The sequence below is a fragment of the Sparus aurata genome, chromosome 1 (genome assembly GCF_900880675.1).
Source record: "Sparus aurata chromosome 1, fSpaAur1.1, whole genome shotgun sequence".
NCBI classification, from domain to species: domain Eukaryota; kingdom Metazoa; phylum Chordata; class Actinopteri; order Spariformes; family Sparidae; genus Sparus; species Sparus aurata.
This window is the reverse complement of record NC_044187.1, coordinates 26988627-27113257: the sequence shown is the minus strand read 5'-3', so window position 1 is coordinate 27113257 and position 124631 is coordinate 26988627. Positions and strand designations below refer to the sequence as shown.

Here is a 124631-nt window from a genome sequence, read left to right as displayed (position 1 = left end):
GGCTGGAATCATGAGGTGATCAGGTCTCTGGCCCTGCACGTACACACAGGTTTAACTTCTGCATACCTGGTCACCTATGGAGAAAATAGGTACAGACAGCAAAAGACTGTGGTAAATAATATTACAGTAGAGCAGGGATGTTACAGTGGCAGCAGACTGCATTCTTAATGAGGGGATGCCCTCCACATCAGCTTAAATTTCTCAAAATGATTGGGATATCAACCAATAGTTTTTTCAAGGGACTTTGCGAGTAAAATTATATAGAATTGGAAAAAAGACAAACCTTTAAACATCTTTTATATCCTGTTAATGGACACCAATGTATTATATTGTATTTTCAAGTACATGTCGTATATGAACTATCTTGTAAAAGAACAGTACATCTTTGATGAACTTAAAACACAAATAAGGTAGACTTTAAATAAACTATTGTAATCCAGCATTTATGTTAGCACATACACAGCAATATAACTAAAGGGTACAAAATACACTTGAAGTTGTTCCCCTTTCAGGTCCATTGTTAACTGAGTTGACACATGTGGGTATTATGAATCAGAGGTTCTATAAGGACAAACATGCTGTTTATCTGTCAATCATTCCACTGACTGACACAAAGATGCACAAATAAGAAAAGAGGTTTACTGTGTTTCTCTGGTATTATAAATCAAATCAATCTAAAAAGACGTGCAGAGTTATTAAAGGCCATGATGTCTTTTCACATCGTAGTGTGAAGTCATGGAGTTATGAGGAAACTTGTCAAAGATATCAAGGATGTTGGCCAGCAGTGCTGACAGAATGGGAATATGACGGAAACAAAAACAGTCAAAAGAAAAGCAACTTTATTAGTTAAAAAAGTGGAGACATTTTTCTGCCAGTGTGTTTGAACACAAAAATAACACACTTACTGTAGGGATGCAGTGTTCTTCCTTCAACAACAAGACATGAAAACAACGTTTCATTTAGCAGAAGCAATTACTCGTGCTAGCAACGTAAAAAAAAGACCCATCCTTGTATTACACAACTCGGTAGACAAGGTGAGGTCCAATTTTTGAGATAGTCGATTGTTGAGTCACATTCCCAACTCGCTCAGTCGGAGGCCGGCCCGACCCACCAATCCAAAGCATCTGTTCATGATGAGTTAAATGTGGATCAACAATCAACTAACTTACAAACTGGACCTTTCAAGGGGCTCTATGGAGCTTCCGTCCTCTGCCAGGAGCCAGAGTGGTACGTCTATGTTAGCCGACTCCATTTTAGGACTAATGTTAGCTACTGTTGATCTCTGTTAGCAGAGCGGAGAGACGCACTGAGACGAGACCGACTGTTGCAGAAAATCTGAACCGAGTCCTTCACAAAGGAATCCACAGTCTGTCAAGAATTTAACAAATTAAACGGATCATCCACAGACTTGTATAGGCAACCGAGAGATACAGGGAGGGTCTCATTTTTTGAGTCATGTTACAATCCTCTCACGTATGGCCAATAAATAGAGCGATTAATACATGTCAATTGCTATACATTGTTGCAAAGAGCTGCTTTGAATTAATGAAATACAGTACTCAGATCCTTTATTTAAGTTAACATATCGAAATGTGAAAATACTCAATTACCTCAATCAAAGCACAGATGTGTTACCAGCAAAATGTATCAAAAGTAAAATTGTATATATACACACATAGACGCTGTTTGTAGTTTCCATACATCCTGCACTTCATCTGATTTGCACTTTTTGAAGAGTCACGAGGAAGAGGAGCAGCTAACCAACCTAATTATTTCAGTCCTAGCTCATTCAGTTTGTCACGAGACCTCCTTGCAGTGAGCATCAGCCTTGAACCCTTCTTCTTTTTCCTGTTTCCTTGTTGGCGGTAAATCATATTTCCAAGAGGTTCACATGAATGCATGAATATCAAACTCAAACAAAAAGAGAGATCCTTTTAATAGACCTGTGCCAAGTCAGACAATGGTGAAAGCTTTTCTTGGCATTTAAGTTATTTAGCTTAACCAGCTGGGCGGGGTTGGGTTTTAGCTGGTACTCATCTCATGTTTATCTTTTGAATCTGGCCCAGAAAAAGTATGTGGCAGGAACAGATCATTTAACGTCAGCAGGCCATCAGAGTGATAATAAAGTGCTGTACGCAGACCATATGTCTATCTTCCTTATGTTTCTTCGATTAGAACAGGTTCTCAAGGATCTCACCTGATCATGTCCATTGATAATTACATACCTGTAGTGTATGTGCAGCGATTCATGTAGATGCAGCTTTGAATGGTTATGAATACATCTAGACTAAATCCCTCTGCCAACAAGGGCAGGCAATAACTGCCTTATTTAAATATATCATATATGTTTTTTTGAATTACAACGTGATATGTTTTTACCTGTTGTGCACCTAGTATTATTTTTACATATTCTATGCACATTGAAGACATAGAGAGAATGAGAGAAAGACACAAGTTTACTCAAGCTAACGGTGCATTTTATTAGGTGGCCTGTTCCGAGGGAACTTCACGTGACCACAATTTTAAAACATTAGCCTAACTCATCTGTATGGTACGGAAGCCGAGAATGGCCATGGATTTTTCTTCTTTTTTATGCACTGTTATCTCGTGATAACCACTTATTATCTCAGGGGTGTCAAACTCATTTTCAGCTCGGGCCACATCAACATTATGCTTGCCCTTAAAGGGCCGGTTGTAACTGTAAGACTGTATGAATGTAACTACTCCGTAAAATATTGTAACAAATAAGTGTCTCTGCATTTAATTATTATTTATTCAACTGTACAAATATTGAACAAGCATTTACATAAATGTAAAAATATATTTAAGCACATTGCTCTGTAATTATAACTGGTCCCTTTAATTTATCAGGTTAAGAAACCCACCATTACTCCATCAATCACAGATCAAACTTTTCAAATTAATAACAAAGATAAGCCAAATATGATCACACACAAGTTATTACATCAACTTTGTTCAAAATGTTTTTGTCACTGTTGAGTTGGGCAGAACTATGGCACACAAATAATTCTGAGCTGCTAAAACACGTCTCACGTGTGTGGCATTTTAGAAAAACAAAAAGCAGAGAGCCTTGCAGAGGTAATGAGAGATGGTTTTGATTACAGTAAATATTTGAACACATACACCTGTAAACACACTGAATATGTGGCATTAACAGAGCACATGAAAAAGCACCAGGAACTGAGGCTGAGATGCTTTGACAGACAGGAAAGTGGGCAGCATTGTCCTGTTCCAACTGGGACCTCCACAGGTGTAGTTTTCGCTGGAAAGCTGTGACCATGTCGGACTTCTTGTGTGATGACTTCACTAATCCAACCAAGCCCGTTTTTCCTCCACACATTGCAGATGCACCATCGGTAGTTAACCCATCAACTTGTCCCACGGTAATTTAGTTTTACTCACGGACCTTTCCACCGCATCAAAAATGTTCCTGCCCGTTGTCGTCGTCCCATGCATGGCAGCTACATCCAAGAGCTCGTCGCTGACGGTGAAGTCTGCCTTCACGCCTCTTATGAAAGTGGACAGATGCGCTTTAACCATGTTGTCCGCGAAAAAGCCGGTAACTGCGTGACTCTTCGGCCAGCTGTGTTTTCAGATTGTCTGCTAGTTCCTTAACTCGGTCTGCGATGGTGTTTCTTGACAAACTGATATTGTTAAAAGTCTGATTCTGGTCGGGGCACACCTGCTCACACACCTGCTCACACACCTTTAGCTTGCACCGCTTCACAAATGCGCCCTCCAAAAAACACTTGGACGCTCGGGTGATTTCTTCAGCCACAATAAAGCTAGCTTTCACTGCTGCATCACTTTTAGCGGTAGCTTTGGTGAACACATTCTGCTGCAGCTGCAGTCTGCCTTTTAATTTGTGGACAACTTCTCCATCACTTCTTAGAAATCCGCTTTAGTCAAAGGCTGATATGGAAACACTGGGATCTCGCGGCAGGATGCGGTCTTTTCGCGGGTCACACAATGCACGTCGGGTTATCGGGTCATCGACATGCATTGTGGGAGATGTAGTTTATGGTCACTGTACACTGTAAAGCAGTGTAGACTTTTATTTTAAGACAACTGTATACCTTTTAAGCTCTCGCGGGCCACATAAAATGACGTGGCGGGCCGGATTTGGCCCGCGGGCCTTGAGTTTGACACATATGTATTATCTCGTTATCTCGATATAACAAAGGTTGTTTTCTCGTGATAATGAATTAATCAATAATTGTTCGTCTTGATTTCAGCCTACAAGGGCTGCCACGAAAGGCTTCCGTAGCCGCTGTAGCTGTAGCCTACCGGTAAGTTACACTTCACGTTAGTTTGTTTACTTGACTGGGTTTGTTTAGGGGCTACCGGTTAGCAGATGAGAGGCTGACAAACTCCTATCTATCTAGTGCATAAAAACGAAGAAAAATCCATGGCCGTTCTCGGCTTCCGTAGTATGGAAGCCCTAAAGGGCCATGCATTCATACATTTTATTTTCTCCGTTTCCCGCGATAACGAGTTAATTTAATTTGTTTTCTTGAGATCTCGAGTTATTGTCTCGAAATAACAAATGCCGTTTTCCCAAGATAACAGGATCATTTTCTTGAGATCTTGAGATAATGAAACTTTGTTTTCCCGAGATAACGATATAATTAATTAGAGATCGCGAGATAATGACATACAAGTGGCATGGCATGCTGATCGATGGGTTTACAGATAATATACACATTAGTGTGCGTAATCTAAAAAGACGGTTAGCAAGGCTTCTACATAGCTTTCTCAAGATCGAATTAATGATATAGTCATCTCGGGAAAACAAAGTTTCATTATCCCGAGATCTCGAGAAAATTATCCCGTTATCTTAGGAAAATGAAGGAAATAAAATGTATGAATGCAATGAATGCATGGCCCTTTAGGGTTTCCATACATCTGTGTACGTTTGTGCCTGAATCACATCTCATAGATTTTCGTAAGCAGTGGTCGCAGTTTAATGGTATAAACATCAGCGGCGAAGCCAGTTTGACGACAAGAACATTTGTGTTTATTTGTACCACAGATTACTGTGAAAACTGCTTCATCCGTTTTTTTTCCATCTTCTCATTACAGCTTTATGTTACTGTAATGTACAAGTGCTGTATTTTCTTTTTGCTTTGACAACACAAGAGTGTAAAAAGAATGTGAAATGAGTCAATGTGATGCTTTTGACATTATGATACACAATATAAGGACCTACCCACATTTGTGACATTTCAGTGTAATACTGATAGTAAAACTGCTCAGACGTTTCCCATTTATGAAGAAGTCAAATACGTATAAGAATTGGAATGTGAAGTTGGCTGGCTAGGCCTAGGATTTACTCGAACACGCTTTGTATTACTCTCAGCTGTAAGAACTAACCTGCCTTACAAGAAAGTCAAATTGCACCTTATTACAGACACGCACTCAGCCCATCTGACTCACTATCATCACCCGAGGCATCAAGGTTGATTGATTTGATCCACATCAATAAGTTATGCCTTATCTTATGTCTTGACTGATGTTTCATTACTCATAATTTCGTTTCTAATGGTATGTTTTACTGGTATTCCTTCTTAGTGTATATTTTAGTCTTACACTTTCTATGATTGATGCTTTTTTTGTTCGACTGTACATTTTATTGATGTACAGTGACACTGAGCGTCAAAAAAGAGGCCGATTCTTAACTTCCCCCACGTTCACTGCTTAATGAAGTCAATCAAACTTACACATAAACATATTTTTTTACACAGGTATTTAGATACATGAACCAAGATACTACCATGATAAAAACAAATTTAAAAAAGCCTCTTGCTGTGACTGACTCTGCACTTACATGATTCATTTTGATGTAATGGTGCCTCCTCCACAGCTTGTAAACTGGGACAAGGCAAGTTTATTTATAAAGCACCATAAAGACACAATGCAATTCAACGTTTTTCCAAAGGGCATTGAAATACATTTTTGATAAGATATAAAGAGAACATTAAAATTGCATTTAAATGAACATATAAACAAGCAGATCATTAGTTACAGATTAAAAAGGACTTTACCTGAAAGCCACAAAGCTAATTCAGGAAACTTGTTACACAGGTGGAGAGCAGAGAAACTGAAAGCTGCGTCACCTCACTTGGTTTTGTTTCCTTGGAACACGGAGTAAACCGGTCCAAGAGGGTTGTGGATGCTTTGTTATGTACAAGTAAATCAGAGATGTATTTAGGCTTGAAACCACTTGGCACGTCATACACCAGTAATAGGATTTTTAAATGTATCCGTTGACACACAAGAAGCCCAGTGCAGTGATTCATGGGCAGATGTAATGAGCTCCACTTTCTTGGTGTTAGTGAAGATTCTGGATGAACAGCAGCTGTCATCGATCATTTACTGAGGCCTTTGAGCAAAGCATCACAATAGTCTAGCCTGCCCAAATTAAATGCACAAACATGCCTTTCTGTATCGTGTTTAGTCACAAATACTTAATTTCTTAAAATGTCTTTTTAAAGCATAACATTGTAACTTCCTGGAGAAAGGTGGCCGACTATGGAGTCTTATCCCCAGACCATCATATAGCCATAGCATCTGTTTTGACGTCCTGGGGATGAAACTAAAAAAAACACTGCTTCTGATTCTGGTACTGCTGAATGTCAGATCTGATAACGCCAACTATATAGTTTAAACATACATGATAATACATGTTTCATTCATTTTGCTGTAATGGTGCCTCCTCCACAGCTTGTAAACTGGGACTAGGCAAGTTTATTTATAAAGCACCATAAAGACACAATGCAATTCAACGTTTTTCCAAAGGGCATTGAAATACATTTTTGATAAGATATAAAGAGTTTCAATATTGCATATAATATCTGATACTTTTAGACTTTTACTCAAATACAATTCATACAGCAGACTTAAAGTAATATTTCAACACGATATGTTTACTTACTTTCTTTACTTAAGTATGACTTTAGGGTACTTTTTACAACCGCAACCCAACGTATTCATCCCTCAGTGCAAGCCTTACTTCATTTTGTCTATTTATCTTAATATTAATATTAAGATAATTTATATTTACAACCTCTTCACTGTCTAAACAGGCATCAAGATCCATTCAGTTCTTATTGCTAAACTCGGCTGGTCTCCCTTATACTACGTCCCATCCGGTTTGTCTTGATAGATGTGGAGACAAAATTCTTTGTCAAAAACGACTCCAGCAGTCACTGTACTGTTTAGATTGTGAATATATTTTTTTTGAAACTCTTGATTTCTACATCATTTCTCTATACATTGGTATACTGGGGTCTCCAACCTGCAACTTTGGCTTTTATCTATCTTGTTCGGGTCCAACACAAAAAATATTTTCGTTTTTTCCTGTCTTGAATCATATAAAGTTCTGACACACACACATTTTGTCTGTTCAATGTACTTCCTTAGAAAAAGACTGTACTCGGGGGTGACGTTCTGTAACGCAAGCTGGATTGTGGCCACTAGATGGAGGCAGTGTTGCATATTTATGAGCACATGCATGAGTCACACTTACTGTTAATTTGGATGCAACCAGATGTTGCCAGAGCCTCAAATGATTCAGTCTACGTGACAATATGAGTAAAAGCTTGAGACACAATTATTCAGGTACCATTGACTGTAGCCTGGCACAGAGCGTATTCGACGGTCACTCCAACAAGGTAGGCTTTATTTTCTGTTGTACTTACACAGAGAATACTGTGAAAAGTCTGCTAAATGTCAACAGGAACTCACGTGTTCTTGTCAAACGTATACAATAATATACTCTTTATACGTTTAAAGCCTTTAATATGAAGTAAATCCATAACTTTGTCTGGTGAACGAGCTGGGCACGTCTGAACTGGGCCAAACATAAATAATACACACCGACAGCAGCCCGCCTGCCTGGGTCACGTGCGCTGCGTCTTCAAGCAAGGGATTTGGCAAAAAGTGCGTCACACGTCTCTGTGAATGAAACTCCACTTCCTGCCACATTGTGAGCCGGCGTTTCCGCCTTCGCCGGCCCACTAGATCTACACAACATGCGTGCCGCTCGCTCCGGCTGCAGGGGGGGTGCCGTCAACACCATCGTGTTGGTCGCACGTCAGTGAAAGTCCTCCGACTCGTCGTGCCTGAGCGGAACCATCGAATTCAAACAGTGAATCCGAGGGAGAAAAGGTCCGGGGACGCTTGTGTTTCTGCGGCTCGACTGACTGTCAGGCGGCTAACGTGAACCTGGGAGCCGGTGATCCTCACAGGAGGTATTTGGATGACTGAGTTCACGTGTCGTCATATTTAAGTCAACACTCCGCGTGGATGTGTGTTGTTTTGTGTTCCGCATGTTCACTGTTTACATGTTTATGGGCCACATGCGGACTCTGTGACCACAACAGCTTGGTAACCCTCTACTGAGGTATTATAACCAATGTTTAAGAGCATTTTGTCCAGCAGCAGTTATCTGGGGCGTTCAAACAGCTGCACCATTGTTTACATTCAGTATAAATAGCTGTATGTTGTGATTGATATCCTCGGACACTCTCTCTTTGCTCTCACCAGCACTGATTTAGTGACATCAGTGAGAGTCACTCAGTAACATCTCATTAAAGTAGCAAATCTCCAGAGTATTTTCATGCATTCATTCTGTATTAATAGCTGACACGTTTTCTCAATGGTATATATGTTTAATGTTGGAGGGAAAACAAAGCTCTTTAAGATACAGCCAGGCCCTAACCCTAACCCTTCTCAGAGGGGAGATTCAGGTGTTGCAGTAGCACAAGGACAGAAGTAAATATAGGTGCATAGAGAAACCTGAAAGAGTTAAATGATTGCAATGATTTAAAATTTCAAAATCACAAGTCAAGAGTGACATAGTGTGTCAGCAGTAACAACAAAGCCCCTGTGTGTGGTTATACGATGTGTATATGGTGTCTCTCTGATTCAGATTGGATGGTATAAAGTTTTGCCTTTTGAAAAATTAGACACTTCTGGGGTAATTGTCGTCTGTGTTGTTGCTTTGAGCAAGTTCATTTTCATATTCAGTGTCTGTGACAGTGTGTTCTTTGTGACTACTAGAAATATTATCTGCTAATATTGACCTATCAAAGATATATTGGTATCTGTATATGTGTATATACATAATGCAGAAATAGACCCTTTCTCCCAATGATATGTACTGAAACAGTAAATGTTACTTGGAATTTATTGTTTAACTCTGAAATATCCTTGATTACATGTCTTTGTCACAAGTGTTTGAAAACAGCAGGGGGGGCACTGCAAAAAATGTAAGGTATATTTTGTATATATGGAATATCGGCTGATAGACAGTATCAATATCTGATTTTTTTCTACTCCCCAGTATCAGTATTGGGCCCAAAAGTTATGTATGGATCAGGCTCCAGTACTACCACTGAGTTGTAGTAAAGTAAGACATCACGAAGTCTCACACAAATGTTGAAACTGTTATTTGAGAAAAACAAGTTTTTTTACCCAAAGAAAAACATCATGAGGTGCATATACCAGTCTGATTTACTCTTCATTTAGGTTCAGTTGCATTATCTTCAGTTTAATACACAATTACAGTTTATTCAAGTTTAAAACTGTGAGACTAACTGCCGACAGGCCATTTTATTTCTTTCTGTTGCTAAATCAGTGGCTGGATTGGGAGAGTTACCTTAATTGGTATTCTTACACAGTCACCAATTACCTGTTCAAAAATGTAGTCAGTAACATTATCCCAGTATCATCATATTACAGTAAAATAACTTGATTACTTTCTGTTACTTTTGGATCACCTCAATAACAAAAATATGAAACTAATGAGAAAAGAGAAGAGAGAGAAAAAAGAAATGTCAATAAAATGACCTTTTAATTAATCTCAATGAGAGGTGTGTATTCTCTAAAACTACACACTGTATGTAGCTGTAATCTATTACATTCATGTAACTTTCACAGGATACAATTACCATTTGTTTGTATCCTAATTACGTCATCCTGTTAGATCTATTCTGTTGCTTCCCAAGCCTGGTTATTGGCGATGATTCATGAATCAGTGAGTAGTCCCGGGGCTTTACACGGAAACCTTTCACTTCTAGTTTAGGTCATTGTTACTGTGCCTGGTTACACATTGATGTCAACAAACAACAGTTGAGCAAGCAGTGCTTAAGTATTTCTGTGATCATCTGCATTAATGGCTTATTGCTAATTTGAAGAGCTAACGGGTGGGAGTGTTTTGTAATTGTTAAATGGCTAATAGCTGCCTTACTGTTTTCTAGCATGCAGCTCCTTCTTTCTTCTGGCTTCCTTTTTCCCAGCTTTTCATCATTTGTTGCATTTTATTCTTCTACGACTCTCCTCATCTTGTCATACCCCCAGGTTCTGCAGATCAAAAGTCTGGACAACACTCCCCAACTCTATCCGCCTCAAAAAAAATCGCATGTTGCCCGCGAGCACCCCCTCAACACCTCTGGCTCTGTTCTCAACTTGTAATCACTCTCTGAGGAGGATATCCATTTCCACACCAAAGCCTGGCTGTTGGAACTTAGTTCAGACAAATATGATAATTGTCTCCAAAAGGCCCGAAGTCTGACATACTTGATTTTTCAATTCTTGTGCCTTTTTCCCCCGTCCCATATTTTTGTTCCTCTGAGCTTTCTGAAAAGCTTTGAATGTTCACCATATGGATGTAAAATCTAAAACAGTATTCCCCTCGTTCTCTGATTCACTCAGATAGGAGGGGGGCCTCAATCAGAATCCTTCAGGGACTTTCTATAAGTGAGCTATTTAACCCAGAGCCAGTGACGGCATCGATAAAAAATGCAAACATTCTCCATATTTATTTTCCCTCCACCTCCACATGTCCTCTTTGATGTGACCTCCGTTTTCTATCTTGGATGGCTGTGAGTGTTTCACAAGGTACTCATGTATATTGCAGTCACCTGGGACGTGAAGGAAGTGAGAGGGGGATGGGGGGTGAGTAAAGAAGAGGGATTTCACCTAGCCTTTACCAAATGGTTGATGATAAGGTCCTCTTTACACAGGCTCACGCATTACAGGCACATCAGTCACCTTAACAGCTGGTGCAGATTCGTACAATGTTGTGTCGCCATTTAACAGGTTTAAATGCCCAAACTCAATTTTCTCCATAAATTATATTCTGCAAAGCGTAATATTCAAGCACTTGCCTTCCTTTAATGGAGTCATGATGTTCTTTTAATTTTTTCCTTTCCTTCATTGTGCTCCTTGTGCATATAAAAGTAGTCCAAAGACTATGGCAATGGGAGCTCCTGTCTCCCACAGAAAAACAAATGTAATTCTGCGTCTTCTTGACATCACGTCACCATGTCACATGCTTGCATGACTTTTGCCTTCATACATAACTGGAAACTGAAAACATGACAGAGCAGAACGGGGACACAGTGAGCAGTGCTCGCTCAGGCATGTGGGAGCTGATCAATCAGAGCAGATTGGATATTCATTAAGGGGGCCTTAAAGAGACAGGACCTAAAACAGAGCGCCTCAGACAGAGGGTGAATACAGTGCTGCAGCACTCTCCTTAAAAGCCAGCCTCCAATTATCTAAATGCTGCGCAGGTTAGTTGCTTTTCCCATGTGAGCTTGCAAGACACTCAACATTACAAAACTGTGAAATAAACATTATATTGTGTTGGAATATTTGTACGTTTTTAGACCGGGGATGAGGACATCAGTGCCATGCCTCTCTATCAGCCAATCAGGATTAAGTGTTCTCTATGGCTGCATCGTATATAGTGTTGACCTTTTCTGTACTTGCAGAATAACATTTAGATAACACTGAGCTGTCTCAGCACATCTGCAGCCTCCCCGTCTGAGCTCTTCCCTCTTGTTTATTTTCTCTGCTCTAATGAATAGTTTCATTATAACCCGGGGCACAATCAAGCTCAGCTCATCTTTAAGATCCATGTCGAGACACAGGAAGTACAGCGTCCACTGTGGCGGGGGGATGGAGTCATGGCTAGATTAATAACAGAGCGGCAGTGACCGGGTGAGTAGGCGCAGACTGCAGGGACTGTTAATGAGGCGTGTCTATAGTGAGACTTGATTGCTTGGGAATCTTTTGGTGAAACAGGAACTGAAGAATGAGGAGTAACAGGTGTTTTGAAGAAAATGAGGCGCACACATGTTGCAGCTCCTTTGGTTATTATCAGATCTTGATACCAACTGCAAAATTCAGTAAATAGTTTTTCACTGCGTAGCACTCTACAAAGAAAAAAAAGTGTGTGTGTGAGTGTGTTAGTAAGCCTGAGGCCATTAAAAAACACACTCGGCCTAGTGAATTTGAACCTGTCCAGAGGACAGAGATGACTTCATCATTACCTCACCCTGCTCTGCTAGAGGACTTATCAAAAACATGTGGCTCCGCTCTACCAGCACACTGCAAATTGACTTGAGTCTTGGACTCGATGTTTTTCCTTTGTTAGAGGATGTGTGTGTGTGTTTGCGCGCAAACGGGCTTCATTTTATTATCTTGGATTTTCTTGTCTCTCTCTGGGTTTTGACTTCATCTGTCATTCATTTGGCTTGTTTCAGCTTGTAGCTCTGGGTTTGGTCGTACTGGGTCGAGGCCTGCTGAGTTGGACTGGATTATAAATCGTGTCTGAGCACTTGAGGTTGTGTGTACGTGTCTGTTACGCCCAATGAAATCAGATGATAATCATCACAGCGATAACCTTTAATTTACCATATTATTACACAACCGTACAATGCAGTGCTAGTGTTTTGATTTGGGCAACTTTGGACCCTATATGTGTTACGGAGTATTGATATGACAGGTGGCCAATTTTTACATATTGCACCTTTTAAAGCTATTGCACTACTGTAATTGGTGAGCTAACATGCTAGTCAGCTTAGGGAATGCTAATGTTAGTCAGTCTATTGCTCTCTTCTTTATGTTTTCTCTTTATTGTGCCGTTTACTCCTCCTGGCATATTGTTTTGAAAATTATTTCATTCAATAGAGACGTTTATTGAAGTCAGAAAACAAAACTTTCCGTTAGCAAATTGCCAGTTAGCAATCTGAAGACATATTTTAACCAACATTCTTTTGTTTTTTTGGACCACAGTTTGTCCAAATATTATTTAAATTGCAATATGACCGAGAAGGCAGAGGGTGCAATTTTTGATGAAGGTAAATTGTCAGGATTATAATCGTGTACTGAAGCGCTGCAGAGATGACCTGACCCACAAATCTTGTTTTGCAGATGTACATGTTTGTTTTGCATAGACACGAACAAATGTCACATCATCATATTTTTGATAGTTTATTCAGCGAAAAGGAGAATTGTGATGCAAGAATGATTATTCCCCTTAAACATGAATCATATAGCAGTCACAATACATATAACACAACTCATAAGCCATAATTGCTTCTTAATTTTGGACTCTTTGGCCCTCTGTACCCTCAAAGGTCAGTTGGGCTAAGGTATTGTGTTCTTGGTGAATCCCATATTCATGGCGATTTCAGAGGAAATCATTAATTATGCTTTTAAATGTTGCTGTTCTGCCAGCCGGCTTGACCATACTTTAAGTCTAAGACCCAGAGTAAAAGAGATCTGGATGCTGGAAAAAAGCTCCTTACTAAGAATGTTTGGTTGTGACATGGTTACTATTTACCCTTTTGAGTGCTTGTTTGTTTAGTTGTTGGCAACTGAGACGAATGTCATGTTGGCTATTTTGATAAAGTTGCATTGAGCTGCAGTGTTGATCTGCAGCTTCAGTGATTTATTTTTTATGCTTTGTCTGACTGAAGGAGCTAGGCGAAGCTGAACAGTCTCTTGTTTCATTCTCTTGTGTGTCCACAGTCAGGGTGCTGTTTGATGTGATACATGTGTGGGCTGGGTGTTTAGATTGCAGAGTTGTTTGGTTGCCAGACCCAGACGTCCCAAGCGGGGTGGGGTTAAAATAACCTTATTATACACTTGTGGGTGGATGAATTACTGAAAGCATCCGGCCTGACGTTGTGTACAGTGGACTTCTGTATGACTTGGGGAAGTGTGTACATCCATATGTGCGTCCGTCTGCCATCACTTTGCATGTGTTGATATGTACATGTGTGTCTATTTTACATTGGGTTCATTATATGTTTGTGTTGTGTTTGTGTGTGAGGGGGCAGTCGCAGGCAGAGCTCGGCCCCGGCCAGCAGTGGGTCTTCCCGGGCAGCGGGAAGACGTTTGCATAGATATTAGAGTGGAGTAACCATGGCAACGGGGTCAGCCTCTGACCATGGGAGAAGAGGAGATGCCAAGTTTTGGGCAAAATGAGCTTTCGAGGCAGACAGCGGCTCTTTTGATCCGCGCTGCCATCACCCCATTAAAGTGTCTCTGTGAGGGTCAGACATTTGAGACCAGGAACGTTTATGGTTGACGTGAGAATGTCGACTCTGGTGGACATTCATCTGAAGTGTTCATGAATGATGACACTGAATAATCTTTGTTGGAATCACACTTTTACTAGTCTGGAGTTTATGAACTTGCAGATGTGAGCTGAATATCAACAATCCAGTCATGTGGAAATACCAGTAATGTGGCCTTTTAACATCAGATGGTTATGATTATATAACCAGAGCAGTCTATTGATTGTCTCTCCGCAAAGTTAGATCCCTGAAGGCTCGACTCTGTGTAATCATTAATCTAAAATGTTGATTTTACTTTTAACGACCAATGAAATGCTGCCATTGTGAGCAGAGAGTGTGCTGCCACTGTTTGTGTGTCGGCGGGGGGGTCGGGGGGGTGCACCCCAACTACTGTGCCCCGAGGGTCTGCATTAATATGGAGATTAGATTAGAATTCTTCCAGGTCACCTACTCAATTAACTGACTGTCATTTTGCATATTTACAGGCAAAGGAAAAATACTATATGTACAGTGTTTGACCTCATTAGCCAACGTGAATCCATTCCTCACAGTGTGTTCACGTGAGGTTCATTTATAGTTTTGTGTGTGTGTGGCCATGTGAGGACCTTCTGTGGATGCCTCCATTATAGGTGTTGATCCCTTTGCTGTGGGGAGACCTGGAAGGGATGCCCTGTCACTATTTCTGAGCTTGATGGAAAGCCCATGTGTGTTTGTGTGCACCAAATCTAAATCTAATGATACTGCCTGGTCTTCCCTTTTCTTTTCTTTTCTCTTCTTTTCCTTTCGTTTCCTTTATTTTTCCCTATTTATCTGATGTTTTATTACCCTGCTGTAGAAGTCCTGCAGTGCAACATAACTCTTCTATACATACACTTACACACACAGAAACACACACAGCTTCAGCCCTGAATCCTGCTGTGACATTCAGCTCAGACGGTGTTCTTTGTTCTTTCTGCGTGACTTTCTCTGAGAGCGCCCTTTATCTTTTCCTCATTGTATAGAAAGATATATCACTCTGTAACCTTTGTGTAATGATCGTGCTGGTTTTCAATGAGCATTTCGAAAAAAGGCACTCACCTGAGTTTTTACTAACCATGGACACAATAGGTAGATGCTAGTACTGTGCAGGTGATAATATGATAAATGTGGTAGCACTTTTCTGCTGGTTGACCACCAGATTTATACATTTCTGAACACTAGCAGATCAGATAAAAAAAATAATTTTTGTTTTTGAAATTACTTTCTTACAAGCATGTGCTTAGATTGAAACGAAGAAAAACATTAATCAGCACCCTTATCCCTGTTAACAACCATTTACATAAATAAATTAAATTCATATTTGTTATTGGTTGCACATAAAATATGTCCTAGTACACCTTAACAATTGAATCCAGTAAATGAAAATATGCGTGTGTATATGTGTTTGTGTGGTTCTGTGTGTGTTTGTGTGTGCATTTATGAAATTTTGTTGGCCTCCAGGAAACATGCTTTATTGCCTCACTGACCAAACATCTACATTTACCACATCATCTGCAACTGTTTTATCAGGCACACCCATGCCTCGGTTCCTGTTTGCGGACTAACACGCACACACACACACACACACACACTCACACACACACACACACACACACCCCACACACCCCATGGTATTGTCACATCACACCCCCAGTAGCAAATCTCTGTTGGCAGCACTGAGTGTATCTGGCTGCTGAGTCCCGGTGTTGTTGTGGGTATGTACTGTGCTGTCCTCCTGTCCCTGTTGTCTCGTCTCTATCTGGGTCAGCTTGTGTCCTATACAATGATTCCAGGCCTCGCTGCCACTGAGCTAAAACACTGTGTCAGCACTTCCTTGTGCTGTCTTAATGTTGTGTTGTGGCAGTTATTTGTTGGCCTTAGTCATGGTTTTTAATTGATTTAGTGAGCTTTATTCAGAGGTGTGTGGTGGTCGGGCATCACGAGACCTGACATGAAGCCAAATGTCATCTTACAAAAGAGTGTTGTTGCTTTCATGGAAGACAAGAGTGGTTACTCCTGTTTTGATCTTGATGCCATCTGAAATACCACAAACTCAGTACTGTGGTAGCACATGTGCACTTTTAGCACGTTGACTGAGCTGGCCATAGTGGCTGTATTTAAAGTTACAGTGCATCATGCGAGTGGTGGATCGTGAGCCATGTGTGTGGTGACACTGGATCTGCAGGACCACCGTGGTGCTAATCCACGGTATGTTTATTTCTTCTCGTGCTGGATCACAAATAGTCATGCTACCCTTGTATGTGTTTATTCAGTAACATTTGTCAATGTGACTCCTCATCCCTGCACACATAGTTGTGAATACCACTCAGTAGGGCTTTGACTCCGAACTTCGTTATGCGAATATAATTTGAATATTTACAAAAATAAAGATATTTGAACGAATATTAGGCAGCCCTTAATATTCAAACCTGTTATGGGCATTATTTTTTGTAAATGTGTTTGCTTGTAAACGTTTTCAATTCAGATTCCGAGGCTTTTTCACGCCTAGTGAAGTTGTGAATCGCGAGCTCATTAGCAAGGCTATTATTGGTCATCTGGGCTCCTGTAGGTGACGTTAGGATCCTGGTTAGCGCCTATTTTGTATTACAGAACAACTCCTACAACAACTACACCTGAGGAGTTCGGAATCTACACTCCAGACCATCTGAAAAGCAACGTGTGGCGCTACTTTGGGTTCCCAAAGGAACAGGGAAAAATCACAACTAAGGGCAAAGTGATATTTAAAATATGTAGGACCAAACTCACATACCACGCGACGACCAGCAACTTGAGAGCCCACCTGTCAACACTACATCCCGGCAAGCTGGAAGAGGAGGAGGGGTCTGACTTTTAATAAAAATGAAAAAACAGTTGTGTGTTTTTCTCATATACTTATGTTACTGTACAAGCCAGCTAGCATTATTAATCAAAAGCGGTATTCAATTGTAACCGACCAGTAACATAACTCTGAAAATCTTGTTTATTCATACACTGTCGCAGCAGAAGCAAAAACTAGTGTCCATGGGTCAGGGCCAGCTGATATATCCTGGTGACTTGATGTGATAAAAATTACAAGGACGGAATATCATAAGCTCATAAACCTCCAGTCTATCTGCAGGCTGACAGGTAGCTGTCAGAGTGTGAGGCTCTGGCAACTGAAGACACCAATGAAACCATTAACAAAATGGCAGACTATTAAAATACTAATTTCATGACATGTTCAGTCTATATATGTCTGTTAAGGTAGTCACAATGTCAGATTAGGAGATTTTAGAGCCATAAATATTTGCTGTGACTTGGAAGAGACGCATTATGATACAAAGTGCATGCTGGCCTCGACCAATCATAGCTTGCTGCTTTTATGACCTGTGAGATGTAATCGGGATGGAGTTGCTAGGGACCAACGTTCGGGAACAAAAGTGTAAACAAACACTGTTTGTCGCCCTTTGTTTGTCCTGTCGGGCTGTTATCAGGCTGAAATTGTGGAGTCTATACCTGACATAACACAGTGAGTGTACGGGACTCCCTCCACGCCTGGGCTACCCTGAATCATTATCACCTGCTCCACGCCCATAGCTCCCATTAGCACATGTTACTGCACCGTAAGAGGTGTCGTTCATTATTAATCAGATCTGTATTGAGTATATATTCAACCGCAGATCTGTTATTTGTGGGCCCTGTTCTGTTCTTTGAGGTGACAACGAAAGCTGTCTTCTCACCTCAGATCTGTATTCAGGTCAATGTTTCTGCAAGACAGATCTCTCTACTGTACACACAGGAACAGTTTGTCTTCGCGCTGCACTGCTGTTGACGTTGCTGTGCGTCTCTGCCGGAGGGCCGATGTGTGTCATTAGTGACGCGTGTTGCATTCTGCTTGGCAGCCCCCCTGGGCATCTCAGAGCAGTCTGTTTGTGTGTGCTTGCAGTGTGCGTTGTTTGTGTGCATAGTACACAAATTGGCCTGTTTCTGTATTTGGAGTGTTAACATTTTGATGTGCAACCAAGTGAGCTCCCTTTGGATTGTTTGCTTTCACTGCCCAGTTTCTGTTGTTGTACACTGTAAATGTTTATCTTATTACAGTTGGGGAATCTCATTGTGCTTTTTATTGCATTGAAACTGAGGTTTATATATGTTTTTAGGCCCTAATATTAAACTTAAGACTCATTTTTTTCCTTCAGAATATTTTGCCCAAATTATAAAAATAAAAGCTCAGGTAAGTCTTATGGCTGTGTGCTGTGCATCAGGCTTCTCCATCTGTTTCTTGCTCACACCGGCTGTCACTCATCCTCTCCAGCTCAGTGGTTATATTATTTTCACAGTCGTCACCGAGGAGAACCTGCCGAGGCTGAGCAGAAATAAACAAGCTCATCATGTGATAACAGATTGCACACCCAGCGATCCCACCCTGCTACCAGTTTCAGTTACTCAAGTTACTACATCCTGGGCATTCAGATGGCAACACAGCCCTTCCGTTTGAAGGAAAGATCCACCCTAACGCATCTGAATATTGACAAAAGCTTTGCTTTCGTCAGACAGACCGTGTCAGGTAAACTAGTAGACAAAACAAATTGGTAGTACAGTTTTAATCAGACTGAAATAAAATTGAATTCTCAAATCCTCATTCATTTTCTGTGATTAATGGAAGGATTAATCATCAGACATTGAATAGCTTTACAACAAATGTTTAATGTGTGTTAACCCGCTTAAAATAGGATATTGACTCCATTCCTTTTGCCAGTCGATGAGCTGGCTTTTTTGTTGTTTTTTCTGGTGTGACATCATGAATGTGCTGGAAAACGGGCACTAGTACAAGCAGCATGGAGGCGAGTGACAATGTTTCAGTGGTTAGTTGTTATATCTGTAACTTCAGTTTCTCGTTCAATCTCGACCCCAACTGAGTGATGCTGGACGCTGCTTGAAAAGAGACTGATGGAAAAGTTTTGTAGTTCATAAAACATTATGACGTAGATGGGGACTTGTTTCAAGACCTCAAAAACATCTGGGAAAAAACCCATAATTTAATAAATTGGCTCCATTTGCCCAAATAATGCATTATCTATCCCTCTGTGGATGATAGTTCAACCACAACTGTAAAGGTTAATTTGAATGAAAACCCCCATAGTAAACGTGTCAGTTGTTTCTTCTTCGTTTCATTAAGTTTATATTATATCTGTTTTTCCTCTGAGTGTTTAAAAAACAGATTCTCATGACCAATAAACTTTCATCTTTATCAGTTGGATCACTGCCCACACACTCATACAGACTCCCAGAGTTTCCAGAGGATGTATCTGGTCCGAGTCATGGAGCGGTACCCTGCCCGATTTGTGTGGTGTCGTGTCGCATGTCTCGGACTCTTGTCGCAGGATGGGACGTCTGTATTTCCTTTACCTCAGCAGAGGAAATCAGTGGATAAGACCCATCTTTTGTTCTGTCATTCCAGGATGGTCACTGATAGCTTCGGACGGGAAGTCAGACAAACACAACGTGCGGCACAAGGCCATGTGATATCCCCTCATACCATGTTCCTGTGCCCTTTACAGGCCAATTACACAATGTGGCATTTTCAAGAGCAATTGTTGTGGATAACTTAGACGAGTGATGTCATCCGTCTTGTTGTCAAAGGGAGTGTGGTGTTGTGTGCCGAAGATGATGTCATCAATTTGAGCCTCGTTCTGGTGTTCCGGAAAAATGTGTTTCATGGCCTCCGGGACACGACAAGAAGTGGAAAACAATGACAAATAGGCTTGTGGTGTGAGTGGGTGTGTGTGTGTGTGTGTGTGTGTGTGTGTGTGTGTGTGAGTGTGTGTGTGTGTGTGTTTGTATGTATGTATTAATATTTGTGTGTTTTGGGTGTGTGTGTGTGTGTTGCAGTCCGAAGTGTTCCCAAGATGATTTAAAGAGAAGGATCTTTCATTGGAAATTGGGTTCGTAATTGTGATGACTCAGTTAAGTCTTTCTTCCGTCAATTGGGAACGTAACTACTGGGAATAAAACTATGTTTTTAACTCATACGTCATTGTGCCAGTGAAAAGTGGAAAGTTTTGTGTTAGTATTATTTTAATTGGCAGTGTAACTGCAGTGGGAGTCAGAGCTGGGCTAGACTAATAGATACGGATGTTGATTCACAATCAGCCACAGAGGGAAATTACAACTACATCTGAAATACACACACCTGTGCCTGTGTTTGTGTAATGAACCTCTGATAGTTCATTCAAAAACCGTAGTGTACAACAACAAGTTGTGGTTTTACGAGAGATTTTGTACACAAGTATCTCTCGGCCGTGTTTTTGTTACCTTTGGACGAAATCAGACTAGCTGTTTCCCCCTTGGTGCAATATTTGTGCTAAGCTAACTGTCTCCCAGCTGTATAGCTTTATACGTGGTGTAATGATGTGAGAGTGGTCTCATAATCTCATCTAACTCTCTGGAAAATAAAGTGAATAAGCATATTTCAGAGATTGTATACAGATCCTTTAGTAAGGTCATATTTGATCCTTTTGTTGACAAGGTTAGTTCTAGACTAGAGGGAGAGTTAAGTGCTAGAGTTACAATCGTGGTGGTGATAGTAAGGTTTAAACATGTTTTTTATTCGAATGAACTTTTACAGTTGATGTCTCTAGAGATTAGGGAAAGCTTTGACTTTAACTGATATGTGTGTCTGGTTATTACATGATTCCTGGGTCTGGCAGTAAGTTTCCTCTAAGAGGCCAGTTCAAGTTCACTGGCACTAAAATTTGCTTAAACCTGCCAGTTTGTGTGTTGGATACCAGTGGTCTATGTATTAAAAAACAATAGTTTAACTAAAACTAACATTGGACTTATTTGGTTGCTTGGATTCTCCAAAAGTCATACAGTAGAACTGGTTGCACTATGACCTTACTGTCTGAAGCAGTTTCCTCATCTATGGTAACTTCTTGGCTAGCTAGCAACAAAGCCAACCATCTGTCATGTGACTGAATGATGGGAACAAGCTTTTTATTTTTATTCTTTTCAATTTGATGGTAGCATTTTCTGTAACACTTTTACATGAGTGATTCTACAACAATCAGTTATCACAGTTACAATAACATTACTTGTGTCTGAGTACTTTCCACCATTTTTTTTAGTGCCCCAGAGGTTCTGGTGCTGTATGACTGAACACGACCCTTGACCTCCCTGAAGAGGAGTGTTTGTCCCCTCAGACTAATAGCGTTTCACATTTTTGAAAAAAAAACAAATGAAAACAATGTTTAATGTCATGTACTCTGCTTGAACTCAGCGGGGCTCTCTTCCTGTTAATACAGCTGTCTGGGTGATCTGTTCAGAATGGGTTTATAGAGTGGTGGGTGGGCAAGAAATGGACAAGTTAGGAACGATGTAATCTAGAAGTAGGTTTTCTGATGCTGTTCAGTCCTTCAGTCTAAATCTTGACCCCTCAGCTTAGGTATCGTCTTGCTACCCACAATTCTGCGTGACCCCAGTCTCTCTCTACTGCCTGTGTGTGGTGTTGTTTGTCCTCCAAACAAGTTGTTTCTTGGGTAGTCATCCAAATTGGATTATCATGTGTTTGGTTTAGGATGGAGAGGTTCCTGCTGTGTGAGTAAGTGTGTACTGAGACATGTGTGTCACTGCAAATGCCATACTAACATTACTACACTATCCCTAAAAAAAATCCACTTGGTTTGATCATTTTTCAAACGAATAAGCTTAGGAAACTGTAGGTTTTTTTTGTTTGTCTTTTGTAAAGGTTTTCACATTTGCAGTATTTACAGTCGATCTTTACTTTTGGTTTACTTTTGTTTCCATCCACAAGACAAACTCTTCAAGCCTGTGTATGAGTATACCCAACTGTTGCAGTGGAAAAATATCTGGGTAGGGGCTGCACATTGACTTTGTTTATGGGTGGGGTTCCCCTTGTGAAACGAGGTTGTTGGCAGTAAAAATTAAACACTGTTCTTTTTTTTGTGTGTATGTTAGGGGTTGGAGATGAAGTGGGGATGTTAATGACACAACACTGCTATCGGCTCACAAATTACCTCAGTGTTGTCTCGCAAAGATACAGTTGTTAACTGCAGAACTGGATTATAGTGCGCAGAGCTTGATTTGAATTACACCCACACTGTTGGGGCATCTGCGTGTTTGCACATGCATACTGTGTGCATGTGTGTGTGCTTGTGTGCAGGGCTCCAGACCTGAGCAGCTGTGTTTGTTCTTCTTTAGTATTAGTGACCTGCCTGTCTGTGTACTGCTGTTCCCTCTAGTGAAATCAGTGCAAGGAAAGGTCCCTTTTATTTACCTCACACCTGCGACTTCCTTCAGCTGGGCGTCATTTGGCAGATTTAAGCAGGCAGTACACAATTGCCCAGTTTCTGTAACCACTCAAGCACAGAAGAAATGGGTGGATAACACACATGAAAGCAACCATAAAGTCATTATATCTTAAAGATATTATATATATTATATAAAGTTTCTGCATAAAATTGTTTGAAAATGATTACACCTTTTGTTCTATATTTGGGTGAATTGTATACTTTTGTACACTAGATGCTCCAGACAATATTGAAACCCTGAGAAATCTCTTGACTTTATTTCAGGTAAGAGTACATTTCATGTGGCCCCCTGTTGCTTTAACTTCCGGGTAAATCCCTGAAACCTCAGAGAATGAAGAAGAAAGTCAGAGATTGAAATTTATCATGACATATATCTCTATTACATTACCTCATACATCAACATTTCCTGTGTCACATTAGATAGATGTTCATCATTAAAGGTGGTTGTTTAAAAATGAAGACAACAACTCCCATGATGCCGCACTACTTCCTGACATCATCCATCTGCGTGTTTTGTTTTCATTATTTTGATCGAGAGACATTCTCTGGCAAAAATAAGTTGGGATTATCTATATCGGTATATTAGACAGCCCTGGTTGGAAGTGTAACAAGTGACGTGCTAAGCTGACACTAGTAGCACATTGATGGAAACACACACACACATACCCACATCCCAATAAAGGAGAGTCAACAATAGTCAGATTAAGAGGCTTTTAGAGTGGACGACGGCACAAACAGAATCACAACATTGGAAAAAACTGCCGCCACCAGTTGCAAATTCTATTTCTCAGTCATGCAACATGGTTGCACCCTACTCATTTTAGAATTATTCAAAATAATGTCTCAGCTTTGAAAGAGACAGTTATGACTGAATACCAAGTAAAGGTGTAGTGTCTATAATGTTAAATATCTTTAGTATCTGCTCAAATTTGAACTGATTTACTGATTTCCTTTGAAAATGGCTTTACTAGCATGGGGTCAAGCAATGTCTGCCAAATTGGCATATTACGTCAGGAGCCAAACATTGTGCTTTAGCTCACCAGATAGCCACAACTCAGTAGTCGTTGACTGTCAGTCTGTGGCGATGTACGATGGCATCGTTCATTAGCCCAATCCTAACTTCAGTCCTACTGGCTGGTATGTTCCACCTCAGTTCACTTTACTTCGACATGCTGTAATTGCACCAAATTGAAGCTGAGGGTATTTGGGGAAATGGTGAAAGTAGGCTTGCACCTGTGTGCAGTGATTGCCTTATCAACCTGTCACTTCTGGGGATTTTGTGATGTTCACGTGGTATTAATTGAAAAGGTTGATTATCACACCTGAACAGCATTTTATAGAATATCATCTGTTGATGTTTCCTGCTGAATGAACACAGTCCTGACAGTCTTATCTGCCATCTGTTCTGTGACTGGTGTGAAGACAAACCAATTCCAACAGACACGTCTGCTTTTGCTTCAGGCTCGGCTGAATTGTTTTGCCTCTCTGTTCAGAATTTGACCCCTGCTCTACCTCTGATGTAAGCTCAGCCCGTCTTTGAAATTGAATGAGGAGAAGTGAGTGAGATGAGGACACAGGCAGATGAAAGGCAAAGTCACAAGTTACACAAATCAACTCAATAGCAGAAAAAAGGATCACCTGTCACCCCCCTCATACCTCTTAATAAGTTTCTGACCACCATGCTATCATAGAGTGACAGGGCTGAACAGACCGGACACTGCAACTCTCTAAACCCGTCTGACAGAATCAGAATAATGAGGTGTTGGGATTGTTGTGTAACTGTGGCAAAACTAACAAGATGGAAAGAAAGGTCCACATTCATCTCATCCCTTGACTTTTTTAAACTAAGTGGTGTCTCCTTAGGTCAAAACCTCAAGCCCCAAGGCCTGGAGGACTGTTTTGTCTATTACAAGTGACCTGAACTTCCCTAAACTAGCTAAAGCAAAAGTTAGTCACAAATAGAATAACATAATTTGTCTGGGCTTTATGTAATGAGGCCGAAGGGGTACCATGCTGTCACATCCAAACCACCACTGAGGCCACCACAGCGGTCAGCAGAAAAGGTTGTTATGTAACTGTGCTGGTTTGCCTTGTCTCACTGCATCCCGCCCAAAGAAAAATGAATTAGTATGTCTAGCGCAGTGCCTAGCCAAGCTAATGACACGAAGTGGAATCCATCCTGGTTGTTCCACTTGCTCTGCTATGGGTTATTACTGCTGCTGACACTGCTCATTTTCTCTGCCTTATAGTTAATAAACATGCCCTAGCTTTGGTTCCTGATAGTGTCGTTACAGTGTGAAACAAAGATTGTTTCGCTACCCGTGTGGCGATGCAGCAGCTAACTGATTTCACTATTAACCACGGTTTAAAACGTCACTGCACTCTATAAAAATAAACTTTATGGTATATAATTTTTTTAAGTAGCAGTGAGTCAAGGGATGGACTTTCAGTGCAATCTAAACCAACAGAAACCAAGCAGGACAACGAGCAATCCACTGTTTATAAATGAACTTATCTGAATTTATTAATTTCATTTTTACTAGAACTAAAACTAAAAGTCATTTTCAGTCAATATTTTGAACCATATTACTGAATTATTTCTGTTTCGATGGGCAGCAACTGTTAAAAAAAGCCCAAACCGAAGTACTCTGGCGCAAAATAGCATAAAACCTCTAAAGAGAAATATGTATTTTTAACTACCTTCCACATAAATCCCTATTCACTTTTACAATTAAAGGTATGATTTTCACATGTATTTCATGTAATATAACATAACACACAATGGACCCTCATGAGAACAGGTGCATGTCTTTTGATTCACCATAAAAGTACAATGTGATGTTATATTCTGGTACAAATTTGTATGGAGCTGAAACCCAAGGGAACGTTTCAAATTAGTCAATTAGTAAACTGATGGGACATTGACCAGATGATGCAGTGGATAAATCCTCTCATCAAAAACAATTTGTAGTGGTGGTTGGTGGGAACCTGGATAGGGACCATGACACTTAACTAGTGACTCTTATTGGTTGGTCCCTTTGTACTGTATTTTCCTGGCCAAAAGAGAGAAGAAGAAGCAACAAAAAACTGTGGAAAACAATAAAGGACTTGCATGAAAGATTACCCTATATGGTACCTTATGGGGTACGGTCTTAGCAGTGACATGTTGTGCTCCGGAAGGTGCAATTCTGGCTTTTTTCTCACGGTGTAGAGTATTTGTATTTCAGCTGACTATCTAGAGTAGACTATATAATCCCAGCAAAGGTACCATAAATGTTTCTCCAAGTTCTTCATTTCTGTGTGTCAAACTGACCTATAGACAAAGATGGGGTTGAAATGACTTATTGATGGCCAAGACCAATTTCTGAGCGACTTGATTTAAAAGTATCACTAAAGACTTCCTCTAATGTAAATGGACTTCACACACTGCTGCTCTCCGAAGAGCTTAAAGTTTTGCAGCTAGTCCACTTATTCACACGCAAAGCACCGGCCTGAATACCAGGAGCATTTTAGTGTTAGATTTAGTGTCTCTCTCAAAGATACTCTGACATATGGACTGGAGGAGCCAGTTGAAAGCATCAACTTTGTGATTAGTAAGCATTCTGCTTTACCTCCTGAGCCATAGCCACCCCACAAGTAGTTAATCGAGACACACTTGAAATTGAGACACTGATGCTGATGCCAGTTGTGAAGTGATCTCGGCACAGTACTGATGTATCTGGTTACAAGAAACTAGGTTTGCATAAGCGGTGGGTGCACAGATAGAAGTAGAGTCTGTAGTCTACTGAAGGTGTGTTGACACTGAAATTCATCCCTGGATTTGTCTGTCAGGCGTTCACCAATGAACTGAGTGATCTGCGGACCTCTTTATGCTTTTTATGCTGGCTAGAACGATCTGAGCTATGGAAGAATGTACGCTCCCCTGTCAACAAGCTTCATTCTTCTCACATTTCTCGTGGTCATTCTACACCTGAGAGCTGAGGGGAAATTCATTTTTCCACCTGCATTACCATGAAAAACATCCCCACCAGATTCAGCAGGTGGTTTCAATTCCAGTTCACCCAGCCAACCTGGACTGTATTTCCACAACTGCTCTGCCATCTGGGGCTTTTCACATTTCAGGTGTTCTACAACCTCTCGCGCAACTCGCAGAAGCACTTCCAGGCATTTTGCCTCGCAGTTACATAATTCTGACTGCACAAACTCACATTTTCAGCTGTTCTGCTAAATACAAACTAATTTCAGTCCCGTGAATCCAAGTTAACTTCTTTATTTGTCATGTGCACAACAGTTACAGGGAAACAGTCATTGGAAATTACATTTTTGATCTCTGGTCCTGTAAAACTGTGCTCAAACAATATATTAAAAGAAAATCATCAAAATCTAAGACAAAGGACTTAAATAAGAGCACAAGAAGGAACAAGATACTTTATGGAATAATGTGGCAATGCTTGGAGAGGAGAACTTCAAAGGATGTCACCTTTGTCTTTTTGCTGAGCTAAGTAGTTTCCTTTGTAATGCCTGTCTTCCCAATTCTTTGTGGTGACGTTGGTGTGGTAGGTGTGAATGTAAAGGAACTTAAAGTTTCTTACTCTCTCCACTGTGGCTACATTGATATTGATGGGGCATGTCTATCTCCTTGTCACTTCCTGTTGCCCAGGTCTCATAGCGTGATGACAAACTTGAAGGGCACAAAGGTACTGAATGCTGAACTTCAGTGAATAAACAACATTCACACATGTGTTTCACTGGTCCAGGTTGGAGAGGGCAGTGCTTTGCATGGATTAAGACAGCAGTCACATGGGTTTGCAAAGGGGAAAAAAAACTAATTGGCATCCGACGGTGAAGCAAATCTGCGTCTTGGCTTCGCGTAGAGTCCAACTTTGATGAATAATGACCGGCAAAGTCTTAACCCCAATCAACAACAAAGACATATGTGGGCTTGACCCCAGAAATGGACTCATAACCGGCAAACTGAGTTTCATGTGCATCACCCCCTACACTGCCCACATTTAGCACCGGCAGGCGATTTTCATTCGTCAGTGCATTCATCTCATGCAAGATTAATCACTTTATCATTCATGGTTGTGCAGTTGGTGCTATTAACTCAGTTTTCTGTAATTATCTTATATATAGATTTAGAATATTTTTTAAAGTGTTATTTTGGGCCAATCCCAAAATTCCCAGTAGCCAATTATCATTATAATGGAATGCAGGCGCAGCACCCTCAGCAATAACATATCTCACCTGCTATCAATAGCTCCCATGTTCTCCTACAGTGGGCCGTGCTCCCTGGTGTTGACACAGTTGGTGTTTGTGCAGATGACATTGATGACTATCAAGGGCAGACCGGCTCCCTCAGGCCGTCAGACCCTTTGTGAAGCCGCCAGTACAGCACGGAGGCACAGCCCACTTGGCGTAGTGGAAACTGCTGACCGCTGTGAGCTAGAACACACACATCGAAGGCCTGTACACAAACACATGTATGTGGGCAGTAAATGAGCCACATTCACAGATGGTAGGGGTTCCTGGAGTAAAGAGACTGCAGGGAGAGCATAATGACCACTTGGAAGACATGTCCAAGTCATTTCTTCAGTGTTTGCTCTTGGAAATGATTCATACTGTAAGAGAGGAAGATGGGCATTAACATTTCCTTTGGGAAGAAGGTAGTTGTTTACGAGATCATCTGTATCTCAAATGAGGGAGGATGGACTGTAAATTGGCCTGTACGGATAAAAAGACACCTAAGGCAGGGGATGTAAGGAGCATAATGTTTATCCCTTGATGGAAAAGAAAGATTACAGGTGTTTGTTAACATTGAGTATCTTCTCTTTGATTAGATCTTTTGAGTGTGTCAAATAAGCTGAATTACAGAGAGTTTTCAAGGGTGATGGAAACGTTTCAAGACCTCATCGTGGGAGCTGTACTCCTTTAATTTCAGGTTTTTATTTCACTCACTCCTATGTTATTTGTGTTTTTGCACCCTGGCATTACAGGCTTCAAAAAAACACAGACTGAGAAAATTATATTTAAAAATGAATGAATGAATGTGTCTGCCTCTAATTGTGACAGATTTCTTCACCTCAGACACATAATATGTCTCAGAGATTTAGTGGATGTCTTCAGCTGTCGCACAAGACTTGGATGCAGAAAGTAATAATGTGTTTGTGTCTGTTTTTGTCCTAGTTGGCGAGACGTCGTTAAGTCAAGCGGTCCCCTGAGGTAAGGATTTCATCACGCACCATTTCAGCTCCTGCTCAAGCTTCTTAAGACACCTGTTGATCGCATCAACAGCACAGCTCTGTTTTGGGTATTATTTTACACCATAGCTCAGTTGATGGGAAATAAAATGAAAAGAAGTCTGAAATCCAGTGTGGAATAGAGTTTTGGTCTGCCGCCTAAACGCCTCCGCCCTATTCTTTGGCTTTCTCAAGGACACAGAAGGTAAGTGGAAAGTAATAGTGGGCTCTTTTTCAGGAGCCTTGAAAAAAAAGACACGGCTTTGGTCAGTGGTAAGCCTACAAACTGCTTCTGGCCAGACTTTTTTACTGTGTAAAGGAAATAGTGACAGGCCTCTCTCGCTCTCTCTTTATACACATCTCTCCCTCCCTTCTTTTGCTCACTTGTCGTCAGGAAAACTAACCAGGGTCTTTATGACTTTTAACAAACATTAATCCCTTCTACATCTTAGCTTGCTCATTCAGTTTAATAATGTATTTTTTCCAAATCTGCGTGGCTGAATATGCGGATATTCGAGTATTTTTTTCCGGCATTGTAAAAACTTTCTGGCTCTCATTTATTTTGAGGCTGTTTACGTCTGCTTTACTGTGACTTTTTTTTAGCTTCTGAATGGTTTCACGTTCACATTTCTTCTGCCTCACACTTTTGTCTTGATCTTTTATTCCAGCACCTTCAAAACCTGACCTATTCAGACATGCTTTTAATCAACAGTAGCAGCTTTAAAGTAAGACGGTTTATTTTTCTCTCAATTTAATCATTTTCGCAGCGCGTATAGCTGCAAAAGGGTCAAATCTGCCATTCTTGATTTTCTTTTTTTTTTTTTTATAAATGTCTCCGCTACCTCTTTAGACTGTTCTCTTGTAGGACTGAGACAACTGCCGTGATTTGTTGCTTCAGTGACATCTCATTCTTTTTTCTGGTTGACTGTCTGTACCTGTCATCATTGTCGAGCTATTTATGACTGGTCATCAGTGTTTGTGATACATACCTCAGATTTCTAGTGCACTACAAAGTACAACTGTACAATGTCAACAGATGGATGTAACAGAGGTACATTGGTACAGATATGTTTTGTCCAAGGCACATTTGAATCTTTGTATTTAATTGATTAAAATTAAGATAATAATGTCAATGTCTCTTATATAGAAGTGCCTGCATGTTTTTGTGATACTGGATGGATGTAGCAAACTTTTCTACTTCTGTGCAGATTCTCTAATTCAACCTACTGTATTTAAAGGTACATTGAAAAAGTTGATGAACATCATCTGAGACGTTCTTTGTGTCTTCGTTCATGAAATGTTAAGTTGCGCAGCCAAAGTCTGAGTCATTCTCGGCTGATAAGTAAGGGGATCCTTTGGTATGTTTGCTGCACTTTTCCATGGAACTTTAATTTGGACCATTAGTTATTATTATGTCACATGTATTGTAAGGCACATGAGAATCCAAACTGTGAAAGGCCCCCTCCCTCTGCCCCTCCTCTTTCACTCTCTATCTTTGTGTCTCTCTACCGTCTTGTCTCTCAGCCTCAGTGTCTCAGTCTTATCTTACCCTCTTTCTCTGTCAGATACTTTCAGAGCATCTCTCTTGTCCTCACGGTCCGAGGTTGGCAGATCTCCCAGGTCTTGGGCTTGCGAGGTCAGGGGGGGAAAAAAAAAGAATGCAGCTCAGCTTGCTGACGTGTCTGATGTGTCAAATACCTCTAGGAAGTCTGCTGCAAACGGAGCTCGGCGACGGGTTTTCTCATATCTGGCCACTTTATCCCTGCGTGGGACCATTTGACCCCTCACCAGGTTTAGCTGCTGACAGCTTTAGTTGTGCTCAAGTCGTGTCTCTGATTACTGCTGCGGCTCGTGCTAGCTGATGATACTGTGCTTTATATTTAGATTGGTATGTTGATTGAAAATGTTCTACTTTATACATCTTTCTGATGTGCGTGCATGTGCACGTTTCATCAGGACACAGGCTGTTAGTGTTAGCAGCCTTGAAGAGGCTGAAATAAGTCTATAGTGAGGCCTATGAATGACATTTCCTTTTCAAACTTAGGGTGGATGTTTTAATGAAATACAATATAGACCACGGTGCAAACACCATGTTATATGTGTCTCTTGCTCTCGGATATCGGGTAAAACAGACATACTGTTAGTTGCAGGATTGACAGGGGGTTTTAAGATCTGATATTGTTTGTATTGGTAACACATCTCAAATTGCTTCTGCTTACTCCCATAAGCAAATTGCTTATGCTTCTCTTTCTTAAAAGCTGCGATAATTGATATTTTGGCAGCACAACATGCAGTAAACACTATCTTATAATTTTGGAGCGTTATGTTATAAAGTTTATGTCAGTGATTTGGAGTTTTTGTCCATGTCCAGTATTCATTCTCTTTAAGCTCTGTGTTTGTTCTCTACTCAAACTACCTGTCCCGTTAGCTGCTTAATGCTACACTATGTTCACTAGCTAGTTGCTATTTTTTTGTTTTGTTTTTTACCTCTTCAAGGTGGTTATATTCTCACCAGTGTTTCATCATTTGTTATTTTTTCGGTTTGTCAGCAAGATTATACAAAAACTGCTGGACAGATTTCAATGAAACTTGGACGGAGGATGTGTCTCGTCCCAGAATAGACCTCGTTAACTTTTGGTGTGAATACGGATAAAGGGACGGGACAGGATTTTTATATATAAATCGACCTGAATAAGCTGGAATCAAACACACTGACAGGAATTAAGATTCATTATAAAAAACATATAGAATTAGACAATCTATGTAGAGGCATAGGTATTAAACTGAAAGTTAGATAACCAGTTCAAATTTTCTTTGAGTACATTAACTATTGCCATCAGCAGCATGAAGTCAGACATCCTTTTTTTCTCCGGCTATCCATTTCTCATGTGGCCAATCTCTATGAGAGAGGTTGAAAGTGAAAGAGCACTTGTTATCACATAAAGAAAGTCCAGGTGTCATAAGACATGCTGTAAGAGGGAGTAAGAAACAAAGAAAAAACAGGCATTCCTGAGAGTTTAGAGGGTGTCTGAAGAGAAAAGAAGGCTGCAAAGACAATTTGAGGACCCGAGCAGAAAATACAAAGGAGGAGAAAAGAGATATAAAACCACGTAACTGCTAAACCATTCAGTGGAGGAGGGACGCACAGGTCAAAACTTTTCCACCGGTCATTTTATTTCTCTGTAAGGTTTATTTGTCTTCTTTCCTTTTCTCTTTTACTTTTTATTCTTCTACTTCCAGTATAAGCTCCTCTCAGTTTCGGTCTCTTTGCGGTTGTCATCTTTTATCTCTCTGCCTCCCTCTCCTTCCCTCCCCCCCCCCCCCCCCCCTCTCTCTCTCTCTTCCTATCTTCTTTTTACATTTCCTTCAGTAGGACAAGCTGTCTTCTACTCAGCAGGGCAGTAAAGAGACGTCAGCGTCTCCCTTTGCCCTCGTTTAAAGTCTTGTCATCTTCTGACTTTGTTAAATGCCTCAGCATGCAGCCCGGTGCTGGCTGCCTCGCCATGCTGATGTCATGTACCTGATTGTAATGTCATTCATAGCTGGGTTTCAAAGTAGGAATATGAAGTCATCGGCTTGTTAGGATCTGCCTGGTCTGATTTTGTTCAGCAAAAGTTCATAATACATTGCCTTTTGTTGTGGTCCTTTCAGGTCCTATTGGCGGCAGCAAGAAAATAAGGACTGCATAAGAGAAAACACAAAAACTTGTCAATTACAAAACAAAGCAAGCTTATACTGTACAAAGAAGAAAACATTATTATAGAAGCTGAACATGTTGTCAAAATAAAGCCATTTGGGGCTATACATACATCTTCTAATCAGTTGTGTCCTTCACTTGAGAGCTCAAACCTCCAGGCTTCCATTCCCAACACATCCTCATCCCTTCTCATCTCGATTGCTTAGGGGAGTTCATCAGCTCTGTGACCCGAGATGCTGCTCTGACTTCCTGGCTCCTCTCCAGCCGTCTGGATGGCATCACAGTTGCGCTTATCTCTCGTCTGGCTCCGACCATGCACACATGTCCTCCCACACGACTCTGTGTGTGTGTGTGTGTGTGTGTGTGTGTGTGTGGACACATACGGAGTGGAGTTTGCCAAATTCATCAGTGATTGTGGAAATTCCTTTGCCAGATTTTCAATCAGGGGGGCACGTTTATGTGAAATGTTTCCACACATCGACAAATAGTTCTTGAACTAATAGATCACAACTATTTATTTTTTTTACAGAAAGTATGCTAATACATTTTTAGTTATTTAATTTGCAGCTTAGTACAGTCATTCTCGGGTACTGGGTCACGACCCACTCATAGTAGATATAAAATAGATTTCACCTTTTATTTCAAATATTATATCTGCAGTACATCTTTGAGCCACGTGAGGAGAGCTTTTTGGTATTATCAGACACACAGACAGGGTGCAGCTCCGGTGGGTCAAAGGGGGAAAAAAAAAAACAGAACGCATCAAAAATGTGCAGTGTCTGGTGCAGATCTTTTTAAAATTAGATATATAATGCTTTAAGAATGGGAAAACATGCATTTTATGAGTCCCTTCACTGGGAAATTAAAGAAAGAAGAAGACAAAGAAGACAAAATGGCTGGTTGACCTATTCAAAATAATATATGGTGATGTGGAAATGGCATGAAAATTAGTCAGGAATGTTAATTTATGCATACACTCGCTCCTCTTGTGATTAAAAGGCCTATTGTGAATTGGGTTGCAATGGTTTGTCATTTTGAAAAAGTTGGTCAGCAGAAAAAAGTTTGGAAAACACTGGCTTAGTTCACGACAATTACAAGTCTGATGGTTTTGTGGATTGTGATTTGAAACTATGATTTAAAACGCAGAAATGATGCTTACTGGTGCATTTAAAGGGTACAGACTCAATCAGAACTACACTGTAAATGTGAAAGATGGTGGCAGTTGAGGATCTGTGCACACATAGTGTGTGTATCTGCTTTCTATCCTCCAGATAAATCCTAGACAGACATGTCTTTGCCTCTCAATTGCTTAATCCATCAGCAGGCAAATCAACACCCATGCTAGACTGGCTTCAGTTTAGAGACTACTGCGCGAATCAACAGGACAAAGGAGGTTTTGAATTATACACATTTTTACTGCGGAGACGGGCAGCTGTTGGTGGGTACAGGCCTCGATACAAAAACATTAAAAAGACTGCAGGCCTACAGCAAAAGTGATGGATTTTATAGAGGGTGGAAACAATAAAAGGCGAGCAGTTCTGGGAGAGTCTTTGGTGTAAATCATAAAAGGCCGGGCACATCTGACATGGATAATCATATAATGATGTTCAACCCAGCCCTCCAGCATGAGATGGGTCGGGTTTATAACAAGTTTATTCCTGTTAATCTTGTGCGAAGTGTCAGATTTACTGACTTTGAGATGATCGAATTCAGATGAGTAAAGAATGTAGCCATTTTAGGTTGTTTCTGTTGTGTGAAGTTTGGTTCAGTCACCATGAGATGAATCTGGAGAAGGTCAGGTTCACACACACACACACACACGGATTTGTGATGACCATATGCATTAATATTAATCAAATGCGGACTGACACACACTCATGTGTATTAACAAACTGTTTAATAATCAGAATGGGTGTTTCCCCGATAAGTCACAGCTGTCTGTTCAATGACTCATCAGTCCCGATAGCAGCCAGCGGAGGCATTTGGTTTGTGTGCATTTGTGTCTGTGCCAGAGTGTGCATGTAGTGTATTTGGTTAGTTTTTCACAGCCATATTTGATATGATTTGTTGGCCTCACTTCTCTGATCCCGCTGCAGCGGCCGTATATCTTTAGCTTTATGGCCGTCTGTCCGCGTGCCATAGTTTGGTGGTTGAGCTTGTGTTGTGGGCCCCGTGACGTGTCTTGTAATCATTAAGGCGCATCCCAGTGAAATGCAGACTGGGTGTATGTGGCCACATCTTGACCACACGCACGCACACAGACACACAGACACGCATACTCACACACACACGTAAAAGGTATGTGTATGAAAAAAGCATACACATGCAAGTTTTTAATCATACACATATATACATTCAGCCATATAGAACTACAGTGAACACACACACACACACACGCACACACACACACATTCGCTCTCAGCTCTGGTGGCCTGTGGGGCTTTTGTAGTGCTGAGAGGCCACAAACGACAGCTTTGTGTTCTGGGAGGCTGGGAAAGTTGGACTGCAACACACACACACACACACACACTTTGTCAGTGTCAAAACCGGTGCACAGTTCTGCTCAGCTCAATAGGTGGATTCATTAGAGCCTCCTCATGACACTAGAGGAGAAAATGGACTTGCAGTAAAGGGAGGACGAGGAGATGGGAGTGTTACGGCTCAGCACTCTGCTGCTGAAGTCTGACGTGACCTGACAGTGTTCAGGGCAGCCTTGAAGGAAAAATGCACCCTCAAATACTTATTTTTTTTAACGTTATGTTGTGTCCTGCTCTGCATTCCCAGTTAAGCACAGGTGGCATTAATTCAATCAGTGTAGACTATGTAATATTTATTTGTATTGTGGGTATGATGTGTTTCCTCTTCCCTTGACCTTACCTGACTAGGTTTTTGGCAAAACTTTTAAAGAGACAGTTCACCACGAAAATCAAAAGTACCTTTTACCTATACTGCCATTTATCTATCTAGATATTTTTTGGTGCGAGTTGCTGAGTTTTGGAGATATCAGACAGAGAAATGGCCGCCTTCTCTTCAATATAATGGAACTAGATGGCACACCAAAAGTATACATTTGATATACTCAACAGCGATGTCCCTTTATACAAATCCTGACCTTCTTACTCAAGATAACTCACTGACTTTGTTGTGAGAAGTTTCACACCTGCAGATATGTGTGCATAGACTCATGAACTCATGCCATCTAGTTCCATTATGTCCGAGAGATGGCAGGCCGCTATCTCTAAAACTCGGCAACATCAACCATAATGCTCTTGATGGATAAATAGCTCTACAGGTAAGTGGAAAAATATGTGTTTCTCATTTTGGAGTGGACTATCCCTTTAACTTGTAAGAGGCAAACACAGCCTCAGGATCTCTCTCTAGACGTGTTATAGGGAATTTCATGACTAGCCTCATTACAGCTGTCATAAAATTGCACCATGAAAACATCATTCTGCTTCATTTTACTAGCTGCACATCCAAAGAAAACTCCAAATTTAGAGGTTACTGACAGCCACCATTACACATCATTATTCACAATGGAGCCATACAATGATTCACAAATATTTACACTCTTCAGTCATTGTGTCCCGGTGCATAAAAAACACTCTTCTTTCCAATAGCTCATCTCTAATTAATTTCATTTGCTCTGCGGGAGAGACTTTTTTTCAGCATTTTTTGAAGGAGGTTGTTTTTATCTAATATTATCATTACTGAGTCTGGCAACCGGCTATGGAAATGTGCTGCGGAGTGGAGTGTCATAAGTAACGATGCTTGGCAGTGAGCTGTGTTTGTCTGGATCTTTTCCGTGCAGTCTCCAGTGGAGCCAGGCAGACTTAAAACCCTGGCCTCCTGTTGACAAGGGACTCTCATAGCCCGAACCCCCTCTCGGATACTGGTGAGATTTACTTCATGTCTTAACAGCCCCCTCCGGGCTACGCTGGGAGATAAGGTTGAATTTTTAAATGTTTACGACCTGTTGTAGGTAGATGACTTTGCTAAACCTGACATCATTCTTATGAAGCTACTGAGAGGAGTGCTTTTACTCTGCAAAGGAAAGAAAAGTAATGTGTTCAACCGATGTGGGGTCAGTTTTAAGCAACAGGCCTTCATTCTTATATTAAGAATTTAATTATTAAATTGTTAGATTACCTCTGCAAACATGTTCTAAGTTTAAGTCCCTGTCACAGTGTGCATTTTTTGCCATAATGAGCACCTCCTGACCCTGTGGCAGACATGGACTCATTAGCTGAAACACCATGTTTACCTCTGTCACATGGTGTTACAGTCAGCATGGTGAATTAAAAAGAAACCCCCTCCTCCCAATTCAAATAGGCCAAGAGTCTCCACACCCCACGCTGTGATGGGAGGCCGCCTTAGGACTCGAGTCGACCGAATTCTGTGAATAAACAAGGACAAATACATCTGGATGATTAACAAAGCCGAGAGCTTGGGGCCGTTTTGTCAAGTTTAGTTATTATAAGATATGACATGTGTCCATGAATTATTTCTTAAATGTCATATTTTGTCAACATCTAGAGCTGACTGAGTTAAATCAATAATAATGTATGAATAATAGATATGTACAGTTCCAGGCTATTGTCAGCCCATGCTCCGTGTTTATAAACAGGTCCTTTATTACCTTCTGAGTTAACTGAACATTTTGACGTCATGTGGCTCGTACTTCTTTACATCAACGACAGTCGGTCACTGTGCTAGTCCCTCCTGCACCAGCTTCACTGTTGCTGGATGAGGGCCAACAGGCTGCTGCAGGTGAATCCTGGCTCTTCCTCTGGATTTTCACAGAGGATTTGAGCTCACGTCAGCAGTTGTGTTGCTTCTCTGTTGTCTTGTGTTTGCAGGGAGTAGAAAGGGTTTGTTCATTCTGCATGCGCAGAGGTGGAATCTGGGCAGAGACTACAATTTTTCTTTAACCACTCAATCGATTTCTGGGTACATCTTGTTCTTTTCCAAAAGAATATTTTCTGACACATGAAAAAACTACTTTTGAATGGTTGTATCAATTTTGTTTATGCAGCAGTTCTGTGGGTATGGCTTTTTTCTACCACCCCAGGCTTTGTATTTAGATGTTTTATCTTAGGGAAAGCTACATATTTTTCACATTTCACAACAGTGGAAAGAATAAGATGCATGTTTTGTGGCTCTAGATTTAGCAAGAGCCAAATTAAAAAGTGTGCGTTCACACAGAGATGCCGCACAGCAGCTGAAACAATGACTCTCCATTAGGGCTGCAACTAAAGATGATTTTTTTCATTGTTACCTTCTTTATCAATTCTTTAACTAGTTGTTTGGGTTATAAAATGTCGATGGGTTGTCCTCAAATGTCTCGTTTTGCCCTCAACTTGAAGATATTTAGTTTACTGTTATAGAGGAATAACATTTTAGAAACTGGGATTAGAGAATTTGACTTTTTTTTTTAGGAAATTACTCAGACCAACTGATCGAAATCAAAGTAGTTGGCGTGTAGTTTAATAGTTAACAACTACTTGAATATCCATCGATCCTTGCGGCTCTACTCCCCACGCAACCTTGTATTTTTACCCTGAACCAGACAAAACTGGCATAATGCCGCCCCACGGTATCATCTTAGATAGCATGATGGTGTTACAGAAGCGGGATGGGCATGACGTGTAACACTACAGCTTATGTTCTATCCTCCCATCTTAAACAATGCCCCTCATTCCATGTTCCCATCTTTTATTAAGAACGGTGGGGTTGAATATCAATACCCCATTCCCGCTTTGAACAGGCTGTGTTAAAGCCGCGAGTTGCAAACAGCAGCATGATGATACACTGTACACGTGAACACGCAGTTGTTGAGTCTTCAGTGCTGATTTGAGCAATATTATGTCAGGATCCATGAGTTGTTTGTACACTGACAGACAAGCACTTCACAAATTGGTGATTTATAGGGTATGATTGTTACTATGGTGTGCTCGGATCACATGTACACACACAGGTGGAGATTTACAACTTTAAACTGACTTCAGAGCTCATCCTGCTCTACTTAAACTGTATAATTTCCTACATATGAGTGCTTATTAGCGTAGAGTGTGCACATACCGTCTGCCTTTTGCAAAGTGCACTGCTCCATCTTTCTCCTTTTTTCCTTAAAGGAAGTATTGTAGAAAGTTACAACTAGCAATCCCACTCATAAATAATCTAGACGTGCATCTCTTTTTATCCCATGGAGACTGCAGGGCCCCTGAACATTTCACTCAAATATGTGCTAATGTTAGACCAGGCGTCCAGAGCTAGCTCTGCTGCGGGAGGCCAGAGGGCGAGGTTTATTCTGGGACAGGTATGCACCATCTGAGAGAGCAGGAGGGACACCGTGAGAGAGGATGTGGTGCTGGTCCTTGTGTTTGATGTGAGACAATGCGGGACTATGCAGGTTTGAGTTTTTTTTCTGCAAACAGGAGCCGTTCACTGTCAACTACAACACGCAGGGTGCCGTTTATTCCAGTACAGCTTTAACACAACGCAACTGAATAGTTTCCAGTGTGGGAGATTCACTGCTCGCAGCCCTGACGAGGGATTGATCCTCTTGTCATAGACATAGTTTGACAAACATAAAACCACACTCACCGCATAGACAAGCAGAGTAAAAAGGGAATCCCTGCCACTTAGAGATTGACAGCTGGGTATACAGTAGCTCAGCCAGAGTGTGTCTCCCCATAATCCCCCCTCTCTTAGCTTGAATAATTGATTCTGAATTGATTTAGGCTCAGCTGGCTCACTTGCCTCTTCTGCCGGCCTTGGACAGAAGCATGTATTTTTACTTCCTATAATTATTGTCTGCCTTGTTTCTGTGCTAGTCAGCAGTAAAGCCAGGCTTTTACCCTCTAAATGGAAGCGCCTCGGAGGAAGCACCAATTAAAAATTCATTTGAGAATTGTTTGTTGCTCCTACTCACCATAAATAACACACACCATCAATTTGCCCTCACATGAGGGAAATTAAATGTCTTCTGATGCCCATTTTAATTGTTTTAAATAGCCTTTGGAAAAAAAACTTTTCTCAACAACACTCTCCTTACAATCAGTTGAAAAAAAACCCTAATGAAACAGTATCGTTGAAAGCCTGTAATGTGATGGGTGGGTTTTGTTTTCCTCTGCTGAGAGTGCCCATGCGTTATGCAGGAATGTTTGTTAGGGATCATGGAGTGAAGAAATGTGAAGATGCCTCCACAGCTGACCTTTGCACGGACAGCTGAGTCAGTATGAAGTCAGTAAGTGAGCCTTTCACATGCTAATTTAATTTCATTCCCCTGGCCTCTTTTATGTTGCCCCAGTTAGCAAATTGACAAAGTTTGACAACACTAAAACAAATTAACTCAATCTGCTCAACATTATTGGAGGGAATATAGTCCCCACAACGTCCACCATTGGACTGATTTATAGTTGCACGTAGGCTGAACGCAGAATTGACACTGGAACCTGCAAAACTGACCTACGCCATAGTTAGCATTTACACACAGGCGCTGGGTTGCTGGCAGTGGTGAGCGGATGGCCAGTAGTCTTTTTCTCTTTAAACACACTGTCCCACTCGGCTTGCAGCTGATTCTCTGTGCTAGGTAGTGTACTGCAGGGGAGAGCTACCTCTCTACGCACACCAAGCTGAAATTACTTGGTTTTGGCAAGCTGGCATTTGCCACCGGGCAGCTTGTGGAGGGGCAGCTTGGTCTTTGAGCATTCAGCCTGTCCACTCTTTCTTCCTCAAAGACACTTCGGCAGAGAATAGTTGCTCTGGAGGAGTAGTATTACCAAGAAGAGCAGCAGCCGGCCAGTCAGGAAGGACTGCAACAGCCAATGAATGTGGTGTGTTTACTGGGGAAGCTACACGTCACAGTCCCTGGTGTAGGCACTGCAGCTAAGCACCGGAGCCGCAGCGCAGACGACGGGTATAAGGCATGTACCTATGCATGCTATAGATTCAATGCAGAAGCATAATCAAGCTGTATAGATGTCCCCTTGCTATTGGCTCACAGAGTATGGATGTTAATACTAGATCTGAACAGCCTCTCTGTTTCTACAGGCGAGCTGTTTTCCCCTCTATGCTAAACTAAGCTAACTCTTGCTGACTCTCTCTTCATATTTAGCATGAGGGCATGACAGTGTAACACATTTTCTCATCTCAGCATATTTCCCAGAATGTAGAACTATTCCTTTTAAAGGATGGAGTGAGATTTGGCTAACTGATATATATCTTGCTAACACAATATTCAGTGACTTAATGTTTAATGCAAATTGCTCACATTCTAAATACCAGCACCTCCCTCCTGTCTTTGTTTTGGTCAAATTCTCCTCCAAACTCTTTTGTGTGGAGGCAGATTCCTCACATGAGGAGGTTGTTAAGCTGCTATCAGGGAAAGTGCTGGACGTCTTTTGGAGGAGTAATGGGGAGGGAGGGACCCTTTAGTAGAGCGAAAGTAGGGGAAGGTTCTCTTGTCAAACCCTGCTGAAAGAAACTGTGGGGCTTTTTTGTGCCTCGTCGAGCACTTTGGAAAATTTCGCAGCTGTGGATGGAGAGGAGAGGAGAAGTTTAAGTGAAAAGTTTGATCCCAAAGGAAAGGGGGGGGGGGAGAAGGTTTAGGAAAGGGAGAAAAGGCCTGAAAGAATATAGACGGAGAGAATATATCCAATAATCATATTTATTTCAGAAGATTTTCACTTTTTGTTTCACTCTGATCCCTTCATTTTCACTTTAGTTGTGAGCCAATGAATAAAACCTTTTCCTACAAAGAAATGGTTAACAAAAAATCTTCCCAGATCAGTGACGCACCCCGAGGGGAAAGCACCCTGTCATCTCACTCCTGTGTTTGTGTGTGTGTGAATTTAAATCAGGTTTGACCCTCCCCCTTCCCCTTTTCAACCTCCACCACCATCACTACCCTCTGAATCCACAGTTCCCCCCCTCCCTCCTCTCTGCAGGCTGGCTAGTCCTCTGCAGCTCCTGCAGCAGATAAGTTGTGTTTGTCTCTGCACAGAACCAGACACAGCAGAGCGGCTCCTGCCTCAGTCGGGAAGGAGAAAAAAAAATACTGTCGGAGGGGCGTGGAGGAAAGAGGGCAGCCGGCGCAACAGTTTTACACTGCGTTCTGCTACAATGGGAGAGGCGTGTTAGAGGGAGAGAGAGTGAGAGAGGGAGAGAGAGAGGGAGAGAGAGAGGGAGAGAGAGAGCAGTAGAGGCGGAGGACGCGCTGCAGTGCAGGTGGATCACAGTGAAGAGGAAGGTTCGGAGGCAGCACTCTAATTGGCTGTCAAGCAGGTTCGTAGTGCGGTTTCTTCACAATGCTAGCTGATTGCTGCTTGGTTTGTGCCTGTTAGTGTGTGTGTGTGTGTGTGTGTTCTGTGTCTAATATAATGGATGCTGTGTCCTCCACCATCAGGGCTGCTATCTCACTCCCAGAGATGACAGTACCAAGGGGGGGAAAAAAGACACAAAAATGTGTTAAAGTCGAGCTCGAGGGGATACGTTTCTTTTTGGTTTTATCCGTGTCTCATCATCTCATCAGTTTAGGCTTAGTCAGAAACTTTAAGCTGTGAGGAGAACGGAAGACTCTCTGCTTCATGCTAAATGAAATAGCAGAGGACCTCTTCCCTTCCCTCCTTTCAGACGGGCTCTTTTTACTTTGGAGAAGAATAGAGCCGAGAGCTGTGAATGGGCCCGAGATGGCTTTTCTGAGGAGAGGTGCCGCCCTCTCAAGTGTCAGCATGCTCAGTGGGTTGGCGGCGGCAAGGGGGGGGGGGGGTTAGGTGCATGTGCTTGTGGTTTATAGAAGGGGCTGGGGGTTATGCATCGATGATTGATGAGATCTCACCTGTGTTCCTCTACTTGTTTTAAATATTTTAAAAGTTTAGTATTTAATGTTTCTTCATGTCTTGTGGCTCTTTACCGCCCGAGGGAAAGGCAGAGTGATACAGTCAAGTGCTTCAGTCGGTTTCGTCTTTTCAAAGGTGTCTGTTTACAGTGACTGAGCAGCGATAACGAACTGTCAGGAGCTGCGTGTTTCTATTTCTGACTCTTGTTTTCTTGGGTGTTCCTATGAAAGGCCCCTTTTCATGCTTGGATAACGGACTGAGTGATGGGAAAGTCCGTGGTTTGGTTGCTCTATGCTCATGTTGTTATTTGTGTCCCCAGCCCTGAATTTGTTCTTGCTGGAGGTGTTCTGCATGATCGAGGCCTCAAGGTTATGGAGCACTTTGTACTTCTTCTGTGCACCATTTCAACTCCAACCGATTTAGACTTCTGCTCTGTTGTGCATTGTATCTGTCAGCGAGCTGTAATCGTCTCTTGGATTAGGCAGCGAGGTGTCAAGATCTAGGGTCAAGTTGAATCTTGTTTGTGCTTGTTTTTGAGGTTCAACCTACAATCTTTCTGCTTAAAGACCACCCTGCTATTCAGTGAAATGAACCTGTGCACTGAGTTGTAATAAGCTCCAAAATGACAGTGTCTCCATATAGAATCCATATAGAATCAACACTTGGGGTCTTTCTCTTCAGAAACAGTGTTTTTTGTGGTGTTTGTGTTGTCCCGCTCCCTGTCATCTGTTCCCTCTGACAAGCACAGCTGAAATATTTTCCCAGCTGCTGGCAAATGAAATCTGACTCGCTGTCAAGTTTGTCTCCTCAGTGCCGAAATAATGAAGTCTGATGGATTCACACCAGTGACACCTGCGTCCACAGTGCTGCCCCCTGAAGGCAGTGAGCTCCTCACATGTTGTGCACACACTTTGCTCCTGGGTTTCTTCATCCCTCTTTCTGTTTTTGTCACCAAGTTGCACATTACATACGATCAGAAATCCTTTTGAGAATGTTACAGATGAGAGCAGTCCAAGATTAGGATAACACAACGCTTAAAGAATCCCACAACTTTTGGTTGTATGAGGATGTCGGTTCTTGTTGGATTCGACTCTGCAGAGGACAAGTATAATCTACATTCACATCCTGCTTCCATGGCACTTGCTGCCATGGCGATGGCCTCGGTCCTCAAATGAATCCTGAAACGTTTGATCAAATATTTGTCGAGTGTTCTTGTGCCGAGAAGTAATAGAATAGGAACCTTGCATCAGGCTTCGTTTGGTCTTCATCTTTTGGCCATTCTCCGAGGCTTTCTCATTGTTTCAGGAATGACTTTGTGTGCCAGGCCCTTCAAGAAAATATTGCTGCTTGAGACAGAATGATTTGGAGTCACTCTGGCCTTGATATCCTCTCCCGAGGCATTCATGTATCCATATGAATTCAACACCACACGCCTGCTCTCGGGTCAAGGCTTTGAGATATATCTTTGTGGTAAATTAAGACAGATTTCTCACTGTTACATGTGACTTATTGCACTTCAACCTTGGACATGTGGTTCAATAATGTTTATAAGGAAGCCAGAAGGGATAACTTCTTCCCTCATGCTGAGTCTGCGATGGTGAAGTATTGTCCTGTTGTCTCAATCAACCCCGTTGACCCGAGCCCCTCTCCAGTCCCTCTCCTTATGTTTCCACTTTAGGAGGAATGATAGACCATTTATGTGTATGTGTGTGCACATGTGTGTGATTGAATGACGTGTGTTTTACAAAGAGACAGGAAGGGGTTGTCTTATCGTTCAAGAAATGGGTGTTACTCTTCTTTCTAACTTGTGTTGTAAATCACTGGTTTATGTAATGGGGCTGTGTGTGTGTGTGTGTGTGTGTGTGTGTGTGTGTGTGTGTGTGTGTGTGTGTGTGTGTGTGTTAAATAGCTTGGCTAGCCTGCCTGCGATTATGTCATACAGCATGGTCTCCAGCTGTCCGAGTCTGCCGCTTTTAATTTAGTTTTCACTAAAGTCATCCCCGACCACAACGTGTGTGTCTGTGTAAACTGTATATATTTGTTAGTTTTCAATGTTTGTATAAAAGTGCACTCTCGATAAACTCTGTGGAGTGTCACCTGTTGGCCCCGCAGAGCGAAGAAATCATTGCTGTCAGATTCTGGCCACTTTTTTTTTCTGGTTCTTTTTGATGATTGTGATTTGGGTCTGATTGAACGCTGCAGTCCAGCTCTAAGTTAAACCAAATGTCTTTGGGCTGGGTCCCACTGAAGGGCTTAGATGTGAGCTTTGACAAAAGACTGCACACATTTCAGCTTGAATGCAGGTGCACACGCAGGAGCCATTTTTTACCAGTGAGGGTCATTTTATTTAGTAAACACTGAGGCCTTTTTAAATTTCGATTTTTCGTGGATGAAGCTAACTGATCCTCAATTTCCTCCAGACTTAAATTCATATCTACTGGTTTGTTGATGCAGGTTATTTGACTCATTGTTGTCTCTCTCCCACAGACTCAGACTGACTCAGTTTAAACACGCTGAGTCGCACTGAGATGGACCATCTCTGGAGGTTGGGTCAAAGCGCGCCTGACTGCCTCCGAGCAGGTTGCGATGGGTTTTGTCATCATTCAGGGACAAATCGTAGCTTCCCCTTCGTCTTCGTCTTCATCTTCTGGATCGATTTATGCCATTTTTCAACAACTACTTCTGGTTACGCAGAGTCAAACTGCACCACGCTGATTTGCTTTTCCATCACCAGTTTTACTGTGCCTGGTTGAGCTGAGCTGTGCCCGAGATAGACCTGCTCCAGAGTAGGGCCAAGCCATGGCCGCCTTGCCTCCAAGCGGACCTAGGTGACAACTCACGACTGCAGAATGAGAGGGACTCTCAGGATGTTTGAAGCTTCTGACTGAATCTTACAAGATTCACTTAGTAAAGCCAAGCTAGCAAGGTTATGGAAAGGAGCTTTTGGAAATGTCTAAAAAAAAAAAAGAGGAATTGTTGCTGAGTGGTTGAACTGTTGTTGCTGTACTCACAGTGTGTCTTGTACTTCCTCTGGATGATAAAATCAGATCAGTGGCTTAATGTCTCGGTTTGTTCTTGCACCTCTCTTTGCCCAGCAGTGGTTTGACCCTTCTGGCCTCAGCCTCCCAGTCGGCCTTGACCGCACCGAGTTAAATGCTTGTAGGGTGAAACCAATAACGCTCCGACACTTTATATAGACTGCTCTGGCCAGGTCGGAGTTCATGGGAAAGCTTTGCTGAACCTGTCTTCACCCAGTGGCAGGACCTGCTGACATGTTTCCCTCATGACTTGTCTCTAAAATGAGAAGAAGAGAGAAAATGATAGCACCTGTTAAGCTTATTGTAGGTGCTCAATGAACTATTAATGTATTTTCTGGTCTGGCAAATGTTATTGTGACTGTATGCTGCAGGACACCATGAGTAAAAGTTTCCATCAAATGAAATATTGGGCAATATTCATCAGAAACAGAGATGACTCAGGCCTCTGGGACACGACACAGCAGGATGATCAAGATATCACCCCCGCAGTCATGACCCATCTTTACTTTCCATTATCAGTCAAATTAAAGTTCCTTTTGGACTCTTGTGATTCACTCTGGTTTATCCCCATCTGTAAATATCACTCCATTAATTTAATGTGCCTGGTCATAAGACCTAAAGTTTTACTACTTTCATCTGAGCCGGATGAACATTTTTATCTGCCTGTTGTTTGCATTCGGATAAGATTTCAGTTTCTGCTCAGTCTACCTTTCTTCAAGGACAGACTGGTGCTGAGTCACCGGGACCATCATGTGTCTTACACCAGTTCAGCAGTTTGAAGGGAGGATTTTCAGGGTTTTTGTTTAGCATCAGCTTTTTATTAGTAGTAGTCAGGAATGCTGAGGCAAGCTAGTCCAGGCAGAAAACCACCACTTCGCATCAAACCGAAGACTTTTTTTTGTTTTTTTCGGTAGCTGTGGTTCGTGGGAAAACAATTTGAAAGGTGTTTTATGAGTTTTTTATTGTAATGTTTAATGCCACGTTAACTTTAACTATAATTGCTAACAAATGCAAGGTAATAGGTGCTAATTTCTCAATTCCCCGGGATGAGTCTTGAACAGGAGAGCCTTTCTGACACCCTGCATTCTACTTTCTACTTTCGTTCTACTGCAAGGAGTAAAAAAGGAAAGTGAGAATTTCAAAGAAAATGAAGAACTTGTTTTGACAAATTGTTGGTTTGTTCCAGATGTGAGATTTGTCTGCAGGCATTTTCACCTCCGTGTAATGTGATGTGTGCGAGGTTGAGGGATAGTAGGAGGAGGAGTGGAGCTCACTGGATGGAGGATTTACTCGTCCTGGCCTTGTTGCTTTCTGCGGAGCTTAGATTCTTACCAAACCAACCAGCACAAACACATCTGAACAAACTTGCAGTACATCCCCGGGGATACACTGCAAAACCATACAGAACCTTGTTTATTAAAGTCCAAAAACAATGACTTCATCGTTCAGTGGGAAGCTTTTCTGTCCTTGGCAAATATTGACTCTGGGGGTGAGGAGGCTGGGCACACAGCCGCCCAATTTCCCCTTAAATATCTTTGTCTTCCTTTCTTTCTTTTTTCTCTCTCTCTCTTCCCTCCCTTCGTCCTCCTTAACCAAAACCTGGAAATCATTTATGAAGTCAGGATGGGGTTTCTTTCATCCAGAAGTGGATATTTGAGTCGGGCCCAGTGAGGAGGGACTCCAGTTTGACGCCCCACACCTCCCATCAAGGGAATTGCGTCAGAGTGAATCTGAAGATCTCACTGCTGGAACCAGCTGTGGTTTGATGTTTGGCTGTAACCAAACCTCATTACTAAAGCACAGACTACAGTCACAGTTTTGCAAATCACCAAGTGCAAACAGGTGCTCAGCCGAACGTCAGGAGTATTGTCATAGAGCTCGAGATACTGTCCGGCCTGTCTTTGGAACAAACTGGCACAGTTCACTTTTCTCCTAATAGGCTGTAATGCATTGTATTACCTGGTTAACTAAAGTTAGTCAAGTGAATCTAAAGTGTGAAAATGCAAGTTCAGGAAGTTTTGAGAGGCAGAATGACTTTATTGACTTTGCAGTTTTCCTTTAAAGGCTTCAAACAAACTATATGTTGTTTCTGAAGCAGAATCAAACGCTCATGTTCAGTTTTGCTGATGAAAATCTATCTGACATGGCTCAGATGGAAATGTTTACTCATGACGTAATATTTAAGTTTAAGTTTTATTCATGTTATGTTTAGTCAGGTTTGCGGACATAATTCATAATTTGAAAATTGTTGGACGCATCTAACTATATATAATTCCAACAAAGCCGTAGTTTTCAGACATTTTATTGCAGAAGTGTTACCTCTTGTACCTCTAAACTAGGGAAAGCCAAGTTTCTGCCTCACTTATTGGTATGTAGTAAATGCTGGTTGCACAATGTAATGGATATAGAATCATGAAAACCATCTGCATTTACATTAGTCACCTATAAACCTGGCTATTGCTATACAATTTTGTCTGCCACTGGGCACGCGGTCACTCAGAAAAGGTAGGGTAAACTGGAAATCCATTTTGTAGACCAAACGATTGAATAGTGTCACATTTTGTCTGGTGTTGTGTGACTCTTGAGAAAAACTGAAACAATCCAGTTGTCTTTGCAAAGGCAGTGCCAACAATAATGCCACTTGGAAACTCGGAAAAGGTTATCTGTTGCTTTAAGTCATTCAAAGTACTCTCCAAAGGGAAAGAAAAGGTAACTTTGTTGCTTGAGTTCCAACCTCTATCCAATTTCTGTTTGATGTGAATCCCTTTAATCCTGAATTTGTGCCTCAGCTGTAAGAATTAGATTCCTTTCCTCTTGTTTCTTACATTTGTTACAAAAGCTGGACTGTAGGTTGAAGATGACTTATTTCTACAGCGATTGTTCTTTCTCCTATTCTGGTCTGCCTAATCAGATTTATTGTCAAATATACTATTTTAATGCACTTTTTTTTCTGTACTGTGATCTGTACCTTGACTCCTTCACTAGTACTAGTACTAGTACTAGTAGTTATTCGATATTATTGATTTATCACGATATTTTCCGTCATATGCAATGTTTCTCACAATATTTAATACTGCAAGCTGAGCTGTCGTGGCGGTGGAGTCAATGAGTGTTGATATTTGCAGAGGTGGAGGCAGGTATCTTTGATGTAGCGGCAAGCATGGCGCGCTTTCGCATACAGACATGGACACCAGCTTTAAACCTCAATATTTGAGGTTTAAAGCGGGAGAAAGGGGCTAGCCAAGGAACATGAATGAGACCACATGTCGTTTTTGCCATGAGACAGTAATATTGTCTGTTGTGATATTTGGGTGGGGTGATATTGTGATGTAAAATGTTGGATATTGCCCAAGCCTGCTGTAGATTTACACATTTAGAATTGACTTTTAGAGCAGACAAATCACCTCATTATATTGCGACATAAAGGATTTCAAGCGTGGAGGAGTTCTATTGGTTCACTGCCGACGACTGCCTGCCTGCTAATCAGTGTGGGCTTGAAGTTGGAGAACACGGCCCAGATTCCTCATACATGAGAGAGGATGGGGTCTAAAGAGGGAAACGAGGGGAGAAACTAAATCTGCAAGTGCGTGAGCCTCCTGAGTTTATGCAAGGCAGAGAGATGTATCAATTTCATGGTTCAGGGGTTGCAACCCTGAGGATGAAACGAGTAGAGGAGCAGATTGAGAAGTTGGCTGGGAGGTCGCATGAGCCACACCAACAGAAAAAGACCAGTTTGGGATACATAGAAAAGGGCAATCGAGTGGGGAGTAGGTGGGAGGAGATGTTATTAATCTCTGTTGTTTTCCCCCTCATATTGTCATTTCCTCTGCAGCTGGTCCCGGGTTGAGAGGGAAAGAAAAACACAACTGAGGAGATCAGAAATCTAAACAGTGGTCCTGCCAGTGGGCTGGGTGTTCCCCACCGCTGACACATCTGTAATAAAACACATTGTCTGATTTCGTAATGTGCTGCTAATGAAGGTGAAGAGAAGGCCAGGCAGGAGGAAAATGCACACATGTAATGCAGTCCTTATGTTGAACAACATTTGTGTAGTGAGCCATGGATTCATAAAGGTACAAACTGATTTTAATGGACAAGATGTACAAATTATCTTTTGATACACATTAATTACAAATCATGCTAAAAGTAGGTGGGTCAGGAATTAGATCACCATAGCTCAGGACTATTCAATTCTAAAGTATTTCAAACATAAACTGGTTCCTCCTTTGTTTCTCAGTGTGTCTCAACATTGAGTGTGACAACAGTAATTCCACAGATTTATAGCCCTGGCTTTGCCCTCGACGGAGAACTCCATCAACCCCTCGCCTGCTCTGCTGTCAGGTCACAGGAGTTTGACCTGACAGTCTGTGGGGTCATGGCCCCATTAAAACAGGTTACATTCTCAACAAGGCTATTCCCACCTAAGAGTGAGCCTCTTGTGGACCTCAATCACTGCAGACTGGAGTTCTCTCCCTCTCTTTCTCTCCGTCATACAAACACTCATGAACAATCATGTGTGCACTCATATAGACCAGAGATAATCCAGCAGAGTCACAGGGTTTTTTTTTTTATGGTTGTGATGCCTGCAGCATGTCAAACTGTGACCAGAGAGCCTGTTGCTTCAGAATAGAAACATTTAACTGTTTTTTCATTGTAAATCTTTTATTATGAAGTTTGGTTATCACAATTCTCCAAATCCACAATTTGATTTTTTCCGCTTAACATTTCTCATTTCAGCACTCGTGACTGTGCTTTTGTTCGACTTGCATTTGGATATGTAAAAGTCAACAGATGATTGGTTGTATGCCCTGAAAATTATCACCAACATTTTCAAATTCTTATTTCAACTTAGAATGGCACTGAGCATAGCGCCTTCACAAAGGCCCAAACATTTATGAGGTCTATTGGGCCAAGACCCATCCACCATCCTAGTTTTGTGGAAATCTGTTCTGTATTTTATGTGTTATTCTGCCAACAACCAACCAACCAACAAATGGACAAGAGTGAACACTTAACCTGCTTGGTGGAAGTAAAGATATAGGGGTATTTTATGATAATAGCATTAGTTTCTCTGGCTATTTGAAGGTCAGGGTTAGAACGTTTGAATTCAGCAAGGCCAAGGAGTTCAACAAACAATACTACCCTTTCTGAGATTGTGAAAGTCAGATAGTAAAGCAGTGTTTGGGCCTCAAGTTATCGATCTCCATTCTTCACACGAGTACCGTCATTTTTCATGTGTACACCTGAATTCCACACCATCTGATCAGCTGTAAACACTTTTACCTTAAGATGTGGTCATACATACTTGTTACAAGAAAATTGAACCCCATATCAACATCTTTTACAGCCATTACATCTATGATATCAGCCTTGGTAAGGGAAATGAGAAAGTACTTGAAAGTGAGAGCACTGATTTAGGATTGAGGCAAGACCCCAAACCACAGATGCTTCCATACACAGGACCTACAGATGTTGAGCATCTGGAGGGTTTTATAGGTACCACTTTCTCTGTAGTTTCCTGCCTGCCCTCAAGTCTTGAGACAGTCACTCTACTGCAGTGCCACAGCTCAGCTGAGGACAGAGACAGTCATGGTCTGGCCCAGCTTCCAATCATGACCACAATATCATGGGTCAGTGCAGTTATTCCATCTACAAGGCTGCACTGATCACTGCTCGACATCCAACTGTGTGTATCACACATTCTGTACCAAGCCATGGTGCATTTAAGGTCCCACTGTACGGCTGATCATCTAGATGCAGCTGTGTGTGTGTGTGTGTGTGTGTGTGTGTGTGTGTGTGTGTGTGTGTGCGCGTGCGCATGTGTGTGTGTTTGTGAAAGAGGGATAGAAGTAGTCTGCATCTTACAGTAGATATGGCACATTTTCAACTATTCTTATTCACTAAATTGCAGCAGAGACATGACCTTGTTTGTTTTCCAGTTAGGTTTTATTTACTATTTCTAGCTCACAGATTTGTCTACATGAATTCTCGTCTGGCAAACCTCTGGCCTTTTTAAAGCTGCTCAGTTCTTCAAAGTGTCAGGCTCACAAAGCTCGTCATCAGAGCTGGCTCATCCAGAGTCCATCGTTTCCCTCACACTGCCTGGGGTTTGGCAGGTAAAGAGGCCGAAGTTATGGAAGTCATTAAAATTCCTTGGGAACATGTGGACGTTTGTTATTTTTCTGCCGAGGCCGGGAGGGTGGAGAGCTGCCAGGATGCTGCACTGTCCCTCTCTCAGCAAGTAGGACAGTGGGCAGAGTGTGAGAGAGGAAGAGGACCTGATTGTGGACAAGGGAGATGAAAGACATATGAGGCAAGAGGGGAGGGACGAGTGAAGCAGAGGACAGACCGGCGGAGGGACCAAGGGAGAGCGGAAGTGGTTGATAGCGGGAAATGGAGGATGGAAGGATGAATGGAGAGTAATAGAGAGGAGGGGGAGAGGCAGACACCCTCTACTGGATACCGAATAAAGGGCCGGACAAACGGACATTGAGGTTTCATTGAGCCGTACAGGAAGTGGATTAGAGACGGATGGATTCACGCACAGGCTGGGAGGAGAGAGAAAGGGATTCAGAGAAGGACACATATAAAAAAGCTACAAGTGCTCTGTTCTTCCAGCTTTTCTAATTTGATTTATATTGTTGGGGAAGAAAATCTAGTGGAAGCCCATCTGATAAAAGGAGCAGAGAAAGTCATTCAAAGGAAGTCAGCCTTGATAAAAAAAAAGAGTTTGAGACCTGTTAGGAAGTGCGTCCGCCAATACTGCTAACTCTCACAAAGGCCGCTTCAGTGAACAGGATAATTGCAATTTCAGCCATATTTCATGCAAAATATTATGGGGCCAGAAATAGTTTAGACAGGAGTAAGGTTGGGTTGGTAGACGATGGCTGACAGTCATTGAGAACTGAGTGATGAACCATTGTAGCGTCGTGGTTTAAAAGCCCCCCCTCATTTTGCCTTTGCACGATGATTCACCATGGACACAACCCAAATCTTGCTAAAGGCCCTGACTTTAAGCGATGGGGTCTGACATGAACACACAAAGTTTTGGTCATATCACTTGAAAAGTGTCCCATTGTAGCACTCAAATCAGCAACATTTAAATTATAATGATGATGACATTGTCTATCAAATCTAATCATACCATAGGCACACCGACCTGAAGGAGCAGATTAACTACATTTACTTGCATAGAATGTTTTTTGTTAAATTTTAGCTGTTGCTTGTTCACTCACAATCCTTTAGTTTTATATAGAAATGCTGAAATTAGACATCAGGGAATACTGACAGAAGCAGCCAATCAGACCACCGGATCATTTCCCCCTTGCACATCCCAGGCTGGTCATTACTCACCACTATTCTCTGGTAAATCCATCCAGCACTGTCTGCTGTTAATAAGAGACCTCAGATGGTGTCTCATTTTCTGTGACGAGTTAGTTCTTCCATGTGCAATACACAGCCATGCTTTACATCGCCCACCCACTAGCCATAAATCTTCCATGCCTTCATTTTAAATGTGGAAAGATCCCTTCATGCACGTCTTTAGACACCAGATCTAACAACGGCCTGCTGCGATCTGGGCGTTTTTTCTGATTGGTTAAGCAGAGCAGGAGGACTTGAAAGGAATATTGGTGCAAAATGTTACCGTGGGGGGAACTGATACCATTATACTTCTGTGTATGTGTGAGTGTGTGTGGGAGACAAAAGCAGACATGACAGGTCTTCCTGTTCCATCAGACACCTTGTAAACCGAGTCAAGCCACCGCCGCAACTTGAAAGAACTTCTGCTTTTTCTCGTCCATTGATGGTATTCAGTCTACCATCTGATCTGGGAGAAGCTTGATTGTAGGAAAAACCTTCAGTGAGGCCAGCGGCTGTGTTGTGCTATTCATCTTTGCTCTATTTCTTATCTAATAACCAATGATAATGGATGAGGAGATTGTAAAGACACCATGGGAGGACGGGGTGATGGATGAGGATTGTGCAGTCAGCTCAGGAGGATAAAGAGGGAGAGTTGTGGAATTTCTTGGTGCATAGCTGCTGTACTGCCTCGTGTTTCTGATAAATGTATCAAAGTGATTTTTCTCGCTGCTCATACTCCCCTCATCGCAGGCCAGTAGACAGAAATTTCTGCAACAGGCCTTCGGTAAGGTCACAAATTTTTTTTACTCTCCATTTCCCTGTGTCTGATCATGCTAATTGAAACTGACATTGTTATGTGAACCCTGGGGGTGATCCTAGCTTTTACCTGCCTCGCGGACAAATCGCTGGCTAATTAAGATGTAACTTGAGAACTGTTCCCTCCAAGAAGGCTGTGGCCTTTGACATAGATCCCAGGGCGTGGATGACATGTCTGTGATGCCAGTTTGAATCATTATGTGGCATGTCTCCAAAGTGACATGACATCAGTACCTTGGGTCGGACGCATTCCTTTATACCATGTGTTTGGAAACAAAAGCGAGATCTTGTAAATTGAAGTTGCTGCTCAACGATTGCTGACATTTCCTTCTGGTTTCATGACTATCTTGGAAAAGTTTCCACTCCAGTGTTCATCAAAGATCAGCTTTGCCTGGGTCTTCCACTGATCAGAACGGTTATGGTTAGGGGGTTCAGTCCCCAGTTCCCCTGTCTGCACATTCTTTGACAGGATATTGAACCCAAAATTACTCCTGATGAACGTTCCATCAGTGCGTGTATGTGAACGTGTGAAGTGTTGCAAAGCACTTTGAGTAGTTGGTAAAAAAGCACTGTATCAATGCAAGTCCTTTAACCCAAACTGTTGGCAACATCATCCCATCATGCAGAAGTTACCTAATTAAAACTATCAAACACAGCATCAGTCAGAACTTTAATGTGCAGTCCAACAGAGAAGTCATTCCCTTGACTTGAAGAAGGTACCTAGTTGAAATCGTAAAGGCCACAACATGCTTCTCTATCAGATCGTCTGTGTCTAAAGCATCATATCCAATGGTGAAATTGCTTGGAAAAATCAGAAAGGCTTTGAAATTCTCTATGAGTCTCTCTTCTGTCATTAGTTACACAGCTACTTCTGTCATATTGTTGCATTTAATCTGGTTTAACATCATGAATGCCTTTGAGGAGACACTGTCTGAAAGTGTCTGCAAAAGATACAGAGTTCTTTGAGAGGGATCCAGCCAGGAAAGTGTGGCCATTCAGAAATGGTACAAACACTAGGCTTTTAGATGTAGTTGGACGGCACAGCATACGCCCTTGTCTTGTTGCATACTAAGGCCATAAACCGGTCGCTTGAAAGCCTTGTTTGCATGGTTGTCAATGTGTTCAGGACTGGTGCTGATGGGGACAAACCTCTGTGATACATGATGTTTCAAGGCACACAAAAATCTGATCTTTTAGATTTTGTGGGCATCTTTATACTTTCAACAGGTTACTTGTATCATTGGTGATCTACGACGTCTGCTTTTTTCTGCTGTGGAGTTCATTGTAATCCACTGAGCTTATTGATTTGAGCTGAAGTTTAGCCTTTAACAGCAAATGCTTCCTTCGCACAAAAAAGACTCCTTTACGTGAAAATATGAAATTCTCGGTTAAGTAAGCTGAATTGACACTGATGCAAAGTGACACGCTGCAGTTTCTTGTAACGGTGAGCCTGCTGGAGTTTACTTGAATTAACAGCTGAGTGATCTTTATCCGCCTTTATCCCGGCGGGAAAATGATCAGACATCTAAGCTTGAACGTTGAAAAGATAATCCATCACGCTTTATGATGCGCCATCAGTTGTGTAATCCTTCCTTTGCCTGCTTCGCTCTTGGTTGGCCTTTTTAAAAGTCTCACCGTCTACAGTGGCTTTAAGATATCTGTCATTAGATCCTTTGGTATGTTCCCAGACTGTCTCAACTTTACAGTGACACGTGTTATGGTGGTGCAGGCACGCTGCAGGCCAACGATGGACAATCTTAAGATCTTGCTGACAAGATGCTAAAATAGATAAAAGAAGAAGGCAGGGTTGGAGACAAAACAAGCCAGGTGAATATGATGAGCAAGTACAAGTGATGTAACTTTCTGCAAGTTTAGAGCCGTAATCTGTCCTTTAGTATTTTGTTTTCTCTGTGAAAAGAATTCTGCTCTCTCAATCGATGACCTCACCTGTAAATTGTGAGAGGATTTTTCTAAAACGGGGTTTGGGTTTTCAGTTACAACCACTAGACATTCAGGAGATGCAGAATTGCACATAACAGCAAAAGCCAAGTTACTTTAATTCTTTTAAAATTTTCTAGAAGCCCATTGTCCCCTCCGTTTTTACAGAAAGTTGACTTTAGCACTCAGCTGTTGCGATTGTCACATGCTTCAAGGTTTTCCTTCCTGATTGCATCACTAGGTCTCGCTCCTCTGTGGTGACTGTGAGTCATATAGCACACGGGTTGTCAGGAACAATAAGTTGCCACAATGATAAGCTGCTTCTCTCTGGATATCCTTTAAGCTCTTCCTGACTGGGAAGGATGGTAGTTTTTGTTGTGTGTGTGCGCACTGGGGTGTATGTGGGAATGTTAAGGGTGTGTGAGGAAACAGCTGGACCTACTAGTAGAAACATACACGGAAACACAGAAATACTCATTCAACATCCACACAATTGGTAGTGATTGTGAGGTCATTTATACGCCTGTACAGAAACGTGTTAATGTCTCCCTTCAAACTAGAGTTACCTCGACTGATTTAATAAATAGATTAGGTGATAGATAGAGAATTGATTGCCATCTATTTTGATAATCGATTCATAATTTTAATCCTTTTTTAAGCAAAAATGTCAACATTTGGGGGTTCCAGCTTCTTGATTGTAAGGATTTGCTTCTTGTCTTTGTCATCTATGATAAGAGAGTCTTTTGGATTGAGACTGTTGGCTCACTGAAGGAGCAATCTGAAGATATCACTTTGCGCTCTGGGAACTTGTGATGAGTTTTTGTTCATAGATGAAACAATGAATGATAAATCATGAAAATAATCAGTGATGAAAATAAACTATTTTTGATGGGATGCTTGGAATTGTACCAAGATTTACCGTTTCCATGAAGTAAAAAGAGACAACTTATAGTGAACTCAACTCACTTTAATCACTCCATGATTGTGTCTTAATTTCTTCAAAAAAGCTCAGAATTGAAACTAATTTAAAAGTTATACTAGTTGGTCTTCCTGCCACTTCGTCTGTGCTCTTAAGGCCTGAAAGCACTGCGAAGCGAATAAAAACATCATATGAATCTCCTTGCGATATCATGTGATAGTGAAAAGACTGCAATTTCCCAAACAACCAACAGCCACAGACATCGACAGAAAATGTAATTTTATTGTATTTATCGACAAAGAGTTACTGACATCTGTAGTGTGAATAGTTCTCTATTGTTTTTGTCGTTTCTTCACACTGTCCTGAGCGTTACATTTCCGGGTCAATAAAGCACTAGTGGTGTTCACGGCTTCAGAAATTATGCACCGTTTTTGCTCTTTTCGTGCAAATCCGAATGATTTCTATGCATTTTGCATGGTAGAAAGAGAGAGAGAAAAACGAGCTTGAATGATGGTAAAAGCAAGAGAGAACGCAGTCAGAAAAGACAAAGGAGATCAATGGAGAGAGTAGAAAGAGTACAGAGGAAAGAAGAGGGCAAGAAAGGGCATCTATGAGGCCTAGTCCCTGCAGCAGTTTTTTCTCCTCCTTGGTGGTCTAATTATCCGGAGTCTGTATAGATCAGTGAAGCCTTCCACTATAACTGTGCTGCAGGAGAGATGGTGGTAATTGGCCTTATTCAGGTTCATCTGGACCTCTGCTGTTTAGAAGTTTATGAATGAAAGCTCAGCTGCAGTACGAGCACCGAGTCTCTTTGATGTCAGAGAAGAATTTCCTATAGTCGATGGAATGACTCGTCTGAAATGAAGTATGCTCGCTCGGTGGTCAGAGCAATCAGGACGTGGACAATTGCACGGGAATGCATGCACTGCAAGGACACACGCACACACACTAACTCACACACACACACACACACACACACACACACACACACACACACACACACTCACAGACTCCGACACACTTGGTTTCAGCAGAAAGTTGTGACTTCTGGAGCTGTGCCACTGTCCCCCTGCTGGACCCCACATCCTGACAGGAAGCTTGTCCTTCCTTCACACACACTCATGTGTATGTGTGACTGAGGGAGAGAGGCGCTGAGACACTCCAGGCTACACATTCGGACAGCCACTAAATAACAGTGATAAGGAGATGAAGAAGGATGAATAGAATTAATTACGCAGACCACAAACAGAGGGAAATGGTGCTTAAATTACACCAGAACCTCTAAATGGAGAGATCTGACCCCGTGTGGAGGGCCTGGCATCCCAAAAGCATCTCTGCATGATGATTATTGTTATCCATTAGCTTCAAGCAGAACTGACATGTGTTCCAAGATGGCTGTGGGAAACAGATTTACAAGGCTAGAAGTCAACTTAATCAGATTCGAACAAACTGCAACAACAACTTGCTTTGAAACTAATTGAACACCAGTGAAAATGTTCATGCTGATGACCAGTAGTTCAATTCTCACCGTGCTACAGTGATGTAGAAGTGAGCTCAGGGTGTAGATCATCGTCACTGTTGTGTGTTTACAGGTAACATCAAGCACAAAGTGCAGCAGGTCTGTCATGATAACTGCTTGTTGTTAGATGATATATTGTCCCAGGAATAATTGCAATAAACAATGTTTTTCCATTGTAAGACAATTTTTTGCCACTGATATTTTTTGCCATAACATAATCATAAAACATGTACACCCTTTCAAAGATTAATTCATTTTTAGTTCTTAATAATATTCAGACATAGAAAATAACATAACAGGAATAACAGGAACATTTTGATAACCAGCTCTTCCCATAAAAGACACCTTGGCTGATTAGCTGCAGTGTTGCATCAATCGTCTCAACACAGACACAACGCAGCAGCTAAATGAACCTCTTTCCTCCTCAAAGCTGAAATTCTTTCATCATCAGCCTTGTTTGTTGAACTCTCCATGACAGCAAAACTCAGTGAATGAGCTGTTGACGAGGTGAGGACGGACCCCAGGGTCCTGTGCCGCGAGATGCCTGACCTTCTGGATGTCATCAGCATCAGTTGCGACCACTTTCCTTTCCATGATGGATGTTTTGTATGGATTTGTGTTGCAACCCCCGAGGCTCGAGCCTGACAGGCCCGGAAGCATGGAGGGCCTCGCTCGCTCACACACACACACACACACACACACACACACACACACACACTTGAGGCTCTTTTTCCTTTGCTGTGACAGCGTGTCATTGAACGGTCAGATGTGATAGAAGGGGTCAAAGCACAGCACAGTGACAGTGACTCTCTGAGAAGAACTCTGCTTGTTTCCCTTCCTGTTGTGGTGCAGACATGCTGTGATTGCCTTTCAAATAAAGCAAAGACTCATCAAAGCCCTCTGGACTAACTCCAATCAGCCATCCATTTGATCCACAGTCTGCATGGCTCCACGGCCACGGTCCAGAATATCTTGCCCAGAGTGCAGCTTCTGGAAATTGGAACACTGCTGTCCCTCATTGTTTTCTATAGAAAATCAGTCGGCCTAAACAAATAAGCTTCCAAACCTGACCCAGCTTTGTCTATTAATCAACTATATATCCATTGTGATCATAGTAGAATAAAACTTTATCGGCTTACTGGCATCACTGCTATATTTCAGTGTTCACCCTGTCAAGTGCATCATATGGCACATCTCGTGCATCTCAGTTTTTAATGACATAGGCAGCAGGCAGTGGTGATCTGGGCTGAGATGATGACAGTGAAGGTTGCTGTCACATAGCGCATCATAATAGTAACAACAATACAGTTTTTCTTACTGTCGACCATTGAAAAAACAAAAGTGAATCCTCTGTGCCAAAGTGTTGAACTAGGTGACATGTTCCTTATTATGTTGAACAAAATACTGTGTCTCATACTCCATCCTCGTACTATCAGTAGAGTCGACAGATGCATAGAACTCTGTATATTCACAACTAAAACTGTTTGTTTTAGTTGTTTAAGAGTTTAAGTTTATTTAAGACTTATTTGCTATTATAAGTACATAAGGATCGAATATAAAAATAAAATTGAAGTTTTTGGATGCTCAATTTCCAGTCAATTTAACTTCAAGCTTCTCAGGGCGAGAATTTAAATACTTAAAAAATGATGCTACTTTGGCTCTGATGTATCTACTTCTTTGTGCAGTAACTTTAGGCAGATTTATAAAGCTGCATGTATGCATAGTTCTGCTTTATAAATCTTTGTAATTTTATAAAAATTGTGTTTCTGGGTGTATGTGAATGGGCCTATTTGCTATTCCCACAGGAAGCCTTAAATGGACTTTAAAAAAAAGTTTTCAAGTATTACTTTTAAAATGAAAGTTAAAATCCATTTATAACTCGTTTTACAAGAGAATCTTCAGCATTGGGCTTAGTTATGCCACCTGTTAGGAATGCTGCTACTAAGTAGAAAACTTTATTATAAGATCTATTCTCACAAAGAGGCTTGTGACTTGTATTGACTTCAGTAGTTCTGTGGATGCTGGCTTCAAACTTTTCAGGCTGTCTTGCAGTAGACTGCACATCCAGATAAGTACCAGTTGTTATGGCGGGGGCATAGCTAAGAGGGATGACAACAACATTAGCAAACATGATGCCTTTAAAGTAGCACATCTTTAGCTGCGGTCGTGTTATATCATACTACTGTGACATATTTTATTGATGTAGCATTTCAACTGGAGTGAGACTGATTTTATACTGATCACAGTGTCCAACCTGGTTCATTTCCGCTACTTTTTTACAGAACCATAAAGCAGCAAAACACGGCTTTAGTTCTGTCATCTTCCATGCCTGGTACCCTCGGATGCTAGACTCTAACCCGTGACATTTCACCAGTAACAGTGGAGTCGCACAGCTTTCATCTTGACAGGATGGATGTGAAAAAACAGAGAGGAAAAATGCCAAAAGTGCAAGTGGTCAGAGGTTTCTTCAACCAACAAAATATCCAAATGCCAGTGTTCTTTTAATGTGCGGATGTGGGCGTCTTCAACCTTGATTGACCTTGGAAGCCGCTGAGCCTCAATAACCGGCCTTCACTTTGATACAAAGCTGCATGTCTATTGTTGGTTTGTTCCCTTTCTCTGTTTCTGGAGCTTTAAGGTGAATGAAAAGGAGCTTTGTGGGGGTTGGTTGTCTGTGTGGTCGCTGTGTGCTCAGGCTCCTGCGTGGTGAAACAACGTAAAAGGCCCATGGGATAGTGGTGGGATGAAGTTTATTCACCACCCCTCTGTCTTCTTGTGAAGTCTTTCACGTAACTAAACATGATTGTAGTTTTAGGTTTGTTACCAAATGTGAAGATGGTTTTAAGAATACAAAGGTAAGGTTAGGCCAAAACTTGAATCTGATCTTATTCCCAGAAATGTATGTAAAATTATCCTTCATGCCGATCCCAGTCCAGCCAAAAGTAAATCCAAAGCTGATGTTGAACCACTTGGCATACAGGTATGGTTCTGGCTCTTTTGAAAGCTGTTGTTTTCCCCCGAGCTATCAGAAGCGCCGCGCATGCTTCTGGCATTAATCTATTGGAGTTTGAACACACTGAATTATTCATTTATTTTTCTTGCCTACATTTCTTTATGCAAAAATAAGCCTTCAGATGAGATGACCTGTAACTGCCCCTATTAGCTGGAAAACAAAGTGGGTCTACATCATATAGTCGTACATAGTTCAAGTCCAAATTCAATATCACTGAAAATGAACACTTAACACATATTCTTCTAAGGAAATGTCCACGAGACCTGAAAATCCCCCTAATTGAGGGTGACAAGGGCAAGTGCTCATTATAGTTCTTTATTTCCATATTAACATTAACTTTTTGCATATAAAATAGCCAAAAATAAGAGAATATGTGGGACAACAGCCTATTCAAAGAGCAAAACGCAGACATCTACATTAACTGTAATCTCATTGGCTACATGATGCATCAATCTTCTGAAGGCTGGCATGTAAGTGATTGAGGAGAGAAGAGAAAAAAGAGAGAACGTGGGTCACTTGTTTTCACAATTGTTTTAGGGCAGGCATATAAGCCATGCGCTTATATCAGCTGTCAATCAAATGGCTGCCATTTCAGGATCTCTGGTGTAGAGGGATAATGGAGCTGAATGTTAACAGTTTAACACTATTACCTATGGGCAAATCAGATAACATTTACAGATGGCAATCAGCCTTGTTAATCTGTCCTCTCAAATCAATTTTGCGCCGGCACAGTCTTGAGCTATTAGCTCGTGACATCCCCACCATCAGTTTGTATGGTTATGTAAAGTTCTGAAGAATTCTTTTCATTGAGGAGGTATTTATATTGTGGGCTGAGAAGGCTTTTGAAGCACTTTAAGAAAAGATATTTTTTTCTTTTAAAGAAGGATGTATTAAAGATTGCTTCATAATTGTCTATGATGAAATTCATGCTCTTTCAAAAGATGCTGTTAAAGGGCTGACTGACTTTAAAAGAGTACATTCTTTCATGATTGTTGCCCTGGCACAAACGGGGTCATAAATGACAACAAAAAAAACAAAATAAGCATTGATAAAAACCATCGGTTTCATCATCGGCTCTTGGCCAAATTGTTATTTTAAACATCAGTAACCCAGAATTTCACAAGCTGCAGTTCTGGGACTTTATGGGCAATGGGTAATGCCTGCATGTGGTGAATGGTTAATTTCATGTGTGTGAGGTTTTAAAGTATCTCTGCCATGAATAAGACGTAAAGCATGTATAAAGTGATGCATATGCAGCTGCAGAATCCCCTTTAATGTCCCTTACTGCTGCCTTCATCTCTGCTCTTGCTTTCTATCTCACTTTTCTGTCTGTTTTTGCCTCGCTGACTCGGCTTCTCCCTCTTTTCTGCTGGGGTGGGGTCACCACATGCACGGACTGTTTGTTTGGAGTTGCTATAGAAACTCATGCGAGTGTGTGGCTGTTTGTGTGAATATGTGTGTGTGACGGGGCGGCAGTTCTGCTTCATGCGTAATGACCTCATCCAGACACAGACCCCGACATATCGAATCCGTCTGCTTCCATGGATTGTGTAATGGATAGTCCCCAGCACACACACACGCACACACACACACACACACACACACACACACACACACACACACACACACACACACACACACACACACACACACACACTGGCTCCCAGTGTTGTGCCTTGTTGCCTGACCACAGAGGAATCATGAGGCCATATGCTCATCAACAAGTGTACAGCTCCATTTGACAACAGGAACAATGTGTGATTGCTCAATAACTTCATTTCATATCGTGCATAAGAGGGGAATTAGATTTATTTGAATGGGGCTCTACATCAGGCCTCTTTCTAGAAAAGGGGAAAGAAAGTTCGCGAACTGACATTGAACCCTCGTGCTTCAGGGCTCTTCATCAACTGTGTGTGCTGTATTTTTCAGTGTTTCGTGTTGTTACAAACCCTCCCCTACTCCCACCTTATCACCTGGGCTGAAGCACTTGACGTTCCTCAGCTGCTAATCTCGGATAGTGTGAAAATGTGGAACGCAGCCCAACTGTCGATGTGCATTTATTACAGCTGAGAGTCAAGTCAGTGGTAAGAAATCTTCTCTGTGTGGAAAGGAATGCTGCTTTCTCTGAGGGAGAAAACATTTCCGGATGATCTATTTTCCCCTAAAGCATAAACGTATGCAGTTATTAAAGGCCTCATTATTGATCTGCCATGTGACTGTGGTCTTCCATGAAAACAGGCTGTATTCACTGTAAAAAGGGCATATTCAGAAACACTTCCACAATCCATGCTCGAGTTAATGGATCCCAGCTTGGCTCCTTGGTTGTTGCCATTTGTCTTTCTTTTGCATAACTGTGCTTGATAAAGCTGAGAAAATCGGTTACACTGGGCTACACATGACTACTGATTGCATTATATGCAGCTTTACAAGTCTGCTTTCAAACTACGGACATTTCATATCAGAATGAAGAACAAATAACTGATTTGACTCAATCTGTTTGAAAACCAGTCCAAAGGTTGTTGCAGGAAGTCAGAGAATACAACCAACATGTGTCATCTTTAGACAATGTGTAGTGCAGAAATCCCCCAAAGCTACGATTGTGCTGCATTAATAATTTTCCTATCTGTTCCCACATGTCAGTTCAGGCAAAATGTGTGCTCACCTGGTGTAGACAGGGCTCAGATTGCTCTGAAGGGATTGGCATAGAAACCATTTGCCTTGGAAATGAACCGCTAAGCTTTGTGGCGCCACAACCTCGCTTCCTTGAAGCCACAGTTGTTTGTTTTCAGAAGTCTTTTAAGGGGCATCAAAGACAAATTCCCTTTTATTATTTGGTGCATCCGATGTGTCTTTTTTATTCCTCAAAATACAAAGTTAAACTCCTTCAGATATAAAATATCTGCTGTTTCTGTTTCAGTGACACACCGTCCTCTTCATTCCTCAATTCTGCTACTTTTGCTCCTGAGACTGCCAAAATAACTCAATTATCTGCTGAAAATCCAGGACAGAAGCATATTCTTGTCCTCTACTGCAGGGGAATATGTGTAAGCTACTGCAGCAAAGAAAGGGATATCTCCAGGGGGTTTGTAAATATAAAAAACTCTATAAAAGGTTCCTCTGCACCACTTTTGTCCTCACAGCCAAAGGGAAGTTGCAGTTATTGGATCCTGTAAACGGGATCTTAATCATACAGCTCAATGTTTGTGATAAAGCAGTCAGACATAACTAAACCAAATTCAAAAACTTCCCTGAGAATTATCATGTTTTTAGGTATTCAATATGAGAGTAATCCAGTGATAGTTTCAGTAGACCCGTTGATGCTTTGCAAACAGGAACTTCTAATAGCTATTTAGGCATATTTTTAATTGCCAAATTTGCCTAAATGTAAATATTAGTTAGGTTGGTGTTTGTGTATGATTAGGATGTGTGAGTAATGTAGGCATGCAAGGTGGCAAACTTGCTCGCAGCCTTCTAACTGATTTAATGATTAATAGTGAAGTGACTGACCATTGACTGCAGATGTCATTTAGAGTGACTGTCGGCTAAAGCAAGACTAAAAACTGGTGTGCATTTGAGCAAACCAGCTCAGTATAGTATGTTTATCACTGGTCAGTTGTGCTTATGCTGTGTGTCTTTGTTACTGAGCCCTACCTTGTGATTAGAATCTTAACCAGTTACCTTGAAAACCTTTGTAAAGTGTTTTTGTTTGTAGAAACCATCGGGGCATAATTACAGACACAGAACCGTGGAGTCAACAAGGATCCATGTGGTTTTCTCAGCCTTTCTCAGTCCGACATCGATGCCAGTAAGAGCTTTGAGAAAATGTCAAGTAATTCACACCAAAGCTAATTCAGCGCACAGCTCTCCTGTAAAAATATATTGTGTTGTGTAGCCATGGAGCGGCTCGGACTGCTCTGCTGTTTGGCTCCTGCCCGACTATAAAGCCAGCGTCTGGCAGTGAGGACATACGGTAGCAGTTAGCAGCTGCGACACCCGGCGAAGGATTGTTTTTGTTTGTGTGGTTAGAGCAACGGGGTCCTGTTTAACTGTGTCTATGGCTCTGTCATTACCGGCTGTAATTACAGGGTGATTAGCGGCCAGCAGTGTGTGTGCATCTGTTTTTATTCCTGCATTTCACGTGGGGTTTGTTTGTGTAATCCTTTCCTAAATTGTCCTTAATTGCTCTAACATCAATGTCAGAATCACTTTACTGAACAAGTCCAATTAACCTTAGTGTAACAATGATAAATTACCTGTATTCAGTTTTGCTGTTTCCATCTCTATGTTAAGCTAAGCCAAATGTCTCCTGGCTGTAGCTTCATACTTAGTTAACATTCCTATTAGTATTGTGATACAAGTTTTAGCCATAGTTTGTGATATGTTAGGGGTATGATGCTTCATCCTGTTAGCTGTTTTAATTTAAGACCACGTACCAACCATTGATGGACATGTATTATGTGTCTAGAAATTTGAATCTCTTTTTGCACTTACATGCTTTTGTTTCAACGTTTTTACCAGCGCCCACCCTTCGCGGGATCACAGAATGACTGGTGTGCTTTGAATTGCTAACTATTGCTATTCGCTGCTTAACGGCATTGACTGATGCTCGTTATTGCGTCCAGGCTTTGGACCTGCAAACACACACGCAGAGACATGCGCGCACACACATTCTCCAGGTTTTGAAGGTCATTGGCTTTTTTCATGCTACACGCACAGCACCGTTCAGTGCCAAAGATAAAAGTGGGTGATCCCCTCCTTTCACAGCTTTGATTCACAGGAATTGGCCTGTGGGATGTGAAGCTACAAAGCACCTTTTTGTGTCCTTAAACTTTGTGTGTGCCGCAGTAATTTGGCTTTCATGTCACAGTTTGATTGAAGAGTCATGCAAATGGCTGCCAAAGGTGGACTTTTTGATAGAATTTGTTCTCATCAGCTTCAAAACTGTCACCTCTACTTTGAACTTCTAGACTGCCCCACACTCAGTTACAGTTTCATCTCCTGCTGCAGGGTGTGTTTGTACATTTTGGACTAAAACCTCTTGCTCCTATAAGATCTGTTGTTAATCTTTGCAGGTCATTGCCCTTATTCTCCTTTCCTTTTTGAGACTCATTCTAGATTTGATAAAGTAAAATAAACATATTATTATTGTGGAAACATGAAACCCTGTATTTGTGACATCATTGTAAATGATTGTCCTCCTTTTCTGTTGACTCAAAATGTGTATGGTGTTCTCCTGTCAAAAGGGAGTGGTGGAGGTGCGTTTGTGTGTGTATGAGGTTATCTGATATGGTGAGATTGCTCTGGGAATGACGGCAGTCCACAAGTATGGCAGGCTCTGTTTGGAAAGGGTCTCCAAATGTGATATACAGCACAGATAAAAATACGTCATAGTGCACCTGAGACCTGCCTGGAAACCTAACCCCTGTGCTTTACAACAGGCGTTGTCAACAGACCTCAACACCATAAATCCACTGGATATTCTAGCTCTTGAAATACTGTGATATTTTATTTTCAGTGCAGCTCCCCCCCGCATTTGTTCCAGATATGCTGAATTGAAATGAGATGCAGCACTGTAAACTGGAAGGTAACACATTCCCTGAATTCTTCTACTGCCCATTTGTGCCAAAACACAAAAAACTCAATTGTGCCTTCATTAAATATTAATAGGAGCGTGTGTCAATCAAATTAGTGACCTTCTTTTTAGCAGGAAAGATAAGAAAAGACAATTACTACATGAGGAAATGTCACATGTTGTCAAGTTACATGTAGAGAGGTGTTGTCCATGGCTGGTCCGATGGCTCACGAGACAAGAGATTGGAGTAAATCTGGGAAACAATGTGTACATTGGATTTTATTGCTGTCACACCGAAAGAAATCAGTGCCATGATTCAAAATACAACTAGTTTGATAAATATAATAAGTGCCATTTGCAAGTTCATGTTCTTTTTTGTGATCAGGACAAGAAATAGTGAAAATTAATTAATCGGTCATTATTATTAGCTTATTTTCAGGCATGATCTTGATTTTAGTTATTAACTTAACAGGTGGGACTTATATGCTAAATTATCATCCATGCAACAATTTCCTATTTCCTGTCTATTTTCAAAATGTCCTCCAGGCAAACACTGTATTTCCAAAGCAGTCTGTTGCTGAGGTGCTCTTCTTTCAACTTGACCTGGAATAGCACATTTGACCAAGGTGAAGACTGGGCGGTGACTTCCCATTGTCACTTCCAGGCCTTGTTTCATCCCCAACAAAGGAAGAAATAAAAGAATAATGACTTCTCTCTATAAAACATTCACACAAACTTTATCTGTCTGTTATCTCTCTACCTGAACCTAGAAGCGGAGGCAGACATCCCCGGTCACGCTTCAGTGCATCCCTACTATAGTGATTATATACGTGTGTGTGTGTGTGTGTGTGTGTGTGTGTGTGTGTGTGTGTGTGTGTGTGTGTGTGTGTACGCGCGCAATTTCTTCTTGCTAAGTAACACAGCTGCTCCGACAGTGACAGCATTGTTCCCAGCGAGTGCTCCAGGAAGTGAGTCTGAACAGTGCGTTAAACATTAGCTGCTCTCTAAATGCCTCTTTACCCCTCAAACCTGGATTAGCGGCTACTTAGTATCACTCCCATACAAGCGTAAAAACTAGACAGGCTGTTAAGAGCCGGATAAAGAGACGAGTGACAGCTTTACAGGCATTCTGTGTGTGGGTGTACACATTTGTGTGTGTACACAAGGTGATGCGATACTGGACTTCTCAGGGTTAAAAAATAATCAGGAGCAAAGCGAAGTGCACCGTACTGAAACATAGCTGAAAAAAGTTTTGCTGTCATTTGTTTTCCAGTGTTGTTATACAGTAAATGGCAAATACAGTATTATTTAACCTCTTCATGGTTGTCAAAGCTGCAACTATCTGCAAAATCATTCTATCTAGATTGATTGTAAACCGTAGTTTTTAAGTAGAACATTGAGAATTGCTTTGCTGGTGCGCACACTTGATTTGTAGTTTCTGGGTTTGCTTGCTGCTTATACGGCCGAGATTCTCCCGCTAGCCCCGACAGTGAGTTACCGCTCTGCCTGTAGAATTAACATTGTGACGACATCACAGATTGTTAAAATTGCTTTTCTTGGCTCAGGATAACGTCCATGGAAATAGAACGAGTTATAATTGATTTTGATAATTACTAACTGTTGGAGGTGTCCTCTCAACAGTTAAAAATGTGTGTCTTGGTCAATGTGGAAAATGTTTTTGATTTGGGGTTTCAGGGTAATTTTTCTGCTGCAATACTGCGAGAGGCCACTGGGCAAAATTGGAATCAAGGCTGAGCAGCACCGTAGTATCAAGCGCTAAATAACACATTCATATTGTAAACCGACCGTTACGTGACTCATTTGTTATAAAAACTAGCGTTTTATAGCCTCGAGATTGGCACTACGGCCATCACTGGTGACTGCTGCTTTGTTGTCTGTTTAATTCTACGTGGGACCATAATTTACAAAATGGTCATAATGGTGTTCATTCTGAATGTCCTGTAAAATTTAAAACCTCCAGTCCAGGTGAAGTTGGAATCTTCCTTGGCAGATGTGAACGTCTCAGTCTGCTCTGTAGGCTCGCCTGTCCTGCAGGTCGACTCACGATGCAAACATGATGTTCTATGTCATATGTGTCAAACTCAAGGCCCGCGGGCCAAATCCGGCCCGCCACGTCATTTTATGTGGCCCGCGAGAGCTTAAAAGGTATACAGTTGTCTTAAAATAAAAGTCTACACTGCTTTACAGTGTAAACTACATCTCCCACAATGCATGTCGATGACCCGATAACCCGACGTGCATTGTGTGACCCGCGAAAAGACCGCATCCTGCCGCGAGATCCCAGTGTTTCCATATCAGCCTTTGACTAAAGCGGATTTCTAAGAAGTGATGGAGAAGTTGTCCACAAATTAAAAGGCAGACTGCAGCTGCAGCAGAATGTGTTCACCAAAGCTACCGCTAAAAGTGATGCAGCAGTGAAAGCTAGCTTTATTGTGGCCGAAGAAATCACCCGAGCGCCCAAGTGTTTTTTGGAGGGCGCATTTGTGAAGCGGTGCAAGCTAAAGGTGTGTGAGCAGGTGTGTGAGCAGGTGTGCCCCGACCAGAATCAGACTTTTAACAATATCAGTTTGTCAAGAAACACCATCGCAGACCGAGTTAAGGAACTAGCAGACAATCTGAAAACACAGCTGGCCGAAGAGTCACGCAGTTACCTGCTTTTTCGCGGACAACATGGATAAAGCGCATCTGTCCACTTTCATAAGAGGCGTGAAGGCAGACTTCACCGTCAGCGACGAGCTCTTGGATGTAGCTGCCATGCATGGGACGACGACAACGGGCAGGAACATTTTTGATGCGGTGGAAAGGTCCGTGAGTAAAACTAAATTACCGTGGGACAAGTTGATGGGTTAACTACCGATGGTGCATCTGCAATGTGTGGAGGAAAAACGGGCTTGGTTGGATTAGTGAAGTCATCACACAAGAAGTCCGACATGGTCACAGCTTTCCAGCGAAAACTACACCTGTGGAGGTCCCAGTTGGAACAGGACAATGTTGCCCACTTTCCTGTCTGTCAAAGCATCTCAGCCTCAGTTCCTGGTGCTTTTTCATGTGCTCTGTTAATGCCACATATTCAGTGTGTTTACAGGTGTATGTGTTCAAATATTTACTGTAATCAAAACCATCTCTCATTACCTCTGCAAGGCTCTCTGCTTTTGTTTTTCTAAAATGCCACACACGTGAGACGTGTTTTAGCAGCTCAGAATTATTTGTGTGCCATAGTTCTGCCCAACTCAACAGTGACAAAAACATTTTGAACAAAGTTGATGTAATAACTTGTGTGTGATCATATTTGGCTTATCTTTGTTATTAATTTGAAAAGTTTGATCTGTGATTGATGGAGTAATGGTGGGTTTCTTAACCTGATAAATTAAAGGGACCAGTTATAATTACAGAGCAATGTGCTTAAATATATTTTTACATTTATGTAAATGCTTGTTCAATATTTGTACAGTTGAATAAATAATAATTAAATGCAGAGACACTTATTTGTTACAATATTTTACGGAGTAGTTACATTCATACAATCTTACAGTTACAACCGGCCCTTTAACGGCAAGCATAATGTTGATGTGGCCCGGGCTGAAAATGAGTTTGACACCCCTGTTCTATGTGAACTGACAAGCTTGTACCAAGAGTCGCTTTGGAGGCTCATGTGGCTCTAAACTGTTCTCTGGGGATCAACTTGACCTCTCCGTCATGTGGGCAAATGGCGTTTGAAGTAAAAGTAGTCAAAACAAGATTTGTGAAAAAATACTCCTCTTATGTCAGTGGGGTTGCCTCGTAACCATTAACAGAATGAGTTTTATTTTCTCAAGCATTACCACATCTGTCAGTTTCCCACTGTGAGGTATCCAACACTGGTTGGCTATTTTTTTTTTCATGTTCTTGGGAAAAATCTCAGCGGTCCTTATAATGAGCTCAAGTGTTTGTACATTCCTGAACTGTAAGCATCAGTGAACGTGCCCCCTCGCTCCTCTCCTGTTACTGCACAGCGTTTTGGTGGGAAACGCTGACAGAACGCTGATGGCAGTAAATGGATACCCGCGTGCATTTATCCCAGCAGACGCTCTGTTGTGTTTTGTTTTGGTCCACAGCTTATCACAGGGGTCAAGGAGGGATGTCTTACGGAATTGCTTAAGAGCACCGTGGTGTGCAAGCGACTCATTAATGATCCGACTTGATAACAGTTGCGCGGCGACAGCGGAGTATCAAGCACGCATTCAGCCGCCTGGGTTTAGTCTAACCTTGTCTGCGATGTGTCACATGAGTCAACCCGAAGCAATAACAGTAATTTGGGTCTCTTCAGGGTCATGATTTGCTATCGTTAAGAGACAAACCTGCTGTTATCAACCAGTGAGACATAGCTGCTTGGAAAAAGCATTTGTTGCACTCCTCGTACTGGGAAACGGAAGATGCAGTGTGAAGTGTTTCTGACAGTTTTGTGTATCATCTTTGATGGGCAGATACATTTCTTAAGTTTTCTAATATCAGACAGTTTTTCAAATGTTATATTTCAGTGTGTTTTTTCCCAAGCAGAGTAAAAAGATAACTTGGAATGCTTTTGCAACAGGAGTTACCAAACATACTAATGTTAGAGTGTCATTTCTTCATACAGTGACCTGTGTTTACAATCTGTTAAGAAGTGGCAGCATTCAGTGTTGTGCAGGAGCTCTGTTTCCCTGAGTCAGGCCTGGCAGTGACAGCTGGGGATGGTGTGTGTGTGTGGGTGTGTGTGTGTGTTTTGAGTTGTTTATAAAGTGCTGAGTGATGCACCAACATCTAGGAGGAGGGTGGTGTTGATGGTGGTGTGGTGGAGGGAGATCAGTCTCTTTTCTATGCCAGTGTGTACTTGGCATATTCACTGCACTGCGGATGAGAATACTGTGTGCAGACATGGAGCTGCGCAGTACAGAAAAACCCTGACATTATATACGGTTACAGTATAAATATTTAACTGAGCCTTGTAACATTTGCAAAACTATATATAAGACAAGGGAATTAATGAATAATGTCATTCCATTAAAGTCCATGAAAGAAAAGCATTTATTTGGCAAAACAGGAGAACTGAACTATTTGCATTCAGTCATTATTTTGGAAAAGATTGATGTGTTATGCAGAACATTCACAGTTTAGAGAGACACTGTTTCACATTGATTCCAATCAATCAGTAATGTAGATTTTACTGATCAGCTTAACTTCACTCAAACTGGTGAAACCAGTCAGTTCTGATCTGTCGGCATTTGATTGGACTGAAAATATGCGGGCTCTCTCCATCTGTTGTGTATTTAATGACTGTTTAAGAAGAAAGATACTAGGGCTGGGTATCACCAGGTACCCCGCGATACGATACTATCGCGATATTTTGCCCACGATAATGATAATATCACGATACAGCGATTCTGCGATAATCGATATATTGCAAGGAATTTCATCCACGATACATCACGATATCTGTGTCACTGAAGAAATTCTGAATTTATTGACTGCACTGAATCCATTTCACAGGAATTACAAAACATTGTCAATCAATTTCACATGAATGACAGCCAAGTAAACAAAGAGTATATTGCACAGTGTCTCTTCTTAACACACACACTGACTACAACTATCATTAAATATCTATATGTGTGGGTTTCAGAGCTACTTAAACCATTTTTTTTTTTGTTATTTGGTTGTATACCTATGTTTGAATAAAGATAAAGCTGTCCTCCGAAGAGGGGTGGTGGTGGTGGGCCAAAAAAAAAAATATATATATTTTTTTTTTTTACATTTTTAAATATCGATATTTGGCACCAGTGTATCGATAACGTACCTCAAGACGAAATATCGCGATATATCGTAGTATCGATATTTTGGCACACCCCTAAAAGATACTGCAGAAAATGATTCTCAGTGAGAATTAAACTTCTACAACCAAGCTACTTAATACAAACAGGGGTTGTTTAATATAAGTATTGCTCATAATGTAATTTCATCCCCAAGAGCACATTTTTGTCCTTCATGTGTAGAAGAGACTTTGTGGGAAGAGAGTAAGTCATGTGGCAACAGCAGGATGATAGTTCTTGTTTGTTGGTGTGAAGCAGCTGCAGCCCCCTGAGCAAACACTGGTTTCCTCTGCATGCATGTGATGCCATTTAGAGGAATCTGCCTGTTTTACATCGCCGGCATCACCCAGTCTGTCCATGTCTGCGGAATGCATAACACAGTGTGTGTGTGTGTGTGTGTGTGTGTGTGTGTGTGTGTGTGTGTGTGTGTGTGTGTGAGTGTGTGTGTGTGCGCGTGTGTGGGTATGTACGTACGTGTGTGTGTGAGTGTGCGTACGTGTGCGCGTGCACATGTTGGCGTGTGTTTGTGTTCCTTACAAAAGGTCACCACTGTGAAGAATGTGATCAGATGCCATCGAAGTCACAGCCAGGTAAAGATAATGGACGATGCAGTAATGCATCACTATATTGAACATTCTGCAGGCCTCGAGTCATTTTAAACCTGATGAGTTTCTCATCAAAATTACTTTTACGCCCATTGTACTTTATGTGATGACGCGTATTGTCAGAGGAGGGACCTAGTCACTATTTTACAAGTCACAATTAAGTTGTAAGTCTTTGCACTCCAAAGTCAAGACTGTCAAGTCCCAGGTCCTAAACAGCTCTTCAACTTACCATTCTTTGTGCAACTTCACAGGTCAAACGAAGGTGTAAATTGTTACATTTTTGTGTGTAAGTTTTGTCCCTACTCTCTGTTCCCCACATTTAACAGACTGTGATACATGTTTTGCAGAGCTATGAACGGGATGTTGTGTCTGTCATTCCTGTTTTTATTAGCCTGTAGCATTAAGGATTATGGGGCATGTATTGTAGAGTCAATCCAGTCAATGGAAGACGTGCATCCTCTGGACAATATAACTGTCTCAGTAGGTAACTCTGTAATGTAGCTATTGTAACATTTTTTTGTTGACTACCACAGTTAAAGTATTATCTTTGCTATCATTTTTCCGACTGGTGATCAGTATCATCACATTATTTCATCATGGTCATCCTCCTCAACCTTTGTTTGGATCAGTTCAGACAAAGTGGATCTGTGGAATTTAAATTCAGGATCTCTGGGAATGAAAAGCATTAACTAGGCTTGCGTGGCATATTTCGAGACAGGTAAATTATCCGTTATTGGCAGATAAAGAAATATAGCCGATAATACAAAGCCAACTTGCTTTTGTTGACCTAACAAGTGAGGCATCCACACACAGTAGGTGGTAGTATTCACCTTTTAAGTTGTTTTTTGAGCAGCCAATAAACATGGAGAACAACAAACATGCATGTAATGTAGAGCCACACGTGTCATCACTGGTGTGAACGTTTTTTACAAGAACAACACAACGCGAGGGAAAAAGTCTTATCACAGCTCTGGAATCTCAAGCAAATCTTCTCCTACACAGGTGTGCATAAAAAACACACTGGTGAAAATGATTATTCAGAAACAGCCGGTAATACAACATATGAGAATATAGAATTTGTTCAAGTCGTGAAAACTATTGTGTCTTTTTCAGTTTTACGGCTGCCAGCTGTGGTTTAAAACAGTAATTTAGTTCACCTGGTTGTGCCGTTTCAGGTTCACCTCTGAGGTGTTAACTGCCTCCTGTGTCAAGCTGTCAATCATACACTCCCTTTCATTTGAGCTGTTGGCCCAGAGTGACTGTAAGGCTTACTATGCATACCTAAACACCAACAATCACATGTGGGGCAAACACATTATCTCACAAACATTATTCATTTACCCTCGTGTATCACTACACATTTTTTACATTCATTTTGACGTCCTTCCTGAACATGTGTCACCCTTACTCTTACTCTCACTACTTATGGCAGAGAAAACATCACACTCAAACAGCCCTGGATGTCGATATGAGCTGATATCAGGAGGAAATTCAGATTCAGATTTCACAAACAACGCAGGAGTAAATATCAAGTTTCATTTTGGCTGGTTCTCAGCGTCAGTGCAGGTCATCAGATGGGTTTGGTTTTGCGGCACGTTGCCACGGCGTGGTTGCAGTTTCTGGCAGTCATGAATAAGAACATCACGCTATCTTTGCTATCAGGAGATGGCTGTCAGATCTTTATTACCCTAAACCTGCAGATCTTTTTGCATAAACTGAAAGCAACGTTTATGACCGTGACATACTTTTACAGGAGAGTTCGAAGTTAAACATTAATCTTACTATGGGAGACAGTTGTTGATTCTCACACCAACACTGTTTCTTACACTAAGCTGGAGAAGCGAGTATCTTGGATATTGTTGGACCTTTAGTGAGTCAACAACAAGTACATATTACATGTTACATGTTACATATTAGTGAAAGCGAATCTGTGACAATTAAAGTAGCACCACCCATGACTCGACTGACAGGTTGTTGGCACGTTGCTGGCTGCTGCTGGGATTGTTTGTTTGTCTCCTGCACGTATGAACTGTGATTCTCTGGTGGTTCAGTCTTCTGCAGTTCAGCCTTTTATCGACCGGGTTCAAATTGTGCACTTTGTTTTTAGGTCGTGCATCTTTATTTCTTGCTTTAGTGGATCAGCATGTGGACAAATTTCCCTGTCCTCACTATACATCCTGTACACAAAGTCAGATTTTTCTTTACTTTTTACCCCATATACTGAGCTTTTCATACTTAATGGGGCAATTCACACCAAATCAGAAACAAACAAACATATTTTTCCCTCATGTTTTTAATCTTACCTGTTATGCTATGTACCTATCTAGATTGTTATAGTGTGGTTGCAGAATTCTGGAGTTGTCTGCCTTCTCTCGAATATAATGAAGCTAGATGGCACTCGTTTGTGGTGCTCAAAGCGCCAAAAAATATATTTGAAAAACTCAACAGCAGTGTCTCCTTCCAGAAGTCACGACCCAGTTACTCAAGATAATCAATCAGTCCTTATTGTGAGCATTTTCATGTAAGAAATTTTTTTTCCTTTTACCGAACTGAAAACATTAGTGTTGCTAAGGTAAGCTAGACAAACGTTACCTTGCCAACACTAGGTGGATAAAGTTAAGGTTGAGCCAATGTTAAAGGTGCTAATGTTAGCCAACATTAGGTTGTATGCTGGGCACATACTGTAAAACTCAGCCTTTTAAAAACAAATTTCAACATAAAACCATGATTGACGATCATTTTGGACCAGACAAAATTTTTAAATTGTTAATTTGCAATCAAAATAATGTTTTTAAGGAAAAGAGATACTTTTGTACTGCACTTGCAGATGTGTTATTTTTAAAAAGTAATGTCAACTTGGAAAGGTTAGCAATGTGACCTTAATACTACCGTTTATTTGCAGTACGGTTGTTGGGTGCAGTCTGGTTTTTGATGATCTAGAGAATCTAGAGAAGGCAGACATCTCTATGGCTGATATCTCCAAAACTTGCCAACTCACACTAAGAACAATCTAGATGGAGAAAATAGTATGACTGAGAGGATTGATTTTGGAGTGAACTGTCACTTTAACGGTCGCTTTTCCCAGAGATCCTGTGTGGACAATCGAAAAATCATCCTTTAAACACTGTAACATGTAATTAGAAATGAACAGAAGTTAGTTCGAAAGTTTTGAAGAGTTTTGTCCCATGATATACATCATGTCATGTTGGTATTATTTCTCAGAGTGAGCACAAAGAAGGCTGAAAATGAGCTTTGAGTGTGGGGTTTTGCTTTTGGTTATGAAAGTGTCCGCTGGCTTATATAGAAAAGCAATAAGTTGGTCAGAAGTCGCAGCTTTGGAATCCATCAGCAGTAAAAAGTATCAACAGGAATGGATGAAAAGAGGCCAGATTTATATTGGAGTTTTGCTTTAGGCCAATCAATGAATCACAAACAGTCGTCATGTGGCTCGCCCTGACATCTGAGGGCCGTTTTACTGTGACAATTTGATTTTAAAATCCTGGTTTTGATGATGTTCTCTGACTTTTGGTATTTGAGTTGTGACAGAACCAGATAACACTGATTCTGATGGGCAGACGTGCCTATAAAGGCCAAGCAGTGGTGTGTGGCTGCAGTTACGCTGCTGCCAGACGAACTCATAAACACTGACCTTTAGTACAGTCGCCCGGAGGGGTGACGGGGGGGGGGGGGGTGAATGAGGGGCAGAAAGAGATAGAAAGAGAGAGAATGGATTGTGGAATGTGGGAGAGAGAGAGCAGAAAGTGAATGGATCAAAGAAAAAAGAGGGACAAGAAAAAAGATGACTAGACAGAGAGAGAGAGAGAGAGAGGGTGAGGGAGGAGGAGGAGGAGGAGGAGGAGGAGTAAGGGTGATTAGTGTGTGTGTGAGCCTGAGCTCTGATTGGTCTAGCAGCCTGAATCTGTGTGTGTGTGTGTGTGTGTGTGTGTGTGTGTGTGCACACTTCTAGCCAGTGGGCGGGGGATTAAGCCTGCATCACGTGGTCCCTTTAGCTTCTTTTCCACACAAACACACCCTCATTCGCAGAGGGCACACACACAGTATATCCTCTCACACACACACTCGCAGCTGTTGATACTTCTCTCTCTCTGTCTCTCTGATGAACGCCGGGGCAGCCGAGGAGCAGAGCCCGCAGGAATCTGGGAGAATCTGCTGTCTGTTGGCAGCTCCACCACAGAGCATCTGTATGGGAATTCAGGACGCACAAGTGAACCGACTGGTTTTCTGATCGCAGCCTGCCTCTCACTTTCTGACGTTCACAGCCCTCTCGTTCTCTCTCTTTCTCTCCCGTCTGTCCCGGCTTCTCTCTGGGACTCGATATTGGAATTTGAGCGCAGACGGGGAGCGACAGGGAGAAAAATAGAGACATGTGTTTTGCCTCAGCTGCCTACTACTACTGCTGCCTGTTCTCTCCCATTCACTGACCAAGGAGGAAACACAAGGTTGGTTGGGCTTGGCTTATTTGTTTACGTGCTGGTTTCGTGTGTCATTACACGTGATTGGACATTTGGATTTTGTTTCCTCCGATGTAAATGTAGAGACTAACCCACGCCTCCCATTAATTTTCTACTAAAAATCCAGGCCGCCCTCTCTGCTTGTGTTCCCACCAGCTGCCAAAGTCCAAAGATCACCACCCCCTGAAACTGATTTTGTAGTTTTAGGGGAATTCCATGTTAGTATGGCTGCTTTGGCACACACACACATACTCCTGCACTATAAACATGCTTGGCAGTAACAGTGCAGTGAGTGTGAGCACCAGGGCAGATTAGCTGTGGCCATTATCTCTAATGTGTGCAACAGTAGACGCTCTATGTGAAGAGTGAGTAGTTTAAGGTCACTGCAGCCACGGGGACCCTTCAGAATACTTTTTTACTTAATAATTTAAAAGGAGCTGTTGTAAATTGAACACAAATACATTTTTGGCGTGCTGCAACCTGCAAAAAAAATCTGTTATAAAATGAAGTTGCACAATGAAACCAATACCCCCAAACTACAACCAGCCACTGCCTTGTGACAGTTACATGCAAAAACACTGCGTGCTGGCGCGTCCGTGGTCTCAGAGGACGAGTTTTCTCTGTCTCATAGTAAAGCCGCCGGAGGATCAGTAAGCTGCTGAGCATTTGGCTCACACACCGTCCTCCAGATTCACTGCTGGATCTGTCATGCAGGCGTGTTTGGACACACCTACTCCTCCGTGTGTGTGTTCGTGCAGGAGTTGGGTCACTTGTGTGCTCACTGTGACATTTACAGTGTGTGTGGATATAATTAGCCAACGAACAGATTCTTTCCTGGTATTGTTGCCGTCGGGGTTTGTAACACAACCCAAAAGGCTGTGTGTCTATTTTTAGGGGTGGCAGCTCGTAGAAACACAAGCAGCCACGCTTTGAAGCTTCCCCTAGGCAAGATAAAGATATGAGGTGTGTGAGTGAGTGAGTGTGTGAGTGTGGTGGTGTTTAGTGGGCAACAGCGTTATTTTGGCGCTTTTGTTGACAGAGTCTTTCTTGCTTGCATGTCATCTTGACCGTTGAAAGTTTTCAAGGACATAAAACAAGTGTATTTTGATAAAGTCAGGGAGAGAATGACGGACGGAGAGCCACCCAGAGACATAGGACCATTCAGAGAGATGGAACGACGGATACTGTCAGAGGACTACTGAGGCAGTATGGACGAGCACTCTGTGTTAGAGATATACAGTGAGCTCCCATAACAGAGATAGAGGAGGGAGCTAATTGTGTCTAATAAAAATCAGTTCTTGGACTGGAGTGGAGCGCAGTCATGCATCAAAATGACTTCACTGAGGTTTTACAAGACATTCAGAGTGCGACGTGTGTTCTCACTTGTTTATAAAGCTGCAACAATTGAGTGATTGGTGGAAAATTAATTGGTAAATAGTTTGATAAATCTGTCGATCATTTTCTAGAGTAATGGATTGGTTGTTTGGTCCATAAAATGTTAGAAAATGGTGGAAAATATTTTGATTCTAAAGCCTAAGATAATGTCCTGATGAATGTCCCAAGAGCAGATATATATCAATATTGTGATATGAGACCACGTTGTATCAAAGCATCAAGATATATATCATGTATCATAATACAGCCTAAGAATGTGGTATTATTATTTCAAGGCCATTCTGTGCAAAATATTCCCATTTGACAAGCTGAAATGAGAGAATTTGACATGTGACATGAAAACTTTGTGAAAACATACAAAACACAGCAATTCTCGCTCATAGTGGTTCATATAAATAACACGTCAGTTGTTAGCACAGATCTAGGTGGTAGAAAACAAAGTTTATGCTAAAATAAAATGAGCATATTTGTTTTTTGACTGTCATACTACGTCACTTTGGGCTTTATGAATTGAGATCAGCATTTTAATTTATTTTTTGCTATTTTCAAACATTTTATCAACCAAATAATTGAATGAATAATTCATAAAATAATTGCCAGACTGACCTTTAAAAAAGCAAATTATTATTTGCGGCCTGAGTGGAAGGTCGTTTCATTCAAACTCATAATTGATTTTTGCAGTCCACTTCTGTTTACATTCACATTTTGTCCAAAGCAACTTACAGTAATTCATACACTGATGACGCAGGCTGCCATCCAAGGTGCCGACCAGCACCAGGAGCAGTATTTTGTGGTTCAGTATCTTGGCCAAGGATGCTCTGACATGCAGACCAGGGGAATTGAACCAGCGGCCTTCCGATAACAAGATGCTGGCTCTACCCCTGGGCCACAGCCTGTTTAAAGCATATAAGAATCCTGTAGAGTGCCATGAATCTCTCTCTCTCTCTCATGCAGTTCAAGTCTATTGTTATAAAGTTAAGGCCATTCATCAGCACCATTCATTGTGTAACTACTGGTAACCAAAAACACGTTAAGCACAGCAAGGTTTATAGCACTGATTAGTTTTATAGCACTCTTAAAATAATTGTTTATAGATGAAAAGTCTTTCATGGTCGACCTGCCCATTGGTGCAGAAGGCTTATGTCTGCAGAGCCTCATGGGTGAGAGAGATGGGTGAGGGGAGGGGGCCAGTAAAGGTCACGAGGTGAGAGGTTGAGGTCACCTTGCCTCGGGCTGCGGTCGCAGTCTAGCACCCTTCAGTAAACACAGCCTGCCTCGTCTATCTGCCGCACATTAATGGAGTTTAAATCGATTACAATACAGCACTGTCCTCCAGTGGCATATCTCTAAAGGCTAATCGTGTCTCGAATTTCCCGTCGGTCAGTGAACGCCATCTACACTTCTTTCATTGTCGTGTCTCGTTCAACAAGTGTTCAAACAAATCGCGGGAGAGCATCTGCCACGAGGCGTGAAATTTGAATTATAAACATGGATGCTGTAATGCGAGGATCAGATTTCGTTCTTACTCAGATTAATTGTGCACACTCTCACATGCACCGACAACCACCCACCCTCCCCTCACCCTCCCAAACCTCCCAACCGTCGATCTCTCTGGATGAGACCAGGCCGAGGGGGTTCTGGACGGGGACAATGATCTATTGACAGAGGCCGAGGGGAGGGAGGGTGGAAGCTCATGCTGGGGACTGTTGGAGTTGTGTGTCTTGTGACAGAGCAGGGATGGGATGGTGAGCTGTTGTGCGTGTGTGTGTGTGTGTAAAGGGAGGGGAGACACAGGGTTTCAAGCTCGGAGGGGGGTGTGTATCTTTATTTTGGTGAGGCTTCAGCTGTTGCGTTGGGCCACGCAGAATTCCATTCATTCAGCAAATTTCAGGCGTGAGCTTCTGCTGTCAATCACAACCTCTTAGATGTGTATCTGAGCTGTGTAGCTGAACGTTTACACTACATGTCATTCAATGTACTGCACTGTAGCATCTTCAGAACTTAATACCTTCATTTTTTATATATGTTAGTACTGCCCGCATCATTCCAGCGATTTTATCCGCCGCCTATCCTGTGCACAACTACTCAATAAGCAGAACAGTGCGGGTGAGTGGAAGGATGAATTCAATATCAGGTTACATAACTCTGCTCTGCCCAGCTGCCTTCAATTAAAGAGGATTTTTTTGGGGGCAGCTTTTATTAATTTCCACAGGATAATCACAGCTTTAGTTGTGGGATCAGGTAGAGAACGAGAGGTTTCCTGTCTTCCTTATGGATTCTCTGGTTTCTCAGATAATGTGGACAATGTGGCATTTTCAGGCATACAGTAAATGTGTTTTTTCAGAGGTAAAACATTGTCCCATTTTAGGTGTATGTTTCTTTTTTCCCAACTGTATTTTATTAAAACTATATCTGTGATATAGCTTGCCCAAGGACACTTCAACCCGACCCATATGTTTGATTGTTGCTGCAGGCTATCTTGCACGAAAGTTGGTGCAATGGCAGTACTGTAAATGCCAGGTCCAAACCCCAAAAACCCCTCTTAAATCACTACATGCCACGGTGCACATCCATCCACTTGATAGGATTTCCGTTATCTCACTGTTTGTTTGATCTGAGCACGACTCTAATACATACCGAGCTGTGTGTCACTCCGCTAATCTCAAACATCTTTATAAGTGGCATTTGACCTGAGTGAGTAGCTTAGCAGCATGTGCTCACCAAATCACCTCTCCTACCCTCTTGTTTCCCAGCATACGGAGTTAAGGGCAGAAAAGGGCTAAAAGAGGCGAAAGAGCCACTTCTGGCAGAGTAACCCCTAAATTCTGATCCTCCTGCTGTCAGATGACCACTGAGCTTTTGAAGATGGAAATCAGCGGGGTGTCTTTCTTAAACTCTTTCTCGCTCTCTCTCTCTGTCTCTCTCTCTCTCATTCCTCTGCTCTTGAAGCCAAGACACCATCTGGTAGAGCTCCCATAAGCCCCGCCTTTCCCTAATAAACCACCAGCTTATCTTTGGCTACAACAACAGCAGAAGTAGTGTTGCAAGGGATCCTGAAAATGTAGTTTTTATGTGTTTTGTTCTCCTCATGTGACTGCATCTCGAACAAGGACGACTTGTTTTTGATCTCATGTGTTTTCGTGCAATTCAGTTTTAAGGACATGAAGGCAAAAAAAAAAAAAATGGTGGAACGTTTGGCCACTGTCATAAAGACAAGTGATTGACTGTTGATGTCTTCACTTGTCTTCCAGTGACGATACATGTTTTGCTTTAGACAGTCGGGGTGCTTTGGTCATATCCACTGCACTTCATGTGTGTTCTAGCTTTGACTCCATTTCGTTTTACTGTCGGATTGCTCTAAAATTTGTCTTTGCATCACAAAGTCAAATTTTTTACACACATACAGTAACGAACATCGCCATTTTTTCCAAATGTATTTCCTTTTGTCATCATTGGCTGTGTCCCTTGGCCTGACAACAAGGCACTGAGAGGGTCGGTCACACTTGTTGCTTTTACTGTAACAATTCCTGCGTCCTGTCAAATGCTTGTTGTCATGCCAGCTGACCTGAGAATGAACAGTGGGAGCAAACAGAGCTTCAGTCAAAGGCGCTCCTGTCCTCCTGGAACACTTTGTTGGTTGGTGTGTCAGTGTGACCTGATTCATGCCTACGTGCAGTTGTGACTGGTTGTGTTTATGAGGCAAAACTCTGTTGTCCGGATGTTGCAGCAGCTTGTTATTTGCGCCAAACCAAAGAGATTCGCCTCTGTTATGTCCACCAATAACAGGGCTGTCCTTTATGATGAACACAGACTAAAATGAATCATTGACAGTCCATGATGTTATTTGTCAGTAAATTGAATTTGTGTAATATACTGATTTTTGCTGACCTGATTGCATTAGGAAGTTATTCTTGTTGTGTGATAGTTCTAACCATGTGAATTTAATTCATTAAAATAGACATTATGAGACTTCTTTTGCATTTTGCCCTTGACAAGCAAATCTTTTCCACATCCTAATGACTGTTACTTGCACACCACATTGTCTTAGGTGCTTCAGTTTGAATCCTGGTACAATCCGTCGTCTGGATACCTTTTATGGTGCTTTGAAAAACTGTAAATCATCACCATAATTATCAAGTTTTTCCAGCTTTCCTTTCAAATGACATGATTTGTGTTCTAACATATACACCTCTCTGTCCTCTTCCTTTTCTCAGGTGAGAGTCAGAGCGGCAGCCATAGAGTGAACGAGTGAGGTAAAGCAGGCATGAGTGTGGAAAGCCATCAGGGGGTGGTGACAACCCCTCCCCCACCCAGTGGAGGGACTAAGGAGCGATACTTCGACCGGATCGACGTCAATGATCCGGAGTACATCAGGGCCCGGAACATGTCGCCTGACCTCCGGCAGGACTTTAATGTCCTGGAGCAGAAGAAACGCGTCACACAGATCTTGCAGAGCCCCGTAAGTCAATGTTTTATCCAGATTAAGGTTGCAACAACCTCTTAGTTTTGTTATAGATTGATCTGCCAATTATTTCACAATGAAATGATTTTTTAAAACAACATAAATTGGCTAATATGATGAATCAATCATCAAAATAGTGGGCAGTTTTTTTTATTTCAATCAACAGAGTAATTGTTGCAGCTCACACAGAGTAGAACTTCAATGAAACATGATTGTATGGTTATTTTCTTATCGCCTTCAAAGGACTGGGCTAGTGGAGATGTCTCAATCTTGGGTTTCATAATCAAGCTGAAAATGTTACTCACAGAGGGAACATTGTCTAGATTAGAGCAAGACTTGCAATTGACAGCTGGTAAACTGCTGAAACTGGTGAAGAGAACAGCCAAAGTTTACCCTTGGTGTTACACAAAGCAAACAGGGTGAAAGAGATGGGAATGGGTGTTGTGTGCCACTTTAGATACATATTAACTACACAGAGAGTGCAGGGCCCTGTTAGGTGTGTTTTTATCATTTGTAGGCACATTGCATTGAATTTATGGAGGCCTGAGGAGTGGAGTGCCTTCTCTAGAGTATGTTGATCACCAGGGCAGTGCTTTCCTTCAAGGTCCTTCAGAGCTGACTGGACTTGAGATCAGGCAAGACACCCTCAAAATGAGTTTGATTTAGTGGTTGGAGAAAAATTATTTGGTTGCACTGTGGAGCAGTGATTTGAGCAGTTATCTCATGGCATAAAGGTCCTGGCTTCAAATCCAGCGAATGGCTCAAGCTCATCTCTATTTCTATATCTATCTCTTTGATGTCTGGTCAACATACATCTCTGGATGTTTTTATTGGCCCTGTGATAGACTGCTGTACCCCACCTGTTCCTTGGTTTATGCTGGAATTAACGTCCAGCCCCACCATGAGTCAGAACAAGACAAACGGTTCAAGTCAATGACTAGATAGGATAAACTTCCTGTGCACCTTTATCTTTGGCCAAAAAAGATAGCCGTTGAGTTATCAAGATTACAGAAAACTCCATAAGGAACTTCCTGCAAGTGAAAGAACTTTTCACCTCGATGACTAATTGTTTGGGTAATCAGTTCCCATTTTTACTTTCTGTCAGTTATTATTCCCCAACCAAGTGATTTCTGAAGATGTTACAGCAGCGATTGCATCACATGTGCTAATGTGTTTGTGCTTGTCTTCATGTTGTGACAGTGGCCACCGAATCACAGCAGTCAGCCGCCTGCTGAAACCCTTATATAACCGTCAGCTACCACACCCTTGCCACTGCTGGAGCTCTCCAAGTGCCCTCCAGGCCAGAGGCTCTCGTGTTGGGTCAGGTTTTGCTGAGGTAAACAACTCTGTGAGCACAGGGTATATTTCATCCAACAGGCATAATGTTGCGGTTTGATTTTCTTTCCTTGGCGGTCTGGATTTTTGAGACTTAATGTTGCTCTAATCTACCAGATTTGACTGAAGTGCTAGAGGTACCGTTAGAGGCTCGAGCCTCTTTGGAACCACACATGGGAATTATTCATGCACTCTTTGTGCTGTAAAGGCACAGTTTTGGGGTAGTTTATCTCTGATGTAAGTTTGTATATGGCTGCAACCTCTGCAAAGATAAGAATGCAGTGCAAAATTTCACAGAGAAACACACACACCATCCGCCATAGTTAATCTTAGATTGATTGAATATTTGCCGTACTTCATGGATCAGTTTGTAACTCAAGCTCATGGCGTCATGTGAAGATGACACAGTGCTGTCCTACCTTACTGTTTGTTTTGTGCCCTTTGAACAGTTCCATCGCCTTGTGTGGGGATTTTACAACAAGCCTCCCGCCTTTCAGCTCAGCCTGGTATTAAGAATATTTACTCTGCAATATTGACTTAAGGCTGGTCTCTGACTGAAGTGCTCCTCTGTGTTTACAATCTGTTCGTACGTTTGTGTGTGTGTGTGTGTGTGTGTGTGTGTGTGTGTGTGTGTGTGTGTGTGTGTGTGTGTGTGTGTGTGTGCGTGTGTGTGTGTGTGTGTGTGTTGTATGCATTTGAACTTTGAATTGCTTGCAAAGTGACAAATACAAATACTGAAGGTTTCAGGGTCAGCAGTGACAAAATATAGTAAAGTTAAAGTCAGGTAAAGGATATGGTTGGAATCTCGGCAATGAATGTCATGAATGAATGTTCCTCACAAGTAACGTAATACAAGCCTGGTAGTGTGTATCTGCATCTGTGTGTATGTGTGTGTGTCTGTGTCTGATATTGGGTAGTGGCTGCCGTGGTTTGGCCTGTTGGTTTTAAGCCTTAAATGTGATCCGCATTCTGCACATGCCCAGTGTGGTTTCCTTGGCACGCTGTGTTTTGTGCCAGATGTCTGGAAGGGCAGCAGCATGGTGCTGCTGATGCAGGTTTCCACTTGATACTCTCTGTATCTTTGTGTCTGTGTACGTGATTGAGCACAACAAGTGCAGTGAGGGGTGAGCAAATCAGGGAGTTCATTTAAAGGACCTGCTCTAAGTCAGTTGCAGGGCACCATTAGGCCGTCATTAAGCATCTGTGGCTGACCATAGTTGGTATTTTTTGCTGTGTGTCTGGCACAGCTGACTCCAGTGAGTCCTTATCAGCAGTGATTCATCGTGTTGATTTAATTGCAGAGTCAGTCAGTGAGACAGAGCTGTCCGACTGGCTTTTGAGCCTCAGTGATCCCACAGTCAGTGGACCACAGCCTGTTAAGGGCAAGCTGCAGGGTTGTATCAAACATATTCTTAATTTGAATTATTTATATAGATTTACACATCACTGTGAACACCACGTGTTTGTGATGTTTGTCTTTGAGAAACCAGGCTACTGACAAGTTATTACAATGCTAGAAAATACAAGAATGCTGCCAAAGAGTTGACCATTGGTTCTAGTTGTTGTGTTGTGTTTAAGTGTCCTTTGAAGCCATGCTCTGCTTCAAGTTCGCTCTTGTTCTTGGTTGATCTTCATCGTCTAATCTCATGTTGAATATCAGGGTTAATTAAGATATATTAAAACTGACATAAGCTTTTATTTGCGGCAAAACTATTGCATTACTGAACTCCTAGCTGCTGTAATCCAAATTGTATCAATCATTGTTCATTGTGAAAGACATTGCTCATAATGATGGAATCCATATAGTTTTCACTTGACACTGCAGTTCCCATCAGCTCTACAGAGTGTTTCAGCTCATTGTTCAGGCGTTACTGCCCACAACTTCTCTGTTCTGGTTTACTCTCACTGTTTCCAGCCGTACTAGGTAGCTGTCACCAGCAAAGTTCTGATAAACCCATTGTGAACTATCTGCTCAGCACCGAACAGCACAAAGTTAGTGTCAAAGTTGACGAAGAAGTGGAGCATGTAGAGGCTAAAGCCAGAGATTTACCTCAGAAGTGCCAGATGGTTTGTTCCACAGAACCATCTGAGAAGTAACCCTTAGAAATTGTAGGGAAAAGGGCAGACACTTTCAAGAAATACCAGGCAGGTGCTTGGACGACCTATCTGTCTATCAACATTTATCACAGGCTAACTTCAGCCAATCAGAACAGCAGTAGGAGAGTGCTACCACCAGCGGAGCCAGGTGGTAAATCAAACTCTTAATAAGATCGTTTTCCAATTCTGTTGGCATCTACGCTATCCTATCAAGAAGCCGCTAGTCGTCACTAGCGGCCAGTAGTTCCTCGTAGGACTCTGACTGGTTCAACACTTGTGTGTTCGGCCACAAGTGCTTATTTTGAAGCCTGCCAAGATGTATTCACGTGATCACACGATTGTATGATGGTGTAACCGACATCGCCGTCATCATCATAATTGATGTTGCTTTAGGACCATCATTGGAACAGATTTAGCTTCTCAGGATTTTTGGATTCAGCTGCCTTGATAGGTTAGGTTGAGCCCAAAAACAGAGCTAAAAAGGAGACAGTATTCCACTCACATTCATCGGGTAGCCAAAAACACAAATCCATATTAGTGCAAAGCAGGAACTTAATATGTAGCAGACAACACCGTTATGAAGTACAAACTTTTCGCTGTTCTTTTCTCTGTTTTTATACCTTTTTCAGTTGAGTACCTTTGGATTTCTTCACCAATAAAGGCCATTTGTTTTCAACACTGATTACTGTAATTTCACCGGCTGGGCGTCATAGGCAACCCACTGGTGTGTTACACTTGCGGTCATGCCGTGTTATGTATATTATTCCCTCTTGATGTGGTTTTGAACTTCAGCCAACCAGCTCTCAGTCAGCAGTAACAGGTGGCTCCCTGCTGGCTGCAGAGAGTTTCCAGCCTTTACATCAGGACATTTGGCCTCTCAGAACCATATTTATCAACAATAACAATAACAAGTGTGTCAACAGCTGGACATGCACACGTGTGTCCTCTCTCTCTCTCTCTCCCTCTCTCTCATATTCTTGTCCCATTCTTTCTGAATGTCTGTTGCTCTCTCATGTTCAGCTATAACAACAACAACATGTCCCCAGCTGGGGGTCCACACATGTGCCTCCCTCTCTTTTCCTTCCGCCTCCATTCTCTCTCTCTCTCTCTGCTTGTTTTCATTCCAGTGTTATGGGGACGAGCGGTGGCTGCAGATTACATGTTTTCTAGCGCGCCGATGGCAGGTTGTATTTAAAGTCGGACCAATATAGACCAGGCGGGACTGAATCAACTCGGATGACTTTTCCACCCACTTCATTCATGCAGCAGTGTTTACCTTTCGCAGTCAAAGTCTACAGCTGAGCCTTGAACCCTTTTGTACCATCGAGTCCCGTCAGGCTGTGTACATAGTCTGCACAGTCCCTTCATCACATTTTCAGCATGAAAGTTTGTAATGTTTTCACAAAATCGTCAAGATTTAAGATGCAGGGAATAGCATTTGAAATACGTAAATACTGTTAATTTGTTGTTGCATTCAAGTCCAGATGAAAAAGCTTTTTGAGATTATCTAGTTTCCATATTGTGACATATCTCTTACAGAAACAGGATGGGCAGGCCGGACGTAAAACACTTGAGCGCTAAAAAGTGGGCGTGAGTGTTGTCGCGAACAACCGGACACACACAGGCGTACCATGCTGTTGCCAGCTAGCGAAATAAAGTTGTGCTGTTAAAAGTTGATTGATTTATAGGTGGATGTCATGAGATTAGATTAGACCGGATTTGGGATATTTTGGCGGCGTGTTTTCTGTTTTAATTTGTTTTGTTGCTAAGTGTAGGCTATTGTGAAGCTAAATTAAGGCAAAATAGCTGTTATTATGTTGCAAGAAAATGTACTGGCAGCTGTGTTTGATCAAACCTCTCTGGATCACAAACGAACGGTATTAAACACAACAGACCTTTTGGAGAATGTAAATCCTTTCTAAATTAGTTACTTAAACCCTAAAGTAAAGACACTTGTTGCAGTGCCTTGCCGTCCATTCTCTCCAACAACAGAGAACTATAGAACCTAGTACTTTTTTCCCTTATTGAACATCTTTCAAATATGTATGTCAGTCTACTTTAGAGTCACTATAACTTCATTTATTTCATATTTTAAACTCATATGAGGAAGGAAGAAAGAAGAGGAAGTGAAGGATTTCTCTGAGGGGTTTTGGTGGTAATGTTGGTTAGCACAAATAGCATTTTGTATGACATACAAAGATTGAAAATTGCCTTGGGGTGGTGTGTCAGGCACACTGTGGTGTTTTTATGAGCTTGGATACAGATTCTGGCTGCAAATCTCAAGTCTCATGATGTCATGGTCGGTAAATCATGATATTAATTTGTTGGTGTTAAATTGTGCGGTTCAGCCTCTCTTTGTGTTTCTCCGAAGCTGCTGGGAACTAGGTTGCCCTGACGTTATTTGCGAAACGAAAAAGTCAAGAGGTCAGAATGGCCTCAGAAGCTTGAAATTGAATCAGATGAAATTGAATTTGAGTTGAACGTCCACATGCTGCTGCTATTTTCTGCATCTCTGCTCGTCTTGCTTTTACCCCTGCTATTAGGTTTTTCCTCTCCACCTCTCTCCACTTTTTGTGGCACAGTTTGTTCATCATCCATAGAAATGATTTACTGATGCCAAGTGGTAAATTTACTCAGCCTCTTTTGCAGTAGTCCCGTGGTTTTCAGAGGAAGTTCACATTTTCTCCTCTTCCCTCCCACTTGCCAGAAAACACAAGTGGATAATTTGTGACGCTTTGCAGAGAAACCCCTCGTGTGAGGCAAATGCCACGACCGTTCTCTGTGATGTTTTCCCCTTTTTCTTTTTAAAGTCCTGAAGGTCTCATTTCATAGAACATTAGTGGTTGAACTAACTCCAGAGACTTTCTTTTTTAAAACCACCACCTCTCCCCTTTCGAGCCATGTATGAGCCGCTGTGTTTCAGTTTGGTATTTCACAACATTTCTTGGGTGCCGATCTTTGCAAAACCTCCTGCAGTGTAGCAGTGCCCTCAGGATTAGAGGGTTACACACTGAAATGTCACTAAGTCCACTTTAGCCCATGTGCAACCTCAAAATGATCGAGAAGAAGTCAAAAGGATCCCCTCTGTGCATTAGCTTTACACTAGTTTCTCGGCCTGGAAACTGAAATCAACATTTTTCATTCAGAATCGGAGACAGAAATGTTTTGATCACAACATTAAATTACTTTAAAGAACTTTTCTTGCTGGAGCTGGTGCATGAACCCATTTCTACCGATTCAGTGTGGTGGATTGGTGTAGGTGTAGATCGGCCATGATGTTACCAATCCACATCATTTTATTTGTCAGTGTCTTTCTAAAAGTGTCTTTCAGTGTTTCTTCTGTCCTTCTTCTATAAGTGACATTCATTCTGTCATGAACAGCCTTTGACTCAGCTTTAGTACCACTCCAATCCCTCGCTTCATGAAGCATGAAATAAAAGGTTGAGGTATCAGAACTGTTAAAAGTAGCAGGACACCCAGTATATATAAATCATTTAATAATCCGATCAATGTAGATGATCTCCTCTGCTCTTGTTTCCCTTCACTCCCTGTCGGGGTGAACAAGTTCATCCCTCAAAAAAAAGGGCAGAGAGTTTATGCAGCGAAGGAGCTGCAGTCGGGCACCAATTTCACTGACGCACACTCTGGGATAAGATGGGGGCGATCAATAGCACTGGCAAGATTGCAGGCAGGCACTCTCCTACTTTGTAACACTGTCACGCTGGTGGCTTGAAAGAACAGCATTGTGCTGACATAACCGGGGAGGCTGTGGCTGAAATTACAGGCCTCACCTGGTCTGTGTATGTGTGAGTCTTTGTGTGTTTGTGTGTGACTCTCTGTATGTGTGTGTGTGTGTGTGTGTGTGTGTGTGTGTGTGTGAGCGTTTCCTTCAGTCTATATGTAAAAGTCTTCTTCTGAAGAGTATCTACTGGGATTTCTGCTCAGGCTTTGCTGAGGTCACACCTGTGGTTTGGTGGTTTGGTTTAGTCAGCCAGTTGAGATTAATGTTACTTGAGTTTGGATGAAAATGCAGGTCACCATGTTCTTCCAGATGAACCGTGGTACAGTTTCTAGGAGTGAGAAACTTAATCTAACCTGCTGCAGGAAATGACCCCAAAACAAACTGTACACAGGTATAAGAAAACACAAGTTGACATTTGATATTCAGCTGTTAAAGCCTTGTTTACTACAGTGCAAGCTACTTATTGCTGTTGTTTCCAAGCCCGGGTTTTTAGTCTAGTGACTCAGATCAAACCCTAATTGGTTCATTTCACAAGAGGACGGGAGTGTGCATGAGGTAATGCTGAAACTATCAGGAGTGACACACACTTCTTTGATCAGTGCACAAGCACAGGCGTGCAGGATCACCGGCTTCACTTCAAACAAAGTCATAAAAAGTCTTGTCTTCCTTTCCCAAACGATTACGTACGGCAGTTGAAGTGTCACTTGTATCTGTAACAATGACTGAACCAGAAACAGAAGGAAACTTTTCCGGAAGTCAAATGACATAACTTCTTGGAAGACTAGAAACTTCCTGTGAGAGTGAGAATTCCAAGAAAAGTTTATTTTTTCCCAGATGATCTACTATGTGCATGTGAAAGTGTATTTTTGTTCAACAGCTAGTAAAGTCCAAACTATTCTTTTTCAGGAAGCATCTGCCCTGATGTCATGTCCTTAAATGAGGCATTATTCCTGACAGCTCATTCAGATTGACCTGTGAAGGAAACCAAAAGATAATTTCTCAGCATGAACCAATCCTCACCTTAAGAGAGAATTTCTAAAACGTATCTGTGTCAGACTCTTTAAAGCCTCAGATGTTTGATTTCTCCAATCAGACTTTTGTTACTCAAAGGAAGTGGCCATGTTTTACTACTCTCCCCACTCTCAGGCTCCTCCACTGAAGGACTGGCCAGTCTCCAACCTGCACATCAACTTAATTCTCTCAAGACCACCACATTTCCATTTTGAAAGATTAGCTTTTGCCATTTCGCAGCAGTCGCAGAAACACTTTTTTCATTTCTCTGATTGGATAATATTTTTTTCCTCCAGTAAGTGGAGAGACCTGCTTAGTCTGTTCATCCGTCAGTGATTTTAATCTGACGGGGTAGAAGATGGATATTTGTGTTATTTTTATTTTTTTAACTGGGATGATGTGATATAATGCCATTTTGAAGGGGTCACCTTACTTCCTGTTCTTTTGGTCGACGGAGAGGCGTAATCAGAGTCGAGCAGTCACGCCACAGCAGCTAAAAAACACACATCATTTTTATTGATGCAGATGTGGGGGTTGTACTGAAATAGTAATGATACGATCCACATTCGGCCACAGGATTAATCTGTTTAGATGATGGGAATCAAATCCCTGCTGTCATAATCTTCTTGGGAATGCACACATACATTTTAGAGCAGATGCCTGGTAGTGTGTGTGTCTGTGGATGTGTGTTATTATGCGTTATTCTAATAGGTTTCATTCCTAAATGCTGTGAGTCCGGTGTGTTGTTGAAAGTTTGTGTGAATGCGATCAGACAGTGTTTTTTAAAACAAAGTTGATCCTGTACCTACAGTATGTCTTGAATTGCAGCAAACAATTTATTCGATATTTTTATCTTAACAATTAATTAGAAGACACTTTTATGGGAAATATGATCTCTCATAGTGATGAACTCCAGATATTGTTTAAGCTTTTTTGTCTCTTCACCGATTAAAAAGCACCCTTTAGCAATTTGGGGTTTGTCTTTCGGTCTCCAACTTTACTGTTTTGGTTCAGTCTCTCTTCCTGTGTCTGGTCATTTTCATGAAAAAAAAGGTTACAAACTGCCCTGAAAACCTGGGTTCAACACTTTGAGCTCTTTCTGAATGAAGAAGGACTGACATTTGAAAGGGAGTCCTTGTGAAACATTTTTTAAGAGCAACTAGTGTCAAGCTAGCTGACAGTGTCAAGCCGACGTGAAACCTCCAGCACAGATCAAAAACAAAGACCCTTCTGGTCAAGTCATGAGCACAGAATCTGCCCGAGGGACAAGTGTCTGTGTTCTGGCCCCAGTAAACTGCGTCTTTAGCACCGGGGCTCCCATGCCAATGTGACGGAGCACTCTGAAACAGAAATGCCCAGAACAACAACAGCGACTGAACACAAAAAACCCTGACCCGCCACTGTCAAACATCCGCAACAGGCCGGTTGTCACAGCAACCCTGCCACTAGGGACGGAGGAATGTCTGGCTTGGGATCAGAACCAGCAGTGCTCCGGACTGTATGTGTCCTGACACGGGGGGGTTGCTCCACTTTTAACAAAACACCCCCACATGGGCATAAAACCCATTTGCATATCACTAATGGAGCGTCCCATGGGGGGGGGGGGGGGCAGAGACGAGGGGAAGTTATGCATCAGAGATGTTCTTTGCGCACAAATGCAGCTCCTTTGGGAACGTGCGTGAAGCACTGAAATGAAATAAAGGCATGAATATTGGATGCATTGAGTATTGGCCTGCTGGAGGAGTTATCACATGGAAAACAGTGTCATGGCCTATTTTCACTCCCAGACTGTGCTCACTTTGCCACAGATTTCCATCAGAGGTTTGAAATTTCCAGCAGGAAGTTAAAGTAGATTCACAGTCGGAGAACTCTGTGACGAGATTGAGGTTGATTCACAGTCAGGACCAGACAGGCAATAGTGTGTATGTATTTTGAAATGATACATTAAGGGATAAGGCATTAAGGAATGGCACGTACCTGCAAGGGATCCATACCACACACCTGCATTTTGATGTAGAGATCCATAACTGGTGCTTTACACTGGTAGAAGCCTTTGTAATGCAGGAAAGAGAGGATGGTCAACCAAAAGGAGGACATATGTTTGAAGGAAAGTATTAGTCAACATCCAGTAATGACTATGACACAAAGAAGTATGAATAAAACTATACATACAGAGCAAAAACAGATCTAAAATGATGCAGAAGTAAGTCCTGTAATCATTTATATGTAGCACAGTGAGATAGTGTAAATGGTAAGCTTCTACATGCACAGGATCATTGATAACACACTGAAGAAAAGGGGAATAAAGACAAGAAATGCGTTATCGGTCTCCTTTAATAGTGCTCAAAGTACAGAAAACTAAAGGTTAACAGAAAACTAAATGCTTCTGCTTGAGGCTGCTTTGCCAATAAACAGTTGTTAAGTGGAACTGACCTTGTGTTAAACTAGAGACATGCTTGAAAGCAAATGGATGTCATATCAAGGTGTCCTGATATGGAATATAACAGACTCAACAGTAGAAATGTCACTTGCCAGTAGTGTTTCAAACTCCACTTTGTTCATCATGTCTCTGTATCAGAGCGTTTCATCACGCTCTATCAACCACTAAACTAATGTGCATGTCAAGTGCTACAAAGTGCACAAGAAAGAAACCACGTCTGTAGTGCTCACCACTTTAATTACAGTAGCTGCAGGCGAGAGGTGAGTGTGCCTCCTGAGAGGTTAACAACCTTATTAAGATTATGAGCGTCTATACAGCCAGTGTTACCTGCTGCTAGTCTGCAGCCGGGTTTGACTACACCTGTCATAAAAGTAACATGTCTGAACGTGAATAGTTACTCAGACCTCAGCATCCAGGCTTCCTGTCATGATCTTCCCTGTGAGAAGTGATGTGCATGATGAGGAGTATTTGCTTTGAAGGGAAGTGTGTGTGTGTGTGTGTGTGTGTGTGTGTGTGTGTGTGTGTGTGTGTGTTCGTATGTGTGTGTGTGTGTGTGTGTGTGTTCGTGTGTGTTTGTGTGTGGTCTTGCATAAGAGCGGTTAGCGTATTGGACTGTGTCTGTGGGTTCAACACAGACACAGGATTAGCCACACACACACTCTCAAACCAAGAAGCAGCCAATAGTAGCACAGGCTGCGAGCTAGCCGGACATCCAATCCTGACTCAGCGCGTTGGGCAGCCGGCCTATCCTGATACAGCTTCATGGAGTGTTTGAGGTCGATTCAGATTGACACCCGAGGAGTGTGTCTAATCTGTGATTAACACGTCTCCATCGCTCTTCCTCTCTTTATTCCCGCTCTTCCTGTCCCTCTTAATGTTCCCACATCTTTTTATTCTTTCATCCTCCTGTCATCACTAATCCCCTGTTCCCCCTCTCTACTCCCCTCTACTCTAATCTGTCTCACCATCATTTCTCTCCATCTTTTCATCTTTTACATTTCATTAAAGTTCAAGGAAGTTGATTTGCCTGGGAAGACTCATTTATTTCACTTTGAAGATGGCTTTAAAGTGAAATGTTATTCTTCCACTGTTTAAGGTGCACAGCACATGATTAAGATTACTAATCTTGTGACCGAAAGTGAAGATCTTCATATTTGGGTATTGGTCATCTGCAGGCTTCGTATTGTTCTTTAAAAGTCACATGAGAATATTAATACTATAAGGCTTTTTGGTGTTGGAAAAATAGCTTTTCCCTTGTGCATGCAGGGATATCCCAGTAGGCAGCATCTAGTTTTTGACAATTTGTGTCCTCTCTGTGTTTCATTACGTCCTTTCTCAACTCTTCCTCCTCTTCTCTTCCAGGCCTTCAAAGAGGAGTTGGAGAGTTTGATCCAGGAGCAGCAGCGGAAGGGGAACAACCCCACCGGCCTGCTGGCCCTCCGACAGATCGCTGACTTCTTCATGGCCAGCTCAGTGGCCGGCTTCAACACCTCCCCCCTCAGTGAGTACCCACAGTCCTGTGGCCTGTCACCCGGGGCAACCAGACACTAACATTCACCACAACATGCCACCCTTGCCCAGGCTGCAGCCACTTTGAACTGCACTGAAAAACAAAACAATGCGTCGGTATGTGAACGGAGGCGATCCGTACTCAAACATGAGGTTTGCGCGCTCAAGGGCAGAAATACCCCGAGACGACCCAACCCCAGACTCCGGAAGAGCTGCGCATATTTTCTCTTGGGATTGATCCTTTGTGAATTCTGTCCAGGAGTCCACATGTGAAGTCTGCTTCTAATCACAGCGCTGGAATGCACGACTAATGCTGAATTACACGTTAAAAGCAATATAGTAGTTCGGTTTAGCTCTTCCTTAAAATACACAAGTAATGAGTAAGTCTAAATGGGCGTTGGCGGTAAACAAAGTATTCAAGGTTTGAGTGTTGTTTACATCACCTCAGTGTGGAAATTGAGACTCCTGGAGCCAGATGTGTCCGATACCTCGTTCTATAGAAAGACAGATGTTGGACAGCGGTCGTGTGTGGCTGTCGTGAGCAGAAGGGGATAAAGTTCATAGTGTGTGACCTCCAACGCACAACTGAAGTCAGTCTGTTTTAGTTGACGTGAATGAAAAGAAGAAAATGTTGTCGAAAGTGAGCTTACCGTGTCTTTTTGATTATAAAGCAGGTTTATTTGTTCTATTAATACTGCAAAAGTATCAAATCAATAAATCCACAGAGGAACGGACATTTTTTCTTCTTGATTAATCAGTCATGTCCTTTCTTTGTTTAGGTCTGGGGATGGTCACTCCGATCAACGACATGTACGGAGTGGAATCCAGCACGATGGTGAAAGGCGAAAAGCTGACGCGCTGTAAACTGGCCAGCCTCTACAGACTGGTCGACCTGTTCAGCTGGGCGCACTTCGCCAACTCCTACATCACAGTAAGATGCTGCAGCCGAGAGCTCAACTGAGTCCCCGTCTTACTGCATAGCTCTCTATATTTACTCTCGAATTTTTCCTCGTCTCAGGGTCGAATCAGTAAAGAGCAAGACCACATCCTCATCATCCCCCGAGGACTGTCATTTGCTGAGGCATCTGCATCAAACCTGGTAAGACACAAGACGCGATTTAATTATATACTCAGCCCTTAAATCCTGTGATTATATTTCAGCTGTAAGAAAAGAAGAAATGGCAAAAATAGGAGAGGTAATTTAATTGAACTGGACAAAAGTCTAATCATATTATGATTTGAAGTTGTGTTGTGTTGCTTTTTTTAAAGAAAACTAAGATTTACATTTTTATCCAAGTGTTTGTCTAGCTTCGGAATTGAAACAGAAGGAAGTAAGATCCCAACAACAAAGCTACTATTTACAAAAATTGATTTTAGAGCTGCAGCTGCAGTGAAACACAACGAATGTCCGTGTCAGCGTCCTTGTCTGTGTATGTTTGCCGACGGTCCTATTGCTGTTCTGACCTTCACTGGATGGGACTAATGCTTTTCCACTTTGCTTAATCAGCCATTGACTTCCTTCAATTTACTTCCTTGAATTGTACGAGGGGAAAAATAGTAGATGAACCTTATGTCGGCGCCACAAAGTACAACGTGCCTCCTTTACTGTCTCTGTACATGTGATTGTCATGTTCAGTGTCCCTGGCCTCCCTGCTCTCAGCTGCTGCTCTCCTGTATCAGCTCAGCAAACATTGTGTTTCAGGCTGTTTGTCCGTCTAGTTTCAGCTCAAAGAGTAAACACGTCGTCACAGCGCTGGGCAATGCCGTGTCAATAGACGTACAGTAATGTGTGTAATAATCTGTCGGCAGCCTCGTTGTCTTTTGAACTCCCTCTCATTCAGTTTCTATTTCCATCTGCTTGTCTGTGGCTGTTTTCCTCTTTCTCTCACACTTTCTCCCTGTGGTTCCCATCCAGATGTGCATTTCTGCCTACTCCGATGAATCAAGTTGAAAAAAAGCTGAAAAGGCACAAATTAACGAGTGTTTCTTGGTATTAAAAACAAGATCCGACACCTGATTTTTGGTATGAAATGCAGAATTTATGCCCAAGTAGTTTTGTAGACAAACTGAGCGGGAATAAGAATTTCATTTTTTATGTTTTGCGACAATACCAAAAACACTTGAATCATATCATTCTCCATCCTCTGTTCTGTCTGCGTTTTTAAACTTATCTCCTCGTCTGTCTCTGACACCTGTGCAAACATACACACACACCTGTGTAATGTGATTCCAGGTGTGTGATGTGATGGTAGCCATACTGCTGACAGGGCAGATTTTCCGGAGTGGATCGGCAGGTGGAGAGATATGCAATGAAACTTAGTTGAAGTTCAGGTTGAGCTGTTCACCTGCTTTGTGCCTGAAAACAATGAATTTTGGATTTAAAAATATGTTTTCTTGCTCCACCATGTTGGCAGTCCCTCTGACAATCAGCTGAGCTACACAGCTTTTGCAGTAAGACCTTTCACAAGCTATTCTCAAGGAACATACAGCTTTGTGCTTTAGTTACTTGGAAACACAATGCAAAAGTTCACTCGGCAGGAAAAACACATTTAAAATGTATATATTTATGCAAAATAAAGTGCAGAAATGATGATATCTGTCTTACAGGAGCAACAACCTGAAATAAAAACAAGGCTATTTTAGTTAATTTGATGCATATTCATCAGTGCTGATCCTAGCTACCTGCTTTAGGTTAACTACAGAATAACGACTGGTTTACTGTTATGCTCTGTAAACAGATTAATGAAATTTCTGTCTAACATCTGGCCCAACTTTACAACCCCACAGCGATGTCGTGGCTGCTGCTAGCTGCCTCAAAATAAGTCCAGATGCTGCACCGTCCCTCAAGTATGAGACTGTGGGTTAATGTTATTTCAAAGCTCCACACTTGTAAGTCACCTGTCTTTAGCTAACAGAATAAATATTCCATGTGTAACATTACAAGATTTTTATCGATACAAAAATGGTGTTGCTTTGACTCAGTTCAAATGAACAGTCTAACTACTTAAGGCAGTAGAATTAAAGTACTCTTGAGCGGCTACTAAACAGACAAACATATAGTTAAATAGCTCATTTTGAAACACTTTGCTAACAGCTAATTAAAGAACAAATTGTAGCAGGCAGCATGCTAAAGTCTAGGCCCAAATCATCATTTTAAAAAAAGTATTTTCAGCTTGTGCGTCTGGACCACATCCATCTTCACTGTGGTTGTCTGTACGAGCATGATTGACCACGACGCTGCAGCTGACGGGAGTCACAACCAAATGATGTCGTCTGGCGCTTTCTCATCGCTCCGACTGTGTTTTTAGTCCGTTTGTGTTTTGATGCCAGTCTGTCTCTGCTGAGTCTCTCTGTAACGTCCTCCCCTTCTTCTCCTCGCTCAGCCTGTTTTGATCTAGTGATCTCTATAGTTTAACACGGCTGAGTTCAAGTGTTTAGAGAGGTGAACAGATTGATTAGGAGGAGGTCAGCCAGAATAAAGAGTGTGAGAGGTCGTGTCGGGGTCAGCTGGGCAGAGGCTGGAGTTAAGTTGGCTTTGGTCAGTTTCCATCTGCCTCACCCTCACGATCTCTTTATTCGAGCTCTGAGATGAAGGCAGGGTCATTTGAGTCACAAAAACAAATTCACAGTTTGGTCCATGTGAGTGTTTTTGGCTCATTTTTTAGTTGAGTTCGATGTCAGTGCAGTGATAAAGATCAGCTTCGTGTCAGCGGGTCAGAAGTTTGAAGCCAAGCTGTTTAACTTGAATCACCTTTGAAGGAATCCAGGGATTTCTTGTTCAACTTCTTCCTCAGGCCCAGCTCTCCTGAACTCTTTATCATCTGCTTTGCAACCAGCAGTGTCCCATTTCAGATTCCTTCTGACGTGTCCTTTGGCATTTTTGTATAATTAACTATGTTTGTCAGAAGGGCCCCTCAGCAGCGGGGACGCTTTGACTGACAGGCTGCTGCACTTTGAAGGACGTGACAGGGCGAACTAATACTGTCCTGGACATGTGATGGGTGAACCGATCGATGTTCGATTCGCCTGACAGCTGGCTGTGTCTGTTTGTCTGAGAGACAAAGGTGGCCGTAGTTAGTTAGACAAAGGTGGCCGTAGTTAGTTACGCTTGGCTGGTGCCATTCACTTTCCTCTGCTGCGTGAAAAGATCAATAGACAGTAATCCATCCAAACATCCACACGGCTGTTAACAGGCAGAGCTCCACAGAGGATGTGTCTCAGGGGTTTTTCAGCCTGAGTTGACCCAGAGATCACTAGCAAGCTGTGGACTCCACCCTGGTGTTTTAATTCATCAATACTTTTCTAGATCATTTTTTTTTTTGTTTGTTTTGTTTGTTTTCTTTTCCGCTTTTTCCTTCAGGGTTGCGGGATGTTGCCGCTTTTTTATCCCCCCTTGGGGGGTTGCGGGGCTTACTGGGGCCAAATCCAGTTTTGACTTATGGGCGAAGGCCAGGGTACACCCTGAATGAGTCGCCAGCTCATTGCAGGACCCTTACTGATGGCAGTGGCTGCCCTACAGGGTGCCAACTGCGCATCAGGAGCAATTCTGGGGTTCAGTATCTTGCTCAAGGATACTTCGGCATGTAGCTCAGTCCCACCCCAGGGGAGCAGGGGATTCGAACCAGCGACCTTCTGATCACTGGTCCACCAGCTCAACCCACTGAGCTACAGCCGCCCCTTTTTCTAGATCAGTGCCAGAAAAAAAATGAGTGCAGTGCCCATTCAGAATGTGCCTGATCAATTGGTGGCCTCCTGTATCGGTAGAGTTCCCTGTTTATTCAAAGATTCTTAATATTGTAAAAGTGAAGTTTGTCCAAATTGCACCAAATCCGGCACTGCACTTCCTCAGGTCCCTATCCACAAACCTGCCAAGTGTGAAGTAGATCGGCTGAACGGTTCTCGAGACATGCGAAATCGGACAGACAGATTCCCTGCTGTGTAATTGCAAAACAAAACATGTAAGTGTGCTGAATAAAGTTGTGTTTCACACTAATGCATTAGTTTGACATGCTGTTAATATTACCCACAATGCAATTTAGCCGCTGAGCGACATCACTGGAGGCATTTTATCAGATTATATGCAGCTGCTTCTGGAGCCCCAAAAGGCTTTATACTTCTTTTTTTTTTACATATGCAGCAGCACTCCAAAAGACCTGCAAACACACTTTAATGTGTAACATTGTGTATATTTGTTTGTTGGTTTGTTAGCAGGATCACACAAAAACTACTGAACGGATCCCAATGAAGCTTGGATGGCAGATTAGTCTGAATAGACCACGGTAACTTTTGGTGTAGATCTGGGAATTTTTTTTCTTTCTATGACATTGCTAGGTTTGACCCCTTTTTGTGAATAATGAATGGATCTTGATGACATATTTAGGTATGTGGTATCTCTATGTGATTACAAAAAGGGACTGTTTGGCCTTTTGCTGAGCTATGGGGCTTTACTGAGAGCCATTCTAGTTTTGAATGCAGCTTAAATAATGTCTGTTGGCAGAGAACTGTAAAGAATGTAGAATGATCAGTTTCAAATAGATAGTTCTTAGCGCTGTGATGTTTATTGGTATGATATGGTTCAGAGAAAATTGTGAGCCAGCAAAAGTTCTTCACTGAAATGTCTTATTTGGACGGACCGATTATTTCTAATTCAACTTAAAACTCAGTTTTAAGGAGGCTGGTGAGGGGTAGCCTATTGGGGTGCGCACAGTCTTTTCTCTGCAGCACCCCTCCCCTGCTGTATCCTCTTTTCATATTTTACTTCTGGAACACAGTTTTCCTCAAGGAAGTAGCAAAGTGCAGCACATACGTAAAATGTGAGACCCATAGATGGTGTGCTGGGTGTATTTCATTAGCCTCCGACTCGATGATGGATGTCCTTTCCTGTTGTGATAACACACACTTGGACATTGTATTGTGAAAGAGAAATGTGAGCCTGCAGGTTCTGGTTTGCATCACAGAACAACATGTGGTTACGGTGATGGTAACTTTGTTAAAGGTCTGCAGGCAAAGATGTGTTTGGTATTAGGTTTTACAGCGAGGACTGACATCTGCAGCCGGCCTCGTCCTTACTCAGTCTCCTCTCCTTGTCCAGTTATCTGTCTTTATTGTCTGATTTTCGCTGGTTATCCAGCTCTCTTCCCTCCAGGCCTCTACCTTGATCATTCTCGCCATCGCTCTTTTCCGCTCTCCTGTCCTGTAATCTAATAACTGCTAACTGGCCGGTAATTAAGTTGTCATAGTAAAAGGACGTCATGTCCACTCCCCAACCACATTATGTGTCCTGGTAATGCTCCAATTCATTTGATGGAGAGGAGCAGACAGCGAGGAGGAATCGTTGATAATGTGATTGCTGTCATCACGCTCATTGATTCTGACTTGCATTCATGTCTTCTTCATTAATGTTGGCATGTTATCAGCCCTGTGTGTGTGATGTGTCAGTCTCTGGATGTGCTTTACTGCCCCGGTACATTCGATTACACTAATCTGGGAATGGTTAGCTTTACAGTATGTCTCCCTCCGCTCTCTTCTGGCCTCATCATATTCATATCCCTTCCATTCTCAGGAGAGCCATCGAGAAGAGGCTGCTGTCAAGCTTCTCAGAAAGCTTGCTCCGTGTTTGTGTTTGAGAGCCTGGAGCGTGAAGCGTCCACTGAATTTTCCTCCTCGCCTTGTTTCCCCAGGTGAAGGTCAACATCATCGGGGATGTGATCGAACAGGGCTCCACCAACCTGAAGATCGACCCCATTGGTTTCAGCCCCCACGCTGCCATCTACTCCATACGTCCAGACATCCGCTGCGTCATACATGTGCACACTCCTGCCACGGCTGCTGTAAGTTCAGGTTACACCGGAAAGGTTTTCAAACTGGCTCTGCAAAAGTTGACTTGCAGAACGCCTGAAGCTCTTTTTCACAGGGAACGTGATAATCAGGTGTGAGGTTTAGAAATGTGAAAAGTGTAATAACATATCACACCTCACCTGAAAAAGCATACATACCTGTAAATAGACTCTGTTATGGAAGGTGGTTGATGAGCAACAAAGATTCTTGTATCTGCTGTCGATAGAGGAGGCGTTTCAAAGTGCTCTTCGCACAGAGGCATTCAGAGAAATGTCAGCCGCAGACAGATGAATAAAAGAGTTGTAACACTGTCAAAGCTTCTTGTGGCTTACCTGCCTCTGCTGCCTTCTTGTCACCTTTCTCCTGCTCTAGGTGTCATCTATGAAGTGTGGCATCCTGCCCATTTCCCAGGAGTCGTTGATCCTGGGCGATATCGCCTACTACAACTACCAGGGCAGCCTGGACGACAAGGAGGAGCGAAGAGAGCTGCAGAAGGCACTGGGACCTACAACGAAGGTAGGAAAAGCAAAGAAGACTAAGCACTGAGCAAGGTCTTCCAGCTGGGTTAAAGGAATTGGACACCTAGTAGAAATAAGTTGAATCTGCTTTCTTGCTGACAGTTAGATGAGCAGAGAGTAAATTAACACATTGTATTTCACTGAAGTGTAAAAAACAACACAAGGAGGTTGGTGTTTAGCTATTTCTTGTTGAGATGCAGCGACTTTAACAAATAAAAGGATCTGTGAAGAGGTGAACATTCCAACAATGGACATGCCTGTGATGTGTGGACGCCATATCTTGGAAGGTATTTTTAACGTTCTCAAGTAAGGGATGTTTTTATTCCTTGTCCTTGCAGTCAAAAAAAGAGAAATGGGCTAATTATCAGGGCGTGGTGTACTCGGAATAGGAAACAGTAGCAAGACCGTCGAACCCACTGGTATCCTGTTGAAATATCAGCGGCATGTTGGTTGACTTGTGCACCTCCTGATTTCTGTGTCTGCATGTGCTTCCACCATATAAGTGCCTTACTCTTGGTTTCTCTGATAATGATCACACATCTGCAGATTTTAAATTGACACCAATGCGAATGGAGATCAAGGGAAATTTCCATTGCTGCTCTGTTGTTTCAGGTCCTAATGTCGTCATCTAACAGCCCAACCTTTGTTGATAAATGGAATCAGAAATATCTTGGTGGTTCCGCAGTTATTCAAGGGCACATTATTGTACAATGACAACTGAAGCAAGTCAGCCAAACTAGACAGCTAAACTAGACTAAAAAAAATCTTTGATCGGATTGTTGTGCTGCTCCTGATCACAGTTTCTCTTTGTGTGTGTGTGTGTTCCAGGTTTTAGTGCTGAGGAATCACGGCGTGGTTGCTCTTGGGGAGACCGTCGAAGAGGCCTTTCACTACATCTACAATGCCCAGTACGCCTGCGAAATCCAGGTATACACACACAAACGCACACACCAGTGCACTCAAACTGGCACACTGCTACTGTTTTGGGTACCCAGCAAATTCCAGCACCACTCCCCTTCCCCTGCCCCTGCACGTGAATGAGACCAGCAGCTTTCCCACAAAAGCTAATCTCTCCACAGCCATTTTCACATTTCTCCACTCTCACTTTTTTTTTTTTTTTTTTTGACAACACTCCATAAATCCTAATCTCTTGCTTTGTTAAAGATGTTGGCCAAACAGTCTTTCAGCCGGGCCATTAGAGGTCTGATGAAGGGAGGAACAGACTGATGTGTTGTTGTTGATGTTGGTCCAAAGCCTTTAGTGAAGGGTGGTCTTCTTCCTTTTTCTTCACTGAGCCAGTACAGAGGCAGAGGGGATTTCAGGAGATCTAGGTCAGGCAGGAGAAGTGAATGATGAATTATTCAGTATTGATTATTGGCTGATTGTATCTTTGAAACCTTAGCTGATAAGACATTGATGAATTCTGTCATCCTTCCCCCTGTCACGTGTGCAGTTATCAGAGGGCTTGTAGTAAGATAATAGCTAAACCAACTGAATAGTTGAGAAAATGAATTGGATTCATAGTTGAAATAGTCAGCTAAAAGTAATTCATCAATGAGTTGAATAGCTAAACTAATAGAGGAACATGTACAATAGTTAGCTACAAGTAATTGACAAATGAAATGGTTTGCTGAAACTCAGTGGATAAACATTATCCATTAACAGATGATCGCGCGTCACAGCTTGTGTTGTACAGCGGCAGAGCTTTGACAGACGTCGTAACGCGTCGATGCTTGAAGTTGTTGTCATGTATGGGATTTCTATGGTGTTTTGCTGTTGGGTCCTTGCGTGTCTTTGTGTTCACTTGAGCGGATGGTTTTAGAGATGTTGTCGAGTCCCTCGTTGTAACAGACATACCAAATCTCCTGACTGACTCTCCCCCGGTTGAGCAAAAGAAAACATTAATCCATCCTGCAAAGCCCAGCTTAATTTCTATGAATAAATCCCCCCAACCATGTTTGTTGCCATGTACTGTATATTCCATGGTGCTGTGGCAGCTTTAGATTGAGGGGTGTTTCATTTAGATTTTTTGGTAAATTACATCTTTCTCGCGGTGGAAAGTGGTCAGTCCTAAAAATGAAAATACGCCCATTTTGATTTTAGGTGGATGATCTAATGCCGTAGATGTTTGGTGATAGAACGGCCTTTCGGTTTCTTTTTTGTGTTGCATAAGCCATCAGTCAGTGGAGCCTCACATGCTTCTCCCTCTGTTGATCCCTCTCCTTATTCGTGATTTTTTCTTTTTTTTTCTTTTAGGTGAATGCTATATCGTGTGCCGGCAGCGTGGACAACCTCATAGTGCTGGACCCACAGAAATACAAATCACGAGTGCTCGACGTGGCCACAGCGGCTGCAGTCAACATGGCTGGACAGTACAAGTGGAAGATTGGCGAGCTGGAGTTTGAGTCCCTGATGAGGATGCTGGATAACCTGGTGAGTCCGCAGACATCGGAGGATTTGTGCACTAACACACTGGTAGGACAGAACACACACGCTCGTTAAGTGACTAGATGTGATAAGAACACTTAACCTTCACTTTTTACTTACATGAAGGTGAGAGTACTTTAAAGATTTCTTGCCTTCTGAAAGGTTGTTTTTCTCTTCATTTGAAGTGATGACAGTGATGAAGTGTGTTTTTTATGGAACTAAATGTTTGTTTGGCTTTTCTTTGTCGTTGATTGAGAAACGCTTTACATTTGCCGTTTTAAAGAACCTGCACTGATGTTTCCTCCCTCAGAGAAATCCTCGCCTTTGTTTTCTAATGCTGGTAGGGACAGGGTAGCTGTGCGCAGTGGTGGCCAGGGTTAGAAAAGAGCGCCCCCTACTGAAACCTGAACTGTAATAACAGAACTTGCAAAGACAACAAGTCTCTATTGATGCTCTTTTTCTGTCTTTCTTCTCCAATCGATTGTCTTTCTAGTGTTTCTGTTTCTGTCTCCCCTCTCTCATGCTCCACATTTTTCTCCCCTTCCTTCTCTCCTCTTACGCTCTCTTCCCTCTCGAGTCGTCTATGCGTCTGCTCTGCCATCCTTTTTGTCTCTCACACCTCATAAAACACAGCATTTGTGTCAGATAAGCTCTTGGTTTCCTTAGTAGATCCAGACAAAGTGATGAGAATGAGAGTGAGACTCTCCATCCCCTTTGACAACCAGTATACAAATACAGAGAACTTCCTGATTTGAGTGTGTTAGAAATGTGAGACGGGATGTTGTGGATGTTGCGTTGCAGCCCAGCTGACTGGACCAAAAAAAAGGAGGTCAAGTCAAGTTGAGAGGGTAACTCTGACTGTGAAACTGAAACAGATAGAAATTCACTGAACGGAAAAAGAACAGAACTTCGCTGTCAGGCCAAGTGTGGAAAAATGTCAGAAAAATCGTCAGGATCAAGTGAGAGTTCAGCTACAGAGAGGCAGGAGGGGAAGTGGGAGTGTGAGAGAAAAGCAAAGATGAGGATGAAAAGGAATGGGAGGGGGAAAGAGAGAGGGGGGGGGGGAGTGGGGATGGAGGGAGAGAGTCGAGAGAGAAAGGGTCAGACAGGAAATGTCTCTCTGACTCTGTCCTCTGTGCTGCCAGAAACCCTGTGGTCCCAACACTGTGTCTCTTTCTCTTTCATTCAACTAAATGTGAAACTGGCAGCTCATCCAGCATTACAGGAAGGAACAGTCACAGAATAAATACTCAATTCTGTCACGCATATGGTTCGAATTGATCTCTTTTGGTGTAAAAACAACAAACTGAATTAAAAACATTCTCTTTACAGTATGAATAATGATGGTAGCTTTGATCCAAGACCACTGAAGGATTGTCACGGGGTAAACAGGACTCCATAGCAGTGGAGGGAGTAGATGAAGGAGCAGAACCTAAAACAAATCAAATCTTTTTACATCGACCAAAACAACCCTGATGTTTTATCTTGTTTCCTGCTGCAGGGCTATAGGACGGGTCACGCCTACAGGCACCCAATCGTGCGGGAGAAGCCGAGGCACAAGAACGAGGTGGAGATCCCCGCCACGGTCACGGCGTTTATGTTCGCGGAGGACACCGACGGAGGGGCCACACGGCTGCCCTTCAAGTTCCTCCAGCAGCGGCAGCAGAGGGAGAAGACACGCTGGCTCAACTCGCCCAACAGCTACACCAAGGTTAGCGTGGAGGGCGGAGAGGAGCGCTACAACAGCCGGACAACCACGGTGAGCAGAGTGTGTGCGTGTGTGTGTGTTGATGTGAAAAAACATGATTTAAGATTTCAGTGTTTTTACTGAAGTTTTACGTGCTTGTGCGCAAACATGTAAATATAGATCTATATCATAAACCTAAACATGAAGAGACAGATGCACATCATAACCTTCATTTGCAGTTTGTTTGTGGCTGCAGTTGTGACCTAGTGTCTAAAAACTGATACTAGACCGCCATCTACAGGCTGAACAGAGAACTATACTGATTTCAGGTCCAGCTGCACTGAATCAGAATCAGGTTTATTTTTTTCCTACTTGCACTCATTGTCACACAAAGTTCCCATAGAAATACATCTGTAGAATTAGACATGCAGCTATGCAAGCCAACAAAGTTAAACAAAGACAGGGAAATTAAACATAGAACTATCATGTACATGTAAGTAGGAGAAGAATACTTTCATAGATATATATAGAAAGCAACAAAAAGGAATAAAAAACACCAATTTAAAAGTCAAATGCCTCTGTGAATTGTAAACAATACAGGTTTTAGAAATAAATGAATATTGGGTGAATTCACATGAAGTGGTTGATGTTGACTTTGAGCCATTTAGCTGACTGATGGAGTCAAACTTTAAAATAGTTCTCCAGTGATGCAGTATTGCACTTTGACAAAGCTGCGTAGCAAGCATTCTAAAAAGAATAATAGAAATCTAAGCAGCACACTCTGAAATACACCGACTTTCAGTCCCTGTAGTGGTTGCTGAGATGTGCCTGAGATTTACACGATTAGTCCAGCAGTCTCAACGCGTGAGGATCCCTTTTGTGTATAACTCGACATCTTGGATCTCGAGAAAGTCATCAGTCATCCTCAAGGAAGAAAGTAGTGTCAGGGTGTCAAATCAGGTCAATAATGTTTGCTTAGTTTCAAATCTAACTTCCTGGTTGGCAGCCATCACAAGACAAATGCAAATCAGCACCGTCTGAGATGAAGGAGAAGCCTACAGAGGTTGTGGGATTTGTGTTTTTCAAAAAACAAAACCAGAAATACCACAACAGTTACAGTTGGTATTTCTGGTTTTGTTTTTTGAAAGTTTGAAAGCATTAACTTACTGCCTTCAAACTTTCTGCACATTGCAAGACAATTTAAATATGTAAACTGCACGTGTATGGATCGAGAGCTGTATAACACATCTCTTCCTTGTATCTTTCAAACTCCAATGCTGCTTGATAAAAACCAATATGTAGATTGGAGGTTACAGATAATACTGTAACATATTTTACAGTAAATTGAAAGTGAAACCATGTCCTTTTTCAATAGTTGATAGATAAATTGTTACAACCGATGCTTGTTGTTTGATTGCTTGTATTCTTTTTAAAGTTAAAATAAAGTTTTGCACATGACAGGTTTAATCTCATCTGCTTTTTCTCCTGCCTTCCCTCTGCAGTGGATGAAGGCAGAGGAGACGGGAACCCCAATCCGGATCGAGGACCCCAATCAGTTTGTCCCTCTCAACACAGACCCCACTGAGGTACTGCAGAAGCGGAACAAAGTGAGTCTAAGAAAAACTGTTAATTGTAGAGTTCTTGCATCATCTGGCCGTGATGTTTAGATTGAGTTAGAGTTTTGGCAGGCCTTAGTTTGCTATAATATTAAGACAAGGACAGTAGGAATCTAAGTCAGTGATCAGTACTTGGGCGAATGAGCTGAAAGATGATTTGAGTAAAGAATAAAAGACGTTTCTTTTCTCCTGATCTCACGTTCTTGACTTGAACAGTTTAATACTTCTGCTCCAAGACAGATGTTTAAGACCTGAGAAGATGAGTATATGAACATACTGTAAGATCAGGGATTGAACACGTCTGAGCAAAGTGTAACATTCAGGCATTTACATTTAGGCTCTGAATTGTTTTGACTGGAATTTTAAATCATTCAAAGTAAACTCTTCCCGCTTCCTCATGACATCCTTGTGTGTTTTGTCCTATCACAGATCAGAGAGCAGAACCGGTTTGATGTGATGACGTCGGGGCCGCGCTCTCACGCCCTTGCAGGCATCCCTGATGATGTACCGCGACGGGTGAGGATTTCCTCTCTCATGTTCAGAACTTGTGAAAATCAAAATTCTCTGATTTTAGCTCGGATATGTGAATATTTGATGGACTCTTTTCCCCTTTCTGTGACAGTAAATTGAATATACTTGGGTTAAGGACAAAAGTAGATTTGTTAACAGATTAACAAACAATGTGCTGACAAATGGAAAGTTATTTGGAAGTTAATAATTATATATCCACCTAAGCATTGTGATTTTTAAAACTGTCTTGAAGTTAGCAAATATTGATAACATACTGTGTATGGATATACAGATATATTTGTGATAGGCCAGCTGGTGTATTGGTCGGGCTCTACTTTAAACTAACAAATGTTTTATTTAATTCTTAGAGAAACTCCAGTTTAGCCAGTGTACAGTTAACAGAGTTCTCTGACACCAAGAATATTTTACTGAAATTAATCACATTTAAAGAAAATACAAAAGTGGAGTTTTGAGCATTTTTACCAGTTTGTAAATGTCATAATATAAAGCAGCAGCAACATAAACAGTAGCTGCTTTTCCCTTCACATTGAGGATTTAAGATTTTGGCATAAGTGGTCCAGCATGTGTCTGTTTATGGGCATGCAGAGGTTTATTGCAGGATAAACAGTCAATCTTGAACCACTCAGCCTCCCTGCTGAACTGAAGGGATCCACAACAGTACAGATTTCTCTTATTACTTGTTTATTAGCTCAAAGGTGTTCCCAGTTGTTGTGTCTGAATTTGGTAGAGCTGTGCTGGAAACGACCTGGTCGCACCAAAATTTGTGAAATAAGAAAGACGATGATGGTGCATACACAACAAAACGAGGAGTAAAGGAGATTTCATACAAGCACAGTCTACAAACAACCACACGGTGATGAGAAGAGATTTAATCAGTCGTACAAGTGCAGACATTGTTGTACACGGGCGCAGACAGATTAATGACACACCTCGACCACTAGGCGGAGCCAAGTGAGCACATTTTTCTAAAGCAAAAAGGAACCTTAAGTATGTTGATAGTTGCACAAAGTAATCATGAGAAATAATGAAGCACACAATGAAGAGCACATAAGAAAGATGAAGGTGAAATGATCAGATTTAGACGTTTTGATGCTGATGGTTTTGTGGTTGGGTTCTTGTCTTGAAGAATCAGGTGCAGATAAACGTTCTGGTAAATATCCACAAGTGATTTCTTACTGTTTGCAGTGTTGTTGTTTTTCTTTGTGGAATTGTTTGACACCTTTTTTGTCCTTTTGGAAAAGAAATCATTGCATGTGTCTATTAGTGCTGTGTTCTCAGACACCAACTTTGAAACGAATTCCCACCAGTTTTTAATTGTGCCTTAGGCAAAGGTGCAACTTTGTCTGAGGCACTAAGTTCATGTCGGAGCATGATGGTTTGTCGGACATATTTGCACAGAAGAATCTAAACAGAGGCGTTGTGAAGTGTGTGTTTTTGTGTGCATGCTCGTGACTCAGTCTGCATTTTGGAGTGTGTGTTTTCCACAGTCTGTTAAGAAGATGTTGGGGTTTTGCGCACTAATTGGTTGAGAGTCTCTGTGTCGAGCTTGTGGTTAGAAGAACTCTGTGTGATGTGGTCGACACTTTTATCTTTATGTGAGCAGCCTTCGTCATGTTGTAATGAAGTATTGTGAAGACAGTGTGGGTGTGAGGTGTTTGTGTGTGTGTGTGTGTGTGTGTAAGAGAGAAAGAAAAAAGAGAGACCTTTTCTTGTGCATGTACATCAGTAAGTGTGTGTGTATGTGTGTGCCTATTTGTTTTGGCATTTCGGAGTGTGCATGTACTTCCTCACTGTTTGTGTGTGTGTGTGTGTGTGTGTGTGTGTGTGTGTGTGTGTGTGTGTGTGTGTGTGTGTGTGTGCGTGCGTGCGTGCATGCATGCGTGTGTGCGTGTGTGCTCGTGCTCCCATGCTCACCCCTCTCCCTGTCTCCTCCCCAGCCATACGTGCCCACAGAGGATGAGCAGATGGCTCCCCTGCCTCCCAACCCCTTCAGTGAGCTGTCAGAGAAGGACATGGTCGAGTACCGCAAGAACGTGGAAAGGAGGCAACTGGGCCTCAGTGGTACGACACACACACGCATGCGCACACACTCATATAAATGCACACTTGAAAAAAAACAAAAAACGCACAAACTCTTACACACCAAGTCCCTGAATTAATGAATGCTAATAGCTGTGTGGACTTGATCCTGGATTCACTCAACTTGCGAACACAACAAGAGACCAGTCACACTGAGAGACATATGGACTGCACACACACACACACACATGCACAGTGACTTGTACTCAAAGCCAAAGGCCCATCCCTCTGTGTGAGCAGCAAACAAACCTACCAGTCTGTCAGGGTAGGTTTAACAACAGATAATCGAGCGGGTGACAATCAATCAATAATCAATGTGTTTGAAAGCACACGGGAAGAGATTAGTTGGTGCCAAGAAGATTTGTCACGAGATTTGAGAAAGCAGCGAGTTTATCTTCAAAGATGTCTTCAAAGATTTTTGGCAGTTTGTATTTGAGCCTGCTGATGTCTCTGCGGGACTGATGTCATCAGCCAATATCTGCTTATCACAGATATCGGTGTATATGTTGCCAGAAATCAATTGTGGTGCAGTAAATGTGCCAATAAATCATACATTTATGAGATACTTTAACCTTCATTTTTATTAAGTTGCATTTATTGTTATTGGATTTACAGTTAATTATGATAGTGAAATTATAATCACATTAACTGATAAAGTCTTATTTATTTTGGCAACACAATATTATTAATTTTGATACCATTACATTAACAATGGAGTCCTAATCTCCCTTTCCCCCATAACATTTACTATCTGAAAAACATTTCTTTACAAGGGTATGAACCTCACATTTTCTGTATGAGTTCAGCTCTAGTTTGTATCCCTGACATACATACTGAGAGTAAAATCTGTTGGATCTGACCTTGTCAGAAATTATGAGATTCCTCCTTCTAACTGTGTCAGTCTTCTTCCCAGTGTGCTCTGTGATCTTTTCATTCGTCTGAAAGACTTTCAACTGTAGAAAAAAGACAAAACCCTAACAGCCAGATGTGGGCATGTCCTGCTGGAGCTGTTGTTAACAAGCACTGTGTGACATTTTCAAGTGCTCAGAATCGGCTAAAACAGCTGGAGCAGATTTCAAACTGAGCTCGAACCAAATCAGGATTGCTTTAAACGTGCAAATCGGTCCCTCCTCCTCCTCCTCCTCCTCTTCTTCTTTAAATCTTGTCTAACAGATTGATTTATGTACATTCTCAATTTGTTACCTACTCTCGGCAGGCTTGTTGTAAACATCTTTATATATAATCCCGAGTCTGTAGGGCTGTTGCCTTAGCAGTGATCCCAGTGGACAGGCGTATTCTAACACGCTGCCTGCTATATCACATACACACAGCGCACACCTTTCAACATGAGGAATTGTCCTCACGGGTCCTACTGCTGCCTTCATCTGCATTAACCTCTCACACAGGACAGTCAATGCTAATCATATTAGCCCTCTGTCCCACTGCCTTTCAGAGAGGCAAGGGCGAAATCAATAGAGAACAGATAGTGAAGGGAGGGGGGGCATCCACTAGTCCCCATCCTGCACCGGATTCATGTCTATATTTCTGCACATGTGTTCATGCATGTTTAAAGGATCTTCCAAATGCTCAGATTGAAACATGATGCAATTGTCACTGTATGTGCACATGTGTGTGCACATTTATGATGGACTGCTATGACTAAGATGACAGACCGAACAGACAGCAGGTCTTCACACCCGCCACATGAGCTGAGCCCGTTGCTATGACAGTGTTGCCCCCACAGCCCCACGAATCCCCGGTGGCCAATCTGGCTGCAAGCTGGAGACCGTCTGTAATGACCTGATATATGCCACACAAACACACACACACACACACACACACACACACACACACACACACACACGTTTAGCCTGTGATCAGTCGTGTCCATTCCACTCTGTATATTTAATTTGCAAACTACAAAATGTTTCATGTCAAAATTGTTAAGGCCACATCACAGCTGCCAGCTGAAAAATACTTCCTGTAAGCAGTGTGTAAAGTGCACTGACCTCGAGTATATGTACTTACACATAGAGAGCACCTTTAGTGTACAGACCGGGCTGTTAAGCAAACACGTTCTATGTGCTGGCTATGAATAAGCTGTGAACAACTGTGACGCCATGGCCAACTGAATGTGTAACCCTGAATGTGCTAATGAATGTGTGGAACTGATATGGGAATGTCGTTCATTCACACTAATCAGTGTTTAAAACTAATGAGGCCACTAATGCTGAGCTGCACTGTAACATTTACTGTACTGTCCCAAGAATTGTTTTAAAAGCTGCTGCAGGCCCCTATCAAGTAGAAAGTCACATGCTCGATTAGTTTTAGCCAGGAAGCCTTCGGATAATAAAAAATAACTGATGAGATAATAGATAATAAAAACTAAATGTTCTCTTCTGCAAAGTAAGTATATGATGGGCAATAAAAGTCATTATTCTTAGGCATGATCATGGTTTTACAACATGGTTGTGTAACAAAATGATATAGACGGATTCATGAATAATAAGTCGCACAAATAAATCATTCGTATTTAAGTGCTCAGGAGGATGAGGACACAAGCTGTTCTGTAGTCTGGTGGTACGGCAGCAGATACTTCTGTATCTCTTGCCAGACTGTGGCTGTGGCACACCTCACCAATATCACTGATGCTCAGTGGATGGGCACAAATTATTTTTGGGTGGTTTTTCTGTGAACAACATCGTCATAATGCATTTAAGTTTATATTTTCATACACTTACTATGCCCAGCCCCAGCTCATGATGTAAATCGCCTCCTTCCTGAATGTGCTTGAATATTATTGTTTAACTTCATCATTCATTTGAAATCTGTTATCATGAGCTAATAAATGACCTAAATTTCAGCCAGTTGTGTGTTAGCATGTTCTGGAATCCAGCCCTTAAGTTACAGTTCAGGGCATTGTGAGGATATTAAGGCACAACAAAATGTTACAGTGCGTGTTCAGCCCCCAGGACAAGCGGATAACAAGGGAGTCATGGCGCTCTGACAGCCTAATGATCAGCAGACAAGGATTTTGGAAATTTTGTGGAAAAGCAGCTGTGCATGGCCTGAATCTAACATGTGTGTGTTACCACTAATCTCTCAAACTCCCTCCCCCTCCCACTCCCCCACCCCTACCCCGCTTCTGACCCTCCATCCCAAATCCTGCCTCCGCCCACCCACCTCTCATCCCACTCACCCCTGCTGTCATCCCACTACTTCAATCCTCTACACCACCCTGCAATCCTCTCATCCATCCCTCACCCCGCTTTGACCCTCCCCCATCCCCTCCTCACCCTCCCTGCAGATGGAGAGCACGATCTAACCTCCGACGATGGCTCCACTCTCTCTCAGTCTCTGTCTCTCACCCAGTCCCCGCAAAGCACTCCAGCTAAAGAAGGTATCACTCACTCAGAGAGAGAGAGAGACGTTTTCAGAATGATCTTCACTGCCTTGCTTTGTGTCTTTATGATCTAATGTGTGTTTGAGTATGTGTGCATAAGAGTGCAAATTAAATGGAGTAAGAGCTGAATATGCAGAAACTAAACTACTGACCTGTGCTATAAGTTTGTACTGCACTAATGATTTTTCATGTTAAAACTCTGAATCAATGAAACCACTTTCTGCTGTTGGTTTTAAAAAACTCATCCTTCGCCACTAGAGGTGACAGAGCAAAGCTTCAAAGCAATCATGCATTGGTTTTACATTACTCCTTTTCAAAGCATGAAGTTATATCTTATAATTTCTTACCTTCCATTTATTATATTTAATTTCAGTACAATATGAGAATCAGGTTGTAAGGACTTCTTTATGATAGGTAATCCACCACAGGAGTGATGTAAGCCCTCCTTGTCAGGGCATTCAGGGACATTTAAGATTTCAAAGATGGCTACTAAGCTGCCAAAACCAAGACCAACTTTGTTTTAGTCTTTTCAAAATGTCTGTTTGCTCATTGCTTACTGAATTTAAAGGAATAAATTCACATTTTTGGAAAGATTATATTTTCACCTAAGGAATGGGTTAGCGTAGCTTAGCATTAAAGGACAAGTGTGTAGGATTTTGTGGCATCTAGTGGTAAGTGTTGCAACCAACTGAACACTCACCCTCTAAAAGCCTGAGAAAAAAAAACCTGTTTTGGGCTAGTAAGTGTGGTGTCTTATCATCTTACTACCAACATGAACGAACACTTTTCTTACTAAAATATCAAACCATGACATAGATCATGAAGTACTTGCTCGCTAACACTCAGTCTTGATATTTGCCGCGTCCTTGTGTACGCACCACTTAGAAATTTCAGATTGAGTCCACATCAACACGAGGTCTTATGCCTCTCTCTTCTCTCAACTCAACATGTCAGACCTGCCAGGTTGGTAACATGTTGTGATTTCTGGGTAATTTTGCCTTTTGCTGCCATGTGGATCTCCAGTCTTAACATAGAAATATTGTGCCTGACATTTGAAGCCAGTTGGTGTACCTCCAAGGGAGACAAAGATCACAGTGGCCTCGGTACAAGTTCTAAATAATGACACCATGCGATTGACTTCCTGTCAGCTTCCCTCCAACACAATGAGTAACAATTAACCCACAGCAGCACACTGGCTCAGGGGACCCATATATTCTGACACCGCCGCTGTGAGGTCGGCCAGTCGTTGTCCTCAAACCAGGTCAATTGGGATGTGAGCTGCTTTTTAATGTCGCCCTGCGTGTTTCTTTGCGAGAGGTTGAAAATAAACAGAGAAGACGTCACTCTCCCAGTGTTTCAGCAGCATAGTAACATGATGAAGCTGCCCTGCTTTCCCTAACCTGCGTTTGTAACCCAGATAAAGGGATGTGACCAGCAGACCTGTTATGTGAACAGTCATTACAGAAGTGGCTGTAGTCCCATTTATTTCAGGTGAAAGGAGGACAGACTCTGTGGGCTATCAGGTCACCGGAGCTTTACGCAGGGATATTATGAAATATGTAGAGCACGGGAACAGCGTGTCCCTGCGAGGGAAGCGGAAGTTCAGCACACAGTTCAAATGGTATTAGTGTGTTTGGTAGAGCAGAGTCAGCAAAGCCTCATATTTATTACATGAGGCGAGTGTGGCGTTCAGGGGGTGGACACAATAACATGAACGCCTGCACAGGTGAATGCAGTTCAATACAGTACTGCTGCAGAAAAACATGCAGCTTTGGTGAAGACGTATGAGCAACTTCATAATACTTTGTGTGATTGTGATTGAGTAGAAACATTATTTACAGGCAATAGAATATATTTCTTATTTATTGACTTGACAGCGAGCATAAATGGGAGATCAATGTTTCCCAACATGTTATTTACAACAGTCCTACTGCCTTTTCAGATAAATGTATACATTATAGATAGATAAAAATATATTGGGCCCAAGTCTGAAAATACTTGAATTCCCCTTTAACCTCTGACCTACAGACTGTAGCGAGCAGTTCTTTAATTACCAGTATTTACTCTTCCACTTCAGTACACTTTCAGTCCGCTGCCATTGTTAGTCAATATAAATCATACACTGTAGGGTTTATTTGTTGTGAGTGTCTGTTTTGTAGGGTGTGTTACAGAACTGATTGATTCCTTCCTCTGTTTCTGGCTGCCTGTCCTGACCTGTGTCTGCCCCCTCCCTCAGAGAACCACACGGGCCTGATGAACGGCAAAGATGGCCACGGCGACGTGGATGAGGAGTTGTCCAAGCGCGTCAGCCAGCTGACCACCAGCGTGGAGAGCGTGGAGATCACGGTGCGCTCCGGCGAGAAGATCGAGGAGGCGCTGTCCCCCGAGAGCTCGCCCTCCAAGTCGCCCAACACCAAGAAGAAGAAGAAGTTCCGCACCCCGTCCTTCCTGAAGAAGAACAAAAAGAAAGAGAAGGTGGAGGCCTGAGAGCAGACACAGGCGAAGGAGAAGAAAGTGGGGCAGCAGCCACCTTTTCTGTTTAATGTCTGTGTTTTTATTTTGTCTCCGTTTTCAATGCCCTTTTATGTTTTTAATTTTATTTAAATTTTTTTTAACAAAAGAGCGGATTACACAAAAAATGAACTGGCTTGTAACTCAAAAGAAAGGTCTCTCTATCTGCAGAAAGATGTTACAGTTCTGGGATGGGCTCATGGCTAAAGTTGCAGCAGATGTAGGTTACTTGGGTGGATGTTGGTTGTCTACACACCTTATCACCTGTGCAGTACTCTATCAGGGCTCTTCAGGAGCAGCAAGTGTCATTTGAGGCCATATGAATCCTGAATAACTGGCTCTTCCTGTGTTGTTCCCCAAGCTGAGAACACTACTTGAAACCAGCTTGAGTATTTCTTCTCAAAATCCAGTTTTATGAAATGATTGGAGTGCAACATGAGGGTTATAAAACTGCACAAGTTGAAGTGAAACCTTTTTTCTTCTTCTGTCAAGACTTCCCCAGTCTTTCAAGGTTTTGTTTTTACATTCTGGTCACCTGACTCTGCGTAGGGAACCGAGAGGCCGCATGAAATTTGAAGTCACACTGGAAAACTGGTGTCGGAAGACAGCCACAGGGTTTGTGTTGATTTATTTACTGTGAGGGAGGTTTTCTCTCGGCCTCTCCCACTCTTCAAGCTCCTGACACAAATCTTCCCCTTCAGCCGATTGTGGCTGAACTCCAAATGAGTTAAAGGGTCACTAGACTGGACGAGATAGTGAGGCTGTAGGCCGGCGGTCTATCACAAGTTGACTTTATCTCACAGAGCCGCCGACTCACTCTGAATATTTATGTAGCATTTTAATTTCCTCTTCATCTCAAAGGGTTTCTTTTTTGCCAAACTGCGTGGAAGAAAAAGAAGAAACAATCTCATTTTAGTGAAGTGTCACTGTTCGTGTCTCGTTTTTGTCATCTCATGAAATATGATCTTTTTTTATTGAACACAAATTTGGTATTAGTCAACTCTGTTTTGTACTCATTTCTAAGCTTTTGCAGAGAATACGGATGTTACGCATGTTTTCTCTTTTTTTTGCAAGAACGGAATTTATGTGGCTGACTATGTTCTGTAGTGAGGCCTGATTGCTCAAATGATATTCTAATCCTCAGAGTACACAAATTTACTATATAACACAGATATATGAAAACTGGATATGTTGGCTATAGATTTTTAACTATATATTTTTTATTTTATTGTGCTGCACTTTTTCTCGTGGTATATAACACACTTTTTTTTTTTTTTAGTTGCAGGTGGTTTCACCAGTGAAGGAGATTGTGAAGTATTGGTTTAAAAAAGTTGCGCAAGTAGCTAGCGAGGCATGGTGTCGGAGAAAGGTCAGGACCCAGAAAGTGAGTCGAGCGAAGAAAGAAAGAAAAAGTCCCTCATTGGTGTCACACGTGGGAAAAGATCTCTACTTCTCAACTCAACAAAACTAAAAAAACAACAAACAAAAAAAAACAGCAAGTGTAGTGCTGATATGCTACGTCAAACTTTCTGCAGTCGCCAGCTGAAATGAGAATCATGGGTCGTGGAGTGCGGAGCGGTGGCATATTTCGTTTGGTGTGTTTGTGTGTGTTTTTAAAGCCATATTGTAATTTTTTTTTTCCTCCGTTGTTTTTGAGACAAGGGTTGCGATTCTCGTCTGCCTGCTCAGGCGTCAAGGACCCCAACAAGACCTCTGTTAAATCACCCCAGTGACTGCATCGACACCCCTCAGGCTCCCAAAACTTTTCTTTTTTTTTTTTTTTTTGTCCCTAGTAGCTCCGTTCACAGCAGCTACGCTTCTTGTGCTTAATTTGCCATTTATTTCCTCCTCGAACTGGAACTCTTAAAGGAGGTCATATGGACATTTAATTTTTATTCGATCACTCTGCGAGCCCCCCGTCGTCATTTCAGCTTCTAAAGCCTCCCCTCATGTAATTTCGCTAGTAAACACGATTGTGTTGTTACTGTCAGATGACCCACAGCTGAACTCTGCAAAGCCAAATGGTGATGGGTTGCCACACATCCTCCCCCCGCATTTTAACTAGATGCACCAATATCCCAGCTAGCAATGTGAAGTATTGGATTTGGAGGGAGGGAGGGAGGGAGGGGAGGGTTTTGGGGGCACATCTTTAGCTGTGTTAAACGATAGCTTTTGGTTCCCGGCAAAGAGCCGAGGTCACACAACTGAAAGATGGAGAAGGGAGGTGTGCGTTTGGAAATGGAAGTGCATATGTGTGTTTAGTAGAGAGGGGCCGGGGTTAAGGACGACCTGACACTAACGCACCATGTTTTTATCACTCAGTCTTGTCTTTTTATTCTTTCATACCATCTCTCCTCCTGGAACGTTCTCTTTTATTTTTTTCATCCTCCGTTTGTATAGCAGTACGCTTCCTTTTTTTTTTTTTTTTTCTTTTAGTTTTCTGAGAGCACTAGGCTTTTTTTTTATTAACCATTTTAAGAGCATAAATTGCTCCCAGATGAACTGAATGTGCATTGCATCCTTATTTTCACCTCTTCTGTTTCCGACTGTTTGCACCTTGCTTTACTAATGCCTCTCTATCCACCTTTTATTTTCTGTTTTTAAAAATAAAAAAAAAAAGAATGAGTTTTTGCTTTGGCATGCCAGAATGAGCCAAGCTACTTTTGTGACCTGTGAAAATCCTATATAAATGGTTATCTAATGGAGTTGCTTTTAGATGTATTGCTAATCAGTGTAAATTCACAAATAAAACTGTATTTTAAGAAACGGAAGCTCATTTTTCATGTTTGTGCATCACAATTCACGTCATTCCTCAAACTGCTTTAAGTTCAACATGATCCATACACACTCATTTTACTTTATGCCATTATCATGAACTGAGAAGTTGTAAATACTCACAGATTCACTTAATGCTGCATTCTTCAAGATGATTTAACAGTAATGTAGAACAGCTTCAAAAAGATGGACCTATGCTGAAATACTTCAGCGTTAAATGAGCAGGAAAAAAAACTGTAACTGGTGCCTTTTTTATCCTTAAGTCACGATGTTAACAGGTGAGAACGAATATGTTGTGTTTGTGTGTGTGTGTGTGTGTGTGTGTGTGAAGAGTTAAATCAAGAAGTTCTGGCACATTCAAGGCAATGATTGATGGAGTGCGAGTGACAATGTGACAGTGATCCTCACAGTCACAGTGAATGTGGAAGTGCTTAAGCAGAAATGAGCACAGTGACACATTTCTCCGTGACCCCACGGTCATACAAAGAGATGCTTCACCTCTGTGATATAGAGACAGGGAGCAGTATATGACAAATAATGGTATATATTTCTAGAATTACATTTTATGAGAGATATTTTGTTGTTGACACACCCTTAATACTGGAAGTCATTGTGTTTGCCTGTATCTTTCAAAGCAGCGGTTCCCAACCTGGCAGCCGAGGCCTCCAGGATGGGTGGTGATAATTGCTGGTGTACAAAATACTAGAAGTTTTAATATTTTTAAGTAACATTTTTGGGGGTGTTTCTCAAATCTCTGCTCCTCTGTTGACAAAAAAACTGTAGTTTATAGCTCTTTGTCCACCTGTCACAGATCTGCATCTTGTGATGTTGCTTAAATACGTACAAGAAATCTAGCATTGCACCCCTGAACCAGGGCTATCGTCTTCTTTTGGATAGTGATACTGGATTTTGAGGCTGATGCTAATGGGGGAGAAATGTTGGGGAGAAAAACATAAATTCAAAACCAAACAGCCAATATTCTTCTCTAGAAAGGATAAAGACATAATTACACATTTCTTGCAATGATCCCTCAAAATGTGGGCATAAAACCCGTAAAAGACACAGTACCTCAGTGTACTGAAACCGTAAACTTCAATGGGAGTTTATTTCTGCATTATGTTCTGTAACGGGACGACAGATACACCAATACTGATATATACCATGATAGGCCAATGTCACTCAATAATGGCCTGCATATACATCAGTCAGGCTCCTGTCTTTTTTTATTCCACACAGTGGCGGTTCTAGACCAGTTTTAATAGGGGGGCCAGGTTGGGGCCGTTTTTTTTGTTAGGGGGCACATACAACCTGGAAAAAAGGATAAATCCCTCATTCAGACAAAGCAGTGTTTACAATTTCAGCAATTTTGATTGGGTAGTAAACTGCTGAGACACTTTATTTCTGCCTTTCCCTTCAGAACAAAATCATTGCAAGAAATCTGTCATTGTATTATTGATGCAAACTCCCTGTCAGGGGGGCCACATGGGGGTCCAGACTCAGAGTTACAGGGTCACTGGCCCCTGTTGGCCCCCCCCCCCAGAACCGCCCCTGATTCCACAGTCTTCCTCCATGTCAAAACCTGATGCCTACATTACCCACAGTGCAACTCGACCACAGACAGCAAAGACGAGGACTTACAGAGGTCTGGTTACCTCACTTGTTTCAAACTCAACACCCAAAGATTCTTTTAAGTTTCAAACTTGTAGTCTTAAAACCAAGCAGACGCAGACTCAACTGATCATCTTGAGTCTTCTTGTCTGCCAAAAAATGTTTTATACAGCTTCCTCCACATATGCAGTTTTCCTCTCCAAGAACTGTAAACACACTTTGAAGTGTAAAATTGGTGGCGTTATTCTTTAAGAGGTCACAAGCAAAAAAGGTTGGGAGCCACTGCTTGAAACGAAGGATATGTTGTACTAGTTTTTTTGTTTGGGAAGGTGTGACGTTTTGTTAGGCGACCCTTTGGTGTGTCTACCGTTGCACACTTCACCCCCAGAGAGTCTGCTTCACCGTTAGTATCCAAATCTACTGCACTCTTTCCAGCCGCAACACGTCTGTCTCATACTGGTGACGCCTTGACACAACACGGCGTCTGTGTTGCACAGTGAGCACAGACTGTCCTGTAGAGCATCCAGACAACTGGTTGACTTTGTGTGCATGTGAGCCACCAATGTGCCTTGACTGCATTTATATCCTCAGATGCAAAAACAAAATATGCAAATCCTATATGATGACGGCGTGTGCTACCCTCCCTATAAGATGTTTCTCTGTGTTCTTTCAGTATCTGCCAACTGACTGAATATTTACATTTTGAAGTAGAGCTAGCAGAGATTTTAGTCACTACTTGGTCCGTCACTTCTTATGATGTCTCTTTTTAGGTATGATTAGAAAGTTAAACAGAAGTAAGGATGCCTTTTCTCACCTTGGCCTACTTTAAAATCTCTCAACTCCTTGCTGAGGTGCTATCAGCAACCGGAACTCTTCTGGTGTTAACAATCCAACTTACTGTTGGATTTGAGACTCAAAAAATACTAGATTACTGAGTATTTCCATTTCATAAAAGTTGATGGGATGTCATTTTAGTGAACACAAGCACTGAGAATCATCCAGTTCTGCTTGACTGGATCCTCGCCTCCAGTGAAGCCCCTCAAGAGCCACATCAGGGAGTGTGTGAGCGAAAGGAGAGAATGAGATGAGAGAAACTGGACTGACCCCATTTTTTTTTTTATCTCCTGTCTTTATCCAGGATGATTTATGTTTAACATACCGCTAGGTGTAGCTTCCACATATAGTATTAACAACACTGTAATCCTGTCCTGGTGTCCGTGAATGTGATATCAGTATAGAGCACTTTACTTGGCAATGTTCCTGATATGAACAATAAAAGCGTATGAGCGACCCCTGTGTCTTGCTGCTTTTTGTGCCTCTCATGATGTTCGAGGGATGAAGGCCTCCGTGTGGTACGTGTACAGTATATTCACTTGTCTTACAGATGAAGTGCTGATTCTGAGGACTTCTGATTGGTTTGTTGGTCATTCTTTGGTGTGTGGAAAGAGGAATAACACTATAGGAGATGAAACTATTGATGCCTTCAGAGAAATTAGGTTGTGGATCAATACAGCTTCATCTCTCATCACATATTACTCTAACTATATTGCAAAAAAAGAGAAATACAAGATACGTGGTAAATGTATATTAATGTTGAGTTTATATACAGAATGCTACAGTAGATGTCATTTTTTGTGATTACTACGGAGGTCCTGAAAGCTCAGCGCACAGTAACTTAAGGGACAGATCACCCCATAATCAAAAATACATTTTCTCTAATCTTACCTGTGGAGCTTTATATGCAGGGTTTTCCCTGCCATTATAAGGCTTAGGCGCGGCACCCAAGCATTTTTGCCTCCCACCTAAGCAGGGTTCTCCCCAGACAGTGGAACAGCGGCGCTACGCTGCTATACCGGTAGGTCAGCGCCGCTATACTCCGCGCGTGACGGCGATGAGCGTCCGTCCGTTCCCCGGCTGAAGGAGTTGTTGAGCGTCTGTCCGTCTGTCCGTCCATCCGTCCGTCCGTGTCTCCCCCCCCCCCGGACTGAAGTTGATGAGCGTTCGACCCCCCCCCGACAGATGGTGCGTCGCAACACAAAACATTTCTGGGGAGAACCCTGATATGCATCTATACTTTGCAGAAAGAAGGGTGCCTACGCTTGTGGACGAGAGGTTCGTGTTCGTGACAGCACAGAATGCAGTCATTAATGGCGTCCTCCGCGGCTGACCTGTAATGCTAGCTAGCTTAGTTAGCTAGCTTAACCTTTGGTCCTTTGATTAGATCAACTCTTCCATCTGCGTGCTGATACAGAAAGAAAATAGTTCCTCCATTAAACTTCTCAAAACAAAAGTAGAGTATTTTTAAGATGCAAACTGGTAAAATTATCCCCACTGACTTCAAAGTCTCCCTCTGCCCGCTGACCTCGGATTATTTGAAGAGCATTTTTTCTAACAAAATAATACATATTAACAGACTTTATATCATGAATATTCAAAGTTTCAATATGTATGAATTTGTGAATTTGAATAGAAGAGATTAGAATATTAGAATAAACATTTTACCAGAGTTAATGCTAGATACTGCTAACAGTAGCTACCATTAGCTCTGAGTTAGCTTGTTAGCATGCTAACTTCGGTACATATCTCTTTAACATTATACTTCACATTCTGTTAATAATATAATATCATTAATATATTTCTATGTATCTATCTATCTATCTATATATATATATATATATATATATATATATATATATATATATATATATATATGTATACACACACACACATTGGAGTACTGTATGAAAACACATGCAAATAAAGAAAACCTACTCCCCGACTTGACAACGGAATAAAAACATTGTGTTTTGTGCGACTTCTGTATTGTGTTGTATTTTCACACCTTACCGGTTTGAAAATGTTTTCTTCATTGTCTTTGTCCGCACGTGTTTCTTTAAGTTGGCCTACATTGAGCTTTCCAGGCCGCCGTAGATTTCATTCAGATGTCCCATTTTAGACTAAAGCTTTTCAAATTGACCAGAAAAACTAACACAGCCACACACACACAAACATTACACGCAGATCCGTCCCATTGCATCATGTAGAGC

General features: G+C 42.0%; 1 protein-coding gene across 9 annotated transcripts; it reads left to right on the top strand.

The window, feature by feature from the left end:
* Window positions 1–7649: 7649 nt before the first annotated feature.
* Window positions 7650–119967, top strand: add3a (adducin 3 (gamma) a). Of its 9 annotated transcripts, XM_030418647.1 has the most exons (18): window positions 8056–8273; window positions 28910–28945; window positions 29631–29687; window positions 83211–83455; window positions 95446–95584; window positions 96372–96523; window positions 96611–96691; window positions 102273–102422; window positions 102802–102945; window positions 103776–103874; window positions 105204–105380; window positions 106876–107133; window positions 108564–108668; window positions 109107–109193; window positions 110335–110358; window positions 111146–111269; window positions 114595–114687; window positions 116927–119967. In XM_030418647.1, exons 4-18 carry the CDS (start codon window positions 83261–83263, stop codon window positions 117175–117177), a joined length of 2079 nt encoding a protein of 692 aa, XP_030274507.1. In that variant the 5' UTR covers window positions 8056–8273; window positions 28910–28945; window positions 29631–29687; window positions 83211–83260; the 3' UTR covers window positions 117178–119967. The 9 variants fall into 9 exon arrangements, with proteins under 9 accessions (XP_030274514.1, XP_030274507.1, XP_030274498.1 ...); XM_030418654.1 differs by lacking the exons at window positions 8056–8273; window positions 29631–29687 and adding an exon at window positions 7650–7694; XM_030418638.1 differs by lacking the exon at window positions 29631–29687.
* The last annotated feature ends 4664 nt before the right edge of the window (window positions 119968–124631 follow it).

Excerpts from the sequence above, each read along its gene's own strand:
- add3a (XM_030418654.1), top strand. The coding sequence starts at position 83,261 with ATGAGTGTGGAAAGCCATCAGGGGGTGGTGACAACCCCTCCCCCACCC. Across the intron at positions 83,456-95,445 it reads CACAGATCTTGCAGAGCCCC|GCCTTCAAAGAGGAGTTGGA; the intron begins GTAAGTCAATGT and ends CTTCTCTTCCAG. Across the intron at positions 102,946-103,775 it reads CACTGGGACCTACAACGAAG|GTTTTAGTGCTGAGGAATCA; the intron begins GTAGGAAAAGCA and ends TGTGTGTTCCAG.